Genomic DNA, 140,960 nt, shown 5'->3' on the forward strand with positions numbered 1-140,960 from the left:
CACCAGTAATCATGCATGATCAGCTCTTATGTCTTTGCAATTTCTGAGTGTTCTGCTATCAAGTAATCATAGCATGTTGCTATAATTTCTCTGTGCAATTTCTTGTTGGCAGAAACATACAGTCTGTCATGAAAGTAACATATCCTCTCCTCAAGAGTCTATCTCTTCTCCTTCTTGTCAAGTGCTAACTGTACTGCCTCTTCAATCAACTTGTTTTCTCATTGAATCTTCTTTAAGACCTCAGAAGCAGTGGAGAAGATCATATTGTTTACATAGAATAACTCTGGCTTTAGCACTATAACTTCTTTATTGTCACTGCCTCTCTGGTCATGGTCTGCTCATCAGCTAAGTAAATCAGCCTTCTTGTTAGCAGTATCAGACTTGTCATGAAGCATAAAATGATATTCAGCCAGCTCCATTATCTGCTTGTTGACAGTTCAACTCCTGTGGTTTCTTGAAATACTAGAAGCTCTGATGATCTATGCAGATCTCAAAGTCATATTTTATGTCCATCAGATAGTGGTGCCACTTGCCCAGGGCAGTCATGATAGTTAGTAACTCTTTGTCATAAATTTTTGTAGCTGTGCTCTATGGTAGACAGTGTTTTAGATAAGAATGCAATAGGCTTCCACTGCTTATTCTGCTTCTGACTGAGAATGGCCTCAAGGGTTCCTTCTGATACATTGATGACATGCTCTGAATGTGTATATGCATATAATTTTACAAAATACAGTACTATATGCTAAGTATAAAAGTACTACTATGCATGTGAAGCAAAATAGAGCGAGAGCACAATAAAAGAAAGACTAACCATGATGGGCTTAAGTGACAATTAGTGGAGTATATGACTTAGCTTCAGGATGATTGTTACAATTTTTCATTCTTTTCCTCATTTGTGACTCTTGTTTATGCTTAGTCAGAGCACTAAACTCAGACACTTGAGACTGTGAGACTAGGCTTAATCATCACAACTAGCCAAGTTCATCATTGTCTTTTGATGCAACAGCATTGCCTGACAACACATAATCATCCTTTTATATATGATAGCAACACTCAAGGACAATGGGCACAAAGACCTTGACAACATACAATTAGTAGCAGTATATTTAGAAACACTCTGTACAGTATTTAAAAGGCTCACTCTTGCTGGTAAACTCCAGCTTTGAGCTAAAGTTTATTCTCCACCATCTTATCTTGAGCAACTCATAACCACCTTGACTACACTATGTCAACAACACATCAGTGAACTCTAATAGTCTAACCCAAAGTGTGAGGTTCTATCAGTTTATCACATGTTATTAGTCACATGGAATTTGAGCTTAACAATGATACCAAAGGGTCATACTATGCAGAAAGTCTCAGTACTTGACACTGAATGCACTGACAATAGAACAGAGCTTGCACACTAAGAGTAGGAATCACAGAGAACTACAGATATGATATATATATAAGAAACACTGTATGTGATACATGTGCATATAACATATACATGGGACTTCATGCAGTATTGATAGATGATGCATAACCATGAGGTGGATTAATTGATGGACTTTAAGCTAGAAATAACATACATTGTGAATAATACAGAATATCCAGACACTCAGCTAGAAAACATAATAATTGTGACTGACTCCAGATATGAGAGATAACTCTGATAGCCTAGAACAGATCCTGAGAGTAGCAAAATAATTCTAAGGAGATAAGAAAGCAAAGAGATCTGTGGCTAGGCTACTAACAGAGCTAACCAATGTCAGGTTGTATAGAAACAGAAGACAGTCTCAACCCAGAGCAGAATATGCATGTCAGACAGTAACATGCACATGAATGACTTGCAAGAGATTCTGAAACAGAGTCCTGCACATTGAAACTACTATATTAGATGTCTCTTAGTAAGTATAGTAGTAGCCTATTTAAATACTGCATTATAACAGTAGTAAATAAGTTTCTGACCCTTCACAGTTGCAGTGTATTGAGCATAAAGGCCTTGTGCTCCAGCTCTGAGTTTGTGTTTGTAATTTTAGGCAAGAGAATAAATCATTTATTGATATCATTAAGAGAAATCTGAGAACTGTATAAAGTATTGAAGCTCTCATGAAACTCACATTTGATTTAATAAAAGGTTTTGAATTATGCTCTAGTCTGAGAATAATAGAGCAGTGTCTGAAGAGCACTCCTTTGAATTTTGAGATATTTGTGACATGAAGCACTATAAGTGGCAGAGGTTCAAACCCTTTAGTCTGTAGATAGGGTTTTTCTGGTTATTTCTGCAGGTTAGCAAAGGTTCAAACCCTTTAGCCTGTGGATGAGTTTTTACTGTGTTTTTGTATCTCTGGATCACATAGATTTGAATCCTGTAAATCTAAAATTGGTTTGAAAACTTGTGCACAGAAGTTTGAACCCTTTGGCACTTGTAGACATGTTTGTAAAGTGTTTCTGCTTAGAGCATGAAGCTTTGAGTTGTGTAGTGTGTGTTTTAGGGATTTTGAGTTGATCTGAGCAGTGCTTGAGACTTTTTAAGAGCTTTGTGGGAGTGTTTTGATGTATTGTATTAAGCAACAGTATTCTTTGCTTTAAGGCTCAGCAACATTCATTGCCACCTTTTATTTTTAAATAAAATGCTTTGAGACTTAGAGACATCTGAAACTGTTATACATATGCTATTGCTATTCATGTGCAATGGATCATTGAGAAGACAATTATATTTGCTATAACTACTTTTATCATATTATAATCATCCAATGAACTAAAAAGTATTGTGTGTGTGTTGGTGTAGATGTGATCAGTGAATAGCACTCTGCTGCATCAGTTTTCATCTCCTGCATATGTAAAACCTCTTCACTGGCCTCTACTTTGAACTCTCCATCATCAACTGGGATTGTGAGGATGGAGTCAGAACAAATCTGGCATTTGATTTCTTGAAATACTCATGCATCTCCCTATTTCCACTTGGTTTTTCCAGTGAGTTTCATTAGTGGTAGGGCTGCCTTGCTGTATCCTTTGATGAAGTGTTGATAAAAGTTTGCAAATTTCAAGAAGTATTACAGCTCTCTTTTTTTGCTGAGCATTGACTATTCTCATACTTCTGTAGTCTTTATCAGATCTATTTGCAGCCTTCCTTCTGCTATGATGAGACTGAGGTACTCCATCTTGAGAGTCTCCAACTTGCATTTTTCTGGCTTCAGATATAATTTATTCTCTCACAGGATTTGTAACATCTGCCACATGGTCTTACAGTGCTCCTAAAGCATTTTTGAGAGAATTATTATGTCATCCAGATAAATAGTGACCTTCCCTCTGATAATAAAGTCATGGAATACATTGTTCATCATTGTCTGAAAAGTAGCAGGCAAATTGGTGATCCTAAAAAACATAACTAATGGCTTCAACAACACTCCAATAGTTTGGAATGCTGCTTTTCATTTGTCTTCTTTCTTGATCCAGATATTATTGTACCTCTAACATACATCTAACTTGAAGTACTTGGTCCTAGACAACTTGTTCATGAGTTCTAATATTAGCAGAAGCAGATAATGATTTTTGATTATTAAATCATTCAGCTTCTGATAATTCTGTACTAGTTACAGCTTTTCATTCTTGTTTTTAATAAAGAAGAATAGAGATGCTATTAGAAACTTGGACATCTGGATTCTTTCATTGGATAAATTCTCATCAAGGAACTTGTCAAGTTTCTCTTATTCTGTCTGCTCAAATGAGTATATCTTATAGTCCAAATTTGTGTTAGTGCCAGGGACTAGCTCAATTGCATAGTTCCAGGGCTTTTGTGATGGCATCTCATTGAAGTTCTCTTTGCTGAACATGCCAGAGAAGTCCCTGTAGTGCACAGAGGCAATCTCTTCAAATGTTTTCTTCAGCTTTCCTGCATGTGTCTTAGCTACCAGCTCATTGAATATAGTGCCTGTTGCTTGACTTTCTAGTGCCAGTTGTAGATCCACCATCAGCAGGTAGTCTCCATTATCCAGCTTCTCCCATATAGTCTCTTTAAAATAATCTTGATCAGAATATGTCTATCACTTCTTGATACATGTTCATCTATCAAATATAACCTCTTTACTCTTTCAATCCACTCATGGACTATACTTTTAAAGCCAATTATACTCTATAAATACTTCATGATTATAGAGGTAAATTATAGCAAAGTTAATTTGCTTGACATGTCCATCTCCTGTCATCATCCTGAGTTCACAACACTCTGATATAGAGCTTCTATTATTGAGTATTCTATCAGTATTGTAAACTAGAATGAGTCTGGTGACTTTGCATATGTTAAACTCACTTTTTCTAATGAAGTCCTTATTGATAGAGCTGCCTATGCAGCCACTATCTAGTAGCACCTTTGTGCTGATGACTTGATGGATGTTGAGTGTCTCTAACTATATGTGAAGGACAGTCTTGTCACCCTCTTTTCTTCTCAGATATACAGTTGACTATCTCAAAATGCATATAGTCAAGAGACACTAAAACTATATGCAGTTATAAATTCATACAGAATCAAGGTAGCATGTGTTGTGACATGTGACTTGTGGAACATTATCTAATCTATCTCTATGTTGTTGTTGTTATCTCAAAATGCTATAAGTGGCTTTTTGGTCAGCTTTCCATGTATCTCCTTGAATAATGCCTCTTAGCCAGATTTGAGAGGCATATTTATGGAGATATAGGCTGAGCCACTTTACAATATTTTTTTTATATTTGTTATAGTCTATAGAAACAAATCATATTCTTTATTATTCTAATATGCATACAATGTCATATCAGTTTACTACAATTTTGGATCTGACAATGCATATCTAAGACTAGGACCATATGCATTATACAATATGCATTTCTGGCCTATTTCTCTGCTCCATAACTGGGTTCCAGCTCAATTTGTATGCAAAGTCAGATGTATATATTTTTATATCAGGCATTTTAAGATAGTCAACTATATTAACTATGTGAACTTTTAAATATACTACATTTAGTACAATTCTTATAGCTTTGAAGGCTTAGTGTTAGAAATAGTTCACTATGCTCACTAAGCTTAGTACTGCAGTTACCAAGACTGTTTAATGTATTATACTTAATATTAGTAAATGAGTAGTATATATAGAACACTATACAATACACTAGAGTGAGATATATTAGATTTCAGATTATTGATAAGACTGAGGAAAACTGCTCAACTTCCATACTGGACTGTACATTCATACAACACTCTCCTTTCAATAGAACTGATTACAGTCCATATACAGATTGCACACAGATTGACACTCTTTGACTGAGAATGCTATGGTATCTCAGCAACCTTACAATCTATCTGGAGGCATATACAGAACATACAAGTGAACTGTTAATTCACAAGTGTAACTTCACTCTACTTTCTTCTCATTCTTATACTAAGAAATAATACTAACAGTTTTCTGTAGATACTATTGGAACTGCATATAGGTTGCACTACTCAGTATCCAGATACCTGTGTGACATTTCTGTTATAGGAAAATTCATATACATACTTTGATTCTCTGATTATAGTTTCAGAGGTTCATAATACTAGTAGCAAGCAATTGTTACACCTCTTGGAGATTATAGTTACTGTATAGAGGTATATGATTAGACTTGCCTGAACCAGCCTTCTGATTCTGTGCTTTGATTTCACTTGCCATTCTAAGTTTTGTGTTTTCTGTCTACAAAGAGTCAAAAACAACTTGCTGGTTTATCAATAAGATGATAATTTTTTTGAATTCTCAGTGATAGCAGCTATATGTTTTTGCATTGGTTTCATATTCTACCAATACAGACCCAATGAAATGCTCATAGACCTTCAGATTATGCCAGTTTTAGATAAATATAAATGCATGACAGCCTATCTCTCACAGATGGAACAGATTTGGCTTTATTTTGAACCAATTTTTGTGAGACATTCAGCCTTTCAATGACTTCATAGTTGTCAGGTTGTTAAGGTATGAGTCTGTCACACAGAGTTCATCCCACAGACTTGAGAGAGATTAGCATGTATTTGCATTGTTTGTGCTTTATTCATCAGTATTTAGTGTTATTGTTCAACCCTTCCAATATATGCAGATATATATAGTGCTATAAATTCTTGGGTTGTACTTTGTGTTTTTAACTGAGCTTTCATTTTAGAGGATGTGAACCTACTGTTGTCTGTACAACTCATATGATTGTCAACAATATCCATAACATAATTATTGCTGGTTCTCAGTATTATAGTGTGTGGTCTACTCAAATCTACTGAGACTATTTCAAGTGGCCATATAGCTGTATACCTCTCCTTGCATTTTTTTTGGAATGGCTGTCTTATTCTGTTTTACAGAGATATATGATTGTCATTTTGAAGGAATGTGGAATAGGTTGATAGGCATACCTTCAGCTGCTTGTGATTGGACTATTTTGACTATGGTTTGATAGTTTGAGTGGCCAAGTCTTTTATGTCAGGTTTCAGGATTTGGCTCATGTTCAACCTCTGGCAATGATAGGCTGAGATTATAAAGACTTTGTGTAGGACTAAGTATGCTATAGGCAATAGTTGCATTAGTTTTTTTGTATAAGAGCCAGCATGAGGTATCATTAAAGTGGGTGACAATTTGAGAATGATGAGCTAAGACTGAAATGGACATGAGTCATATGATTGCTTTGGGGATGAACAAAACATTTTCCAGTATAATATTAGGCTTATTACAGACATTTCAGATTTTCACAGTGCTAATTCTGAGAGCTATAATAGATGAGTTGCTAACACCATATACAATTTTGAAAGAGATCAGTTTGAAAGTCAGAAAGTCAGATTTTTCAGATGTGATGTGAGTGGTAGCCACAGTGTTTAGGAAGTATGGATACTCCTCCATTGATAGACTGGTGCAAGAAGTCTGATTGAGTGATGCTACAGTCACAGTGGCAAAATTGATGTCCCTTTCCCTCTCATTTCAGTCTACAGTAGCCATTGTCTTATTCTCAAAAGCAAGCCAACCTTCATATTTGATAGTCTTAGCAGGAGAAATTGATGGCAAAGATTGCAAAAAAGTGGAATTAATAATGTTAGAGATAAGAGCTATAAACTCAGTCTTTTCTGATTGATAAGAAGCATCAGAGATGGTGATAGGAGTAATAGAACTGGCATTTTCATCAAGCAGGTAAGTCTTCCCATGTTTGTCTTTCACAATTGATAGCATCAACTTCTTCAAATGATCACTGCCTCTTTCTACTTCTCAATCTTGTTTTTTCACAGTTTTTGACTCCTTGATCATCTTGCTTTCTATTCTCCCACCTTCCACAATGCAATATGGCATAGTGTGACTATTTGGAGTGGAGTATTTTAGATTGAAACATAAATTAGGGGATGAGATGGTATTTCACATGCAAGCCTGAGTACTGGTGGTGGCAGACAGGGCAAGGTCCTCAGCTTTGGTATTATTGGTGTCAAATAGTTGCTGTTGAATATCAAGATCATAATGAATATTCAAGAATGAGACAGGATTCATCTTGGTGGAGCAATTGATTGACTGAATGATAGATGTGCAGACAGAGGCAAGTTTGCCAGATAGTGAGTTGAGAATGAGAATGCAAAGAAATAAATCCAGTATAGAAGAACCCATGTTTTATACCCATATATTGAGCTCTACTAGCTTTGAGGTTGTGATAGCAAGTTGTTCAGACCATAAATAGCAGATATTGAGTGCTTTCTGAATAAGATTGACTTGTATGATCAGTCTCTCCTGTTTGTGGCATGTTTTAAGAGCATTTCAGACAGCCTTAAATAAGCTGTAGCCATTCATGAAGTTCTTCTCAGCTTTAAGGTTTATGAGAATAGCACAGTCATTCATCTGCCAGTTTGTTTAGGTATGAGGCTTGAGAGATTTTTCAGAGCAAGAAAGACAGTTTAATAAGTGGCCATCAATTCTCTCAGACATTACAAGACAGTAGGAGCATTGAGAGTAGAAGGCAGAAGGAGTGTAAGGCAGAAGGCAGAAGGCAGTCAGACAGAGGTGGATCAGGAAATAGGCAGAGGAGACAGAGATAGATAGTAACACATGTACATCAGGGGCCAGTATAGATAGAGAGCCATTCCACAATAGAGGGAAATCTATTTTGCTTTCAGACCTTCTTCTAAGATATTTCATGTGGGATTCAACAATGTTCCTCTACTATAATCCTTACCTGTTGCTCAATACTCTATCAATATTGGCCTCTATAACAGTGGAGGATCTCTGCAGGATCTTTTCTCAGCTTACACTGGCTCAGCCTTGAAATACCAGAGGCCAATTCATATCATCTGCAATATCAACCATCTCAATATCAGATCTCTCTTCAGAATCCTCACTATTACTATCAACACCAGCAATGGCCCTATTCACTCCTTGGATAGTATCAATCTCAGCATTTTCACTGGTACCACAGCAGCTACTGATCATGATATCCCTGCAGAACATTTCAATGCTTTATGGTGATAGACACAAAGGAGAGAGCCTACAGGACTTCCTCAGCATGTTCTAGCACATTATGTATTATAATTTTCCCATTTCTTTCTCAATTTAACCCCTATTTATGCTTAGTCAGAGTGCTAAAGCAGGTGCTTAGAACCATGGGACAAGGCTTACATCATCACAAATAGCTGAGTCTGTCATTGTCTTTCGATGCAACAGCATTGTCCAACAACATACAATCATTCTTTTATATATAGTATCAACACCCAAGGACAATAGGCATAAAGAACTCAGCAATGCACAATTAGCAATAGTATATTTAGATATAACTTATACAGTATTTAAGACAGCTCACTCTTGCTGGTAATCCCCAGCCTCAAGCTAAAGTTTATTTTCACACCATCCTCTCTCAAGCCAATTGACTTGGCCTTGTGACACATCAATCAGACTATGCATCAGTGAACTCAGCTGATTCCCCAAAGTGCAAGGGAACTCCTGTTTATCACATGTATCTGTTCATGTGATGCCTGGGTCTAACAATTAGCTTGAAGCTTTCTTTTCTCTTTCCTCATGCATTATAGTGTGGAGAAAACTAAATGTCCAACCTTACCCTATCAGACCTGAAATTTGACTGAGAGTTCTTTGAACTCCTTGCTTCCATCATTGAAACACTTTTAGGCTTACTAGTGATCATCCAGCTGTGCCAGAGATGTCACTCAATTACCACCTGGGCTATTTGACATTATAATGAGTTTCAACATATCTGCCAAATCCTCTGTAACATTGAAAAGGATCTGAGCATGCACAATGTGAAAACAGATACAGCAGAGTGTTATCCACTATCCACACTCACACCAACACAGACATAAAACTCTTAGTTCATGGGGGGATTATAATGGAATAAAAGTAGCAATCAATAAATATAATTGTCTTTTTCAATGATATCACAGTGCACAAACTGTAATAGCATGCTTACAACAGTCCAAGGCCTTTCTAAGTCTCAAAGCTTTTTGTTTTATCAAAACAAGAGGTGGCAACTAGTGTTGTCAGGCCTCAAGGCAAAGAGTACTGCAGTTCAATACAATATGTCAAAACACTCCTTCAAAACTCTCAAATAGTCCCAAGCACAGCTCAGATCAACTCAAATCCCTAACACACACAATACACAACTCAAAGCTTCACGCTCTAAGCAAAAACCAATCACAAACACATCCACAAGTGACCAAAAGCACAGATCTCTGTTCACAAGTTTCCAAACCGATCATAGACCCACAGGATTCAAACCTATGTGATCCAGAGACACAAACACAATAAAACACCATCTGACAGACCAATGGGTTTGAACCTCTGCCACCTGTAGCACCATGTGTCACAAATATCTCAAAAACTCAAGATGATGCCCTTCAGACACTGCTCTCTTATTCTTAGGTTAGAGCACAATCCAAAACCTCTTATCAAACTGGGCTTAAGTCCTTCATGAGCTTTGATGCTTCACTTAGTTCTCACAGTGCTCTTAATGATATCTGATAATCAGTTTATTCTCTCATCTGAAGTTACTAACACAAATCTAGAGCTAGAGTGTAAGGCTTTCAGTGCCCAATACACTGCAACTGTGGGGGTTGGAAACTCTCTTTTCTACTCATACAATACCATATTTAAATATTCTACTATGGTACTTACGAATACAATCCTACTATAGTATCTTCAAAGTGCAGGACTCTGTGCCAGATTCTGTGAGTATTATTCATGTGCATATTGCAGTTGCCATGCTTATTCTCTTCTGAGCTAAGACTGCACAATGTTTTCTCACTAGTTGACCTCAGCTAGCTGGCCTAGCCCAGTCTGCTCACTTTCTTATTTCCCTGGTGACATCTTTGACAGCAGTAAACTGTTTCAGACCCCTAGGGTTATCTCTCATGCCAGGAGTCAGCCACAATGGCTATGTCCTGCTTCCCTGTGTCCAGCCAGTCATTTCATCTGACTCACCAAAGGTGCCATTTCTTGGTATGATGTGGAGTCCATCACTGTGTTATGCACTGTAAGTATGCACACAAGGCTTGTGGCAGTATATGCACTATTCATTCCTGGAGTAATATTCCTCTACTTATTACTTTATTGTCATCATTCTATTTCTCTGTTTAATACCCATTTACTCAGATACCTTTCTTTGGGTCTCAGTTCTCTGTTCTAAAGCATGTCCCATCAGTGCATCAATAGCTGTGCATCTTTGATCAATGTGATCAGAATTGCTGATCATATTTCAATCATAGTCTTTTTATTTTTAGCATGTCCTCTCATAATAGTATTGGTGCATTTAGGGCCAAGTGCTGGGACCTCACATGCAGCCTAACCCCTCTGGTATTAGTCTGTTACTAGGCCATGCACTCTGCTTATTGTTACTTCAGTTTATCATTATGATAGCTAGGTTTCTGTGTGCTCTAGTTCTATTTTCTGTTACATGCTTACTGGACTGGAATGCAGTCCATGTATTCGCAATTCTTGCAATTTTACATGCCTGAACATGGAGAGGGCATGTCAGCATTCTCCAACTAAGAATGCCCACCATCTCTCCCACCAGACCTGATTGATGACAAAGAACACTATGAAGTTGATCAGGTTCTCAACCACAAACTATGAAAAAGTAAGACAAAGGGCAGTGGTACAATGACAACAGTTGATTACTTGGTCAGCTAGAAAGGGTATGGACTGAAATCCAATCAGTGGCTCAACAAATGATTGATGAATGCTGATGAGGCTATACATGACTATGAATTATCCCTAAATTAAGCCATTAGGATGATGGTCTTAAGAAGAAGGTAATATTATAATTTTCCCATTTCTTTCTCAATTTAATCCCTATGTATGCTTAGTCAGGGAGCTAAAGCAGGTGCTTAGGACCATGGGACAAGGCTTACATCATCACAAATAGCTGAGTCCATCATTGTCTTTTGACACAACAGCATTGTCTGACAACACACAATCATTCTTTTATGTATAGTATCAACACCCAAGGACAATGGGCACAAAGGACTCAGCAATGCACAATTAGCAATAGTATATTTAGATATAACTTGTACAGTATTTAAGACAGCTCACTCTTGCTGGTAATCTCTAGCTTTGAGCTAAAGTTTATTTTCACACCATCCTCTCTTGAGCCAATCAACTTCATCTTGTGACACATCAATCAGACTATGCATCAGTGAACTCAGCTGATTCCCCAAAGTGCAAGGGAACTCCTGTTTATTATGTGTATCTGTTCATGTGATGCCTGGGTCTAACATTATGGATGATCAGAGCATCCTGGCAGATGAGAGACCTGCAAAGTTCAAACACTATATCATAGTGGGGTCTGATGCCATAGAGTGGTATGTCAAACTCAGAAAGAAAGACAAGGTTAAGTGGAACAACTTCAGCATGGCATTTGATGTGAGGTGGCCATTGATTCTAGCAATGATGAAAATCCAGGAGGAGAAGAAAGAGGAGCTGACAGTGTACTTCTTGAAGGAAGAGGATCTGAGAGTGAAGAAGACATTGGGTGGCATAGAGATGTGGTTGCACAACTCATAGTCAAGGGAGGTTTTACACTTAGTGAAGAGAGCAGGTGTAGCAGATAGGAGGACATATATTGCTGTGATTTGGAAAAGTCTCCCTTCAATCATCCATGATAAGATTGGCATGTCATTCACAGACTGATAGGATTTCACAATGAGAGTTTGCAAGATGCCAATTATAGAGATCACTGACTACATTGAGAAGAAGAAATGGGATGAGAAGTGACAGACAAAAACAGAGAGAGATTGCAGAGTTGTGCAATGTGTTAGCATGAAGGGCTCAGAAATCACTATGTATGACACTCAGCAACCAGCTTGCATGGACCAGCTTTAGTGTGCCACCCTCTTCACCACTGGCACTATGTTATTTCAGCCATCTAGGGCCTAGTTTAGGCAACACTCCACCTACTAACACACAATGAGGTATCCTTGAAGCCACAACTCAGAAGATCAATTAGTTGCACAATCACATTGATGACTATCCAAAGAAGGTGAATGATAAGGCAGGCAGCTGATGAGAAGCAGAGGAGGGAATAGGGAGTTTGTCACTATAGCAGATAGATTGACTATGCAATACCTTATCTGCTCCATCTGGTAACAGCACTTACCTGTATGAGGGAGTGCTTCAGGTGTGGAATGAATAGACACTCAGTTTGTGATTTCTCTATTCAAGCAGGAGACATATTGCTGTGCTGCACCATGGGCTCATGGGCATCAAATTTCAGTTTCTCTCTCTAGATCCATCAGAGCATCAAGAGAGCTGAGCAGTGAGCATCATTCTGCCTTCAAAACAAGAAACTATTCCCCCTTCACTATGGCTCAAGCAATGGAGCACTGATATGACCTGCTCAGATATCTGCTGCATGATCAACAACCTATGAGATAATGACAGATGACTTTCTGCTATCTGCCCCTTTATGTCTGATGAGCAACCTTAGCACTTAGAAGCAGATGCATATCAGCTGGAGCATGTGCACAAGGGATACTTCATCTGATCAGAGATGGATCAGGCATGGATAGCCTTATAAAGCTATTTAATGAGGCACTAGATATAGAAGATGTAGCTGATTTGCTCATAGATAGTGGACCTGCTGAGTGGATTGATGGTGCTCTGCTGGTCTGAAAGGAGGTGGTCTGGGCACACATAGAAGCCACAGCTGATAAGAAGGCAGGCTTTTGGGATCTTAGTATTTAAAGGATAACTTTGTAGATAGAATGGGGACCAACTTTTATAGTACAAAGCTAAGGAATAAAATTCTGCTAGTCTCCAACAAGCCAAAGCCATAAGCATACCTAAAAGCCTTTGAGCCTGGTATTGCATAAGTGAACAGCTCAGAGCCATCCTCAGATCTCTCCCTTATCCTTTTACATCCTGCTTGTGTCCTGCTCATTTACCCTCAAAGCAGATGCCAGAGCTTGTTCTACTAATGAGCCACTTCTCCAGATGAATTCTATTGAGTTCACTCTGAACTGCTGGATTTCCCCCTTGTGATTATAAAAGAACTTGCAAGAGCAGACACAATCCTTCTATACCAGGGAGTTTGCTAGCCTTACATCACCTGCTATAGATCCAAAGGAGAAGATCTGGCAGCAACTTTGCTACAAGGCATTGAGGGCATATTAGAGGGGTACAGTGAAGAAGGTGCATCTCATTGAGCTTGGTGGTGATGATGAGGGTCAGAGAAATGGAGAAGGGCTGTGTGCTTGATCAACATCCAACATGCAGCTCTGTGTCCAGAGTGTGAGATGAAGATCTATGAGATCTCTGCAGATGCCAGATCAGCTTATGAAAACATGCAATTAAACTCCAAGCATTCTCATGTAAACATTGATAATGAATATGATATTGTTGACCTTTATACTGCAGGAGTGCAAGGAGAGGATGCTGAAACACAAAAGACAAGACCCTTTGTACAACTGGTTATGCTCAATAGGCTGCAAGAAGAGGTCATAAGGCTACTAGCAGCTATAGATAATGGTGCCCTTGCAGAAATAATATGTGCAGTGAAGTATGATGAGGTGGCACATCAGTTAGAAACATTGTGACCATCTTTCAAGAGGCTTTGTATGGCAGATGGGACACTCATCCTATCAAGGGGTTCTTGGGAAGAGATAATGACATTTAGCCCAGCAAAAAGAAAAGTCATATTGGAGGTGTTTGCTAACAGTGGAGGTTGGAGCTTCTTATTGGGAAAGCTATTACTCATGCAGTTTTAGGCTGTGCATGACTATATGGATGATATAATCAGAATTTCTGGTCTGATTAGTTGCATAAAGTTGGAGAATCAGATTAATGATTCTGGATGATAGAAGGAGAGCAAAAATCAAGCATCAGAAAAGCTAGAGGTGATGTGTGCAAACTCAATGGAGGACTTGCACTCTCCTTTGAGAGAAGTTCAGCCTGGTATGCCTGCAGAGAATTTACATTATATTGACATCCTCCTAAATGAAGATACTGAGGATCTCATGATTGAGGATTCAGGGAATGCCTTAGATGAGAGGGTAACCAGAGTGGAGGGCAATGAGAGTGGTGCTGATAGTGAGGCTAGTAGAGAGATTGATGCTAGAAAGAGTGAAGCAGTCCATTTGGACAGGCATGTAAACTCACTAGAGGACTTGCCATCTCCTTTGAGGAAATTTTGCTGCTACAAGGAGAATCTCTAAGATATGCCAGATTCTGACAATCATTTGAGGTCTATGATGCAAACAGATGACATTATGCCATGCTCCAAGTTTATGGCACTCACTACCATAATGAAGATTATGGTGGGATTGGACTGCTATGTCTGCACTGAGGGTACCAAGAAGGGAGGAAGCCTAGAGGAGCAGCTGGATAAGCAGCCTACCATTGAGAACAAGCATAAAGCAACATAAAGAGACTCAGTGGGAGAATTTTCTTTTCTCTCAAGAGGAGTATTTCATGCAAATTTGAATGATGAGTCACTGGCAGCTGATACTGATTGCATAGAGCACCTAGAGACTGCAGCCAACTGTCTCAGTATAGAGGAGAATATAGAGGAGAGTGAAACTGCTAAGGTTGAGAATATTCAGCCTGAGATTGACACATATGCAGACAAGACTTTATTCACAAGAGAGACAGACCTATACAATGCATGTCAGATCAAGGCCATCATTGAGGAGATCACAATCAGTGAGAGCTTGACTGAAGACTAGCACAGAGAGATTGTGGACTTTATCACAGAGTTTGCAGACTGCTTTGCTGTTAGATCTAATGAGCATATGATCTGAACACATGATAAACTAGTGCTGCATTGTGTTTATATAGTCATGCTAGAGTTCACTATATGTGTTCTGATAGATTAAGTGCTTCAAGGCCAAAGACAGGCTACACTCAAGAGAGAGTAGTATGAGATAAACTTATAGCTCAAAGCTGGGTTACTACAGCAAGAGCTATCCTACTTATATACTGTCCTGAGTCATGATAAATATAAATACTGCCTATTATACTGTTTTGTATTATGCAGCTTGTTCTGCCTAGTCATTGGAGTGTAGACAATGAAGAGTGGTTCATAGATGAGGTGACCAAGTATAATGCATTATCCATCTGTTGTGATTACATAATCTTCCTCTCAAGTAAGCACTTAAGATAAGATAGGCACTCTGATAAGATAAGAAGAGAAAAATCATAAGATAAAAAAAATCATAACATCACCTCTCTTTTAAAACCATTGTCCTGATAGATCAATTGAGAGAAATTTTATAATCTCATATAGCTTTGTCAGCATTTATATCACATTTGTAGATCTATTGGTTGGATTCTGGCCTATAATCTTTCTATTTGACTAGATAGTAGACTACAGTATGAGTACTCCCACTATATACATAAACCTTCCAGAGATTGTAGTTAAGAATCTGTTTGACTTTATAATGTTTTTTATCATTGATTAAGTCAGATTTGGAGACAGAAGGATTTTCTTGGTTAAGAAAGGCAGACATGATATAGGAAGTGATTAATGTTTCATTAAAGACTGGATGAATGCATCAGGACACAGGGAGTTTTAGGCAGTATACAGAGGCACTAACTTTTTCCAGAATAGGAAATAGTTCAGTTTATTTATCAGTATGTTTTTGTTTTAGATAGAGGAGGTGAAGATTTGTGGTGTCAAGCCAGACTTTATCATTGATAGAGTATTCATGTTCTAGTTGATAGTGTTTATCATATTGTGATTTCATAGTAGTGGCAGTTTTTTCAAGAGCTGTATGTGTTTTAGTATGAATAAACATCAACAGGTCTGTGAAGTTGGATGATGCAGGAGTGGTGGTTCTTTGGTGATTGGTAATTATGACATGTGGATATTGTCTATGATTAATAAAGAAGAGAGTTTTGCTACTTGCAGAGTGTATGCAGTTATTATGTTGAAAAGCCACAAGAGTGAGTCATTTGATCCAGTTATCTTATTTAGAGTTGATAAACATCCACAGATACTTTTCAATTTCTTGGTTAGCACACTCTGTTTGCTCATCAGTTTGTGAATGGTAGGTAGTGGAGGCATTGCTGCAGATATTCAGAAGCTGATAGAGATCATCAAAAAATCTTGATATGAATTGGAGGTCTCAGTCTGAGATGATGACTTGAGGCATCTCATGTTTTATGTAGACTTCATTGCATAGGATCTTTGCACACTCTTCTGATGTTAATTCCATTGAGCATGCAACCAGAATGATCACTTTAGAGAATCAGTCAATAATAATAATGATAGCATCATAGCTGTTGCAGTCAGAGAGTCCAGTGACTATATCAACTGAAATATTGGTCCAAGACTCTCTAGGAACATTGTTTGGGTGAAGGGGAGCAGCTTGTGTCTGTGTGCTTGATTTGGTGTATTGATACATTTTGCACCTCTTAATATATCTTTTGATATCTTGTTCCATCTTTGGCCATCAGTACTCTCTCAACACTAGCTCCTTTATCTTCATAATCCCCAGATGTTCTGCAATGATGTGGTCATGAAACATTATGATAATCTCTCCTCTGAGTGCATAGTCTTGGAGAATGTAGATTTGATTGTTGTAATAGATCAAGTCCTTGTTTGCTGCACTGTGCTCTTGATCCATTCATATATCTCTTCCTCTGTCAGCATTATCATTGCTCTGAAGTGCTCTGGCTTCAAGAGCATTATTTTGCCATTGTCCTCTTCACCCTGGTTGTGATCTGGTCAGCAACTTAACAGGTCTGCCTTCTTGTTTGCTGTCTCCACTTTATGATGCAGAGTATATCAGTATTATAAGAGCTTGGTGATCTATTGGGCTTATCATTAATTGAGCTTTTGTGGTGATCAGAAGTATTAGAGATTTTGATGATTGGTTCAGACCTCAAAAATGTGAATGGCACTGATTAGATAGTGTCTCCATTCAGCAAGTGTGAGTATAATAGCAAGTAGTTCCTTGTCATATATTTCATAGTTGCACTCAGTAGTGGTGAGCACCTTGGAGAGGAAGGTGACAGATCACCATTTTCCATCCTGTTTCTGTGAAAGCACTGCTCCTATTGCTCCTTTGCTCAAATCAGCTTCCACTCTGAATTGCTTCTTCTCTGTTGGTATCATTAGTACTATGTCTTTGGCTAACCACTTCCTCAGATCTTCAAATGCTGATTGCTGAGCTATCCCCTAAGACCAAGAGGCATTTCCTGTAAGTTGTGTCATGGGACAGACAATCTTGCTGTAATCTCAGATAAACTGGCAGTAAAAGTTCATAAATCCAAAAAACAATTGTAGCTCCTTCTTCTTGTTCAGCATTGGCCATTCTATCACTCCTGCCACTTTGACTGGATCCATCCAAATGTTCTCTTTGCTGATAATGACTCTGAGGTACTCAGTCTTCAGTACCTCAAATTCACATTTCTTGGCCTTAAGAAAAAGCTTGTGCTTCCTCATCAGCTCTAGTACTTGCCATGTGAGCTGTTGGTGTTCATTCTATCCTTTAGACATAATCAGGATATCATCCAGATAAATAGTGACCTTTCTAGTCACTATGAGGTCCTTGAAGATGTCATTCATTATCAATTGGAAGGTGGCAGGAGAGTTTATTAGGCTAAAGAATATAATCTTGGATTTGAAAAGCCCTCAGTTAGTTCAAAATACTGCCTTCCATTCATCTCCCTCTTTGATCTGGATATTGTTATATCCTTGTCATACATTCAACTTAGTGTAGTATTTCACTCCTTAGAGTTTGTCCATCAATTCTGAGATCAAGGGAAGAGGATAATGATTCTTGATCACCATCTCATTCAGCTTTCAGTAATCCTGAACTGGTCAGAGCTCTCCATCCTTCTTTTTGACAAAGAAGAAGGGAGAGGCCATAGGGGATTTTAATAGTCAGATCCTTCCACTGGAAAGATTCTCATCTAAGAACTTGTCAAGTTCCTGCTGTTCCAGTTACTCAAGAAGGTATATTTTACAGTCTAGGTTGATATTGGCATTTGGAATGAGCTCAATCCTATGATCCTAAGGCTTTGGTTCCAGCAATTCATCAAAATTCTGTTTATTGAAGAGGTCTCAAAAGTCCTGCACCCATTCCAGCACCATTTCTTTGAATGTCTTAGCCTTCTTCTCAGCATTTGCTTTAGCAGCTAGGTTGTTGGCATGATATACCACTTGAATGCAGATTGTCTGGTCTAAATTAACTGCAGGGATAGTGTCTTTGTCTTCTATCTCTTTATTACACTGGTCCTCAGAGTTCTTATCCAGTAGTAGTTCAAAAGAGACTTTTCAGCAATAGTAATATGCAAAAGTGATCTGCTCTGTCTTCCAATTGATCAATGGGTTATGCCATGTGAGCCAATCATAGCTGAGGAAGATTTCTTTGGATCTCAGCTCAGTCACAGCTAAATTGATCTATTCCAAGCGATCCTGATCATTAATTGGAGTTTGACAAACTCTGTGATTGAGCTGGCTTGGTTCTTGGTCCTGTCAGCATTGTAAACTAGGATTAGACCAGCAGTGGCTTAGGTTCAGAGATTGTGATTAGTGATGAAAGCATGATTGATGGAACTCCTAGTGCAGCTGCTGTCAATCAGAGCAGTGACTATATGTATGGACCAGTTAGTGAAAGTCTTAATCTGCACTTTCATGATTAGGTCTCTTCCTGAGGTCTTTTGTCACCAAATATATTTCCTGGGCCTCTTTAGTTCATCTAGCCATTCCAAGGCTTGATTCCTCTCTGCCTTTCTCATTTCTTTGATCATTTCATTAATTATTTCTTTGGCCTGAGTTTTATATATCCAGTTCTTGAGCACAGCTTTGGCCCCAGCCTTGTTCTTGGCACTCTGGATGGCTTGCCAGATCCATTCAGTTTTTGTTACAATTTTTCCACTTTTCTTTCTTGATTAACTCCTATTTATGCTTAGTCAGAGCATCTAGACCAGCAGTTATGACTGTGGGACAGGCTTAGTCACTATAATAAGCCAAGTCTGCCATTGTCCTCCAATGATGACAATATCTCTTGACAATAGACAATACTCTTTTGTAGATAGTTGTGATGCTTAAGGACAATAAGCACTATAGCTTAGAAACACATAATTAATAGGCATATATTTATATCATAGGCAAACAGTATATAAGTAGTGTAGCTCTCACTGTACATCCCCAGCTTCAAGCTAAAGTTTATCTTTATCATTCTACCTCAAGCTGACTTGTAATTGGCCTTGGAATATAACACCACACAAGTACATATAGTGAACTTAGGTGTGACTGTATGAACTTGATACAGCATTCATTTATCACATATGTAGGTCATGTGTCACTTGGGCTTAACAGTTTTGAATGGCTTGAGCCAGCCATCAGGAGTCTCTCCCTCTGTTTGGCCTGCAGGCAGTTGAGTTTCAGGTTTAGGTGATTCCTTGGGTGGTCTTATGATAGTCATTAAATGGGGTATATTTGAATGCATATAAATAGAGATAACTACAGAGCTAGCATAAGTTTATCCAGTGGTATTTTGAGACACACTATAAAGTCCTTTGGCTGATTGAGTAGAATCACTTACTCATTGGCCCCATCTTTTATCTCCTCAACCTTCATGTTCTTCTCAGGTTTCTCAAGCCCATCAGCTTTTTTCTGTAACTTGGTGATCTAAGCCTGTATATCTTCTTGGGTGCACTTCTTCAGGCAGTTCTGAGACAGATGACCTTTCTCTCTGCAGTTGAAGCATTTGTCTTTCTTCTTCATTCAATCTATGTCTATTGGTTTTCTGGTTCCAGTATAGGTCATCCTGGTTTCAGTCTTCCATGAAGTGTATGAGGAAGTTGGCATGCTAGGCTTCAGGGAGATGGCTGATCTGTTGGGCTTGCTAGGGTTCACTCAGTCAGATTTGTATTTGTTCTGATAGTAGATGTTGGCCACCTTCTGCTGCTGCCACTCTTTGTTTATTATAGTTACTCACTCTTTCCATTTGTCATACTCCTTTGGGATATTGATTCCAATGTCTGAGATGATCATCATATATAATCAGGAAACACTGATCTTTAACATCTTGACTACATGCCTATTGTCATCAATATCATTGAAGACTCCTGCTAACTTGATGAGCTGTTCTAGCTTGTCAAAGTATTCAGTGATAGTCTTATTGCCCATCCATAGTTTCTTCATCTTGTTTTTGTATATTTCTTGTACAGCAGAGTCAATAAACTTGTCCTGGTGACATGCTCTCCCCATGTTCAGATGTGCAAAATTGCAAAATCTGAGAATACATGGACTATATTCCAGTCAACTAAGCATGTAACCAAAAATAGGGCTAGAGCACAAAGAAATCTAGCTATTATGATGCTAAACTGCTATAACAATGAGCAGAGTGCATAGCCTAGTGATAGACTAATACCAGAGGGGTTATACTGCATGTGAGGTTCCAGCACTTGGCCCTAAACGCGCTAATATCATTATAAGAAGATATGCTAAAAATAAAAAGGGTATGATTGAAATATAATTGGCAATTCTGATCACATTGATCAAGGATGCACATCTATTGATGTACTAATGGGACATGCCTTAGAACAGAGAACTGAGACCTAAAGAAAGGTATCTGAATAACTGGGTGTTGAACAGAGAAATAGAATGATGACAACAAAGTAATAAATAGAGAAATACTACCAAAGAGTGAATAGTGCACATAACACTCAGAGACTTGTGTGCATATTTATGGTGCCTTAGCATGCATAATACAGCAAGGAACCCCACATCATACTGAGGTATGACACATAACTATTAGATGAATTAATTGATGTGTGCTAGACTAAAAGTGGCATGTATTGTGAGTCAGATGGAATGTCTGGACACTAGAAAAGAGAACATAGTCATTGTGGCTGACTCCAGACATGAGAGATAATCCAGGGGGATCTGGAACAATTCTCCAATGTCAGAATGCCCCACTGGAGAAATAAAAAAGTGAGCAGATCTGGCTAGGCCAGCTAGCTGATGTCAGCTAGCAAGGAAACAGCAGGCACAGTCCTGACCTGGAACAGAATAAGTGCAGCAACTGTGATATGTGTGCAAATAATACCTGCAGGATCTGAGATGGAGTTCCATGCTTTGAAGATACTATAGTAGAGTTGTATTAGTAAGTACCTCAGTAGAAGTATTTAAATACCATGTTGTATGAGTAGAATACAGGTTTCTGACCCCCACAGTTGCAGTGTATTAGGCACAGAAAGCCTTGCACCCTAGCTCTATATTTGTGTTTGTAACTTTGAGGAGAGAATAGACTTATTACTGATATCATTGAGAGAGATTTGAGAACTAAGCAAGGCACAGAAGCTTACAAGAGACTTGAGTCCAAATTGATAAGAGGTTTTGGATTGCACTCTAATCTGAGAATAAGAGAGCAGTGTCTGAAGGGCATTATCTTGAGTTTTTGAGGTATTTGTGATGTGCAGCACTACAGGTAGCAGAGGTTCAAACCCTTTGGCTTGATTAGTGTGCGCTTTTTGTGATATTTCTGCAGATTGGCAGAGGTTTAAATCCTTTTGTCTGTTGGACAGTGTTTATTATGTGTTGTATCTCTGAATCACATAGGTTTGAATCTTGTGAGTCTATGATTGCTTTGGAAGCTTGTGTACAGAGATTGGAGCTCTTTGGCACTTGTAGACATGTTTGTGATTGGTTTCTGCTTAGAGCACTAAGCTTTGAATCATGTATTGTGTGTGTTAGGGATTTTGATTTAATCTGAGCTGTGCTTGAATCTTTTGAGAGCTTTGTGGGAGTGTTTCAACATATTATATTGAGCTGCAGTACTCTTTTGCCTTAAGGCCTGGCAACACCTGTTGCCATCTCTTGATAAAATGAAAAGCCTTGAGACTTAGAGTAACCTAAGACAGTTGTATACATGCTATTGCTATTTGCATGCAGTGGTCTCATTGAAGAAGACAATTAGATTTGCTGTGACTACTTTTATCACATTATAATCTCTCCACAAACTAAGAGTATTGTGTGTGTTGATGTGGGTGTGATCAGTGGATAGCACTCTGCTGCATCCATTTTCATCTTGTGTGCATGCAGAACCTCTTCATCAGACCATCTGTTTAAAAGGTTCTCAGAATAGCAATTGATGATGCTGTCTGGTACTAGAATAGAAGTTCATAGATTGCAGGGTCTATCAGATTTTAGCCTTGTCTTCAAAATAGAAGGCCATGAAGGCAACCCTGTAGATGTTGGCCATAAGATAAGCAGAGTACACTTTGAAGTACTGTTTACAACTGGTGAGGAATCTGTCAATGTTATCTGATGCCTCTTTGAATGGTCATGGTTTTCATATCAAATCAGGCTTGCATTAGATCAAAGAGGCATTGACCACAAGAGGCTCCATCAGGTTTGGACACCCATCAAAGGACAGATGCTTCCACTCTTTGGGCAGGGCAGGGAAGGAGTGTAATGACCCACTGTTGGCTATCAGGCTTCCTGTCAGGCCACCAGCTGGCTTCCTGACTATTCATCTGTCTCTAATGGTGAAGTCTAATTTAGTAGCCTCTGGATCATCTTCTCCAGCTTGTCTGCTTATGGTGGCTTCATCAGCAGACAGTTGTCCACTAAGGAGCCAGCTCTCTCTACCCTTCTAAGAGTACCAAGCTATAACTGGCTTCTCAGCTGGTTGAAGCTGTCATTATAAGATTTGAGCAGGAGTGGTTCAGATAGATGGTGCTGTGTAGATGGCCTGCTTCAGGAGAATGAGAGGAGTGTTCAGCATTGGTTGGACCCTGTACTTGAATTGATAACCTGGAAGTTTGGCCAGAGGGTCTTTGGAGCAAGCTCTGTTGTAGAGGAAAATAGCCTGTTCAGTCATGGCATACTGTAAAATATCAATTCTTTCAGTATCATCTGCTACTAAGTATTTCTCTCCAAGTGGCAACAACCTCCAGCTTATATCTCAAGGGAGTTCTATGACTCTCTCCTGGTATAACCTTATAAACTCTCTCTCCTTTTCACACTGTATCTCTTCTTCAAGTAATCCTTCATCTTCTGATTCATAGAATCCTTCAGGCTAGTCAAAAGGCACTATGTCTCATTTGTTGTCCTCCTCACTGTCTCCACTATTCTCTGCAGGAAAGTGGTTGGGTGGATCTAAATGGACAGTGCCTGGGGTTTCACTATCATGGGTGAACTGTCCTTGGTTACTGGGTCTGGAATCAACAGAAGAGGTAGGAGGGATGAGTCTCTTGCTAGACTTATTCCTGCCTTCTATTGCCCCCACTGCTGTGTGATACTCTCAGAGTCAGTCAGTATTCCACTCATCAAGGAGTACTCCAGCAATTCTGCCTTAGATGAGTTGCCAGATGGTTGATTCAGAGATATAGGCTGAAAATGGAGGGTGGATTCCATAGGTAGATAGAGGAGTGTTGGGAGTTTGAAGAAGGAAATTTGTGATGGAGGGTTTGGGAGACTCTGGTTCAAGCCAACTTACCAATGAGCCTCATTGGCTTGGCTCTTGGAAGAGGCCCTGGAGCTTGCTATGGTATCCACTTTGCTCATAGTGGTCTCTTTATTGTCATTGTCTTCTTTCTTCTTTATATTGCTCTTGCTGGTAGGCCTTCTTGGCACTATGCTATACCTCAGACTCTGACTGAGTTCTGGCTGGCTGTGCTTCATGGGCTCTTGCAACATCTCAGTCTATTTCTCTCATATCCTAGCAGCAGAGGCTGGGGTTACTGTGCTCATCACTTTGAACAGTGGAGTGTGAACTTGAGAGGTCTCTGTTGGTGGTAGCATGAGAGTTGTGGATAGAGCCTGTAGCCATCCTAGAGGTATCAAGAGTCTTGAGCACAGTTTTCAATTTCATGCTCCAGAGAGATAGTGGAGGAGGCAGAGGATAGCTCAGTGTTGAAGAAGTCATCAGAGAGGTCCTCATCCTCATGGTCTGGGACTGGAGAGAGGTTTGGCAGGTTATGACAGAGGATGTGTCAGTAGTATTGTCAGTGACACTGGTGTTCTTCTTGTTCTGCCAGAAGAGCTTCCAGATCTGGGATCTGAGTGGTGGCTTCTAGTATAGTTCCTGGTGCAGGCTAATCAGTGGCTCATGCAGGCTCAGAGGGAAGGTTATAGAGGGAAAGAATGAATGTAGCATTTTGGGTTTGGCAGTAGATCATTTAGAGGCTATCATAGTATCTGACTACTTAAGCAGTGACAGACTGATTTCTTTGGCAAAGGTATACAATAATGAAAAGCCTGAGCAGGATGCCAATGATAGTACTTAAGAGCTTGAAAAAGTCTGAGGTGATATTGCAGGTTGATAGTATTTGGTTTCCTTCACTCTTAAAGTGCATAAGGAAAGGAAAGCAGGAAGCTTTGAGCTAACTGTTGGATCTAACTGGCATGTGACCTGAACATATAATAAACTGGCACTGTATCATGTTCATATAGTCATGTTAGAGTTTACTACATGTGTTCTGATAGGTTAAGTGCTTCAAGACCAAAAACAGGCTAAGCTCAAGAGAGAGTAGTATGAGATAAACTTATAGCTCAAAGCTGGATTACTACAGCAAGAGCTATCCTACTTATATACTGTCCTGAGTCATGATAAATATAAATACTGCCTATTATACTGTTTTGCATTATGCAGCTTGTTCTGCCTAATCATTAGAGTGTAGACAATGAAGAGTGGTTCATAAATGAGGTGACCAAGTATAATGCATTATCCATCTGTTGTGATTACATAATCTTTCCCACACCCTTGAGTAAGTGCTCATGATAAGATAGGCATCCTAATAAAATAAGAAGAGAAAATCATAAGATAAGAAAAAATCATAACATTTGCTCTGTCTATGAGCAAGGTTCAGTCAGTGCCTGATGCTATTCACAAGATGGACATACCAAAGGACCATACCTTTAACACCAAAGGCCAACAGCAGCCACTGATGCCTATGCAGTGATTGTGGTACAACAAGGTCATCAATGAGATGCTGGAGTCAAAGATTATTGCCTCTGTTCACCTCAAAGATGCAAAATATGTCTCTCCAACTGCTTTCACTCAGAAAGCCCATCAGAGTGGAAATGCTCTATCACTGAATGATCTCAAACACCAGATGAATGACCAGTGTATTGCTACAGGTTTTTCTTCATCACATGATATGCCAGACTGACTAGTGCTGAGAGACATGGTTGCCACTCCTCTGATAGCCTCTCCAGCCTGGCATGTCTGTCACAATTTCTAGGAACTGAATAAGATAACAAAGGTGGCATCAATGCCTCAGAGAGATATACAGTTCAAGCAGAGATTGCTGTCAGAACATAGGTGGATCACAGTGTTTGATTTTGCAAAGGGCTTTTATGCTTGTAAGACAGATAACTCCACATACCCATATCTATGTTTCTATGTTAAGGGCCATAGTCTCTTTACATACCTCAAGATGCCATTTGGTCTGACAGGATCCTCAGCTATATTTGCCAACACAATGAGAAATGCAGTGAGGGACTTAGTGGGGTTGATAGTACAGCTCTTTGTTGATGATGGTGGTTTAGTGGGGTCAGATTTCATGAAAAAGATGGCAGACCTTTGAATGGTGTTCATATGCATTCATGACAAAAGATTATCAGTCTCAGCAAGAAAGACACAGTTCTTTATGACAGAGGCAACATTTGTGGGTAGAAGAGTTGGTCCACAAGGTATCCAGCCTGATTTAGCAAAGTTAACAGCAATCATAGAATGAGAGAGACCCAAATCAATGCTCAATCTGAAGGCCTTCTTGGGCTTAGCTGGGTACTTCAGGAAACTCATACCTAACTATGCAAAGATCACAAGGTCTCTTTTCAATCTAGAGAGGAGAGAAGATGTGAGTGGAGTGAAGATGAAAGTAGAATAGTGGAGGCATATGGCAGCAGTAGACTTGCAGAATGAATGGAGAAAAGACCAGGATAGGGCTTTTCTAGTGTCAAAGACAGTATTGACCTCACAACTAGTACTATGTGGCCCACAGTTTGACAGCATGTCATTCATTATGACAACAGATGGCTCAAAGGAAGGCAAAGGTATGATGCTCTCCTAACAATTCACTTATGCATTGAATGGTTGAACAGTTACATGGGTGCATCTAATTGCTTATGCCTCAAAACAAACTTCAACATTGGAGAAGAGATACAAGCCATACTTACTGGAGCTTGCTGTTCTGAAGTTCACTCTCAAAAAATTCTCTGACACAGTCTATGAGTTTTCTATCAAGATTGAAACTGATTGCCTTGCCTTTCAGGACTCAATGACCAATAGTAATCTGTCATCAACTCATGTGCACTGGCTCAAATTGTTACGAATTTCTCCCCTTTTATTCCCTTTCACCCCTATTCATGCTTAGTCAGGAGGCACAAGACCGTGGGAAGCTTAGTCAGCACAACTAATTTGCCCATCTTGTCACTACGACAGTCAAGCCCAATGACAGCACAATCATCCTTTTATGTATGGTAACGATGCTCAAGGACAACGAGCACCATGGATACAGACACACATAATAAGCAAGTAGTATAATTAGGAGACATCTGGATAGTATTTAAGGACCAATGCTCTTGCTGGTAAAACCCAGCTTCGAGCTAAAGTTTATACATACCATTCTACCTCGAGTCTATATCTGACCTTGTATCACATTGCACGGGTATACATCAGTGAACCCAGGTGATTCCTCGAAGTGCGAAGGAACACCTGCTTATCACGTGTATCTGTCCATGTGACACTTGGGCTAAACAATTAGCTCGAAGCTTTCCTCTTCCCTTTCTCAAGCCCAATTGTGCTGAGAAACCGAATGCCTCTAGTAACAACTGCTGATCTAAATCACGACTTCTTCGAGCTTATCGCTTCCATTATTGGAACTTTACTCAGGCTTCTAGCCATCATCACCCTCTGCCGAGGACGACAATCAGTAGCAGCTTGGATAGTCAGGCACTATCAAGCATTCCAGCACATTCAACAAATCCTACGCAACGTAACCCCCGATCTCCCCTTCCATGACATCCCCCCCTCCGCCAGAACGTCCTTCTTCCCACAAGGGGAACCCATACCAGAAACCAGGAATAACGACTTGGATTCGAGGAGCCTTCATGAGAAAGAAGGACCTCAATACCCCTGACGAGACAGCCGAGACCGCCACCCTGCTCTCACAGGATTCCAGAACCCATGGACGACGAACATCACTCAGGAGCCCACAGAGGTCTTCAACTACGTCACTCCAGCAATCTCCCCCGAGCATCCCACCTCCCCAATCCCCTCAGGGATTGGAAACCGTGCTCAGGACTCCCTTGATGCCGCTCAGATGGCTATGAGACCCCATGAAAGTCCCGACTCCCCCCAGAACCCCCCCGAGACCCCCACCGAGCCCAACTCCGGCTCCAGCCCATCTGTCAGCAGGCTGGGGATCGACGATCCACATGGAAGGACCATCCACCCCGACTATGCAAACGCGGAGATTGCCATCTCTGCAGCAGGAGACCCCTTCTGACATCTCCACATGGGGAGCGAGCCTGAGGTCGGAACCGCTAGCGAAAGGGGAAGAGCTGCATGGGACAGAATCATACACCAAATATTCCCAGACTGGGATCTTACCATTCCCTTCGACTACGACCAGGCAGTACAGCAGCAGAACCAGAACCGAGAAGGAGAAATTAGGCGAACCCAGGAAGAGCTCGCCAACTATGTATGAGAGGAGGCCCAAGAGCAGTATGAGGCGGCAGAGTACGACAGGCAGGGAAGGGCACGAAGAAGAAGAGAGGAAATCAAAAGGATGGGGTCAGCCTCCCCTAGGGAGTATGAGCTCTGTACCGATTCAGGGTCTCCCTTCAGAGAGCCCGACTCAGAGGATGACCCATGGACGGGACCTGCCAGCATTGTCAGCTGGAATGAAGCCATCAGACGAAGAGGGACAGAGGAACCTCAACCTCAACCTCCCACCCCCGAATATCCTGCCTGCACCGACACCATCTCCTCGGACGCCGACTCTGTCCTTGGAGCCTACGGGCTCCGAGTACCCGACAATGCCCACGTCCCCGACAGGGCTCTCCAGCGATTCCTGGGCAGCAGGGTCGCTCGACGGTTCCTTAATCCCGAGTTCCAACGACACTTCAGCCTCTATAGCCGAGAACTGGAGGAGACGAGAGCGCATGGAGGGACATGCTATAGTCAACTCAGGAGCCCCCCCATTGCCTGAACTAGTGACCAAGGAGACGCCGGACCCAGCACCCAAGTCAATGGGAGGGTCCCCAACGACCCTTCGTCCAGCTGTGCCGTCCATCTACGACCAGCCCATCTGTTCCCTCCTCAAGGAAGGGGACAGCAGGGACAAGGGCGACGAGGAGGACAATGACAGTGATGACCCGTACCAACAACAATTGGAACGAGCAGGGGAGGATACAGATGAGGAAGCCTTGAGAGAAGAAATAGGGAGAGCAAGGGATGAGGAGTATCAGGAGCTATACGAGCAGGGAAGGAACTTCTTATGGCAGGACGTGCGCTGGCAAGCAATGTCCTTAGGACTGGAATATCGGTATGCAGGAGACACTGAAAAAAGATGCATTTTACAGTATGCTGCGACGGAATACGCATGGAAAGAGTATGGCTGGTGGCACCCAGAAGATCTGCTCATGCCGATACCCCCGTACCAATCCCCTAACAAACCAAGAATGCCGGCGCCAATGCCACGTACCCCCCCCATACCACCAAAGCGAGCCATCTACGTCGCGCCCTCAATTTGAAACCGGGCCGACATCAATCCGTCAATCTGAAGCACGGCTTCATGGCTTGCTCAAACCAGAAATCGGCCAGCATGGCAACCTACCAAGGTTCAAAATCCCTGGACCAGCAGAGGAAGTCAGCTTCTCAGTGGACAACCACCTCCAGATCAGGCAGAATCAAGCGGGAAGGACCCTGTTCGGGATGACCCTGAGGCGGTTCGCCTCGGGTTCACAGTACGGGACGGAATCATTGTCCGAGTAGTCGACCCAAAAGGAAGTCCAGTCGCCAATGACAATTCGCTACACTCCTTCTCTGGACCACCTGTCGAATGGCATCAACCGCCATTTGATGGCTGGCCTAACCCGATGGGCCTGCTACCGCATAATGCTAACGTCTTACAATGTCACCCCGACCTCCTCCGAAAGCCTCGCCCCTTTAAAGAGGCCTCCAATGACATTGACCGATTCCTGGTAGACTGTGAACAGTATTTTGAAGTCTATGTAGGATATATCGGGACAGATATGAACAAGGTCGCATTCGCCACCTCGTACCTGGAGGACAAAGCCAAGACGTGGTGGATCCTAATTTCCCCAAACTTCCGATCCTCCACCAGGGAGCACTATCGCTATCCCTCATGGCCGGTATTCAAGCAGATGCTCAACGACAAATTTATTGACCCTGCAGTCCAGGAGGTACATAAACAAAAGATCAAGAAGTACAAGATGGGAGATAAGGCAGCCACCGACTACTTCGACAAGTTGGAACGACTCGCCAAACTTGTGGGAATCTGGGACAACACTACAAACAATGGGAGGATGGTGGAGGTGCTCAAGAGAGGGGTACCCTCCTCGTACCTCACAATGATTTCGGCCATGGGCGTCAAAATGCTGATGCCCGTAGGGTATGATGAATGGAAGGAATGAATCATCGAGATGTACAAGGAGCGACAAAGGCAGAAAGTGGAGGCAACGACTTTACAGGAGTACTCCAAGAAGCCGACCCCACCAACCCCGAACAAGCCAGGGCAAACTGCCGGGAAATCATCGGGATCCCCTCAAATGCCCACCTATGGAAGCCAGAAGACGGGCACCGGAACGACTTACACTGGAGCAGGGAAGCCTATGGACATCGACCGCTTGAAGAAAGAAGGAAAATACTTCACATGCGGCCAGAAGGGGCACATGTCCAAGGACTGCCCAAAGAAGAAGAAGACCCGGGAAGACATACGAGTGCAGATAGCCAAGTTACAAAAAGAGGACGAAGAACTCGGAAAGGAAACGAAGATTGAGGAGGTAAAAGACAGGGCCAATCAGTGAACGACTCCACTGGATTGGCCAAAGAACCCTATGGTGTGCCTGTCTCAACTGCTGGATGGACTTACGATACTTCTGTAGTTACATACATGCATTCGAATATACCAGTTGACCACACACACCCAAACGAGTCGAAAAAACAAGCTCAAACACCTACGGGCCAAATAAGGGCAGAGAGCCCGAAGGAGTGGCTCAAACCATTCGAAACTGAATGGACGTGGAGAGCCATCAAAGAAGCAGCAGATGACAATGCAGCAGAGGCTGTTCTATGGGGATGGATACATCGGGCCAGGATGGAAGAAGTCACTATGGATGCCATAAACGGGTTACGAGGAGCCGAGCGGAGCCAAGCCCTGGAGTGGCTGGACGAGTTAAAGGGTCCACCGAAGTTCGTCAGGCGAACTAAAACCCCTGGGAGGGACCTGATGACCAAGGCCCAGATCGAGACCCTGACCAATCGAACTGCCCACTCGGTCACTGCTCTGATCGACAGTGGCTGTACCGGAAGCTCCATCAATCGAACCTTCGTCCATCAGCATAACCTTCCCACCAGAACCACTGCCGCACCCATACCAGTATACAACGCTGATGGAACAAAGAATCAAGCCGGATCAATCATGGAATTTGTCGAGCTTAGGTTGTCCATCAGGGATCACTCCGAGAGGATTGACTTAGCCGTGATGGATCTCAGAACCAAGGAGCTGTTCCTGGGGCACGACTGGCTGATTCGGCATAACCCGCTCATCAACTGGAAGACTGGGAGACTCACATTTGCATGGTGCCGATGTCGAAAAATCCCATATGAATTACCTGACGAGGATCCGGAGGACCGGTGGGATGAAGAGATGGAGGACAGCGAAACTATCCTAGCCATCGACCTACAGAGGGAAATTCATATCCGAGCAGTACATCATGCCAACAACCTAGCCGCCAAGGCCCACGAGGGAAGGGAAGAGAAGACCTTTGAAGAAATGGTACCAAAGTGGGCACGCGACTATCGGGACCTCTTTGAAAAGGAAAGCTTCGATGAGCTCCCACTCCCCAAACCCTGGGATCATGCAATCGAGTTGATCCCCAACGCCAGCACCAACCTCGATTGTAAGACTTACCCCCTCGGTAGCCAAGAGCAATTAGAGCTCGACAAGTTCCTAGATGAGAACTTATCCTCCGGGCGAATTCGACCGTCGAAATCCCCCATGGCCTCCCCCTTCTTCTTCGTAAAAAAGAAAGATGGTAAACTTCGACCCGTGCAGGATTACCGCAAGCTGAACGAGATGACCATCAAGAACAGGTACCCGCTGCCACTGATCTTGGAACTAATGGACAAACTCCGAGGGGCCAAGTATTATACTAAACTTGATGTCCGTTGGGGATATAACAACGTCTGGATCAAGGAAGGGGATGAGTGGAAGGCCACATTCAGGACCAATCGGGGATTATTCGAACCCACCATGATGTTCTTTGGCTTGACGAATTCTCCCGCCACCTTCCAGTGGATGATGAATGACATCTTCAAGGATCTCATCGCCACCGGGAAGGTGACCATTTACCTCAATGACATCCTCATAATGTCCAAGACCAAGGAGGAACACCGCAATCTGGTCCGACAGGTCCTCGCCCTCATGAGAAAGCACAAACTATTTCTCAAAGCAGAAAAATGCGAATTTGAAGTGCTAGAAACTGAGTACCTTGGAGTAATTATCAGCGAGGGAAGCATACGCATGGACCCGATAAAGGTCGCAGGGGTGGTAGATTGGCTGACCCCAACCAAGAAAAAGGAATTACAATCCTTCCTTGGTTTCACCAACTTCTACAGATGGTTCATACGGGATTACAGCAAAGTCATTCGACCCATGACACAACTCATGGGAAACGCCCCATGGGGGTGGGAGACTCCGCAACGACTCGCTTTTGAAGACCTAAAGCGACGACTGGCAGAAGATGTAGTCCTTGCCATACCATCTCAAGAAGGGAAGTTCCGAGTAGAGGCCGATTCCAGTGAAGGAGCCATAGGAGCCGTATTGTCCCAAGAACAAGATGGGAAATGGCAACCCGTCGCGTTCCTCTCAAAAGCATTAATCACAACCAAAAGGAACTACGAAATCTACGACAAGGAGCTACTCGCAATAATGCTCGCTCTTGAGGAGTGGCAACATTACCTAATAGGGGCAGTCGACCCCTTTGAGATCTGGACGGACCACCAGAATCTCAGATATTTCCATCAACCGCAGAAATTAAACCGACGCCAAGCTCAATGGGTCACTGAACTTGCCCAATATCATTACACATTACATCACAAGGCCGGAGCTGCCAATAAGAAGGCCGACCTCCTCTCCCGCCGCGCAGATCACGATCAAGGAAAAAACGACAATGAAGGAATTACCATCCTACGCCCAGAGCACTTCCGAGCATTAATAATGCCAATGGAGGAGGAAATACATGAGCGCATCAAGAGCGCGACATGGGACCCACATCTGTGGGATCAGAGGATTGCTCCTTCACTCAATCATGAACGAGGAATGACAAAGGGGGATGGAATGATCCGTTACGATGGAAGAATTTATATCCCACGAGTCCAACGTCTGCGCGGGGAAATCATCGCAACCTGTCATGACCATGCCACGGCAGGACACCCCGGTATTGCTAAGACAAAGGAACTTGTCCTACGAAATTACTGGTGGCCCAAACTTGGTAATGACATCACCTCATACGTCAAAGCCTGCGAGACATGCCAAAGAGGGAAGGCGTCAACACAATCCTGACCAGCGCCCTTACACTCCAATGAAGTGCCTTCACAACCATGGACCCATATCTCCGTAGATATGATCACCGGACTCCCAGACTGTAATGGTTATGACGCGATTCTCGTCATAGTCGATCGGTTCTCCAAGACAATCATCCCGGTCACATGCTCCACCGAACTAACCTCAGAGGGGTGGGCAAAGATCTTACGCGATGAAGTCTATGCCAAGTATGGAATGCCGCAGGTGGTCATCTCAGACCGAGGGCCACAATTTGTCTCGAAATTCCTCGACGACCTGTACAAATTGCTACAGATAAAACGAAACGCATCCACAGCCTACCACCCGCAGACCGATGGACAGACCGAACGGGCAAACCAAGAAGTTGAAAAATACTTGTGTCTATTTATCAACTATCGACAAGATGATTGGGTTGAATGGCTAGCACTTGCAGCCTTCCAACATAATAACAGGGTACACTCCGCTACCAGCTTAACACCCTTTTTCGTCAACCATGGACGACACCCACATGTCGCTCAAACGAGCCATCATAAAACAACTACCCCTTCATCAACAGCCTTCGTCACGACATTGGAAAAAATTCACACCGAAACAAAAGCTGCACTAGAAAAAACGGCAAGCGCCATGAAGCACCAATATGACAAACACCGATGTGCAGCTCATGTTTACCGGACCAATGAGAAAGTCTGGCTTGATACAACCAATCTCCACCTTCCCCGGCCAAAATGAAAACTGGCCGACAAACGCATCGGCCCCTTCCCAATTATAGCAAAAATCAGAGAATCCGCGTACAAGCTGAAACTGCCACCCGGGTGGAAAATACATGACATATTCAACGAGTCACTTCTCACCCCTTATATCGCTCCCACCTTCTCTAATCAAGAGCGACCACCACCACCGCCCCCTGAATTGATCGATAACGAGGAACAATACGAGATCGATCAGGTACTAAATCACAAACTGCGAAAGGTCAAAGCCCGCAGGGGCGGTATGACAACGACAGTGGACTACCTTGTCAGTTGGAAAGGTTACGGCGTGGAATCAAACCAATGGATAAACGAAAAATATATGAACGCTGATGATGCCATACACAACTATGAATTATCCCTTAATTAAGCCATCGGGACGATGGTCTTAAGCGGGGGGTAATGTTACGAATTTCTCCCCTTTTATTCCCTTTCACCTCTATTCATGCTTAGTCAGGAGGCACAAGACCATGGGAAGCTTAGTCAGCACAACTAATTTGCCCATCTTGTCACTATGACAGTCGAGCCCAACAACAGCACAATCATCCTTTTATGTATGGTAACGATGCTCAAGGACAACGAGCACCATGGATACAGACACACATAATAAGCAAGTAGTATAATTAGGAGACATCTGGATAGTATTTAAGGACCAATGCTCTTGCTGGTAAAACCCAGCTTCGAGCTAAAGTTTATACATACCATTCTACCTCGAGTCTATATCTGACCTTGAGTCACACCGTTCGGATATATATAAAGTGAACTCAGGTGATTCCTCGAAGTGCGAAGGAACACCTGCTTATCACGTGTATCTGTCCACGTGATGCTTGGGCTAAACACAAATACATTCAAGCCTCAATATAGTCAATGTCTGACACATATCAGAAAGTACAAACCTTGTTTGTGATGTGCTCAGCAGAAAAGGGACAGATAGCCCTCATTCAGTGATGAATGGTAGTATAATGATTGTTAGCCCAGACTAGTTTAGTGGTGATGGGCTGGTTTTCAATATCTATAGTGCAGAAGTGACCCCAGAGAGCATCTCAGATGATACAAGGCACCTTCTTGACTGATTCAAGAACATACCAGCCTATGTGAAGATTGTCAAGGCCTTGGCCCTTCTCACAGAGTTTTCAGATGACAGCAGCTCTATATGGTGAGCAGCACATCAAGCAGCAGAGTATATGACAGATGGTGGAAGGCTGTGGCACCTAGGTGGCAGCAGCCTAAGATAGACATGAGCTAGAGTAGAATGCCTCACTTCAGAGGAGATGAGGTTAAAAGTGGTGCTGCAACACAAGCATGGGGGTCATCAGAGGTGAGATACAATGAAGATGGCACTTATGAACAAGTACCAGTGCTCAGGGTTGGACCAGATCATCAATGAAGTTATTCTGAACTGCAGACAGTGTAAGGCTTTCAGTGGGACTCATCTCCATGCATTACTGGAATGAATCATATGGTGACACCCCTTTGAACTACTAGTCAGTGACTATTTGACTATACCAAAAAGGAAAAGATGGATTCCATGAGGTTGGTCTGTATCTAGGCATGCACAGCCAGTAGATTTTGGCTTCAAGTACAGGACTCATAGATCAGTGAAGACCACAAAGTCTGCTCTTCATTCTCTGTTCACATCATACTCACTATGAGACACATTCATATTAAATGATGGCTCACCATTCAACAATGAGGAGGTTTATGAAATGTGTGCAACCTTTGGCTGCAAGCATCATGTTATCACAGCCTACTCACCTTGGGTCAATGGACTTGTTGAAAGAATGAATAGGATCCTTCTGGCCATTCTAGCTCAACTCTGTGCACTGGACTTAGGAGAGGAGGGTTGAATGGAGATCAAAGTCTGAGAAGATCTATCATACCACTGGCCAGACTACTTTGACAGGATGATCTACATATTGAATATGTGCATACTCTGACACCTCAATCACACACCAAACAAGCCCTTTTTTAGCACAATCATCAATTCCAGACTATCTGCTTTGGCTGATATAGTGGTCAAGGTGTTGAAAGACAATGTTGAGAGACAGATGGCATATTCTGAGCAGCAATGCCTGCATAGATATGCCTGAGTGGTCAGTCATGGGGAGAAGCAGAAACAGATGTTCAATAGGAGGGTCATCAGCTTGAAGCCTGACCAGATAGTGTTTGCAGAGATGAAGCTTGTATAGGTTTTTAACACATGCCTAGACAAGATGATGCTGGCAAAGAAGAAACTATTATCAAGGTGGTCAGGTGCATTGAGAATAACAGAACACATACTGAACTCATACATGGTGGCAACAGTGGCTAGTGTACCTCTCAAAGGGAGGTTCCATATAAGGAGACTCTGGAGGTTCATTCCACTAGTGGGATTCTTGCTCAAATGGTATGAGAAGGACTGGATGGCAAGGTTAGAGAGTGGAGAGGTGTTACTTCCCCTGGAGGAGAGTACACAGGAGGAGGCCAATGAATATGGCATGGAGGACAAAGAGGAGGATTTTGTCAGAAGAAGCAATAATGAGAGTGTGGTGCAGGAGGAGGAAGGAAGGAAGGATCCTTCAATCAGTGCTAGGGTTGCAGAGAAGCACCAGGGTGGTGCCATGTGGTAGGGGGGCACATGAGAGCATTGGAAGTGTAAGGCAGAAGGAGTGTAAGACAGAAGGAGGAAGGCAGTCAGGTGGAGGCAGATCAGAAAGTAGGCAGAGGAGATGGAGATGGATAGTAGCATATGTACATCAGGGGCCAGTATAGATAGAGGGCCATTCTGGAGTAGAGAGGAATCTATTCTGTTCTCAGACTGTCTTTCAAGATGTTCCAACAGTTGAGGATGTCACCACTCCATTCTTGCCAGTTGTTGACTTGTTTGTCAAGGTTGGCTGTGGTGAATATGGAGCTCTGGATTATCATAACAGATATTGAGAGTTTTGTCACATCTGTAGGCAGAGGAGTGATGGTGGATGATGTAGTCAGCTGGGTTTCTGAGAGGTTTGTCATGTCATCTCAGTGGCAGGGTGGCATAAAATCAGAAAAAATGTGCAGAAGGGGAGATAAGAACTTGTGGTTCCATGTATCCATATCAACATAGAATAAACAAGAATGATCTAGATAATAACTCTCAGCTCAGAACTTGAGATGTACACCTATAATCCATTAGAATCTGGATATATAAGAGAGTTAACTCAGCTCCAACATGATGGTACATTAAGAGACTAAAGAAAGGGGTAGAATAAGGACTATGCTAGCTAAATAGTGGTGGGACAAAGGAAGGTCCTTGGTGCTTGCTGAGAACACAGTTAGATCCCAACACTACATAAAACAAATTCACCACCAAAACATTTTTCTGCATGATATAAAAAGTCAGCTTCCACAGCAGCCATCAAGGAGCTCAATTGCTACTTCCAGTACCTCAAGAAGACTTCAAGCACTGTAACCCAATTCAGTGGTGGTATATGAGATATCATGACAATTCCAGGTATAGTACTTGCACAATACATTGTAGGTTGAGCCTTTCAGTTGACACTATCAGGTTCTGCAGTAGTTGTAGAGGACATATTTTCACCTGGAAGAGATTTAGTTTCATTGCACCATGCTAGACTACAGCCAGAAACTATTAAAACTTTGATGTTCGTGAAACATCATCTTCGAAAGGCACACGAGGCCATTGACATTGTCCTTGATGATGATAATTAGTTGTACAGTAGCTATATATTTTAATTCTATCTGTAAATACCGTACAACCATTTTATGGCCGTACCCGTATACGGGCATGGTGGGCATCCCTAAGCCTTTCGGACCCACGAGCGACTTCATTACACGATACGTAGAGCCTAATGACATGATGTCCCACAGAACCAATCAGAGAAATTTATATTCACTCTTCCTCTCATCTAGCGATGGAATGGCACCCCCGCTCCAAGCAATGAGGTCTCAGAACCCTAAGCAACAAGATATCGGATCCATGAGCATAAATGAATCAAGTATCATTATTTATAAAGTATCTGCTCGTCTAAGTCAGATATTCTATCGAGTTGCGCTTGACAGAACAAAGTAAATGCTTGCCCGATATCCACCCTTCCGCTTAATCATTACGTTCCGAGCCACTACCCGCGTCGGATGAGCTCCACTCACTTTCTGGGGGATCCAGTCCATCCTTATCACACTTTACAACCAGTCCATCCTCCAACAACGCTCTCCAAAGTTCTCCCGTTTCCTCATCATCAAAGGTCTCCAATGGCGAATCTAAACGTATTTCTTGGAGGATGCTGCAGGTGCGGCCCTCGCTCGGCCCTTCAACGGTAGATGGACGTCGGCGAGACTCCACCATCTTCACGAAGCCGGTGTTCAGGCTTCTAAACTGTGAAGAGCGCAGGTCTAACGAAGTGAGCTTCGGCAGGAGTAGGGGGACGTCGGGATCGGAAAGAACAATAAGTCTGGCGAGAAAGGCGTTAGAGAGGGGATCGACGCGGACTCGAAGGTCTGTAACATTCGGTGTGGACAGCAGGAAGCGTGCGAAGGACACAGGACTTCCCCCCGTGCTGCGAAGATTGGCACATACTTCAAGTGTGGTAGCCGTACAAAGATTGGACATGTCCGCCAGAGGAAATACGGCGCGTAGGCCCTGGTCCCTGCATTCAATTTTCAGAGAGACCAGGGAAGGAAGGCGAAGGGAAGCATAGATCTGAGCAAGGGCCCCCTCCGTCACGGTGAAAGAGTTCTCGCAGAGTGATAAATGACGAAGGCTGGGGAGGGTGATAATGTCAACCGGATGCGAGGCGAATTCATTTTCGTGACATACGAGATACAGACGAGTGAGCGAGGATGATTGTGCTAACATCCGGAGCACATCGAAATGCTCTGCGTTATTAGCCTCGAAACCGTGGTATTCTATTAGATTGTGAAAGGGTACGTCGAACGGTCCAATGGATTTTGTGACATGGAGGTATTTCAGCGAAGGAAGCGCGGCAAAAGCATCGATTCGGATAAGCATCCCCCTCGGTTTCTCGGCGCGGGGGTTGACCTGCAAGGCGAGGTGCGTGACGCGGCCGAAAGACCCGCTATACGGGGTCAAAGTGTGGAAAAAGGTGTGTGAAACATTCAGCATTAGAGTTGTGCACTGAGAAATAAACTTTGGAATGATCAATGGGAGTAACGCATGATCATCGTAGGGATTCGATATCGAAAGACTGATCTCATGCCCCTTAAGTCTCTGGAGCTGAAGCTCGAGAAGGTATTCGCCATTCCCCAACTCTGCGCCATCACCAAGAATCAGGTTAACACACGACCATAGCCGTGCTGTGTTTATCGCCACCGCTCTCCATTGATGGCAAACATAGGATACTGTCCATGGAGCATCGTCTATTACCAGAGAGTCGTAGTCATACCTATCCCATGAATCAAACAGCTTGGCAGGATTTCGAACGCAATGACCAAAAATTACAGTCAAGATATCATCGGGAAGGCGACGAATTGGATGTAGGCCAATTTTGATGATGTCAATCTCGCAGGAAATGGCATCACGCGCACGTAAATGGGCTTCGAGCTCCATTCGTAGCCGGGCAATTTTCTCGTCGATGTATGACAAGGATTCGAGACGACGCGCAAGCTCATCACGTAGAATATTCTCTTGCGCGTTTGATGGTGGCTCATTGTTTTCGTACAAGCTTTTAAGTGATCCTGCTAGTATGAAATCATCGGCGCCAGAAAGGAGATCAGAAGGAGACATGGACCTTTTTAGTCAGAAAAGAGCTCAGTATATTTTTTTCTCCCTTGAGCATGATAGAGTGATGCACTAACCTTCCGAGTGCTACTGTTTATAGCTTCAAGGTGAGGACTCGATCAGCAAATACAATCTGATTGACCTATGAATATTCCGGCAAACATTAGGACCGCACAATGGGTGAATATGAGCACACTGACCGAGATAACTTGATATCTAAAGTGAAAAGGAATGATAATGAGACTGCGAGGGGAGTGTGACCACAGTGGATGCAAGGGGAACTCGTCCTCGACGTGGACGATCGGACTGGGACGTGGGCGTTCGGACCGAGACGTCTCAGGCAAACATAGACAATCTCAATTGAAAATACTTTCTCATTTGAAATTCAAGCGTTCAGCGCTCAGCAGCAACCTGCTCCACTTTCTGTATTCTCGATGGATTCAAGGAGAAAACATGCTGCATGTTATTTAGAAGGAATCATGGATACCTCTCTCTAGTGCGATCCCCCTGCATTTCTAGTACAGTATTCTTGATTGATTTCTTTTTTTTTCAGGCTGCCCTGTAGTCTGTGGACTGGTATTTCTTTAGGGTATGATTACGGAGTACATTCGAACGTCTTGTGCTCGGGAATAGTCTATGCCTTGGGCCTGTCCAGAGAAGGGAATACCCCCAGCTTATCTTCGCGTCACTGCCGACCTGCCCGTCTCCACCGTATCCTTGGTTCTGAGCCTCTCAAAACGCACAACATTGACCGGTCTGCCGGCGGAATAACTTTTGAATCAGATTCATACGATCCTCGGCCCGCTAGAGTGCGCTTCTCAATTCTGTAACAAGCCAGCGCTCAGTGATTCCTTGCCATTTGGTGTCTCGGTGAGACTTGGAGTCGGTGGACATGATTTTATCTCAGAGTTGAATATCATGCCCACGACTCTATAGGGTTGTGGTTGTGCACGCGCGGGATGGTCTGTTTACCCCGCGGTATCAACGAAAAGACCTCAAGGTGCGCCTACGACCAACCGCAACCTTTCGTTAGCCTGATTTACTAACATATATCGCCTAGCGCTGATGTTAACATATCACCTGGACTCCTACGAGTCTTGACAGGCTCTGTATCAGTACTTTCATTGCAATATGTATGTTGCAAGTGGAGCTGCTGCAAATTAGTGGTGTATTTATGTTAAGGTATAACCTCCGCGAACATCTATACCGACTTGCTAGGATATGGTATCAGTCAGGCATGTTGAACTTATTTTCGTGTATCATACACTAATGGCTCTCCAATTACGGTGTCCCATCCGTACGTCGTCCGCGGCTATCGGTGAAAGGGTCATCAGCTTGGCCATCTTTTTATGTCACGACGTGGTCATGGACGCCGTTGACCATCTGTGCAGCCCCAAGAATTGCGGCGTATCCAGGGCGCTTGGAAAGCGACTTTCCCAGTCTGTCGGTTGTTGTAGCAACACGACAGCCGTACCTGAGGACTTCCCGTTCGTCGGAGAGTCCTATATTAGACACGCATGTTACCATCGCTTCAGCTAGATGTCAAGGTGCATATACATCATTGCAGTTTGTTCGTTCCTTTCTGATTCATCATTGAATGTTAGACTTCGATTATCATCGAGAGACTGACAGCCGGATGCAGAAGCGCGTGCTTTGCATGATTGACAGCAATGCCGCTCGACCCCGCGGGTATGTTTGTCGCCTTTGAATCGTTTCGCCTTCTGATATTGATACGATTGTTGTGTGGGATGCAGTTACTGACAGGGCATGTCGACCCTTCGAATCTTTCTCTGCTGGATCAAGGTCTAGTGTATGTTCGGTGCCTCAACATCTTCCGATGCTTGCTCTTTTATTTGCGTTAGCCTTTAGGGTGAGCATTTTCCATCACAGTTATCGCCTTCTGTTAGCAATATTTACGGGTGTATGTTTCGCAGCTGTTGGGCTGGGCTTGAAGATCGCACAATGAATGTTTTTCACTGTCCGCACAGTGGCTGTATGTAACTGGGTTGGTTTATATCTTTATGTATACACTGATACGTTCCTGATGCAAGCTTCAGAACTCGCGGTAGTGGAGTTCAGTGGGGTATCAATCAGTAATCGATTGTCAGTCCTGAGAGCATTAATAATCCTCACATCGACTGGCTTCGGTTATGATGGGAGCTTCGCATGGAACTTTGATACATCGATGGGAAATGCGAGCCATACTCTGCTAAATTGACACCATCTTGCCCACAACCAAATATCGTAACGGACGTCTCCTCTCTGCTAGAAAAACCTCAGTGACCCCACTGTGTCGGGAGACGCCCGGCTATCAAGACTCTGGGATGGCGCCGCTACCGAGGCTAGAGATCCCACCATTGGAACAGGACGCGGCCTAAATGTCGCGCCAGAGGATGAAATTTCCAACCCAGTGGTCCGGAATGTCGGCCCGGTATACCTACCGGCAAAGGTTTTTTTATTCCCTTTGCCGACGACATTGAAAGCGCTGCGCATTGCGCAACACGCGGACGCTTCTCTCTTCTGACACCGGTTACAATGCCCAATATATTGCATCGCAAGCACGTAATGCATTCAGCGCATCCGCCTTTCTATAGTTAACAAACAATGATAACATGCCTCGCGATACCCCTGGGTTCTCTGTATTTTCGGTACGCTTTATTTATAGCTTCACTAAGAAGGCTCACTTCACCTCCTCAATTTAGTTAATCGTTTTCCAAATTCTTAGTGACCTACACAATGAGCTTTCACCTACTGCGCCTTTGCTTATTATAGCAGGCTATCATTGCAAAGACCTACACGATGAAACTTTAGGCAATTCCTTCGTAAAATTCGCCAGCCCACTAATTTCTTGTCCTTCAGAGTTTGAGTTCTTAAAAGATTGTTCGGCAATATCGAGTAAGTGACTGGTGGCTGTCCAAGCTTCTAAACCCTCAGAAATGTAACCAACAGCAACGGCCGAGCTCTTTTAATATCTCTGCCTTTCCATTGCCACAGAGTACAGATCGCCGTCGCAAATTATTTTGTTCCTTGTTTTCTTTTAGAGCACACTTGCGCCAAAGCGCGGCATATCTTAGAACATGTTAGCGGTTTTTCGACTCTACAGGTTGCTCATCTAAGGTACCCGGATCGAGAAGTTAGCCCTTCCCGTTCATCACCTACGTGCTCGGAGATTAACTGGGATCTTTATATGCCAGTTCTTTCATTAAGACTTTATTTGAACATGTTGCTAATAGTGATATTCATCTAAACGTCTGGAATCGACGTCGTCCACCTCGCATAGACCTAGAGGTATGTTGCTGGTTACTGCCTGCAACTTATTCCTCATCCTATCCTTCTTTTTCCGACCTTGTCTGAAATATCACAGACATACTGAATCAATCCTTCTAGCCATTTTTGCATCGGCCGGAGCTACTAATACCATGGTGGTGATGGGGGGAAGAAGCAACTGCTGCGTCCCCGTCAATGATTGGTGGACCAAACTCCTACTAAAACTCAGGCTTGCCAAAAACTGACACTCCTCATGTGCTACAGACATCGCTAAGAGGCTACACGCCTGATAGGTGCTTTGAATAGAACAATCTTCCCACCCGCCGTGTCGTCACGACGTCACCTGTGAAAGGTACGCGCCACGTAATTTACAATCATGAAAAAGTTGTCCATTTGGTCGCTTTTCAGACCCGGTCGGCCTTCTCTGTCTTGGAAAGGATAGGATCTCTGAGCTGAAGATAGAAAATCGTCTCACGATTGTGTTCCAACTCGAGATGCCACGCCGCTGCTAAACACACATTCAATCTGTCCTTCATTTCCGTTAGGTTCTAATAGCGATCAACTTACACTGAATGATACTTATTCTTGCAAGCTTTGCATCACAGGATTTCATTGCATATCAGGTCCCGCAACCATCTCGGAAGATTGGCTCTTCGGACGTCGGGAGCTCACTCATTGAAAGTTCCAGATGGTAAGACGGATGCACTTTAGCAGCAGTTCGCTACCTCTCTCTCAGTAGTTCAGGCAGCGCTACCGAGGGATATGTGCACCTGGGCTGACGTCCCCTGGTTACCTCTAGTACATGATCTACATGGAACAATAAGGTGACAAGAGTTTCGCACATCCATAAGCCCTGAATAAGCGTTACCCTCTCGTACTCTGCTAACTCGTTCCAGGAATGACCCAATATAGGGAGGTCCCCCATATCTTCTGACTTCACCGGCAGCCGTTTTCAATCTTCTCGGTGTTTTGCATCCAGGAACAAACGATGTGAACCAAACCCCCTGACATCTACTAGCTTCGGGAGAAGGCCGAGACTCTAACTTGTATACAATGCACTTTCCTTCAGTTAGGCGGGCACATCTCACGAGTGACATTCTTATGATGGTCTCAGGCTGTCGAAATCTTATTCATGTTCTGTGATGAATTGTCTTGATTCTCTCAGCTTATACTGAGCGTCAACCCCGAGGACATCCCCTTCAGTACCGAGTAAATAGGTCTGGGCCGTCAAACGGCCTGCTTCTTTGCCGTCCCTACTAGGAATATGCTCAAGACAAGACCTCGCGGTCCTAGCAGACTTCGGGATGTGCCCTCCGATGCTTTGTTGCTTTCCACTTATCTCCTGTGACACTCATGAAATTACCATAATCCCGTGTCGGCTATTTTGACATCGTTAGAACCTAATTTCTTGGGCGGAGTTCTGTTTATGTTGTTTGAATTGCGTCTTGATTATCAACGGAGGATGCACGCCGTTCTGAGCCCCCCGGGTGAACAGGATGCCCCTGCGGGAGGCAAGGAACAATGAAAATTTCTCTCGTTGTCTTATCTCGGCGCCCTATCTCAATGATCTTCCATTGTTACTAGATGATCCCTGGGATTTGATGTCTCTGGTCCAGACGCTGTTTATTGAGATTTATTTGAGTGACTCGGGATCTACCCTGATCCTAGACGGCTGATATTGCCTAGGATGCCGATGTAGTATATACCTGAGGATTCGGCCAGTACGATTAAGGAACATGATTACTGTTATAGTCCACAACGACGCCCCGATGCTCGGAAGAATCCTATCTCTCAGCATCGTCTCCCCTTCATACACATACTTTTTCGCAATGTGCTCGTCCCGCCACCCCATACTCGCACGGGGCGTGGGTTCCGTCATTCCCACTTCAATTTTTTTTTTCTTGACAGGACTAAAGAAGACGCCGGCCGGTGGCTGGACATTGGAAAAAAAAACCTTCAAACCTACGTGAAAGACTTTGCGGGCGTAAGGAGATCGGATGCCGTTAAGAACAAGCGAATATCGTCGAATCAAGGAACGAGACTATGTTTGTTACTTATAAACGATCGATCGAGTTAATTCTTCAATACTTGCACCGAAAAGAAAGGCACGGAGAGGTATGTATATGAGGACCTGACTGGATATCATTAAACTCGAAATGAGGAAGACGTCTTGTTAAAATATTAAATCTGGGTCGCCGATCTGTGCTGAATTTGACGAGAATATACCCTTACTGTGCAGGCCAGCCTCCAGTCCTCGGATATCCCCTCGCAAAGTTGATCGTAATCTTCGCGGGGATTGCCTTTGCCCGGAAAGCAACACACGGGCTTAAAGCTAGTTTTCTGGACCCTCTGATCATCATACGCCAGAAAGTCTGGTAAACCAGGGTGGGTGCGATGGGGAATGCTGAATGGAATACAAATATTGCGTAGATTTGATCGCAGTAGGGACAACGTGACGGGATGAGGGGATAAGCGGGTATTGCCCGGACCATTTGATCCATCAGCCGTAACTAAAGCTTCCGCAAAGGACCGTTTGAACCCTCTCGAAATGCCGAACTCTGGGAACTGAAGTCGAAGTCAATTGAAAGGATTGCTGGTTAGAACATTCGGCTCCGACCTAATAAGTCACGATGACGATGGGCGATCAGCGTGCGGCGATCAAGGGACAATTCAGAAAAGTGTTCCTTGTCCCTCAGCACGGGCGAAGCGTCGGACGACGCTGCCTTCTTATCGACGCAAAGTGTCATAGAGCAGACGTATGAGAGAGGATGCCATGAGCCACGAGAATGGTCGAGAAGAGCCACAGGTACGAGGATCCGAGGCAGGTAGGATAAATAGGACACAGTGATATCAGTCATGCATTTTCACGGTGTGAAAGTTCCGGTTGCCAGATGCTAGTTCTATCAGAGTGTTTACATCAGAGCAGCTCAAGCAATTCCCGTGGGAGAAAGAGTTGAGGGAGAGAGAAAAAAATCAGAAAAGTTGAGTACGCCACACTAAAAACCGACGTTAAGTAAATTGAAGGCAAAAGTCAAAAGATAAAAACATACGAACGGAGAACTTGGCTGCCGTCACGTTCCTTGATAGGCGCCGCTCGCGTTTCACTCACGTGGAGCCCATTAAGTGTCGGGCCGGCGGCAACCGGAGATATTAGCGGGGCCTAGAATAGTAGACTCTTCCTTTTCAGGATAAGGTTTGACGCGAATTTACGGCAGGCTCTCGTGTTTTCTCAAATCGAGTACGCCTTGCCGACATATTTCCGGTTTCTCTTTCAAAGGGACGGGCGTATTTCTTGGCAGTGACAGCCACTGAGGATCCGTCAATCCTCTTTCTAAGCCCATTTCATTTTTCCCCCACTCGAAATCGGGTTAGTACAAAAGATTGGGAATCCGATATGTTCTCTTCTCTTTGGCAAGCCATCTAATGGCACAATCATATGTATTGATCTTCTGATCTTCCAGTGAGAAGTTCATTTTTTTTCGTTCCTTATCCACCGTGGGCACTGACGCTACCCTTGTGGTGTGTAATCGCGTGGCTTTGAGCCTCATTACAGGCTTTCACTTTCACCTTGTGCGTAATCCATTTCAGCCTTTCCAATCTCCATCCCATCGTCGATGGTCGCGAGCTCGACAGGCGACCTCTACTCTCCCTTTCAGCCAGGCATGGCCAACGAAGACGGTCCCCAGTCGAGCTCTGATGGGTCAGGCCTCCATTCTCCAGTTTTCGGAGCTCACTATCCCCCTGCGAACGGTGACAATTGTAAGTTGTTGCCATCGTACTCTTTCCTTCCCTCGTAAATCCTGTTCTCATCTGCTTCCGTAAATAAAGTCCGGTATCAGCAGGATCAACTTCATATTCAGCAAGGAGTTCACGCCGCCCAATTTGAATACTTGCCGACGCTAGTGCAACAACCTCCGTTAATTGACGCTGCACTAGAAATCCCGAGCCCCGCGTCTGACGACCTTGCATTTCATGGCGGCTTCTCCGCCTCACCGCGCACACACCTTCGAGGCGATTACCACGTTCCGCCTGCACGACTTCCGCCCACCCTCAGTGGCTCTGCTGCCGACTATAGATATCAAGGCTCTTCTGAACGACGGTTGCCTGGTGGGACCCATGACTCAACTTATCACCGTGTTAGCGGAGGTATTCCTTCTGTCTCCATCGATGACGATCACCGACGCCCCCCGATTTCGCCAACGGAACGTGTAGAAGTTTCTCCAACAACCAACACTACTAATCCTGTCCGGGAGCCTCGGAGGGAAATCTCTACCGTTGTCATAGCTTGTCGCCAGTGGTAAGTATTCGACCTTCCCTTGCATCTTCCAACTTTCATTTAGCCATTTTGCGCAATGTTGACCCTCTCTATCTTTCTTTTCCACTAGCCGGGGCCGCAAAATACGATGCGACTCTACAAGACCCGTTTGCAACAACTGCGTCCGGCGGTCAAATGTCTGCGAGTATGACGCAGTCCCAAAACGTAGAGGACCTGATAAGCGTCCAGGGACTCGTCAAAGATCCTGCAAAAAGAGACCAACAGACGGCTCAGTTCCTCCTCCTCCGAAACGAAAACGTACTACTGCCCCGAATCGACCAGAAGTGGCATCCCCGATTGAAGAAATTATGGGTGGTGGTTCTCTGAAGCAATCACCGGCAGCAAGACCTGCTGAACGTCAGCAGGGCCAGCCGCTAAGCCCCTCGACACAAACATCTTCCCCGATAGACGCTCGCGTCCCAGGAGATCAGTCGATTTTGACCAAGGTAATTAGCAGTATTAATATTTTCCCTTGATTAGCGACTGACGCTATACATTTAGTCTGAGCATTCGCCTAATTCCCGTCGATACTATCCGCAAGATCCTGCCTCGTATCCCAAGCCCTCATTCCCAAGACCACTCGATTTGAACGCCCTGCACTCACCCACTCGGGAGCACCAGAAATTTCTTTCGCCTGCTTCGCCTGCCATTGAGTCGGATCGACGGTTGTGGTGGGATAACTTTTTAAAGACTTACCCGTAAGCCTCGACCCTCTAGTGTTATCCGCGTTAGTCACAGACTGCATTCCAGACTACGAGATGTCGCTGATGACCTGACATATCTGTAAGCACAGCCACGTCCCTGATGATTTCATTCATGCCTGACACGGGGTATAGGTTCACCGATGCAGGATACTGGCTGTCCTTCCTCAACATAAAGTTTTTCATGGACACCTTACTCAATGCACAAGAACGTATACGGATTCAACCCGCCTTTGTCCTATCTGCCCTAGCTATGTCTACTCTGATGAAGTCCTCCGAGACGGAGTACGCAGTTCAAGGCCGAACTCGTGCCCTCTACCTCCGAAGTATGGCGCAGAACGCTCTGGAGGCCGCATGGGAGTCGGAATGGATTGATGCCGCCTTGGCTGAAGCTGCGCTTGTATGTCTTGTGTTTCATTACCCGTGTCTGTGCCGGCCAACTTACTCGTTTTAGATCCTGGCACTCTTCGAGACCTCCGTTCACCCCGAATATAGCCCGACACGCGTCGAAAGCGCGCTTATCTTTTTGGATAACATCGTTCGTCGTCTTTCACTGACATCTATCGATTCAAATGACCCGGATGTATCCTTTTTTCCGCCACGGGGCGTCCCCGTCGTGCTCATACCGGGTCTCGATGCCTTCTCACGCTCGCCGCACGAGCGTACATGCTCATGCATACCCGCCGATGCTTCTCATCCGCCAGATCCTTTCAATACCTGGTCCTACCCCCTACCTTGGGACTCTTCATGGTCACCTAACGAAATCCGCGACGAGGAATGCCGTAGGGTCTGCTGGAGTGCTCTCGGTCTCATCGCCAACTACACTCTTCAATGTGCTGCGTTCGATCGTGACCCCCCGAAGCTTTTTTTGAGCAGCCCTTCCAACGTATGTGTTCTCCCGCGACCCTATACGGAGGATTCCCTGATTAGTTCTCCATCCAGTATGCACTATTATTCCCGGGCGAAGCTGTCGATCGTACATCTCCCCCTTATCGATCAGCGGATTCACAGTCACAGAAAGAGAGCGTTTGGGCGCTCTATTGCCGGAGTATGCTTCTTTGGTGCTTCTGCGATCAACTACGGCGTGAGCCGTACGTGGAGGAAGACAAGGCCGAGTATGCACATGAAGCTTGGAACGAGACCCAGTCTATCCAGGATTCGTTAGATTTGCATGTCTGCAACCTCGATACCGCCGTCATGTACATGTGTCGGGAGTATATCTACAAGTGGATATCATCCTTTTCTTCGCCAAAATATGCTCGGCTAACGTATTTCCCTCAGCTCTCGAATGGCAATTACACAGGCGTTGCGTAGGTTGGTCCCTTCATCCTCGAATGTGTGCGTGATCTATTCCTTCTATGAACTCATTCGTCTTCTACTTTAGCTTACACGGATTAAGTAGTGGAGGCCCTGTGTTCACCCGAAAGCAGGCCGATGAGTGGAGTGAGCATCATCTTCCCCACTCTTAGAGTCCGTCTTTCTCATCCTTATATAGTTTATTATCAAGAGCAGATTGTCAAGCGCGTGACCATGTCTATCCAACGTATGAGTGGTGCCCAAGGACATCAATTGACGCGTCGTCCCTTTCAAGTAACTTGGTTTTCGAATCAACTTGCACTGTAATTTCTTATCCAATAAGTCATACGCAGCTCTGACTCATATAATAATATAGCTGTCTTCGCCTCTGGACTAACGATAGGTCCCTATATGGTGCTCTCGAATTAGCCAAAGCCATCATCATTCCCCTCGATATTGTCAATTCGATATGGCCTTGCCCGCGTAGGTGGCGTAACCCTGTTACCACTAGGCACCAAATTTACCCTTCTCCCCTTCTCTAGAGCATCAGCATCAGTGTGATGACCTAAGGAAGCACCTCATTGAAGCCTGCTCGTCTGTGGGCATGGGCCTTCCTTCCCTTACAAACCGGTCGCTTCCGCCTCTTATGAAGACACATTGATCGATTTCTCCGATAACATTCCTATCTGCTATTCCTGGTTTTCCGATCTTTGCTATCTGTTATCCGTTTTTCTTTGCTCTGTTTACTCGGTGTTTGTATTGACTTCGTTGCTTATCAGACTGTAGTTCCTAGCTTATATTGGTTTTCCCTCCGAGTCCAGAATATCCCCATGTAGCACCATTGAATATGCCCCGTCTATAATGTTTCCTTTAATTACCAGAATGACTCAACCGTCCTTTTGGTATGAATATAGCGATGTCACTTAAGTCGTATTCATCGATGGTTATCTTGAGATACTTTAAAAGGTCGGTCTTTGTAAGAATCACAGGCACCGATACAGTTGTTGACGGACCCTTTCTCTTTGTAGTCAAGAGGCGCAAGTAATGACGGTTGAAATAGAAGCCAGTTGTCAGATCAGGGTTCTAAAGAGCGGACCCGGTCTTACCTACGGGTAATTATATCATGTAGCCTTCTACATCGTAAATAGCCACCCGAATAAGTTAGTTTTTCTGTCTCTGTTACGGGATCACCTAATCATTGATACTTTGGATGTGAGGTTCTATGTGTCGCCGATTGATGTGGATTGGAGAACCGATTCAAATTTCCTCAATTGTAGTTGTTCAATGGCGGTGCTGGACCTGACTCAAAACCTGATTGACACTACTTAGGCATCGTTCTTCATAATTTTGTGAAGACTCGACTACACTAAGGCTAGAAGAAATACAGAAACGAATATTGTCTGCGATGATAAGACAATAGATATCCACATTGATTTGAATGTTCCTAGAATCCTCAGGCCCGGGGTCACCACGCACGGGAGAACGATGACCTAAGCATCGAAATTTGGAAGCGCCCGTGTTTATGATGCGTATCGGACCAAAGGGATAAGTACGAAACCACCGTCATTGGTCGTGTGGCGCAATGGTAATGCGTCTGACTACAATTGGGTATTTATCAGGAATTTGCCGGTTCGACCCCTGCCGCGGTCAATGCGCACGTTCGTCTTCTAGTTTTAGTACACTGACTACGGTCACCATGAAACCTCAAGGACGAGTTACCATTTTTTTATCGACCCGTCCCCAAAGTGTTTTGATACAGTAATTTACCGTTACTTACCTATCAAGTGCAGGATCATATGACAGGCACGCAAAATGTAGACTCTTTTTTATGTGTATGTTTTTACGGATTTTCTTTATCTTGTGAGCTACCCTAATACCGAGCAATCGGATTTGGACTTCGGGCTCCGGGCTTGTCACTCCACGAACCACGTCGCATCTTGCGACGTCCACTTTTACTATGATTGCGTCGGTCAATGGTCTGTAGCGGTCTGTAGCAGCGACTGTGCGATCCTCACTGCGCGACTACGTAGCAGCTATTCGCCGTTATTCTGATAAATTTCCGAAAGCTGTAACTTCCTTTATTAATCCCGTCCAACTGATATGCTGCCTCGATACTGTAAAATGCAGAACTTGCCTTCTTGACTCTTGAACTAGAGCAACCATTCCGACCATCATCTGGATTGTCTTGCTCCGCATGACGGCCACATGTGTGACGCGCTTATCTATCTTCGACCATACTGTTATCTAGCTTCTTTTTTTGATGGACTCTTCGATAAAGTCTTGCTTTTTCGTCTCTTTCAAACAGCGACGTGGGGCGATGTCTTCTCTTCAGGATGAATGGCAGCATTCAGGGATCTTGGAAGAAAAAAGGGTCTCTTCGCCTGTAGTCTCCTCGGAAGTGGCTCGAGTCGACAGAGCTATTGTGGAGCGCGCTGATGTCTTCGATCCGCTGATATCAAAGCTTTGTAAGAGTGGTGTCGAAGGGAGAGGAGTGGAAAGAGTCAGATGAACGAGATTGAAAACATACTTGGAACATGTGAGCACTTGTTTGCTAGCACCGGCTTGTACTTAGCTCCATGATTAGCATTTACTTTTGGACGTGAGCGAAATCTTTCGCCGAAGCACTAAATGATATTGATCGTTGATGCATCATGTCTTCAGATCTGCTGATCTGCTAATCTTGTCCTTTCGAACTTATCCATTGGTATTCTTGCGCAAGATATATATTCCTTGACATTTCCGTGAATCTTTCCATGGACCGGAGGTACTTGTTTACTTTCTCCTTTGTTACGGCCATGTGGTCGCCGCGATAGTAGTCTTTGGCTTCGTATCAGCGGTGCTCACATCTCTTGTAGGGACCCTTGGACCAAAAACCGGGCTTTGCACGATGATTATTGCGCGCTTCAGCTCCGGCTACCTCGGTGGAATCGTGTATTCTATACTCAATGTTCTATCTCAGTGAGAAACCATCACGCCATCTTTCTCGCGCTCGTGTTCTTCTGCCTGTAGACTCGGATTTGTAGTTACGTGTATCATTCTTGGCGGTCAAACTCTCGCATCGGTCAACACGGGTTCTCTTCCTCTTGTCGTTGGCGTTATCATTGTTTCTATTTGCAATCTTATCCCGTGTTTTATTGGATATGATGTGGTCCACATTTACGAAAGATACGCATGGATCCCTCTCCTCGTGGTAATGTTTTTGCTTTGGGGATTGGGCGGCCATACAGGTTTCGATATTCAAGCACAGAAATCTGCTGAGGAGTCCGGACGGGCACTAACCGCAAATGTACTGAGCTTCGGTGGAGCGTGTTCTGTTCTACTGTAGGTGTCAGTATTATCTTCGAAGAATTAATACTTCTTTGGCTTAGTTTCTTCTGGTGGGGGACCTGTTCGGCGGATTATACACTGCCGGCTTCCAGTAAACACACGTTCGACGAAAGTTTTTCTTACATTTTTTCGGGATTTATGTTCCGACTTCTTTCGCTGAAATTCTTGGTGCGGCATTGATGACCATCACAAAGCCCGGGTACCCCGAATCCTTTGAAAGCGGAAGTTTGAGCGGTCTCCTCGGCCAGATCCTGACGCCTTGGAAAGGCTTCGGAAAGTTCTTGCTCGTCGTTCTGGCATTGTCTGTCATGTAGGTGACTAGGCTTCTAGCGTTGAATCTCGGAGTAATTCATTTTGCACCAGCACTAATAACATCCTGAACACTTACTCCGTCGGACCGTCTGTCTAGGCTCTCGGCCGTCCGTTAGCGAAAATCCCTCGCATATGTTGGACTGTTATTGGGTGGATAACATATACCGTGGCGGGCGTTGCGGGCCGGGAGCATTTCGCCGAGATCCTATCTAATTTTCTCGCCATCCTCGGATACTGGTCATCGTTCTCCATCGTTGGCGTCCTCGAAGAGTACTATATTTCTGGGAGAAGGACTGTTCCTCTTGGCGGATATAACCTAGACGATTGGGACTCCCGAGCGGCCAGTCAGATGCGATTTATGTTTCGGTTATTGAGACCGTCTTGAATCTTAATGCTTGGACAGACTGCCAGTTGGAATTGCTAGTATATTGGCAGGATGCTTTGGCGCTCTTGGGGCCATCATTGGGCTGTCTGAAGTAGGAAATATATAGCTTCGCCTCGTTCCAGAAAATGACCTTTGTATTTAGGTTTGGTACACCGGTCCGATAGGGAAAATGACTGGCGACGCAGATGTAGGATGCGAGGTGAGATTTGCGTTTGTTGGCTGTCCGGACTGTTACCTGTTCTGACGATATTCGTCTTAGCTCGCGACTGCCTTTTCTGCTATAACCTATCCGCCATTCAGATGGCTCGAAATCAGGAATTTTGGGAGATGATATAGATTTCAATACAAGAAGCAGCGCTATAGAGATATTTGACAACAAGAATGTAGCTAACTGACGTCTCCATTGTCCCATTTCCTAATTGCCTGATAACAGAAATAAGAACGTAAATAATTTTTTGTCACGTGAATGACGAGAACGCGTACCGAAAACAGTCGCTCTGAAGTGTTTTGGCCACTATTCCTTTTTGCTATATGTAACCTCTAATCCTTCTTTACATAACTCCTGCCATCGTGCAGCCACTTGAGGATCATCTAGGACGAGCAGAGAGTCAAACCGAACTTGTAGCAATGACTCTTCTTCCGTTTGCCGCTTCCTCCGGGACGCAATCATGTCCACAATCACTGCATGATTGACTGTGTTAGTAGACCCATGCAAATTGAGCATCGTCAGGTGAGGAAGAATGTTCTGGCGATCACTTCTCCGAGCGAGTTGCGAAATCAGTGCCTCCCCTATAACTACCACATGTAGGATCAACTGAATGAGGTTTCGAGTTTCAGATAGAAAGTGGATGAGACGTTTCGTGGTTTCCGTTCGGGCAGCGAGATTACAATAGATCACCAAATCCATAATCCGGTTATCAGGTGGTATAGCTGGGAATTCGACGGGTGCAAAGCGGTCGTATTGTAGAAAGAGCTGAGTAAGGTTTGGAACTGTCATGCACTTGAAAAGTCGGCAAATGGGTCTATATGCGAATGCTTATTCTTCTGCTGAGATGTAAGTAACTTTGGGTAAGAGGATATGGGCATCCAATTGTGGTGTGATCGTCCCTCTCCAGATTGCAAATGAAAGTCTCTGAAGGGATGCATCAATGCCTTGCACCCTCTTCAATATTTCCACGCTCTGCCAGTCGTAAAGCCCTGTGCTCCTCAGATCCGTCAATTGCTTCCAGGGCAGCTGAAGATAAGGTACAAGTCCAGGATATACATCCAAAGATTTAAGAGAAGAGGCTAAGTGGAAAGTATTGATGGGAGAGAAATGTTCGGTGCCATGTCGAGTATCTCAGATGATCAAGGCAGAAAGGGAGGTGAGAGACCCAGCATTTGCAGAAAGAGAGTGCAACGTCTGAAGAGGCACAGCAATACGCAGCTGTTTCCATTGAGACATGCTCATGCGTAGCATCGGAAAGATTGGATGATCTGATAGATCGATGTTACTAGAAATGCTGATATTAAGGTCGCGTTTTAGCGCCCCCTGAAGATGCAGACCAATTTTGAACGACACAGATACTGCATTATTCTCTCCGTAGGAGGGGAAATAAAGAGATATTGAAGACCATAGGCATGACGCAGAGACAGCCACCAATCTCCATTGTTGAGAAACCTGAGAGATGGTCCATGGCGGTAACGTTCGTAATGGAATCATGAGGCAGGTAGGTGCTGCAGATGTCGTCCCAGTCTTTACAGCAACAGATGAAGATTTCGTATAGGACATCATCAGATAAAGTACGAATGGGATGTAACAGCATTTTGGAACTCCTGAGTTGCTCTGTAGCAACACCAAGTTCGCAAACAAGGCTATCGGGCATTCCTTGGGCCTGGGCAATCCTCCGCTCAAGGTCCGCTACTGCACGAGAAGATTGAGCCGCGATTTCGGCCAGCTCCAAGCGTTCTTCAGGCGACGGGGGAGCATTTGATTTTCAGAGCTCTTTCGCCCTGGCAGAGAGTTGTTTCTGGACGATTTCTGGCCGCAAGGATATATGGCCAAAAGTAGCACATTCGCGAGTAGGCGGAAGATGTTCGATGGCTGCCATACCTTGCGTAATGTTCCGTAAGATTTATTGCTACTATTGTACGGATTTTAGACATACCTAGACGAAATTGTCCTGGATTTCAAGGGAATTTGCAAGGTGCCACTGTGCCAGTACGAAAACCACTGGACTACTGAATTAGTGGGGTCAGTATTCACAGTCACATCAGTTCTTAATATTCAGCTTACTTTATCCACAGCGAAGTATAATATCAAATCCTACGGAGACACGAGAGATCTTGATAAAATTTGAGCTGAGGAAAAGAAAATTGTGAGAAAACCTGGATCGTCGCGATTAGATACCAAACAACGACAAGCGAGCGCGTATATTCGCGCATCATTCCCTACTTCCATCATGTCCGCTGAGCTCTTCTTACATCGTGTAACACATGCTTGGAGCCGCCCACTAATGCAAGGGAATTTTGCACCCATACCTGGATGCTGGTCATGCTTGTCATTTTCAAGGCCTAAATGGACTGCTCGCCCTGCAAGTCGGGCCGTAGAAGAAACAGTTCTATCATCGAGCGTTATTGAGGCCCAATTTCAGCGATCAGATGGAGAAGATGCTAAGGAATTAGCTTCAGTGTCGTGAATGGCCCTCAAGGTGTGTCTTCTCGTCTTTCTGTCACGACTTGCTTGACAACAATGATAGATTACTCGCCAACAAGGCCCTACCTTTGGTTTTGGCTGAGATTTACCGACATGTACCTTAGGAATGACATCACACGGTTCCTGGAGTCGTAGTATGAATCAGCGAAGGGGAGGGCAGCGGTGCGTTTACGTTTGTTAGCTCATAGGTCGTTATTAATAACATTGGATAGGTACAGGCGGTTGTTGGGCATATCCAGCCCTTAATCATGGTCCAAGATGCGATTTTGATGGGTAGCTGAGCTAGCCAGTCGTAGAGCTCGGCTATTCCTCTCCAGATGTTTAATATTGTCAAGTCGGGGAAAAGCCAGAAACCGAGAATCAAAACACTCGTATTTTCGTGGAACCCTGGCACATAAATAGTGCAATCTGCTGGAAGAATGATGTCAAGTTCCTTCAGATATAGCAACCATGCGACGGAGCTTTATATGGTCGGCTTCTAAGCGAAAGGAGCAAACTCTTCCTGGGGTTTCGACAGATGGTACCTCGCAATTGCATCGTTGAAAGGCGGCGACTGCGACACCGAGTTCGCAGTTTGCTATAATAATTGGCTCGGTACGTTAGTCTCCTGGATGGAAGATGCATTGTCCCTACTCCCCACCATAGGCTCATTTGCGCTGGGTTTACTGATTTGCTCAGTTCAACGTTTTGTTTGATAGCTTCGTTAGAGGTACGGCACGTGCTTATGTTCCTTCCTTTATTTTCTGAATTCACCTGCCAGTCAGCTCAGTGTCGGCGGAGTAATTAGAACTGTCTCCGATCTTAGATCATTGTATCTGTGGTCCCACCGAGCATATCAGGATCTCAGTCAAATGGCATGAGAAGCACGGAGATTTCTCTAGCCAAAGGAGATTATTGGGTACATTTCTCTTAGTCGCTCTATTTATCTTCGATCCGCAGACGGTCATTCCTATTAGTATCAGTGCCACCGGGAGTCCGACCTCCGGATTCTAGATTCTTCAATTACGTTCCTGAAAACTTAAAGCAACGCAGCTGGCTGCGAAAGATCACCTGTCCGTTTTGCCTCTTCACATTGACAATGACACCTCATGGCTCACGTTAGCCCGTGTACGCCTGAGTGTGCAAAAGAGGACTCGTCAGACGTCTAGCGAGGCCGAAGCAACTATGCATCAGACATAGGTCTCTGTCATCTGTACGTAGTGTCCCTGCTTCTATCGCGTTCCTTGGTTTATGATATGTTAAGGTTCACGTAGGCCGACCCCGCCTGAAGTTGGTTCAACTTAGACGTCGTGTGTCACGTCGCTTTAGGGAGATCGTGAATTTCCACTGGATGTAAGAACTTGGCTACGCTGTATTGACATAACTGCTTACGCTACCATTTACAGGCAGTGCTTTTTTGGCAATGTTTGTATCAGTGGAGCGTCTGTCTTTGGTTCTCTTGCATGCTCTGTTTACCCTCGGTCGAGCCACAAAGTATCCCGCCCGATCAGAGAGGCCGTCCCGTGTCCAATATTCTTCATGGTGCCTTCATTACTAGACAGGGCCACGCTAGTTTGTGCCGCGAACCGCCTTCGCCTCCGGTATGTTCGCATGGAATGGACCACTGTTGGCCAAAATCACGTCTTTACGTTTTTTCTTCTGCTCTATGTTTTCCGTCTTCGGATGCGCTTTTTTACCGTCATCTCTTTAGTGTACCCGTCAAGTAAGCTGATCTCGATGCAAGGCTGAAATTGAAGGTACAAACTTCGCGTTTTGGCATGACTGACGGCTAATCTTATGTCCTTTCAGTCATAAACTGTGTTCTACTGTATTCCGCTGTCAAGATCATCTAAGAAGCCGAAGACGGCGAGATTCTATCTTACTTGCCTATGTCGATCCTAGTTGAATATTTTTAATATTCCTGTTCGACCCATGAAGACGCATCTTTCCCTCTCCCTCCTAGTCCTTCCCTCCCTCGTCGCCTCCACCAAGTAAATACTCGCGACCTACACGTCCGTGCTAAATACCTGGAGTACTTCAAACGTGCTACTCCATCGTGCTCGACGTGTACGGCGGCCTGGAAACGTTCGCTGCCCACTCCCGCTCTCGAAGCCGCGACGCGTGACATCCCAGTAGAGCAGGTCCTCCATCCGACGGAAATGGCCTCCTTTTTGACTGGTGGGGGGACTTTGTGTCGTACCGGCATACAAAATATGGAGAAATCAGTGGAAGGATCCAGATGCGGTACTATATATCGCTCCTAGGTACGCGCGATTAATAACATCCAGGGTGGAGCTGACGTTGAGCGCTATAGTACGGCATTCCGTGTAAAGGATCTAGAGGCTTTCGAGCTGGCGTTATTGGAAGATCCTATATTCGAGGAAATAAACATTGAGGGTTACAGGATTATGAGGCGATGGATAGAGATGGCGGTGGAATATGCCTCTTAGGAGAGGTCTAGACCGTTAACTTGTACCTATGCCGCTGACACACTTCGGATCATTAGTATTCTGGGGCTATATTCCATTCATTGTACCCTTTCTTCTGTTACCAGGTTTCACTTGGCGTTTATTCGCTATGATTTTTAATGACAGTCATGGAGCTAGTATTGTTCGCTACGGTTCTGAAATAATAAATTTCGAGGGGCGAGGGCAGTTTCGCGCCCACTCTTAGTAGATGACTTCATTTCGTTCAGACCAATATGAAGCCGCCGGCTGTTCTTATTGTGTACAGTATGTACACTAATATTAACTTCCATCGTTATGCTTCATGTCAGCTATCTGGCTTTTGGAAACCTCGCGATTATTTTGCCTAGTGAGGTTATTCGTGGGCGAAGCAACTCTGTCCCATCTAATATGGGCCAGGGAACACTGGTTACAATTCAGGCGGTGAATACCTTTTTTGTCCAGAGCATGTGCCGGAAATTGCCGATGAAGGTTGATTTTTTCCCCCTGGCGCTCTATCCGTTTGTCTGATGCCCATTCCATTTTTTTTTAGAAAAGACATCTTTAATTATCATATTTCTTTGGTTTATTCGTTTCCATGATTCTCTCATTACCCACTCTCACGCCACCCTACTGTGTTGGGCTCTTTGATAGATATCTCCTGATGTGCATGTCATGTCCTCCTGGTAGGTATATCACCTTGACGTTAAATATGAAACAGTGACGTGACTCAACTTGGACGAGGACGGTGCTACTTCCGTCAAGTTTCTTCGTCGTCAAGGAATGAGCACAGCTCGACTGGTTTCATTGGATGGCGGTTATTTTCTTACTCAATGTCATCTTTTCCATTGTAATGATATCTCTCTTTACATTCTACGTTCTTTTCTAATTATAGTTCCTGTTCTCAACGGTATGGGCTCAAAGCGATTTCGATTGGGGCACTGTTTGTTTGCCTTCTCTTCATCGAGAGACTGTTGCTCACGAATTCGGTTATAGATTGAACCAACGCGCAATTTATCACGGGTCGACTGCTACTCTTGCTATCAGTGTACGCGTTTCGAGGTATGCTTTCCCCCTTCTCGCTATGTCGTTCTTCATTAACGTTTCTCTCTTGCGACGGAAGGTGCCCATCGACTCATCGAATGAGGACGGCGAAAAGGCTGCTCTCACGTTGATAAAGTTTTCCGCTAAATCCGAGACTATAAAAGAACAGTACTGTTTAATCCTGGAGGTCCTTGCGGTAGTGGAGTCTCACTAGAAGCTTCGCTGGTTCATTATTTGCGTCTGTCATCGGGAACCAAAATTATCGGATTCGATCCTTGGAGTACGTCGGACCGCCTTTTCTTATCAAGAGTTACAACCTAAACCGCGAGTGTTGTACCAGGGGTAGGCAATTCGATGCCTCGAGTTATGTGATAACCTCAACTCTATTTACGAGTCCCTTCTCACCGAGCCAGTCCCGGCCGTATCCCCATCGTTCTACGGTGTCGTCGGCTAGAGTGTCTTGAGAACCGCAGGCAAGAACGCAGTGGACGAGCCTTACACCTGTTTCTCTGTTATTACCGAAGGTCTGGCTAGTCTGGTAGACGGGAATGGAAGCATAATTTAGAGATGCAGGCGACGGCGTACGACCCGTCTCCCGTTCATGATAATTCATGGGAGGCGGAAATTTCTGTTTCCTGCGGTGACGCCTCGAATAACAAGGACTCTGTTACGGATCTATTTGCATATTGGTACAGTATCAAAGATTTATCGACATTTTCTGACGTCCTTGTCGTTCAAAGGATCAGCTGCTCTTGCGTAGATTCCCTCTTCCACACATGTGTTGTACTCATTGCATCCTTCTTTAGTGGGGGGAAGTTCCATCGCGAAGATAGATTTACGGATGAGCTACTGGCTGTTAGCTGCAAAAATCACTTGGGTTTGTTCTGATGTATCCCATGTTAGGTCCTATCGCCGGAAACACCAGTTATCCTATCCTCGTTATAGGAAGCATGGCTGGTATGCACATCTATCCCCAGGCCCCCTTTCCTATTGACGTTAAATCTTCGTTCAGATCCCGTTACTCCCTCGCTATGTAAGTTCGCGACGCTACATGTCAGGCCTAATTTATTTATCCTTCTTCAAGGCAAAAAGACGTCCAGCACATTCCCCGGCTTCGTAGTCCTGACTCAAAACTCATCGGGGGTATGTAGCCGTTCGAACACAGATTTCGCACACTCGCTTTCCGTTGCTGTTAGCACGCATCCCTAGCCGCTTCTTCAGCATGCACGCACACGTACGTTCAAGCGTATTTTCAAAACGGCACTCTGTCCGAAGAAGGAACGGTTTGTGAAGTCGAGTCTGAGCTGTTTCCAAACATGACTGGCAGTCAACGGCGTTCTTTCCTTGTTCGCAAATGACTCCAAACCTAGTTATGAATTCTTTCAGTTCATTCGAATCGTAACCATACACCTTATTGGCCTTAACCTTCTTACTCTTTGCCGTATCATTTCTTGTTTGCTCCATTATTAAGGTTGGCCGCGTCTAGCTCATACATTGTTCTTTATATTCGTCTGTTCATATCTACAGTTATTTTATATGTGCACTTCGAATTTAGTAAGTAGATAGGCAGTTCATGTTGGTGTAAGATACCCGTCCCCAATTATCAAAGTTGATCCCTTTCTTTGTTATCTTTTATCTTACCTCCTGTGCTTTAGACCACCTTTTTTCGGTGTTTCCTCGTGGAGAATAATGCGTGGGGGTTCTGAAACTTCTGATTGCCGTCTAGCTTACCGAAGGAGTCTCAGGCTTGTGCGACGCCAAATTTGGTTGTTCCTAATCAGAGGATATAAAGCAAGAAACAGGCTGAGCGTCAACTGAAGAATAACACCCGATTGCATTACAGCATGAGACAGTACATAGTGCGTCGCAGCAGATACTTTTGGTGGTAGTAACTAGTAAGCTGCGTCCTGACCCAAACACAAACCTAATGCAATATTAATTCTCATACTCTAAAGGAAATGTTGACAGGTGACTGTGATTGCACACCTTCACTATGGCTCTGACTGCTATCTGCACTCGGCACACATGTTCTTCTGCTTTAGGGCACACTTATTCCTTTGAATGATGGTCTCTTAGTTTTTCTACAGAGGAACATGTATCAAGTGTAGCTCGAGCGCGTTGATACAGAAGTACACAAATACTGCATATTTTTCAAGGGCATTTCTTCGCAGAACTGTAGATCAGGATCAGGATCAGGGATGGCTAATCTTTGTCATCGTCCCCTACGAGTTCCATTCCACCAAACAGTTCCAACCAATCATCAAGTCGTTCTTGAATGAAAGTATGTAGATCCCAGCCATCCTTCGACACGGCGTCATGGTCGCCGTCCCAGAGGTACATATCTGCATCGATCACCTCGCCATCTTCGCCGCGTTCGTTCAGTCCTTGCTTCTACTAGAGTAAGCTTGTAACTCTCTCCTTCAAAGTCGTCCAACTTTGTACGTTGTGAATGATTTCGGGGCCACAGGAGTAGGCCGTCGACAACGGAGGTGTCGGCGTGTTTGATTACGGCGGGGTAGTCTTTGCCATACAAGGAAAATCTGGAATATCCCTTCACATAAGCGGCTTGAACGAGAGTTTCGACCTCTCTCGTTTTCCTGGAGTCGCCTGTGAGGGCCCTTGCCAACAGTGGCATCACACAAAGAGTTCCGTACAGAAACAAAGGTCGTGGCTATGTTCAGATGAGCACCTACTGGGCAATGGCATACACAGACTGACCTGAGATGTACCCTTCTTAGTTGACATACGAGTAAATGCTGTGGAGGATTTTGGGACAATGAACGTGAAGCTCAAAGGATGACGGTTCAGATTCAGAGTGGTCGCAGTTGACGCGTCCCAGTAACATCACGTGAGCGTGACACATTGCCGACACCGCATGTTCCGTCAATACACCCGCGTCTTTTTACACGAACATTGCAGGTCGGTTTCCCCGGTTCGCATTTTTACACTAGATCTTAATTATATTCAGGAAAATTACAAAAGAGGTTACCTGAAAAGTATGCCACAAGCATATCTTCTGATCTAAACATTGTTAACTGGGCAGGTTGTTTGGAGTCTGAACCTGATATTCTCTCCCCCATTCCGTTAAAACCAGTCTGCACCCCTCAGGTTGATTTTCTGCCCAGTCTTGAATAATGAAAGGTCTTACATCTGGTAATTGGATGGATAGTCGCTTCTACGGTATAACAACCCCCAGTCAGCAGTTCGTTTGGGCCTAAGTGTTGTTATCTAGTATACTGGTATGTGAACCATGTATGATGATCAGTCGACGTTTCCTCAATTCTGAAGCACCATCGACAGGATATGGGAGTAATCAACGGGCACTTTGTAGGGCCCGTTTGAAGAGGCTGCGTCATTGATACTCGCGACGACCGACATGTCTCATGGAAAGGCCCGACTGAACACCGCGCACGCACTGGCGGTTATTCATTCTTCTTACCTCGAGATTTGATATCAACGAGTTGTGCGGATCGATGTGGCATTACCTTATCCAGAATACAGTCAGCTCGGTATTCGATGAGTGGAGCGTTTGCATGAAGATCTTCTTATATGAATAGACTGATACGTCCATTGTCGATGCTCTAAAATGGAATGGCAGCAAACAGAAGAGATCGGTGAAATATCTTGTCAGGAATCACTGATGTGTATTTATCAGCCCTGTTCTCTCGCATCGTTGATTATAGATCGTATCATCATCGCACTATCTGAGCCTTTGCGGACTCTTTGGGGATACAAAGCTGTCGATACGAGCCTGGAGGACACAGCCGCCCCCCTGACCAGTGACCACACTGGGCTTCTTGACTTGGACTCGGATTAAATACGTTTAGTGAGCAGATTACTATAGCTAAACGGCAATGAACGAGGACAGATCCATAGATGATGCGGTTAAAGATAGCAAGGGAAATCAAAGCTAGGAATAAAATACGAGCGACAAGAAGAGGTACAGAAGCTGGCGCAAAATCCACACTCGGGGTTTATCAAAACTCTTTGAGGCACACAAGCTTACGGGATAGGCCCGAGTGCTGCGAACTGCATGTTCAGGCCGCGGCTCTCCGAACTCCTCAGTCCTAATATTTCCGAGAGACAAGTGACGCGGGAAAAACTGATGGTTTCACCTAGACCTTATCACAGCACGCAAAGACAAGCAGGCCCAGAATGTGCCGTCGATGCGACGAACAGAATCCTACTTTGCTTATCATCATCGTACGGAAAAATCGTGAATTAGAAGTGCACCATCGTCAGGATTATGGAGGGCATAATTCATCAGGATCCCAACAGTGCTGGATATGACTTGAATCCATTGGAAGGTGTGCAGAATCATCACGAGCCTATCTCTGTCACTAGATCTTCGGAGGAGTTGATGTACCCTTGTTCAGACTTTGATTTGTCGTAAACGGCGAACGCCGTCTCCTTTCCCCAAAGAACGTGGTGGGATAGTGCTCATTGGTGAATGGGCAGACGGGGATGTAGTCGCAAAATGAAGCTGGAGGAGTGGCATCGACGTGTAACTTTGCATGGACGAAGGTCTGGAGATAATGCGAGTATGGATCACTGACAGATCCCTCTAATTCTAATTCACATTAAAGGTGCCAGCTTCACACATTCGTTTTCAAGACCGGGGGAAACGTGAGGCAGAAGTTGGTGGCGAAGTGGGGCGAAGTGGGGCGAAGTGGGTAGCACCTATAGATTAAATAAATAACGATCCGTTTGGGGTGCGGCAAGGACTCCTGATGAACTCCGCACAGTTTGAAAGGCGCCCGTTTCTCTGATATCGAACCTAACTCTATAAATTTTCGCTTCACGGTCGGGGCAGACTGGACTTGAGATCTGCGTGATGTCAATAATCGTGAGCAGACGTCTGTAATATACGGCAGTGAAAACCGAACTTGGGATCCAGGTAACAGGTTACTGAGAGAATAGTTGTTTCAGTTTCCTGACACTTCAACATACAAACGCAAAATGAGGCACAAGAATCCCATTTTCACCTTGAACTACTTGTCTGTTGAAATTGAGCGACGTCAATGCCAGGAACAGAAGTGCTGCATGGTTTTCAACATCTCGGGGTTCTTTGGCATATTGATGTTATTAGAAAGCGAAGAATCACGATACCATCGAATATGGGTCAGGAGACATTGGTTACAATCCAAGCGATGAATCTTTTTTATCCATTGCTTGTGTCGGCAATTGCCGACCTATGTCGGTCTTTATTACCGTGTCGCTCACGCCCGTGTGTCTGAAGCCCATTCTATTCTTTAGGAAAGACAATTTTAACTATCATATTTTCTTTGTTTTATTCATTTCTACGATTCTATTATTACCCTCTCTCATGCCGCGCTGCTGTTCCTAGGTTCCAGCGATTTTGAGATATCTCCTGGTGCGCAGTCCATGTCTTCCTGGGAGGTATCATTATATTACCCTGGTATTAAACATGAAACAGTGTCATAACTCAACATGGGTGAAGACGGCGCTACTTACCCGTATCGTACTGTGATCAAACAAGGAACACAGCCCGGCTTGATTTCATGTGGTGATTATGTTGCTTTGATCTTTGAATGCCATCAGTAGTTCACGATACAGGATCGCACAATACATAGCTGCACCAATAGCCGTGCCGTCATGCGACTTAGATGTCCTTTTATAGACGCTATCCGCAGTTGCTCGGATAATTTTCATCTGCCTCAGAAGTGCAGAATTCGAGTTGACACTGCATCTGCATTAAATTCATGTTTCAAGGCGACTGGCCCGCTATTGTCGACGCATATAAATGTTCGCGAATATTTTCTTGCTTAATGTCATCTTCAATGATTTCTCTCATTTTTATGTTCTGCGTTTTTTATTCAGTGTTCCTGTTCTCAGCAGTATTGGCGCAGAGTGACTTCGATTGGACTACTGTTTGCTTGACTTCTCCTCATTGGGTACCGCTCATGACTCGGTTATAGATTGAACCAACGAGCAACTTATCATGGGTCGACTGCTACTCCGACTATCAGTGCACACGTTTCCAGGTAAGCCTTCCCCCTCCCCACTACGGTGTTTTAACTAACGTTTTTCTGCGCGACGGAAGGTGCCCATCGACTACTCGAATGAGGACAGTGACAAAGCTGCTCTTGCGGTAATCAAGCTTTCCGCTCAATCCGAGACTGACTATAAAGGAACCGTACTGATCAATCCGGGAGGCCCTGGCGAAAGTGGTATCGCTACAATCATTTCCAGTGGTTCGGCTCTCGCCTCTGTCATCGGGAACCAATACGACATCATCAGCTTCGATCCTCGTGGTACGTTGAACTGCATTTTATCATGTGATACAGGTCAAACCGTGATTGTCGTAGGGGTCGCCAATTCGACGCCTCGAGCAGAGTTCTTCCTCTCCGAACAAGAGCACTTGCAATGGCTTGCTAGTACCGATCATTGGAGCTATGTTGTCAACGCGACCTCAGACCAAATTCCTCATCTATGGGCATCCACACAAGTTGTCGCGGAATTGGCCAAGGAAAGAGACAACGGGATCTTGGATTACATCACTACGGACAATGTCGCTCGAGATATGCTGCGAATTAGTGAGGCAGCGGGTCAAGAGAAGCTACAGTATTGGGGATTCTCGTAAGCCAGAGGGTTTTTTTTTGCCTCTGTTCGATGGCTGATCATTTCCCTCTAGTCATGGGACGGTTCTTGGCGCCACTTTTGCTGCCATGTTCCCTGTGTGTATCTTCCTCTCCCCTGAAACGTTAAGTTAACGGACTATGAAGGATAATGTTGAACGTATCGTGCTTGATGGTGAGTGTCGTCAAATTCTCATGTCCTCAGGCTCTCCTAATTATATGATATAGGTGTTTTCGATATGGATGGCTATTACAGGGGTAAGATAGTAATGCTGCGTCCACAAACGTACAATATCTGATATCTTGTTCTTCTCAGGCGACTGGCGAAATGAGATCCTCGATACTGACAAGGACATGCAATCATTCTTCGACGGATGCGCGGCTGCTGGTCCCGACAGATGTGCCTTCTACGCGCCTACTGCTGATGAGATATCCAATAACCTCAACTCCATTTACGAGTCCCTTCTCACCGAGCCAGTCCCGGTCGTATCCCCATCATTCTACGGTGTCGTCGACCATACCGTCTTGAGAACCGCAGTTATGAATGCACTGTACGAGCCTTACACCTATTTCTCTGTTCTTGCCGAAGGTCTGGCTAGTCTGGCAGCCGGGAATGGCAGCATAATTTACGATATGCAGGCGACAACCTACGACCCATCTTCTGCTTATGATAATTCATGGGAGGCGGAAATTGCTGTTGCCTGCGGTGATAGCCTGAATAACACGGACACCGTGGCAGATTTGTTTGCATATTGGGATAGTATCGAAGGTTTATCGACATTTGCCGATATACTCATCATAGCGAGGATCAGCTGCTCGTGCGTCAATTCCTCCTTTGACGGGTGTGGTGCTAATCGTGGTTCTTTAGTGGATGGAAGTTCCATCGCGAAGACAGATTCACGGGTGCGCTATTGGCTGTTGGCTGCACGAATCACTTGGGTTTGTTCTGATGTATCCCATGTTAGGTCCAGTCACCGGAAATACCAGTTATCCTATTCTTCTTATAGGAAACACGGCCGGTATGTCCATCTATCCCCGACTCTCTTTTCCTACTCATATCAATCTCTTGTTCAGACCCCGTTACTCCCCTTGCTATGTAAGTCGGCAGTACCACATGTCAGGATTACTTTATTTATCCTTCTTCAGGGCGAAGAAGACGTCCAGCGCATTCCCTGGCTCCGTAGTCCTGACTCAGAACTCATCTGGGGTGAGTAGTCATTCGAAACCATATTTCGCACCCTCACTTGTTCCGTTGCTATAGCACACATCTTTGGTCGTTTCTTCCGCATGCACACAGGCGTACGTTCAAGCTTACTTTCAAAACGGCACTCTGCCCGACGAGGGAACAGTTTGTGAAGTCGAGTCTGAGCTGTTCCCGACTTCGTCAAATGCTACTGGTAGTGAGCGACGTTCTTTCCGTGGTGGCAAATGATTCCAAAACCTAGTTATCAATTCTTTCGGCTGACACTTAACCTTACTCTCCATCGATTTATTCCTGGTTTGCTTCACTACTGTTTTCCGCGTCCAACTCGTACATCCCTCTTTCTGTTCAGTTTTTTCCCATCTGAATGTCGCGCAGTTATTGTACATGTTGCTACTTTGATTATGGTACGTAGATAGGCAGCTCATGTTGCGTGTAAGATACTTTGTTTAATTTTTTATTCTTGTCTTTCAGGCAGCTTTTTCTCTCGTGAAGAATAACGTGCCATGTACTTGCCAGGCTACCGGGGCGTATTCCACTAAGACAAGCACGTCTCTTTTAAACGAACCTTGCAGGCTCGAAATTCAAAGTCCCCGCCTATACAATGAAAAGTAGATCAAGTAATATTTTCTATGGTATTTATCCGCAATTCACAACCTGAAAATCTCCCTTTCAATACAACATCATTACCTTATATTACATCTCCGTGGGTGATTATAATTCCTTGTTACCTTGCATAGAAACGAGAATGAACGCGCAGGGACGGTCTCTGGCAAGCGCGCACCATTTACACTCTGGGAAGGCGCGTCGATCTGGTCCGTCATAGCAGCTGGAACGACGCGATGACGCAAGGAACGAGTGTGGCTGTGCACTTACCCTTCTTCCTCCAATGCTTTGACCACGCCGGACATGTCAATATCCTTTGCCCTCGACCCGTCCGACATAATACTCTATGTTGACCTTGATTCAGTGTTGCCAGACTCGGATACATCTTTTCTTCCCGCATTGTACCACCCAAATCTTGACGCTCAACGGAGGCTTCCACATTCAGCTCACTGCTACTCTCTCTTCCACTGACGATTGTGCCCAAGATGGTACGATCTCTTAAGACATGGCGACTGCAAAAGTCGCGTCTGGGGCTATCGGACTTGACCACGCTCATCCGGATGGTGGAGGCGCTCGACTGCAGGACGACGCATAAAATGGATCCCAAGAGAGTATTACGAGGAGCTGAAAAGAGGGAGATGACCAGAGGAGAAAGATGGGTGGCGTATCATAGAGGTCGATGATAAGGCGGACGGCGACCAGCACGATACTGAACACGTCAAGCGCGGCGATGCTCTTCCTGTCCAGCATGAACACGGCGTCGACTGCTGCCAGTTCCGTCGGGGCTGTTCAGCCTGCCGCCTTACTCGGGCTCGTCTGTCAGTCACATTGATACTCGCCATCAAGGCGATACCCACAAAGGCGATACCGACGACAAGGATGCCCAGTAGCGCGTTATCTACGACCAAGCATGAACATCTGGCAAAAAATCGAGGATGAAAAATGATTGGATAGGATGAGTGACATGGACGACCAGAGTTCCGGTGAGCTAACGATAATCAATCGCCAGCCATGGCAGACCTGCGATACCATCCAAGGAGAATTTTTGTGATCCAGACTATTGTAGTAATCGGACCTAGACATGGTTTGGAAAGGAGACAGTATGGTCTCGAGACTGATCGCACGAAAAACATCGGGTGGTAGCCTTCGAACTGGCGAGGAAAGCACTCTGGCATCCTTAGAGTCTTCCTCTATTGAAATACACTCTGACAAAAGAGCATCACGTGTCTTCCTGGCATCTGCAATCCTCTCGTCAAGTTCAGCAATATGCCCAGATGCCTTCTTGACTATCTCCTGGGAACAGGACAACTCTGCATCCGTTGGGACATCATTGCATTGAAGCAACTGTAAGATGTGAGGTCTGCGTATGCTCTGCGGGAAGGGTTGCCTTGCTACAGATCCACATAAGGGACAGTTAATGAAATCGCGATGTTGCTTCCCCGATATTTGGCGCTGAGAAACAGAATAATAAGTATCAATCAGCCAACCTGAGGCTGGCACAAAAAGAAGATACCTACAATACTTATCGAATTTGTCGAGTGCGAATACTTGTAATGATGAAGCATAAATAACGAACAAAAAGTAGCGAGGCTGCCGCCCAACATGGTTTCCCACGGGTCCACATGATTCACATGATTCAATGTGGGCGTACAATGCGGACAAACTTGAAGTCAGGTTTTGGGCAAGTTCAGTTACACCAGTAATATGTCGGTTAGGGTGCAAAAACTGCACAGCTGACCAGTAAAAGACTACTCAGTAGTAAAGTAAACGTAGACATTGGGAAGATTCCAAATAATCTACAATAAAAATTGTCAATTCGACAGGAAAAGTGCATTAAGAGGGAATCAAACCCCCGGCAGGCCAAGGCCCAGGTTACCACTACCCCATTAATGCAGACAATAACAAATTATTACGGTCGATTATTATGTCATTTTTAGAAGGTAAATACATTCCAAAATCTCTAATATTGACACAGAATTCCAGGATGTGGATATACAACTGGAATGCCTCCAAGCTCAATGTCAAGTGCCCTTATCTTCTCGCCCCAAAAAAGAAGGCTTTCTATTTTCCCACAAGGCTCTTGCCAATCTGCTCGCTCCCCACAGAGATGTTGCAAGAAATCTTTGTTCATTCTCTCTCTGATGACCATAATGAAGTCATGCTATCAGAGCAGTCATTGCTGCTCCTGGCCTACATCTGCAAAGAATAGAGGAACCTACTATTGTCCATCCTGCATTTGTGGTCTCCTCCCCCCCCATCATCATCTCTGTTACACACACTGAATGTGTACTCTCCAATGGTATCCTCACTGTGCAAATGATTCCCTAAAAAGTATAGCAATAGATGTGATTTATATCTTGCCTTGGAAGGGAAGATACTAGTTTTGATATCTAGATATCTGAACAAATGCTGACTTCTCTTCAACTCCAGTAACAATGGGATATTTCCTCATTCATATGTGAAGGCAAGAATATGCATTTCTGGGCATTTGACAAACTCTACATCTGGAAACTCTCATCTGGTCTCTGTCTTGGTTGATATTTTGTTTCTGGTTCTGTTCATATGATCGACTACCTCTTGTTCTTCTTCTCAATGGCTGTTGTTGACATGATGAATATCAAATTTTTGTAACTGTTTTTGCAAAATGCACTTTTGAGCATACCTTGTTAATCATATTTGTATTGGCTATGGTTGTGTCATGCACCAGTTCCACTGTTGGAATATAAAGTCCTTTGAAAAGCACCTTTATACTAATTTCCAGGAAGCTGAAATCATGTTTGAGAAGGAAGGTAGAATATACAGGTTGTATTTGTTCCCACAAGGAAACAATGTGAATCAAGGTCAACCACTCAAGGATCAGTTATCTGATGCTTTAGACTTTCAGTATTTACTTGCCACTGACTGGCAGTTGCTTAATCATTGACCTGGCAGTGATCTGGAATCACACCATTGATTCTTGACAAGTCTCAGAAACTTGTAGGCATATTGTATATACAAAGCAAAGGCATATATATGCTATGTAGGGTTGTCCACAAATCTCTTGGTTTTGATATGCCCAGATTTCAGACTGGTAAGCTACCTCTCATTGCTGGAGGGATTTTCATTGAAGTAACTTACCTGTCATAGTTAGACATGATGATTCACTAATACTAAATCAGTATTCTACTTATATACTATATTAATAGATATATGACATTTCCAGGTGAATTATAGCTCATGAGATCAAGAAAATGTGTAAAAACATAAAGACAAAGATTCTTAGAAGACATCTGCGATTCCTGTGTATCTGTCATGTGACAATACATGTAATATGGTAAGTAAATGGTAAATTATGATATCAAACCTTCTCTCCCCTCTCTCGATGAGATGTAAGCAAAAAAACATCTCTTACCCCACCTGGCTCTAATGGTGTGTTTTCCAGCAAATTCTAGCTTAAGAGATCAGCAAAATTTATGGGTAGCTAACGAATTGATTTCGGATACGGGGAATCGAACCCCGAGCTGCCGCGACCTGATATCAAAGATATTATGAGAGGCGGCAATGTTAGCCGTTACACCATATCCGAACAAATGATTTTGTTCTTGTCGAGACTTTCTGCCGAGGTTAGGTGATTGCTTTTTAGCTCCGTTTTGAATGACATCTCTCCATTGCACTCAGGATCGTGTCTCGGATTCCGCATGTTCCAGCAGTTTGCCCAAGGAAGGTGATCTTTGAAAAATATCGTGATCCAGAACACAGCTCGGAATGGGCGGAAGACGTGCGATCATAGCACTCCAGTGGTATGTCTGGCTATACCACCACTCGTTGTAATACTATTCTGCTCGGCTCTATGGAATATCGGGTAAAATTCTATGTAAAATTTGATGTATCGTTATCGTCTACCAACGAGCCCACGTGTACGATTATGATTATCCCTGCCCATCTGGCTTCTAAAGCTCAGATTTAGCCTCGTACGCCGAAAATTGGCAATTTGGTCCCAGCCCTGTACGTTGTAATTCCGAGTTTACGATCAGCAATTGAGTAGAAAAAGCAGGTCAGCGACTCGATAAAACAAACTATGGCTGGACTTTGTCAAAGCTGCCAGGATAAGCTGCTCTTGACCTGGGCTTATGATTCCAGGCTGCTTGCGATTAGTCCGTATAGTACCAGTCACGTTGGTACAACGAAGACTCTCAAGCCTCCATGGCACAGCTTTTCCCAACTCTCCGACTTCCTCACTCAAATATACCTCCTCCAAGGACCCTCCAGCTTCGCCTTGTGTTCTATGTCGAGCCTCTATCATCCTCCGTAACTATGCAGCCATGGCTATGAACACGCAAACTGGGCCCCCTATTAAAGAGATAGTCTCGAGATGGGGGAATAAGCCTAAATGACTCATCGCTGACTTTCCCGAGAGCGATGAAGACGTCAGGCACGTTAAACTTCACGCAGAGCGTTAGCCTTAGGGTCCACTTCGGCATTTCGATTTACAGAGTTTCCGTCTACGGCAAGTGGAGCGGACAAGATCTCGAGCTCGAGATCTGTCAAGTTAGGCGCGGTATCCTGGTCTATGGTCGTATCGTCGTAAATGAGCGTCAACTTTTCGCAGCGCGGGTAAACGGAGATGGGATGGGATACAGGCTTGCAGTGGAGCCTGAGGTAGATTCCGATGTCGGTTCGGTGACGCTGAGATTCTGCAGTAAAGTGTGTCAGTCTGACCATGAGGATTTCAACGTGCTACTGCAGCAGGATCGGGATAATTGAGGAGCGCGAGGCAGGATTCCTTCGCGTTCCTCGCCCCATGCCACTCACAAGAGAGAAGCCACATCAGAAGGGTGCTGTGAAGACATTTAATCGCGAAATTATTATCGGTAGGGCCAACTAGCGCGAGAATGTAGTGAATGGGAGGAAGGAAGGAGCGCGACGGACCCATAACACTCAGATTGGTCCATCGCAGTGATGTGGGGGAAAACCATGGCAAGAAGTGGGTAGAGTGTGATATCAGCACCAGCGTCGATGCAGATCGTGAGGGGGTGCGTTCCCGTTCTGGCTAGAAGAATGCTGAGGCGGAAGATGTATTCCGTGTGGTTTAACGTACTTATCCATCACCACGCTGATACATGACCATAGCTTGGAGGTCGCTAATGTGGTACGTCTCCAGCTCGCACAAACCTGAGACAAAACCCACGGCGCATTCTTGGTATCGAGAGTCAAACTCGCCGGGGAGTGCATGGATAATTTTGTCTATGTGGTTGGGGATGCAAGCAGCGAAAATGTCTATGAGCACGTCTTCTCGTAGCCTGCGAACGGGATTTAAGGGGGCTCTAGCATCAGCGACGCGTTTAGTTTGCAGAGTTTGCTCCTTGAGGAGAGCATATAGAGTTCTTCTTGTGGCGGAGATGCGTCATTATAGGACAGAGAGGTAGCCGACACCCTCGTGGGCGACGGACTTGAGTGAAACATATTCAAGATCAAGAGGCGCGTCGTTGGAAGAACTAGCCCTGTGATTCGGGATGGTGTAAGAGCTGTAGGTTTCTCCGCCGCATTCCGGCCCGTCTGTGCCCTCATAAGGTGCTGACTAAGCTCAGAGGACCTGTCCGTCGTCGTATCATGTGGAATGAACTGGACCAACGCGTTACGATCCACCACCACGACGAGATCCAGCCTTTGGATAACTTGACTGGCTTAGTACTGTACGCAATGTCAACTCCGTCTCGTCAAGCTTCCAGCTGGGTCGATATACTTCATCCTACAGACGTGGAAATACTGATTATATGCAGGATATATGTCGCTTTTTATTGGTCAAATTGTCCATCAAGTTTTTCTCGCACTGTGTGTCTGGCTAGAGCTGACTATATGCTCTCCCATGCATTTTCAAGCTTCAATAACCCTTTTTATGCGTTCTGCTCGAACATCTTGCTATTTTTCAGGATGGCGCCGTCATTGCTCCCGTATGCTCGTTCCCACCTCTCTATATGCATGTGCATCTGTATTTTACTCGATACTCGGTGTTTACTGTCATGAGACACGACCTGAAGCTGATTATCTGCGACAATACTTTCCATCTTCAGCTTCATATAATCTGTCCTAAATTGCGGCAGCGGCCGTCCTTGTGTGTCGTATCCTGGGTCTGCGTCGTAGCTTCCGCTTCCGAAGCATTACGTGTCTTGAAAGAATTTACCTCTTCGGTTTTCATTTCAAAATACTTAGGAGACTGAGAGCGAGTGCCTCGTTTCCATAGACAGGGACTAAGAATACGTGCGCGCAGTGCTTTTCTTCACTCCTGTCTCTCAGTAGCCCTTTCTCGTCTCGACTCCTCGGGGGCGTATCACTGAGACCCTGGACGGCGCCCCGTCCATTACGCGTCGCCTTGGGGAAGTTGCACGATCGAGCCAATGATCGACAGAGTTACACATTTTTCACAGGCTCGCTCCCGATGACTTCCGATAAGCATCTTTATCTAACCCGGTTCTCTCCCCAGATGACCCCGCCTGGAGGGCTGGACATTGACGACTCCCTCAAAGCTTGTGCCGGAGAGAACACGAGCAGGCCTCGAGGCAGTCACGATTCAGATATGCAGTAATTGCCTGATGACAGCGTCCCAGTTGTTCGTAAACGCGGAATCGTTGCGAGCCCCCTGGTGTCTGAATTTGATGCGTCGCGGAACTTGGAGACAATATTGCCAACGAAACTGTCAGGTCCGCCAGGGTCCGCCACATTGATCTTTATGACAGTGTCCGCAGAATTGTCCACTATGAATCTCGATGAACCATAATTCTGCGGGTATTTCGACCCATGCGGATCAACACGGGCATGCCTGAGAGGTGTGCTTTTGGCTTCGACCTATTAATGCTTGGACATTGTGCGGAGTTTGTCTTTGTCAAGTCCCATATCGATTTATGTCTGTCCCTGTTTCCTTGTCCTCCTACACGATGGATATTTTGTGCACCCACAACATATACTTGCCATATGTAAGACCCGCTCATCTGTCGAGTCGGCGCACTGATTGATTTTCCTTTAGCTAGCGGCATCTTCCCTCGCAAAAGTGGACATCCACTCTTGCATAGAAGACCTCGCGTCTCATTTCGCCTTGCTACGCGATGCGCCTCCCACCCTGCAGAATCTCACAATGCTCCTGGACGAGGCCGTCTTTGGGATCTGGGCGGCTCTTGAGTCGAGCATTCTGGATACGAACTCCCTCCTTGATCTCGCAAGAACAGTCGACAGGTACATATCGCTTCCTTCTACCTACAGTCCCCCTTCTCATCACCCGGTGCGTGCGCTTTAACAGAGTCAGGCAGGCTATATTTATGAACAATACCTTCGCACAGTCGCCTTCAACGTACGCGAATGAAAAAGCGAGGCGCGGGTCTAAGCTTGGGAGCGTTCTCAAACTGCTGGACGCGGCCGAACGGCGAGACGCCCGCTCCAAGTACAATATCTTCGCATCTCAGTTCAACGTCCTGAACTCGGTGATCACCAGCCTATGGGTAAGTAGCTAGACGTTAACCTGGGGCTGTGGGCATTGTGCTCATACCTCGTGACAGACTATTTTTGATTCAGCGGTCTTGTTGGACTGTATCCCAAAGCTCAGTTACGAACCGCCGCAGCGTTAATCCGAAGACATTATTGAAGTTGTGGATGTGTACTGTCGTTGAACTCACAATACCCGATGTTCTCCGTGGTGGAGGGCTAAATCGTGTCGCCGAACATGACCCATGACTTGCGCTGCGCGAAAGCATATCTCGCTTTATGGTATGGGTCAAAAACAGGATATATTGTTTTGGTACTGACGACCTCTCCATAGCGGTGATAAGTCACGATAGCGCTTATTGTCACGATTTTTATCATTCTCACCGGACCTCTTTCACCTTTTTTTTTCGAGTTATTAATATCTGCACGGCGGAAGTCATCTGTCTGTAGACTATATACCCTATTTTACCCGGAATTTAGGTCCATCGCATCCTTGTTTTTCCGTTGCTGTCGTTCACACACACCCCCCCGTCCTTGCCCGGGGGTGCCAAATTGGGTTATAGGGTTTATGAAATAATTTGGACCTCTTGGGATCAGGGATCGCATGATTTGTTGATATAGATCTTATCTGTCTGCTGGGTACGAGTTTGAGCTTTCGTTAACGTTGACGCGCTTGACGATGTCGAGCCCAACCTTCGTTTGTAAGCGATAGGAGTGTACCCCGCTGGATACCCAGGTGCTTGAGCTGAAGGGCTGATTTAATTTCAGTGGGTAATTTATTCTGAGGGCAAATACGAGGCCACGCTGGTTAAATTTGTATTTGCCCAGTCGCAGCGGACGCGACGCGTTCTGATCATGTGCTAGGACCGCTGCCGTGGATATGTCTCTAGGAGTTCCTCAGCGGAATGGAACGTCTGCCAGTGGGTATTCGTGATTCTCCACTACGTAGGTCCTCATAGCCGGTTGCATAGCGCTTGACAGTGATAAGAGCGAAATTTTTTGGCTTCGGCAGCGTAAGCTACGGTTTTTAGGGTTTTGAGATCATCTGAGTTATGTAAGTACTCGGTCGGGCGCAGCGATGGCGATTTCACGTTCCCGTCCGTGCATCATGACATGGTCCATTCAATTAGACAAACCACATCGCGTCAGAGAAGCAGCGCCACAGTGACATGGATTTACCGTCGCGCACGTCAGTCCTCGCTATGTTCAGGTTGAGAATAGCGGTAGCACTGGTTCCACGCAGGAACCTATTCATCTTCCTTTCTCCATCAGTGCTTCAGCATCTGACTATAAAGTGCGGTGCTGAGCCATAGTGGTTAATGTCTTATTTTTATCCCTTAGCTTACCGACTGCCATACGATAAACACAACACCAGAGATCCGTAAAAGCTACGTATCCTCCCACCGAGAAGTTATCGTTCACAGAGAACACCCAGTCATCCACCAATGGCTCTCGCGTTCTTTAGGATCCTTGCTGTGTCTCCTCTCTTGTGCAGCGCGTTCCCGGCTACAACACCCCGTCTAGGCGTTAGTATCCCCTTGTCGAAACGTGCATCGCAGCTTTCCGTTATAGAAGTCGTCGACCGCGATTTCCTCAATGCACAGGTCAACAAGGTTCATAATCATAAGTAGGTCACTGTGGTATATAACTATCCCACATCGACTAATCACATATTTTGCAGTAAAATGGCGCGAGGTTTCGCAGCATATGAGAAGAACACAGAGGAAAAGTGCACCCCAGTAGCACCAAGCGCATTACTCGACGGAGCATTGGAGCCGATGCACTGCAAGATAATTCTCAACTTCGTTGGTACGGGTCCATTCAAGTTGGAACCCCTGCTGTGGAATTCATTGGTAAGAACCAAGATACGAGTGCGCTACAGGCATGCTAACTTCTTGATGGATATCAGTGGACTTTGATACCGGTAAGCCGACAGCTTCGTATTTGTCGCCATGCGGCATCAGGTAATAATTTTTTGAAAAGGCAGCAGTGATATTTCCTGACTGCGATTCAAGCTGTGATATGCATATGATCTACAATACACCCAGCAGCTCTACAGCCAAGGATCAGAACCAGAAGTTCAACTTGACTTGTGGTGACGGTTCAGCTATTGAAGCGAACGTCTTTGCAGACACATTCACTATCGAAGGGCGTAACTCACGGTCAGTAGCCCCATCCTTCGTTCCTGGCTTGAATCACTCTAGTTTGCATACTTGGCAGGGAACCCATCAAGCTATTGGAGCAGCAGCGATATACTCCTCCCAGTTTCTCGGAACGGCCTTCAAAGAATTATCCATCTTCGGTGACGACCCCATGTTCCAAACTCTTGTAAACCAAGACGTAGTGACTACGCCAGAATTTGCGTGTGACCTCAGTGCCTCTGGCGGTGGGGAGTTGTTCTTGGGTGGCGTCAACACGGACAAGTTCACTGGGTCTTTCACCACGAGTCAAGTCTCCAATACTGTTCTCTTCTATTCAATTAAGTACTTGATATCAGGATTGACACTGAATGGTAGGGATTTTGGCAGATCAGCATGGATTCCGCAAATGTCAACGGAAAAGCCGTGGTCGGGAACTTGTCTGTTATCATTGATACCGGAACTAGATTGATCGTCGGAGACGCAAAGAGTGTCTCTGAATTTATGAATCAATCAGTGGTTCTAAAAATGCTTCGCAGATCACTTCACCGGTAATTACCTATTTTCGTTATTACTGTGCCGTCTGACCCATTCACATGTTTTAGTTCCTTGCGATAGCATTCCCAATATTCGTTTAACTTCCCGGTGGAAAGGCATTCGATTAGTGCGGATACTTTCAATGGAGGTCAAGTTGAGCAAGGACCATCTGATTGCATTGGCGGCATTACCGGTCAAGATATCGCAGACCCGAGTAAGCGATTTTCATCATTTTTTTTGAGTTTCCAGTGTGCTGAAGGAACCATTCCAGATGGACCGTGGGGGATGTCTTCCTCCAGAACGTATACGATGTTATAGGCTTTATGGCGAGATCTTCTTCGTCATGTTGTTTAAAGCCATTATTCGGTTCGGCAACGACACGCTATACTACTTGTTCGACTTTGATGCAGACCCGCTTATCAAGTTCACGGAGAGGTATGCCACACTTCAGGCATTTATGGAACGGGCAACACTTTGGATTGGAGGGGACCAGCAAATTTTTTCGGTGACCCCATTTGCAGAGGCGGAGATAATGGGAGGGCCAGTTCCAGTCAGCAAGTTGGAACTTGACTGGGATATTGAAGAAGAAGCATTGACCTTTGGTTGTACCTAGGACATATGTTTATGAGAATTATTTTTGCAGCCTTCTGTGTAATTCCATTGTATCTTGGGGATGCAATCAATGATCCGGCTCAGTATCTATATTAGCCGGCGGCTTCGAATTGCTTACTCGACCTCCGATCCACCGCCCCAACCAAAAAAGTTTCTTGCTCCGACACCCACGATGCGCTGGCCCCGAGTTGCCTTTTGATCTTATCTCCGTTGTATTATGGGTGCCGCCTTCAGCTCTACCGGGAAAACCAGGCTATTCTATCCCTCGTCGCCGTTGGCTGTGACAATCCGCACCAAGACGAAGGAGACGATTCGGGGTAATCTACGGCAGGCTATCGAGGAGCGGTGCCCGACGTTGGCTCTGGGGGAGTTTGTGCCTGCGTGGTGGTTGCCCAAGTGCGTTATGCTTTGTCCTTGGTGTCGGTATCTGGAACTGATACTGTTTAGTGGTCATCTACAGCTTATCTACTGCGTGGTCGGGGACTTCAGCAAGACGGATCATGTTGTTTACAAGAGGTGCGTTTGGAGTTGGCCTGTTTGATTGAATGTGGCTGAAGCGGCTTGCAGGACATATCTTCGGCTGGTCGATGGAGGTACACTGTGAGAGTTTATGGCTGTTGTCTTCGTTATTCTTGAAAAACTTAGTTGTCGATAGAGGACTGGACTCTACACCGCCGAATCAAGACTCATTCAATGACGACACACCTGTCGTCGTTGTCATGCATGGCCTCACCGGTGGCTCCCACGAATCCTACGTCCGAAATATCCTGGCGGCGGCTTGTCTACCGGTGGAAAAGGGCGGACTGGGATACAGAGCGGTGGTGATCAACTTTCGTGGATGTGGGTGTTGTTACCTTTCTTCTTTCCCCACCCCATTCATCACATTACCCTTTCAGGTGCTGGCATCCCGTTGACAAGCCATCAGTTCTATTCAGCTGGATACACAGATGATTTGCGCCAGGCCCTTTTGTACATCTCGCAGCTGTACCCCAAGGCACCACTACTTGGTCTAGGATTCTCCTTGGGCGCCAATGTCATTGTGCGATACCTCGCAGAAGAGAAGGAGCACAGTCGTCTGTCGTCTGCATGTGTATTGGCCTGTGTAAGTCTACCAGCTGTGTATCGGCTGTTTAGTCCTGCAGTAGGTTTTCCCAGGGCTTGTCAGTGATGCTGCTTTTGTGCGAGTGAAGAGGTGATTTTGACTCAATCATAAACCATGGTGTTAGGGTTATGGTTATTTTATGGCTCTTACAACCTCTTCTGCACTCCTAAAATTTAGTTTATGACCAAGTCCGATCTTTCTTTCGTCATCTTACACCCATCTGCATCCAGGTCGACAGCCTATTGTGGTTTTGTGGATGAGAAAGGAAGCATCGGACTTTGTCATAAACCGAAAATTTGGGACTCCTGTCCAAGTCCGCATCACCTGGTTTATGATCAAGTTCAGACCGCTCTCTTCGATTGCAAAAAGAGTACGTCACTGTCAAGCTGTATGTAACAGCTGTAAACTTCAGCGGCGCGGTTTACTATCCTTTTCTTGCGATTGGCTGGGCTGGGCTAAACAGTCGCTAACGTCCTATTTTCATTTTCTCTAACTGACTTGCAATATCACAGCCATGGGATCTCAGCAAGAATAACGACGCTATGGAAAGCACCCTGTGGGGGAAATACGTCTACTCTAAAGGCATGGCCAGCAATCTCCTTCGTCTTCTCTCTCGACACACCGTCGTTCTGTCCCGTCGACCAGGGCATTACGTCACCACAGCGATGCACGCCGCTTTCGCTCTCAAGTCCCCCACGCTAGAGCAATTCGACGACGCCTTTACGTCCAAGGCGGGCGGTGCTCCTCCGGTATTCCCGTTCCCGTCGGCGAAGCAATACTACACATGGGCTTCAAGCCATTATGTGCTACCCGACGTGCGCGTACCGCTGCTCGCGCTCAACGCCGCAGACGACCCCATCGTGCAAAAGGTCCCGGATGATGTGGACAACCCGAGTGTGGTGCTCGCTCTCACTCCCGGGGGTGGACATCTCGGCTGGTTCGAGGTCGGCAAGCAGGGATCCGTCGCGGTGACGCGGTGGATAACCAAGCCGGTGATTGAGTGGCTGAGGTTGGTTGCGGAGGATTTGGTCCTGGAGCGGAAGACGAAGGAGGTGTATGTCAGCGGGGATGGGTTCTTCAAGGAGCCTGGAAGAGACGATATTGGGTGCAAGGTTATTGATGGAGGTGGATTGGTGGAAGATACCACGGATGTCGATCTGATACAGGGACTGTAGATTTTTGGTTACACATATCATAAACTCAAAAAGAACAGAATATCTTGCGGACTCGAAGGAGTGAGCGTCAGGGCTATTCTTGTTATGAAGGGTGGGTGATTCGCACGCCATGCTCTTAAAAAAGTGAAGCGAGAATTTGCCCAGCTCATGATTACTTGGTACCGAAACACTCATCTTGAACGCACTTATCTCTTCAGAGAGACGCGCTCCTCTCCCTTCCATCATTCACCACATACTCTGCCTCCGAAGTGTACAATCACATCGGAGTTATTAGACTTTCAAGGAGATGGCAAAGAACTGACGTGCAAAAGCCCCACACTGAAGGCTGAACATGCTGAAAACGGTAATCGATGCTCGAACAAGGTCCCAGGAGATCTTTCATCAAACAGGCATAGGTGATCTCTCTGTATGCATTGCTTCGTGTAATAGAAGCAAAAAAAGAGAATGCTAGCTGTCGACTGGAGGATTGTACCATATCCTCCGCATCCACCTCCTTTTCCGGGTCGCAGCCCCGCCAGTGTTAGTCGACCGAGGATCCAGCCAGGAATCATTGGTGTACACCCAGCCATCTAACAAAAGACGATCAGTAAAGGAGCAAAGGGGTCATTGACAACAGACGCGTACTCGAATCCCCGCCCCGTGCAGCCCATATCGCATCTACATCAAGCCTCCAATCTTCGGTTTGCACAAAGTACCACCCAGGTTCGAGCGTAAATGTCAAATTGCTGCTACACAGACAGCGTCGATGAGTAATTAATTATCACAGGTAAAAGAAACGCATGGACCTAACAGATCCACCTAGACCATCAGGACCTCTCGTCCACGCGCTTCGCTCGTCGCTCTTCAAATTCTCCTTGCTCCAGCTCTTTTCGGTCCCACCCTGGGCGTCCAGATGGCGCTCGTTCTCAAACAGTTCCACTTCGCGCATCTCTGCAGTCCAACACGAGTCGGAGAGGTTATTGTCGTCGACGAGTCGCTGGACGAAAGTTGTCAGTGGGAGTTTAGACTCTAGTCCGAGCTTATATCGGAGCCAGCAGAAGTTTCTGTCGACATGGCGGAGAATGAGGAGTGATGACTGGACGTGTGGATTGGTTAGCGCGAGGGGCACTATCCCCAGAGAGAAACAGATGATACGAATGGGGAGGGAGGGTAGGGAGACGAGTACTACCCCGGGTATAAGGCTCAGGGTTACGATTGTGAGGAGGGGAAGGGTAAAGGAGGTTCGGTGGGTGAGATTGAGAACCAGAGGCTGGACAGCATCATAAGCATCAGAACTACAAGGAATTATGAGACAAGGAGGAGAAAGATGAGAAAAAGACCAACTAGAATCCCATGAGGTTCTGTATGGCTTGAATGTTGGCTTGCCATGCTACACTCTCCTCCTCTTGGACAGGCGATGTATCAGAGGATGGCGGTGTGTATTTATACGTTGCCAGGATAACCGCTATGACGGCTACTTGAGGTAAGAGTAGTAGAAGCCGAGGAAAGTAACCTGAGACAGCGGTCAGACAAGAATACACCAAGCTGAGGAGACGAACGCACAAAGGAACGCGCACGCGGCTATCCACGTTGATGTAACCTTCCACCCTCTCCTCCACATCACAATCTCTTCCACACGATCCTGCAACCAAAACACCGGTCCGACCTTGGATACGAAACGCCGAAAGTTTGCCGACATTATGGCCAGAGAAAGCGGGTCCTTGACAGATAGCAAAGGCTGCTGGCTTGTTTTCCGCTTATTTGATTTATCTGGAGGTGAGTTCGTAGGCACCGAAGTCAGGAGAACGCTGGGTAGGAAGTTGAGGGCGGCATTTGTAGGTGAGAGTAAGCTGGTTGGTTGAGGATGGGAATTGTCTGGTTGGTGCGGCAACGACGTGCGGATTGGTGAAGGAGTGGGATGAGGGCGCGGCTTTGATTTGGTGGATGAAGACTTTATTCGGGTTGCACAAGGGGGGATGTCGATGTAGTCTATGGATTCCATGTCATGAGGTCATAAAGAAGTCTGTAGCGAATTTGAGTTAGCTTTTTGAAAAGCTGAGGGGAACCTTGGAACGCACGGAAGATACAGAAAAATAATAATAATGAGCTGTTACAGAAATACCGACAAGCAAGGTGATGGTGGTAAGGTTGGGACGGACCGCGGTAGCGTAACCAGGATGACGGAGTATTTGTCAGTGTTAGGATTATCAGGGGTGCACTGTTTTGGAAGGTTGACTTCCTAACGCGGACCAAGATGTCTCATGCAGACAGTTTGTTTTCTTCTGATATCTTTATATGCCTTGTCCACTATTTGTAAGTTCTTTTGTTTTATTTAACAGAAGGAAACTCATCTTTTCAGCTCACAAGCTTTCATTTTATATTGTACTCACTGTATCCTCCAGCTGCAGTGTATTTTGTAGTCATTCACTCTCTAATTTTTGGGTCTGTTATTCCACATGAAAAATATTTATCTTTCAATCAAATAGATAATTCATAAAACACCCTCCAAGGCAACTCCAAAGTATCTAGAATGGGTTACAAATTATTGTATCATAACTCATATTGTGAATGATGATAGTACTCTACTCCTTATTACATTCTTCACTCTGAAATTAGCAAGTTTACAGGCAGACCTGGGTGATCTGGCTTCTGTTGGATTTTTGATCATCAGCCACCCTTTGATTCTTGATGATTTTAGGAAGCAATATCTCTTTCTTATTCTCAGCCACTATCAATTGGATGTTATTACAATCCTTGTCAAAGGACTTCTTACTTGTTATATTACTGATGTAACTATTATCAATATTGTAGAAGGTGAGTGAGATGCACTATCCTACTCTTTTAGTACTAATATAGTTTAAGTATTTTTAAAGAAATAATGATGTCTTTTCAGTGCTCTTTAAGTTCAATCACTGCCAGCTCAGAAGTAGAAAATCTCTTCTTAGAGGTCAGACTGATAATCCTATCTGTAGCTTCACAATGACAATGATGAGCCTAAACTCTGTTAATATTGTGCATAATACATTTATCTATGTAATTTTGTGAGTTCTGTCAGTAGAACCATTTAGTTACATTGAGATTAATATTCTAAGATCAAGATAAAGTAGAGCATATACTATCAAAGCAGAAACACATTAAAAGAATTAATTAAACATGAAGTACATGGCTGAACCTTTGAAAACTAAAGTTGATTAAAAGGACTGATTCACAGCTAGTTAAAGTTTGCACTATATTGATCTATGACATACTATCTCTGTTGATCTGGCAGTTAATGAGAGATTCATCATATTGGAGAGAGAGACTAGATTCAATTATTCTACAAGATATCAGCTGAAAAGAGATAATTTTCTTACCAATAATAATTACCCAAGGCAAGACAACATTGTGTAGTAACAAATTAGATTGAGACTATTCACTAGAGAAGTAGTTTGACATTAATATTAATTCTGTGGAGCCAATCAGAAGCTATGCCAGACATAACATGATGGGCTAGATTTAGCCAAGAGAAATATAATAGCAGAATAATGTGCTCTGATTCAGAGTGCTGAGTAAAAGCCCAATACTTATGACTGAAGACTGTATGATGTGCATAGGAAAATAGTCTCATCTGAGATAATTCTATATTTAATAATTATATTTCATATAGTTGGTGGTAGATAAAAGAGCAGTAGTTACATGCAGAAGGAGAGCTTTCAGATCTCTGCAGTCATGACACTAGCTTGAGAGATGAGTGTTTAGAAATCAGTTTAGAGATGAGAGAATATATTTAACTTAGAAACTATTTTGAGTGAACTAAGATATGTGCAAGGCTTGTACAGCTTGCATGCTACTAAAATAAATTGAATAAGTTAAACATTGAATGACACTTTATTAAAAAAATATATTTTATGACATTGATAAGCCTACAGACTTTGTATGCCCTGAATTTGCATATTTTCTATATCTGAATCTCAATAATATTTGTTTTCTATATCAATCTCAACTCTGCCTTAACTTGTTGAACTAGACATGGGATACCCACCATGATCCCACATCTATTATCTATAATGTATGCCACTCTTTTCTTTATCTGTATCCCTATACTTCACACATCAGTATATATACCAGAAGAGTAGATCTACTACCTTGGTCATTTCACCTATACTGTGCTGACTGAGGTATATGCACTTTCTCATATACCTATATACATCTTACTTACTCACTCTCTTAGTTCTTACTTTGTTGTTTCTCTTACTCTAGGTTATGTGGCCCTGCCCTAGCCTCTAAATCAGTCAAGGAGAACACACAGTACAACTGATATATAACAATAATCCAATATCCACAATTTGTTAAGCCCAAATGACACATGATCTAAGCACATGATAAACTGACACTGTCTCACACTTCAGACAATGATGTCAGAGTTCACTTGATATGCTATGTGGCTTTGTGTCTCAAGGCCTTTAGATTGGCTTGAGATAAGATAATGAAGAAATAAACTTTAGCTTGAAGCTGGAGATACTACAGTGAGAGCTACACTACTTATATACTAGTTATTGTCTGTTCTATAGATATAACTACCTAATTGTGTATTCTTGCATTATAGAGTGTTTTGTCCAGTGTTGTTAAGCTACCTACAAAAGGGTATTGTCTGTTGTCGAGCAGTTACCATTGCATCAAAGGACAATGACTGACTAGGCATTGTTGTGATGACTAAGCCCAGTTGCATGGTCTTAAGCACTGGTTAGATGCTCTGACTAATCAAAGATAGGAGTCAATTCCTTGAATAAAAGATAGAAATGTGAAAAAATCATAACATTACCCCCTCCTTAAGATCATTGTTCTAATGGCTAAATTAGAGATAAGTGTAGGCATCTTGTTAGGAACGTGCCAATTCAAGTGGACTTGAGTGCATGTGTGGAGTCCAGCGGAGTGCATGGACATCAACAAAGCTATTGGCAACATCACCCTTGAGTTGGAGCCTAAGGATCTGGGTGGACAGAACAGAGTTCCATCAGAGAAGTGAATCTGAATATCCTTTGGAGCAGAATCCAATAGATGAGGTCAGGAGGAGTTGAAGTGAGTGTGAAGTGTAGATGGCTTATCCAAGTCGATATTCAAACTGAGTAGTTACAATGATGTACATGGCTTTATATACTAATGGTAACTAATTCCAAGTCAGATTCCATCGGGTTCTGGTGTCAGTATTCACTACTGAGTTTGGGGTCTAGATATTACAATATGAAATATGGATGTGAAATGATAATAGTGAAATGAAATTAGTAGATAATAGGAAGTGGCTGGAGTCTGGTGGGTAGCATGATTGGATTCATGGTTGGTTGAGGTGACACAGAGGCTGGCAGCATGCATGTAACAGTATCCCCCCCTTAGCATTCTTGCCCTCAAGAGCACAGATTCTGATGGCCAGTGGGGCCACATGGAAGATTGTTGGTGGCCATGGGAGTTTTGCAGCTTGAACTGAAACCACCATCTTTGTCTATGTCGTTGCTCACCATGTATCATTGCTTATGCACTCCTGAGCCTCTGGTGAGGGGATCCACCCCTGATGGCCCTGAAGAGGCCAAGGAATTGTTTCATCTGGAATGGCAAACTGTAGAGAAAGAATATGCAGAGGCCATGGAGAGCCATTTGAAGTGGCAAGGGGAGCAGGAGCAGGAGGAAAGGGCCCAGGCAGACCATGTGGCCCAGGAGTCATAAAAAAAGGAGCAGAGAGAGGAATTGGAGAGGAAGAGGGAGAAGGTTCAGCAGGCCATGGAGAGGTGGATGAAGGAGGCAGAGGAGAGAGAGGCTGTGGAGGCAGCAGCGAGGGTTGAGGCTGAGGAGGTAGAGCCAGAGAGGATGGTTACAGAGGATGGATTGCAAATAACCCCCATAGAGGCCATTGATTTCTGGCTGCATCAAGTGTTGGCAGAATGGTTTGGTCCTGGTTCTGGTCTTTGCTTCAAGAAGGTGACTTGCCATGCACCTCTAGGGTCCAATGATGAGCAGAACAAGGGGACTGAGGGGGACGATGAGTCTGAGAAATCCAAGGAGACTCTGGAGAGGAGGAAGAGGGTGCAGGAGGGGAAGAGAAGGATAGCAGGTCTGGTGGAGAAGAGCCATAAATGCAAGTTCAGGTTGAGGAGCATAGTGGATGGCAGTGAGACAGAGGTGGTTGTTAGCCCCAAAAAGGGGGCAAAGTTAGAAGTGGCAGGACCAGTGGAGAGTGAAGAATTGTTGGATGGTGAAAGTAAGTGTCTTGGTTTTCTTTTATGGCTTAACTTAGCTTTTGTTTTCAGAGAGTTGTGTGTGTTGTCATCAAGATGGTGCACAGTGTTATGCATGACTGGTAACCAAAGACACCAGTCAAGGGCAGACTTACTCTTGCTGCAAGATCAAGAAAACTGCCTGTTTGTTTAACAAGGGCATCACCGTGAGTGAGGTGATCAGCAGTGTGGAGGTCTCTGCTAGTCTCCAGCAACTTTCAAAATTGATATGCAAGTTGATGCATCGCATGGATGAGTTGGTGGATGAGATGGCAGATATTCATAGTACTGTGGCAGGTCTTCAAGACGATTACAGTTCTGATGATATGTTGTCTCCTTCAGAGCTGTTTTTGGAGTCTGAGGTGGAGGCCTGGAAGAAGGCCTGACTGATTTTCAAGGATGAGAGGAATCAAAAGGTGGAGGATCTTTGGGAGGCAATGTTGAAGAGGCTGGACAAGGATATAGAGGAGTTGAAGGAGCAGGGAGAGAGTTTGGGTTTCGGTGCAGGCTCATTGGATTCTGTATCTTTGTAAAATATTTGTATGAAATGTATATAGAAAAGGGCATCAGATGTTGGTAGTGGAGAAAAAAAATGTAAATACCAGATTTTGATTTTGAAAGTGTAAAAGAGGTGATTGAAATGGTAGTGATTAGTGGTTAGAATTGAAATAGTAAGATGGGGCACTGGTGGTGTCCAGAGTAGCATTGTATTAGGAATGGGATGTTTGAATGACTTTGGACAAGGGTCCTAGTTTACCTGGGTATCAGTGGTGGAATTCTTTAATGAATTCATTGGTGGAGAACTCAGAGACTGGTAATCAAGCAAATTCTTCATTGGTACCTTTGTATCCTAGCCACTGGATTTTGTACAACAGTGGGCAGTGGAACCAGTGATCCAGTTTAGAGTCAAGGATTTGGACTATTTCAAAATGTTCTTCTCTGTCGACTTTGACTGGAGGCAGTGGTGGTTGGATTTGGTTAGGGATGGTATTTTCTTCTATGGATTCCAATTGTGACACATGGAAGATGGGGTGAATGGACCAGAGATCTGGCAGAAGCCTCAGGATAAAGGAGTGGGTATCAGGTTGGGCTATGATTTTGACAGGACCAAGGTATTTTTCCAAAAATTTTCTGGTCAGGCAAGTGGTTTTGATATAGTTGGAGCTGAGGTAGGCTTTGTCTCCCACTGTGAATGGGGGTGCCGGAATCCAGTGCTTGTCTGCTTGGATCTTGTAGTGAGACTGAGCTTCGGAAATTTCATTCTTCAGTAATTGGTGGAGTTTGTCCAGGTTGACTGCGAAGTCTCAGGCTTGGGCAGAGGCAATGTCCCTTTCAGGGTGAACAGTGATGTTGGGGTGGTAACCCTTGTTAGCAAAAAATAGGGAAATTCCAGTGGATGTGTTAGGAGCATTGTTGTAGGCAAATTCAGCAATGGGTAGGAGGGTGTCTCAGTTATCCTGCTGGTAGGAGCAGTAGATACAGATATATTGTTCCAGAGTTTGGTTTGCTCATTCTGTTTGTTCATTGGCCTCCGGATGATAATCAGAGATAAGGTGGAGTTCCATGTCAAGGGCCACAGCTAAGATGTGAGTAAATTGGGAGATGAATTTGGAGCCATGGTTGAATGTGATGTGACTGGGTACCCCATGTTTGGAGAATACATAGATAAGAAAAAGTTGGACAAGCTCCACAGAGTTGATGGTGTCATGAGTGGGAATGAAGATGGCTTGCTTGCTAGCGCAGTCTATGACTACTAAGATGACAGTGAATCTGTTGGAGTCCAGTAGTTGTTCAATGAAGTCCATGAAAATGGAATCCCATGGCCATTCAGGAACTGGCAGAGGTTTGAGTAACCCATAGAGGTGGTGTCTGGGTGCCTTATTGCACCCACAAACTGTGCAGGACTTAACATAGTGTCAGACATATTCATGCATCTTTGGCCAGGTGTAGTTCTGCCGGACTAGTTCTAATGTCTGGTTTTGACCAAAGTGACCTGCCAAGATGTGGTCATGATTGTTCTGTAGTATACAGAGATGGAGATCATCAGAGTCTAGGACAGATGTGGCCTTCGAGGTGAAGAATATTGGATTTGTCAATGGACCATTGAGAAGGAGAGGATTCAGAAGTGGCCTTGGTCTGATGGAGGCCATCAGAGGATGTAGCATCAGAGGATTGTGCTTGTCTGATATCAGTGTGGAGTTTGTCAATATCCATGATGGCACTAGCCTATAAGGTGGGGCCTTCAAGATAGATTGCTCAGAGTGATGCAGAGAGTTGTTCTTGGGTGAACACAGGTCAGAAATTGTGGGAGTTGATTTGGGCATATTGGCTATCCCCCTCTTTAGGGTAGATGTCCCATTGTCTAGTGAGCACATCCAGTTTCCCACCAAGTTTTCCAGGGTGAAACCGGATTACTAGGTTGAACTGGGATAGGTATCCAGACCAGCAGACTTGTCGGCAGGTTGGAATCTTAGTGGTGGCAAAGTATTCAAGGGTCTTGTGGTCTGTTACAATATCGATGGAGTCTGCAGAGCCTTCAAGATAGTGCCACCAATGTTTAAAGGCTTCAAAAATGGCTAGAAGCTCTTTGTCATGGGTGTCATAGTTGAGTTTGGCATTGTGGAGGCTCCAGGAGTGGAAAGTGATGAGGTGAATTTCACCATCTTTAAGATAGATGGAGAGGATAGCTGCAATTGCATAGTCAGAGATGTTGGTTTCCACCACTATCTTTTGATTGGAGACCCAGTGGGTAAGGATGGAGGCATGTGTAAAGACCTGTTTCAACTCATTGAAGGTGGCCAAGTATTTGTCATCAAATTTCTATGGAGTTCCCTTGTGGGTGAGTCATGTAAAGGGAAGAATGATATCACTATATTTGTGTATGAAGTGATGGTAGAAGTTGGCAAAGCCAAGAAAAGATTGGATGTCCTTGACTTTTTGTGGCACTGGCCAGTTGACAATGGCCTTGACTTTTTCTTCAGACATGCGAAGTCCTTTAGGCGATAGGATATAGCCTAGATATTCCATGGAATCCCAGTTGAATTCACATTTGGAATCTTTGCAATAGAGTCCATTAGCTCTAAGCCTGCATAGAACCTCTCAAACATGTTTCTGGTGATCTTCTGGGTTGTTGGAATATATGAGGATGTCATTGAGATAGATTACTACTGATATGTCAAGCATGTCAGAGAATATATCATTCACAAATTGTTGGAATACTGCTGGAGCATTTGTGAGACCAAAAGGCATGACATGCCATTTGAAGAAACCATAATGGGTCTGGAAGGCTGTTTTCCATTCATCCCCTTTAGCTATGTGAATGAGATGGTAGGCATGCCTAAGGTCAAGCTTGGTGTAGATGCATGTGGAGTGGGCAGAGTCAAGGAGATCAGAAATGAGGGAGAGAGAGTAGTGATCTTTCTTGGAGATTTTGTTTAGGCTATGGTAGTCGATGCAAAGTGGGAGTTCACTGGTCTTTTTCTTGACAAATAGAACTGGAGCCCCATGTGGAGAGCGGGATGGAGTAATGAACCCATTGTGCAGATTATCATCAATAAATTCTCATAGGGCCTTGAGTTCAGATTCTGAGAGAGAATAAATGGGGCCAAGCAGTGGAGATGTTCCTTCCTCAAGGTTGATTTTGAGGTTGTACAGCCTGTGTTCAGGTAGCTTTTCAGAGAGGGTATCGCTGAAGATGTCTGCAAAATCATGGTACTCTACTGGCACTGATGAAAGATCTGCTGGTTCTGCAGATGCAGCTTTAGCTCCAATATTAGGCAAGGAAGGCTGCAGTGTGAACTGCTGAGCACCTTCTTCTGCACTGGCTCAGACAAATGCAGCAGCAGATATGATGGAGATCTTTGGATGTGCTTTCATAGTAAAAGACTCTGAGGGAGGATAGGAGTAGATGAGTTTATATGGGAATGGAGTCTGCCAGTTACCCAGAGTCGATTTGGAATGAGGTGAAGCCCTGGGAGTTGGACTGATGGAGTCTGGTGGGCATGGAAGTCCTGGATTTGAGCTGGAAGGCTTGGAGAGGGGTAGACTGTTGTCCTGTGAGCACAGAAGTCTCTGAGATGTAGTGGAGGCTGTGGAATTGGCTGGAGTGAGGTCCTGGTAGCTTGAGCAGAAAATGATACTGTTCTTAATCCAGTCAATCAGTGGATTGTAGTGGAAGAGCCAGTTGTATCCTAGGACAAGATTGCAAGATGAATCCAGGGGAGTGACATAGAAGCTGGTGGGGAAGGTGTCTCTAGACAGGAAACAGATGGGGATGGTTGTGATTTGAGATATATGGCTCCCGATGGAGCCATCAAATAATCAAAGTTGCACACTAGAAATGGTTTTAATGGGAATTTCATTGGCAGCTATGTACTTAGTGTCAACAAAGCAGTGGTTAGAGCCAGAATCAATAAGGGCAAGAAAATACAGACTGATACAAGTTGGAGAACCATTGGGTTCCATTGTAGTTGGTAATTCTGCTGAGAGGGGAATGTGGAAGGAGTGATTGGAAAGGGATGTTGCATTGAGAGTGATGACCTCCGGTGTGTGAATAGAGTCAACACAATCCTGAACTTGCATGGAGGGAACAGGGTTGCTTCTTAGTTTTCTGACTCTGTTGGAGTCAGTTCCATGAGAGTGGTGTCAACTTCTGCTGCATGACCCTTGGTGGAGGCTGCTGCCTTCCACTTGTTGCAGTCCTCGGTCTTGTGTTTGGCTCCACAGAACATGCAAAGGTTGTTCTGGCACTGGTGGTCTTTTTCTTTCTGAGTAAGATGGCCATCTTTACCTAGCTTGTCAGTATAGGGCTTAGGGGTGGTAGATTTTGGTGTGGAGCTGGAGTCCAAGGAAGAAGTGTTAGACCCCTTGGATTTGGGGTTGGAGATTTTATTATCCTGGTTTTCACAGGCAATTTTGGTCTTCCAGGTCCAGTAGCAAGCATCAAGTTCTTAGGCAAGGAAGCGCATGTTGCAAAGGTTGTTTGGCTTCCCATAGTGTGCCATATCATCCTTGATATGGATACAGAGGCCATAGTAAAAGGCATGGCAGAGGGAGTTATCTCCATACTCAATTTGTGAAGTGTACTGGTTGAATTGGACCATATACTTCATGATCTGATCTCCATCATGCATCCAGAGGTGTTCTAATGCATCTTCAGCATCTCCGATAGTATCAAAGGGGCCAAAGTTGCTATGAAGCTCATCCAGGAAAGCTATGTAGGAGAATTGCCAGGCTGGTGGATTCTGTGGGTTGGGGTTAAGAATGTCTGATTCAAACCAGTTAAGTGTGGTGCCAGCCAGAAATGAAATGGCATAGTTGACTTTGTTAGCATCTGTTACAAATGCAGTAGGCCTGTCATTGAAGTTCAACTGAAGAGAGACAATGAAAGTCTTCAGTTTGTGAGGGTCAGAACCATCAAATGGTTCCAGTTCCTTGACCTTGGTATGAATAGTGGCTGGTTTAGGGTTGTTGAAGGAAGCAGAGACTCCTTGTAACAGGTTCATGAATTCTCAGAACATGTCCTGCTGGTTTGGATTGTTACTTCCCATGAGGCCATTAGAGCTGCCTGAGCCATTGAGACCACCTGATCCTCCTGGTCCTCCTGAAAAAGAGTTTGGTGGATTACCATCTGGTTCCCATTGGATGGGAGTATGAGTAGGGGTGCCTTCATCTCTGCTCTCTGAGTCTGGGCTGTCTGGATTCTCATGCATGTTGCCCAGGGATAAGGAGTCTATTGGGGAGTCAGTTCAGGCACTATACATCAGGCTGGCCTGTTGGGCTCTATTGGTTGGGATGCTGATGGCATTGAAAGGGTTAGGGGAATCATTGTAATTAGGTTGGCAGGCAGTGAAGCTAGAGTGATTGTAGGTTTCTTTATGGGAAGGTTGTCCTCCACTGGAGGCTGATCCAAAAAGGCCTGGTTGTTCCTTTGAGGCAGAGGCCAAAATGTCTTCCATGGAAAACATGTTTGGATGGGTTTGTTCAGGATTGGTTTCTGTGAGTTCAGTAAATATAGTGGACATGGTAAAATTTTCGACTCAAGGGTTTGAGTTTGAATATACTGTTAGGAACATGCCAATTCAAGTGGGCTTGAGTGCACATGCAGAGTCCAGTGGAGTGCATGGGTGTCAATGAAGCTATTGGCAATGTCACCCTTGAGTCAGAGCCCAAGGATCTGGGTGGACAGAATGGAGTTCTGTCAGAGAAGTGAACCTGAATATCCTTCAGAGCAGAATCTGATGGACGAGGTAGGGAGGAGTTGAAGTGAGTGCAAAGTGTAGATGGCTTATCCAAGTTGATATTCAAACTAAGTAGTTACAATGATGTACATGGCTTTATATACTAATGGTAACTAAATCTGAGTCAGGTTTCATTGGGTTCCAGTGTCAGTATTCACTACTGAGTTCAGGGTCTAGATATTACAATGTGAAATATGGATGTGAAATAATAATGGTGAAATGAAATTAGTAGATAATGGGAAGTGGTCAGAGTCCAGTGGGTAGCATGATTGGATTCATGGTTGGTTGAGGTGACATAGAGGCCAGTGGCATGTGCATAACACATCTCAGAAGCAGATAATCTGCTCTTCTTCTTATAAGATTCATAAAGACATTGACTAATAAAATATCAGTTTAATGTCTGTTTATAATTGTGTATTGCATTATTGGCATTCATATGGCATTCATTGACTTATTAGTTGGATTCGGATCCATAACCCTTCCAGCTGACTCAATAATCAACTGTAGTGGTCATCCCACCACCTTTTGCTTTGATTTTTCATAGTTTGTGATGTAAGACCTGGTTGAGTTTATAATATTCTTTATCATTGATTAGGTCTAGTGGGGGAGGTGGTGGGCATTCTTGATTTGAGAATGCTGATGCAATATAAGGTGTTAACAATGACTTGTTAAAGACATTGTGTACCTTCCAGGTGTTTGACAGATGCAGCTTGTAGGTGGACTGGCTGACTTTGACCAGGACTGAGAATGGGTCTGTTCACTTGTTGGCCAGTTTTCTCTTGGGTCACAGGAGGTAAAGGTTGGTCATATTCAGCCATACTTTGTCAGAGACTGAATATTCATGTGCAGGCCTTTAATGTTTGTCATATTGCTTCTTTATTGTTTCTGTGGCCTTGGTGAGGGCTGCTTGCATTTCAGAGTGGATCTTCACCATTATTGTTGCAAAGTCACTTGAAGCCAGTGTTGTGGTGCAGTGTTGTTCAGTGTGGGCAACATTAGGATGTCATTCATAGTTGACAAAAAACAGGGTTTTGCCAGTGGCTGAGTGAGTTCTGTTGTTATGTTAGAAGGTGGTGAGTGTCAGCCATTCTATCCAGTCATCTTGTCAGTAATTAATGAAGAGGCAGAGATATTTCTCCACCTCTTGATTTGCCTATTCTGTTTGCCTGTCCATTTGCAGGTGGTATGCTGTTGACACATTTTGCTTAATGTTGAGGAGCTAGTACAGGTTGTCCAAGAACTTGGAGACAAATTGCAGCCCTCTGTCTGAGATGACTACTTGGGGCATCCCATATTTGATGTAAACCTCATCTTGTAGGATCTTTGCCCACCCTTCTGATGTTAATTCTGTCAAGCAAGTGATCAGTATGATCACTTTTGAAAATTGATCAACTATAATAATAATGGCATCATAGCTATTGCAGTCTAATAATCTGGTGATCATATTCACTGAGGTGTGGATCCATGGTGATGATGGAACCTCATTCAGATAGAGTGGTGCTGCTTGTGGCTGCATTGATGATTTGCTTCTCTAGCAAATCTCACATGCTTTGATATATTGTGTAATGTCAATGCCCATTTTGGGCCATCAATATTCTCATAGAATAAGCTCCTTGGTCTTGGCAATGCCTGGGTGGCTGGCAGTTGCATGGTCATAGTATGTGGCAATGATTTTGCCATGAAGGGCTGGATCCCTAGGAATATAAATCCATTCATCATAGCAGATCATACCTTCTTCCCTTGTCATTCTGTGCTCATGATTGAGTGATGGAGCCACTCATTGGTCTCACTTCTTCATGTCTCTTATAGTGCTTTTGATCCACTTGTGGAACTCTTCCTCAGTTGGCATTATTATTGCCTGAAAGTGTTCAGGTTTTAATAATGTGACCTCTTCATTGTCTCCTCCCCCCTGATCATGGTCAGCCCACTAGCTGAGAAGGTCAGCTTTCTTGTTTGCTGCACCAGCTTTATGGTGCAGCATGTATTAGTATTAGCTGAGCTCAGTTACCCATCTGGCTTGCCACTGGTTCAACTTTTGTGATTGTCAGAAGTATTATAGATTCTGATAATCTATCCAGATCTCAAAGGTCTCAACCATGCTGATTAGGTAATGTCACTATTCTTCCAAGATGAGCATGATTGTGAGCAACTCCTTGTTGTATATTTCATAGTTTCATTCTGTGACTGTTAAGGCCTTGGAAAGGAACACTACAGGTTGCCACTTTCCATCTTGCTCCTGGGACAGGATGGTGCTGATTGCTCCTTCACTGGAATCTGCCTTGACTCAGAACTTGCCCTCCTGTGTCAGGATGGCAAGTACTATTTCTTCTGCCAGTCAGTGCTTAAGGTCATTAAATGCTGACTGTTAGGCTGGATCTCAGATCCATAGTGTATTGTTGGTTAACTGGGTTATGGGATGGACTATCTTGCTGTAATCTCAGATAAAGCATCAGTAGAAGTTTATGAAACCCAAAAAGGACTGTAACTCCTTTTTCTTAGTGGATTCTGGCCATTCTGTGACTTCTGCCACCTTGACAGAGTCCATTCTAATGCTTCCTTCACTGATAATGACTCTGAGGTACTCAGTTTCAAGCATCTCAAATTTGCACTTTTCAGCCTTGAGGAACAGCTGGTGTTTCCTCATGAGTGCTAGCACTTGCTGGACTAGTTGGCAATGTTCTTCTTTAGTCTTTGACATAATGAGGATGTCATCAAGATAAATGGTGATCTTTCCCATGGCAATGAGGTCCTTGAATATGTCATTCATCATCCATTGAAAAATCACCAGCAAATTTGTGAGTCTAAAAAACATGATGGTTGGCTCAAATAGCCCTCAGTTAGTGCAGAAGGTGGCTTTCCATTTGTCACCTTCTTTGATGTGCACATTATTGTACCCCCAGCAGACATCCAACTTGGTGTAGTATTGGATGCTGTGGAGTTTGTCCATCAGTTTAGAGATTAATGGAAGGGGATAATGATTCTTGATCATCATTTTGTTGAGCTTTCAGTAATCCTGTACTGGTCAGAGTTTGCTATCCTTCTTCTTGATGAAGAAGAAGGGAAAATCCATCAGAGATTTTGATGGCTGAATCCATCCTGAGGACAAGTTTTCATCCAGAAACTTATCAAGTTCCTGTTGCTTGTTGTTGCCAAGTGGATATATCTTGCAGTCCAAGTTGGCATTAGTATTAGGGATCAGCTTGATGGCATGATCCCATGGCTTTGGAGCTGGTAGCTCATTAAAGCTTTTCTTCTCAAATAAGTCATGATAATCTTATGCCCATTCAGGCACTATCTCTTTGAATGTTCTCTCCTCCTTTCTCACATTGGCCTTTGGTGCCAAGTCATTGGCATGATGCATGGCATGGATGTGTATAGCCTTTTGCAGGTTTACAGCAAGGATTGTCTTGCCATCCTCTATTTCCTCATCCCACTAGTCTTTGGAATCTTTGTCAGACAGTTTGAAGGGAATTTTCTGGCAGTGACATCTTGTGAATGTAATCTGACCAGTTTTCCAATTGATAAGTGGGTTATGGCAAATTAGCCAGTTGTGACCAAGGAAAATTTCCTTGGTTTCTAGATCAGTTATGGCCAGGTCAATCCTTTCAGAATGATCACTGATTGTGAGCCTAAGCTCAACAAATTTGGTAATTGAACTGGCCTGGTTCTTGGTCTCATCCACATTGTAGACTGGGATTGATGCTGCCATAGTCTGGGTGGGAAGATTGTGCTTGGTGATGAAAGCATGGTTAATTGAGCTACTGGTGCACCCACTATTGATTAGCACAGTGACCACATAGGTGCTTTGAGATGTGAGTGTCTCAATTTGGGCCTTGGCCAATAGATCCTGGTCTGAGGTCTTAGACCATTGGATGAACTTCCATGGCCCCTGGAGCTCATCAAGCCATTCCAGGGCTCAGCATCACTCAGCCCTCCTCATCCCTTCTATCATCTCATTGACTACTTCCTTGGCTTGGGTCTTGTGAACCCAGTTCTAGAGTACCACTTTTGCTGTGGCTTCATTCTTTATGTCCTTGATGGCTCATCAAGTCCATTCAGTGTCAAATAGCTTGAGCCAACTAGTGGGGCTCACTGCCCCTGTTTGGCTCATGGGCAGTTGAGTTTTTTCCTTAGGCAATTCCAATGTTTGAGTGGTAGTGTCAGATATATTCAAATGCATGCATAATTTAGACATATTTGGTACTACAGAGATATAATCAGTCCATCCAGCATCTGTTTGTGACACCACTCGATATTCTGGCTGAGTCAGCAGAATTGCTCACTGCTTGGCCCCATCTTTTATCTCCTCAACCTTAGTCTCTAGTCTGAGGGCTTTGTCTTCTTGTTGTAGTTCAGCAATCAGTGCCCTGAGGTCTTTTCAGATGTGCTTGTTCTTCTTCTGTGGGCAGTCCCATGCCATATGGTCCTTCTGGCTACAATTAAAGCACTTCTCCTCCTTCTTGAGTCAATTCACATCTATTGGCTTACCCATTCTGGTAAATGTCATGCTCATACCAGTTTTCTTCTCATCATATGAGAAAGTTGGGGCTGAGCCACTGGGCTTGGCAGACATGGTTGGGCTGGAGGTGTTGGCCTTTGTTTCCTGTCCTTGGTGCTTCTGTTCACTAATGGACAGGGTGATCTGTTTGGCCTTCTGCTGCTGCCTTTCTCTGTACATGGTGATGATGCACTCCTTCCATGCATCATACCCCTTCAGGATGTTCTGCCCAAGGTCCAAGATTATCTTCAGATAGGAGGGTGGTGCTCTCATCTTCATGTACTTGACCATTCAGCCTGTGTCTGCAATATCATCCCAGACTCTGGCAAGCTTGCTGAGTCATTCTAGCTTGTTGAAGTATTCAGTGGCTGGTTTATCAGCCATCTTGTACTCTTTCATCTTCTGCTTATGCACCTCTTGTATGGCCAGATCTGTGAACTTGTCAATAATTATCTGCTTGAGCATCAGCCATGAGGGCATTCAATAGTGCTGTTGCATAGTTGACCAGAATGTGGAGGCTAATAATACCCACCACATTTTCACTTTGTCCTCTATGTGAGTCATGGTGAATGTCACCTTGTACATGTCAAGAAGGAAGTATGAGGCAAAGACCTGGAAATATTGGTCATAGTCTATGAGAAATCAGTCAATATTCTCAGATGCTCCCCAAAAAGAGCAGGGTTTGCACATGAGAACTGGCTTGCAGTTGAGGATGGTGGTATTGGCTGTGAGCACCATCATTGGGTTTGGGATCCTGCTAAATGGTGGGACATTCTAAGGTGTCAGGAGTCCTGAGAAAGAATAAAGGGAGCCATCATCAGTGATGGGACTCCCTGATGGCAGTGCCTTCTTGTGTGCTATATGCCTATTCTGGATGGTGAATCCCAACTCCAGTGCCTCAGGGATATCTTTTTCAGGCAGAGATGCCTCTAGGGCCTTTCTGCTCCCTTTGGCCTTGTCTGATGGTGGCTGACTGGCAAATGGTTAGTGCATCAGCTGAGTCCATGGGTTTTGGTATAGACCCCTTGGCCTAGGTCAGCTCTGTGTGAGCCAAGATGCCATGCTGCAGATGGCTGATGTTGCAAACATGTACCATGAGGATGTTGTTTAGATAGAGAGTGCCATGTAAATGGCTTGGCTGGATGCTATGCTTGACATCCATGGCATTGGCTCAATGTCAAACCTGGACTTATATGCTGGTAGTGACACTAGTTGATGTCCTAAATATTTCTTGTTATAAATAAAAATAGTCTGCTCAGTGGCCACATATTGAATGATGTCTGCATGCTCAACTCTGTCAGTGGTGGTATACCTTAGTCCCATGGGTGACACCAACCAGATGTTGTCCATCTATAGTGTGGCTGCTCCTTCCTGGTACAGCCATAAAAACTTGCTCTGGTACTCATCCTGCATCTTTCTGGCCAATTCTTCTTCTGTCAGTTGCTTCATAAATATGCTTTTCCACTCAGAGAGAGGATCCTCTTCTCTCTTGTCATTGAGATCTTCCTTGTTGTCCATCTTGCCCTTATTCCCCTCAAGGAGGGAACTGCCACATGTGTTAGACCTAAGCTGCACATGACTATAATCACATGATAAACTAATGTCACTTTGCACTTTGAGTGGAACATCTGAGTTCACTATATGTGGATTCTGGTCATGATGCATCAAGGCCTTAGGAATGGCTTGAGAGAGGATGGTGTGAAAATAAACTTTAGCTCAAAGCTGGGGATTACCAGCAAGAGCAAGTCATCTTAAATACTGTACAAGTCCTGCTAATAATACTACTGCCTATTGTATGTTTCTGAGTTTATTGTGCTCATAGTCCTGGAGTGTCACTATCATACACAAAAGGATGATTGTGCATCATCAGGCAATGCTGCTGCATTGAAAGATAATGACAGACTTGGCCAGTTGTGACAACTAAGCCTTGTCCCATGGTCCTAAGTGCTCATCCTAGCACCCTGACTAAGCATAAATAGGGGTTAAATTGTAGAGAATAAGAGAAAATCATAATATTACCTCCTCCTTAAGACCATTGTCCTGATAGCTCAATTTAGGGATAATTCAGTCATGTATGGTGTCATCAGCATTCATTTGGCATTCATTGATCTATTGGTTGGACTCTGGACCATAACCTTTCCAGCTGACCAAATAGTTGACTGTTGTTGTTATACCACCACCCTGAGCTTTAATTTTGCATAATTTATAGCTCAGGATCTGATCAACTTTGTAGTGTTCTTCATCATTGATGAGGTTGGGGGGAGATGGAGGAGAGTGTTCTTGATTTGAGAATGCTGGTGCAATATATAGCATCAATAGGGATTCATTGAAGACATTGTGTATCTTCCAGATTGGCAGAAGATGCAATTTGTAGGCTGATGCTCCAATTTTGGCCAGGATTTGAAATGATCTGGTCTGCTTGTCTGCCAGTTTTCACTTTGGATGTGGTAAATGAAGGTTGGTGGTGTCAAGCCAAACTTTGTCATTGACTGTATATTCATGTGCAGCACAATGGTGTTTGTTGTACTGTTTTTTCATGGTTTCCATGGCCTTTTTGAGGGCTGCCTTTGTCTTGGTGTGAATCTTCATCATGGTGGTGGCAAAGTCCATTGAAGTGAGTGTGGAGATGTGATGTCATTTGGTTTGAGTAACATTTGGGTGTCAGCTGTGATTGACAAAGAATGGGGTCTTGCCAGTCGCTGAGTGCACCTGATTATTATGTTGAAAGGTGGCAAGAGTGAGCCACTCAATCCAATCATCCTGTTGATAATTGATGAAGAGGTGGAGATATTTCTCTGCCTTCTGATTGGCCTGCTCAGTTTGGCTATTAGTTTGTGGATGGTACACTGTGAATGTGTTGCACTTGATGTTTAGAAGTTGGTACAGGTTGTTGAGGAATCTGGACATAAATTGTGGTCCTCTGTCTGAGATGATGACCTGAGGCATTCTGTATTTGATGTAGACTTCATCACATAAAATCTTTGCCCATCCTTTGGAAGTTAACTCTGTTGAGCAAGTGATCAGAATGATCAACTTTGAGAATCAATTGACTATAATGATGATAGCATTATAGCTGTTATAATCTGGTAGTCCAGTGATCATGTCCACTGAAATGTGAGTCCATGGTGATGATGGAACCTCATTTGGGTGGAGTGGCATGGCTCATGGTTGTGTTGAGGATTTTTCTTGCTGGCAGACCTCATATATCTTGATGTACTGAGTGATGTTATTGCTCATTTTTGGCCACCAGTACTCTCATAACATGAGTTCTTTTGTTTTGGCAATACCAGGATGGCCAGTGGTGGTGTGATCATGGCAGATGGTGATAATCTCTCCATGGAGGGCTTGATCTCTTGGTATATAGATTTGTCCATCATACCAAATTAGTCTGTCTTCTCTTATCATTCTATGCTCATGGTTAAGGGACAGAGCTACTTGCTGATCCCATTTGTGGTTATCATAAGTCACACTTTTGATACATTTGTGGATTTCCTCCTTGGTTGGCATTATCATAGCCTGAAAGTGTTTGGGTCTTAATAATGTGACTCCTTCATTATCATTGCCTCCTTGGTTGTGATCAGCCCATCAAGAGAGCAGATCAGCCTTCTTGTTTGCTGTGCCAGATTTGTGGTGTAATGTATATTGGTACTGGCTGAGCTCTGTCATCCATCAGGCTTGTCTTTAGTTTAGTTTCTGTGGTTGCCAGAAATACCATAGATTCTGGTGGTCCATCCATATTTTGAACACCTCTGTTGCTCTGATCAAGTAATGCCTCCACTCTTCTAAGGCCAGCATGATTGTGAGTAGTTTTTTATCATAGATCTCGTAATTTTATTCTGTGATGGTTAGTGTCTTTGAGAGGAAAGCCACTGGTTGCTATTTTCCATCTTGCTCCTGGAACAGAACAGTGCTGATGGCTCTCTCACTGGAATCAGCTTCTATGTGGAACTTTCCATTCTGTATGAGGATTGCAAGAATGATGTCCTCAGCTAGTCATTTTTTGAGATCCTCAATAGCAGTCTGTTGGGAGGGTCCTCATATCCAGGAGGCATTGCCAGTCAACTGGGTCATTGGTCAGACCATCTTGCTGTAGTCTCAGATGAACCATCAATAAAAATTCATGAATCTGAGGAAGGATTGTAGCTCCTTCTTTTTGACTGGTTCCAGCCATTCCATCACCTCTGCTACTTTGATAGGGTCTATCCTGATGCTGCTCTTACTGATGATAACTCTGAGGTTCTTGGTTTCAAGTACCTTGAATTTGCACTTTTCCACTTTGAGGAACAGTTTGTGTTTTCTCATTAAGGTCAGCACTTGTTGTATCAGCCTCCTATGCTTCTCTTTTGTTTTTGACATGATCAGAATGTTGTTGAGATAGATGGTGACCTTCCTGGTAGAGATGAGATCTTTGAAGATATCATTCATCATCCACTGAAACATTGCAGGGGAGTTGGTGAGTCCAAAGAACATTACAGTCAGCTTGAAGAGTCTCTGATTGATTCAGAAAGCCACCTTCCACTCATCACCTTCTTTGATCCATACATTGTTATATCCCCATTGGACATCAAGCTTAGTATAGTACCAAGCACCCTATAACTTGTCCATTAGTTCTGAGATCAAAGGGAGAGGGTAATAATTCTTGATCATCATTTCATTAAGTTTGCAATAATCCTGAACTGGATGTAGCTTGCTATTCTTTTTCTTAATGAAGAAGAATGGTGATGCCATGAGGGACTTGGATGGTCAGATCCTCCTGCTAGATAGATTTTTGTCAAGGAACTTATCAAGTTTCTGTTGTTCATTATATCTGAGCAGGTAGGTCTTGCAGTCGAGGTTGGCATTAGCATTTGGGATAAGCTCAATAGCATGGTCTCAGGGTTTGGATTCTGGGAGTTTATTAAAACTCTCCTTCTTGAATAGGTCTTTGAAGTCCCATGCCCATTCAGGCACTATTTCTTCAAATGTCTTCTCCTCCTTCTCTTCATTAGCCTTGGTGGCTAAGTTATTAGCATAGTGTATTGTGTGAATATGTATTTCATGCTGGAGATCTATGGTGAAAATAGTTTCTCCATCCTCTATTTTCTTGTTCCATCAGTCTTTGGAATCCTTGTCTGGTAGTTTGAATAGAATCTTTTGGCATTTACAGCAGACAAAGATTATTTTCTCAGTTTTTCAGTTGATCAGCAGGTTATGTCTGATCAGCCAGTCATGTCCAAGAAAGACTTCTCTGGCTCCTAAGTCAGTCACAGCCAAATCAATCCTTTCAGAATGATCACCAATTGTGAACCTGAGTTTGATAAACTCAGTAACTGAGCCAGCTTGGTTCTTTGTCCCATCTGTGTTATAGATGGGAATTGAGGCTGCTGTGGTTCAGGTAGAAAGTTGGTGCTTATTGATGAAAGCTCAGTTGATTGAGCTTCCTGTGCAGCCACTGTTGATTAGGGCAGTTACTGTATGGATCAATCAAGATGTGAGTGTCTCAACCTGAGCCTTGACCAGCAGGTCTTGTTCTGACATCTTGGATCAACAAATAAACTTTTGTGGTCCCTGGAGTTTGTTGTGCCATTCTAGAGCTCAACACCATTTGGCTTTCTTCATTCCTTCTACTATCTCATCAATTACTTCTTCGACCCATGTTTTATGAACTCAGTTCTGGAGTATGGCTTTTGCTGCTGCTTCTTCCTTGGCATCTTTGATGGCTCTCCAAGTCCATTTGAAATCAAATGGCTTGAGCCATGTAGTGGAGCCCTCTGCCTCTTTTTGGCCTTTGGGCACTTGAGACTTTATTTCTGGCAATTCTTTGGTGTGCAAGGTGGGTGACTGGGGTATATTTGAATGTGTAGATATGGTAGGCATAGGGTTAACTACAGAAACACTATTAGTCCAACTAGCAGCTATGAATTGCACATCATGAAGTTCTTTGGCTGATTCAGTGGAATTGCTCACTGACTGGCCCCATCTTTTCCCTCCTCCACTTTAGTTTCCATGCTGAGATCTTTCTCTTCTTTTTGAAGTTTGGTGATCTGTGCCCATATCTCTTCATGGATCCTCTTCTTCTTCAGGCAGTCCTTTGCCATATGGCCTTTTTGACCACAGTTAAAGCACTTACTCTCCTTCTTCATCTGGTCAATGTCCATGGGCTTTTCTGTCCCTGTGTAAGTCATTCTGATTCCTGTCTTCTGCACACTATAAGCAGAGGCCATCAAGATTCTCAATGATTTCCTGGCAGTTGTCCTCAATGATTTGGAGTTACTCAGGGTTGACAGTGTCAACTTCTTTGGGTAATCTTGCAGTGTTGATTGCTTTGCTTTCTGTCTTTATTGCTCTTTATACATCTCGATGATCCTTTCCTTCCACTTGTCATATCCCACTGGCATTAATACTTTCATGCCAATAGCAGAGATCATCATGATGTACAAGGAGGAGACATCTCTCTTGAGGGCCTCAACCATTCACCCATCATTTGCTATGTCATCCCAGATTCCAGCAAGCTTTGCAAGATGCTCCAACTCATCAAAGTAGTCTGTAGCCACCTTGTCACCCATCTTATAGTCCTTGATCTTCTGCTTGTGCACTTCTTGCATAGCTGGATCAATGAATTTGTTATGCAGCATTTGTTTGAATACTGGCCATGAGAGGTATCAGTAATGCTCCTGAGTCAATGATCAGAAGTTGAGAGAGATAAGAATCTACCAGGTCTTCACCTTCTCTTTCAGATAGGAGGCAGTGAAGATGATCTTGTTCATGTTGGTACTAAGATATCCAATATAGACTTCGAAATATTATTCACAATCGACCAGAAACTGATCAATGTCATCAGAGGCTCCCTTGAATGGGCAGGGCTTGCATAACAGGTCTGGTCTGCATTGTAGAATGGCCATATTGTTGGGTAGTATGCCTATCAGATTGGACCACTCAGAGAAAGAAGGGCAATTTCATTCTTGTGGGGGTCTGAAAAATGAATAGAGAGAGTTATCATCTGTGATGGGACTTTTCTGCAGCACTGCTTCTTTTTGGATGATGACTTCATCTCATATGGTGAATCCTAGTCAGACAGCTTCAGGATCATCCTTGACTGGTTCCTTTCCTGTCCCACTTCTGGTTGCCTCATCAGGCAGGGGCTGAGCCCCTAGGACTTGGCTTCCTCTGCTAGTCCAGGGGTTTTGATATGAACTTGGCAGCTTTGCTGGCTGTAGTCAGGTTCAAGATAGCTGAGTTGCCATAGATCAGAAGGAAGGGGCAGAGTATGAAAACATACTTTGGATGGATGGAGCCATGTACATGGCTTATTTTGGGGTGACTGGAGGTGACCATGATATTGGTCAGATCAAGGGTGGCAGCTGGTATTCTGGAGGTCTGCTGACTGGATCCTTAAGATGTTTTTTGTTGTATTGCTGAGCAGCATAGTCAGTTGCCATATACCTCAATATTTCTGTATGTTCATTAGGTTCAGAATGCAAATACAATTGTCCTGTGCATGATGCTAACCAGTTAGTGTCACACTATAAGAAATTTACCTCTCTTTTATACAGCTCCTGATATTCCTGGGTCCTTACTCTCTGAATCTCTTCCTCTAATGCTTTTTCATCCATGTCTTCTGTGAGACCATAGGTGAGTTTCCTGCCAGTGCATGATGGCTTGCTACTCTCAGTGTCTTCATCCTCATCAGGCTTATCCACCTCTTCCTTTAGGGGAAAAACGGCAGGCAGATCATAGGAAGTCTCTCCTTCTCCTAGTGGTTGTGCCATCATTGTTGATCTGCTGCTCTGGCTGGATGTCAGGCCCAGTGGTGGGGCCTGAAAAGTCTGATGCATTGATATAGATGATGGCAGGCTGACTCCCAATATCGGAGTCATACTGATTTCCTCCTCATGCTCATGCCACTGCCACTCACTTGTGATAGAGGCAGATGTTCTGTTGGTATCCATCATCAAGGAGCTGCCTGACCACTCAGCTCTCAAGAAATCCTCAGAGAGCATGAGCAAGGATGTGGGCATTACCAGGTGCTCATAGCCTGTAGTGTTCAAGGATAGACTCATCATCTCTGAATGTTGTGTCAACACTAGAGGTTCATTGGGAAGGGGGATACTGGGGGGTCAGAGAGTGCCAGGAGGATTCTGAGACATTGTCCCAAGCAGGAGGAGAGATTCTATCATTCCAGGCTTGGGCTTCATCAGCTGTGAGGATGTTCACATTCCTCCAGTGTGTTAGACTCAAGTGTCATGTGAATGAAACCACATGATAAACAGCAGTCCCTTCACACTTCGAGGGATCAGCCGAGTCCATGAGCTTGGTCTCTTTTGATGTGACTTCAAGGTCAAAGAACTGACTTGAGGTAGAATGGTAATGATAAACTTTAGCTCGAAGCTGGGGTTCACCCAGCAAGAGTGGTCAGTCTTAAATACTGTACAGATGGTGCTAATAATATAGTTACTAATTGTGTTCATCTGTGTCCATGGTGCCCATTGTCCTTGAACATCGTTACTGTACATAAAAGGATGCTTGTGTTGTCGAGCAGTCGTTGTTGGGGTTCACTTTATGGGCAGGCTAGTTGTGCTGACTAAGCCTTTCCATGACCCCATGCCTTTCTGACCAAGCCTGGAATAGGAAAAAAGGAATAGGAGAAGGAAAATTCATAACATTACCCCCCACTTAAGACCATCGTCCTGATGGCTTTAATTAAGGGATAATTCGTAGTCTTGTATAGCATCCACTGCCGACATTTGTTTCTCATTGACCCACTGGTTGGATTCAGGGCAGTAGCCTTTCCAGCTTATGAGGTAGTCCACCGTAGTTGTCATACCGCCACCACAAGCTTTGACTTTTTGCAGTTTGTGGTTCAAGACCTGCTCGATTTCATAATGTTCCTCATCGTTGATCAAATCCAGTGGGGGTGGTGGAGGTCATTCTTGGTTTGGGAATGCAGAGGCTACATACAGAGATAGTAGCATTTCATTGAAGACGTCATGAACTCTCCAACCAGTTGGCAGGTGCAATCTGTAGGCGCCTTCCCCAATTTTTGCTGTAATGGGAAAGGGGCCAGTCTGTTTATCAGCGAGTTTTTGTTTTGGTCATGGAAGGTGGAGGTTTGTCACATCCAGCCAGACCTTATCGCTGATTTGGTATGCGTGTGCTGGGCACCAATGCTTGTCGTATTGCCTTTTCATGGCTGCTGCAGCCTTTTCGAGGGCCGTCTTTGTTTCGGCATGGATTTTTGCCATGTCGGTGACGAAGTCAGAGGAGGTGGGGGTTGTCGTTTTGTGATGCACGGTGTGGGCGACATTTGGGTGTTGCCTGTGATTGACAAAGAATGGGGTCCACCCCATCATGGAATGTATGTGGTTATTGTGTTGGAATGCTGCCAACGCTAGCCATTCTACCCAATCGTCTTGTCGGTAGTTAATGAATAATTGGAGGTATTTCTCAACCTCCTGATTGGCTCATTCGGTTTGCCTGTCAGTTTGCAGGTGGTATGCTGTGGATGTATTTCGTCTAATGTTGAGCAGTTTATATAGGTCATCGAGGAATTTAGAGACAAATTGTGGTCCATGGTTGGAGATGACTACTTGGAGCATCCTGTATTTCGCATAGACCTCATCCCATAGAATTTTGGCCCAGCCTTCCAAAGTTAATTCTGTAGAGCATGTGACCAGAATGATGGTTTTGGAGAATCGATCAATGATGATGAGAATTGCATCATAGCCATTGCAGTTGGGAAGGCCGGTGATCATATCAACAGAGATATGGGTCCATGGGGATGAGGGTATTTCGTTTGGGTGTAGAGGGGCTGCTTGTGACTGTGTCAATGCTTTTTCCCTTTGGCAGGTCTCGCATGCTTTGATGTACATGGTGATGTCATTCCCTATTTTGGGCCACCAATAATTTCATAAGATGAGTTTCTTTGTTTTGGTGATACCTGGGTGTCCCACAGTGATGTGGTCATGGCCTGTGGCTATTATTTCTCCGTGTAAGCTGTGATCCCATGGAATGTAGATTCGTCTATCGTAGTAGATCAAGCCATCTTTCCTTGTCAACCCTCGTTCATGATTTAATGATGGGGCCATCCTTTGATCCCATTTATGGGCGTCACGGGTTATGCTTTTGATCCGCTCATGAATCTCTTCCTCCATCGGCATGATCAGTGCTCAGAAATGTTCAGGTCGTAGGATGGTGACTCCCATGTTGTCATCTCTCCCCTGATCGTGGTCGGCTTGTCATGATAGAAGGTCTGCTTTCTTGTTTGCTACCCCAGCCTTATGATAGAGGGTGTATTGGTATTGGGCAAGCTCTGTGACCTATCAGGCCTGCCGTTGATTTAGTTTTTGTGGTTGGTGGAAATATCAGAGGTTCTGGTGATCCATCCAGATCTCAAAGGTCTCAGAAGCTCTGATCAGATAGTGCTGCCATTCCTCCAGGGTGAGCATTATCGCCAACAACTCCTTGTTGTAGATCTCGTAGTTCCTTTCCGTTATGGTTAGTGCTTTGGAGAGGAATGCAACCAGGCACCACTTTCCATCCTGCTCTTGTGACAGTACTGCCCCAATTGCTCCTTCACTAGAGTTGGCTTCTACACAGAATCTCTCTTCTTGGGATGGTATGGTGAGAATGACGTCCTCTGCCAGTTGTTGCTTTAGGTCGTCAAATGTGAGTTGTTGGGGCTGACCCCACCCCCAGGGAGCATTACCAGTGAGTTGGGTCATGAGATGGACAATCTTGCTGTAGTCTCGGACAAATCGCCAATAGAAGTTTGTGAAACCAAGGAAGGATTGTAATTCCTTCTTCTTTGTTGGTGTCGGCCATTCTACTACCCCTGCCACCTTGATTGGGTCCATCTGGATGTTTCCCTCGCTGATGATTACTCTGAGGTATTCCATTTCCAGTACTTCAAACTTGCATTTCTCTGCTTTGAGAAACAATTTGTGTTTTCTCATCAGGGCGAGTACTTGTCATACCAGGTCGTGGTGTTCTTCTGGCATTTGAGACATGATGAGGATATCATCCAGATAAATGGTAACCTTCCCGGTGGAGATGAGATCCTTGAATATGTTGTTCATCATCCACTGAAAGGTGGTGGGGGAATTCGTCAGGCCAAAGAACATTACAGTGGGTTTGAATAGCCCTCGGTTGGTTCTGAAGGCCACCTTCCACTCATCCCCTTCCTTGATTCGAACATTGTTATATCCCCATCGAATGTCAAGCTTGGTGTAGTATTTGGCCCCCCAGAGCTTGTCCATGAGTTCAGAGATTAAGGGCAATGGGTATCTGTTCTTGATTGTCATCTCATTCAATTTCCGATAATCTTGAACCAGTCAGAGTTTGCCATCCTTCTTCTTTACAAAGAAGAATGGTGATGCCATTGGGGATTTAGATGGTCGGATATGTCCACTAGACAGATTCTCATCGAGGAACTTGTCAAGTTCCTGCTGCTCCTGGACACCGAGGGGATAGGTTTTACAGTCCAGGTTAGCACTGGCATTTGGGGTCAGTTCGATGGTGTGATCCCAAGGCTTAGGGTCTGGAAGTTCATCAAAACTCTCCTTTTCGAAGAGGTCTCGATAATCCCAAGCCCATTCCAGTACCATTTTCTCAAATGTTTTTTCCACCTTTCCTTCATTGGCCTTGGCCGCCAAGTCATTGGCATAGTGTACCGCTCAGATGTGAATTTCTCTTTGCAGGTTGATGGCCAGGATGGTTTTGCCATCCTCCATCTCCTCATCCCACCTGTCCTCCAGGTCTCCATTGGGTAATTCGAACAGGATTTTTCAACATCGACAGCAGGCAAAGGTGATTCATCTGGTTTTCCAATTGATAAGCGGATTATGCCGGATAAGCCAATCATGTCCCAGGAAGAGTTCCTTGGTTCCTAGGTCAGTTACGGCCAGATCGATTCATTCAGAATGATCTCCGATGGTAAGGCAGAGTTCAACAAACTCTGTAATCGAGCCAGCCTGATTTTTTGTCCCATCAGCATTATAGACGGAGATCAGGGCTGCAGTAGATCAGGTGGGGAGTTGGTTCTGTTGGACGAAAGCTTGATTTATCAAGCTACCAGTGCATCCACTATCAATCAGGGTGGTTACCGAATGTAGTGACTGGTTGGTCAAGATCTCGATTTGGGCTTTCATCATTAGGTCTCTCCTGGGTGTCTTGGCATGCCTGATGAATTTGCAGGGCCCTCTTAGTTCATTGAGCCATTCAAGGGCCCTGCTTCAATCAGTGCCCTTCAACTTCTCCATGGTTTCAGCTGTGGCCTCTGCTTCCCTAGTTTGATGTACCCATCCCTGTAGTGCAGCTTTCGCTGCCTGTCCATCATTTGCTTCTTTGATGGCCCTTCAGGTCCACTCTGTTTCAAAGGGTTTAAGCCATTTCGAAGGGCCCGCTGCCCCTGTTCGGCCCATAGGCAATTGAGTTTTTTCTTGTGACTCACTCAGATGTGCATCAACTTTTGGTATATTCAAATGCGTGTGTAATAGCATAGGCATAACTACAGAAGTACTGTAAGTCTGTTCAACGGCTGGAACAGGCACACCATGAAGTCCTTTGGCCAACTCAGTGGAGTCGCTCACTGGTTGGCCCTGTCTTTTACCTCCTCGATCTTTGTTTCTTTTCCAAGCTCTTTATCTTCCTTCTGCAGTTCGGCTATTTGGGCCTGTATGTCTTCATAGGTTCTCTTCTTCTTCGGGCAGTCCTTGGCCATGTGTCCCTTCTGTCCACAATTAAAGCACTTGCCTTCCTTCTTCATGCAGTCTATGTCCATCGGCTTTCCAGTTCCGGTATAAGTCATCCTGGTTCCAGTCTTCTGACTCCCATAGGTCAGTGATTGAGGGGATCCCGATGATTTCCTGGCAGTTTGCCCTGACTTGTTTGGGGTTGGCGGGGCTGGTTTCTTGGGATATTCTTGCAATGTTGATGCTTCTGCTTTCTGCCTTTGTCGCTCCTTGTACATCTCGATGATCCTTTCTTTCCATTCATCATACCTGACAGGCATCAGCATTTTGACACCTATGGCTGAGATCATTGTGAGGTATGAGGAGGGGACTCCTTGTTTGAGCACTTCTACCATTCTTCCATCATTTGAGGTGTCTTCCTGTATTCTGGCCAGCTTGGTGAGCCTTTCCAGCTCGTCGAAATAGTCTGTCGCCGCTTTATCCCCCATCTTATACTCCTTGATCTTCTGTTTGTGCATTTCCTGTACTGCTGGATCAATGAATTTGTCATTCAGCATGCGTTTGAAGACTGGCCATGAGGGGTATTAGTAGTGTTCCCTTGTGGTGGATCGGAAGTTGGGGGAGATGAGGATCCACCACGTCTTGGCCTTGTCTTCTAGGTAGGAGGTGGTGAAGGCGACTTTATTCATGTTGGTCCCTATGTACCTGACGTAGACTTCGAAGTATTACTCGCAATCTACCAGGAATCGATCAATGTCATCGGAGGCCCCTTTGAAAGGTTGGGGCTTCTGGAGAAGGTCTGGGTGGCATTGGAGGATATTGGCATTATGTGATAACGTGCCCATCGGGTTGGGCCATCCGTCAAATGGGGGTTGGTTCCATTCCACCGGTGGTCCAGGGAATGAGTGCAGGAAATGTCATCAGTGACTGAGCTTCCCTTGGGTTCTTCAGCTCATACAATCACCCTGTCCCATACTGTGAATCTGAGCCTCATGGCCTCAGAGTCATCTCACATTGGCTCCTTCCCTTTTCCACTTGGCTCAGCTTGGTCCAAAGGAGGTTGCCCTCCGAGAAGTCAGCTTCTCTTGCCGGTCCAGGGGTTTGGGGGTGTGTTCAGCCTTACTCAGGATTGGTTCAGCCAAGTTGCCGTAGTTTGTGCAGAGAAGTCAGAGGTTGTTAAAATACTTCGAGCTGAGGGGGCAGTGTATACTGCCCACCTCGGCAGAATGGGTGGAGTCCATGGCATTGGTGCTGGTAACTTCAGCTTCTGCTCAGCTTGATATGGGGGCATCGGCACAAGCAGGTCTTCTGGGTGCCACCAGCCATACTCTTGCCAGGCATACCTTGTCATGGCATACTGTAAAATCTTTCTTTTTTCAGTATCTCCTGCATACCGATATTCCAGTCCTAAAGATGTCGCTTGCCAGCATGCATCTTGCCATAGAAAGTTCCTCCTCTGCTCATATAATCCCTGGTACTCTGTGTTTCTCACTCTCTCCACTTCTTCTTTCAAGACTTCTTCATCAGTTTCTTCTCCCACCTTCTCAAAACATCATAGGTATGAATATGGTCCCTCACTGTCCTCCTCATCCTCCTTGTCGCCCTCATCTCCACTGTCCTCTCCCTTGAGGAGGAAACTGATGGGCAGGTCATAGATGGGTGACACGACTGGTCGAAGGGTCGCTGGGGACCTCTGGACTGTTTTGGGTACTGGGCCTGGCGAGATTAGTGTCGTCTCGGGGACTTGTTCGACGGACAGATGGGTTCCAGAGTCAGCTGTAGCATGTGCCTCCACATGCTCTCATCTCCTCCAGTTCTCAGCTATAGAGGCTGAAGTGATGTTAGAACTTGGGGTTGAGGAATTGTTGAGCAACTCTGCTGCCCAAGAATCACTGGAGAGCCCTGTCGAAGACATGGGCATTGTCTGGTACTCAGAGCCCATAGGCTCCGAGGACGGAGTTGGCATCCGAGGAAATGGTGTCAGTTCGAGCGGGATATTTGGGAGTGGGGGGTTGAGGGTCCCTGTCCGAGTCAGGCTCCCTGAAGAGGGAGCTTGAGTTGGTGCAAAGTCTGTACCAGCCTGGGGAGGCTGATCCCATCCGCTCAGCCTCCTCCCTCCTTCTTTGTGCTCTTCTTTGTTGATCATACTCTGCAGCTTCGTACTGCTCTTGGGCCTCCTCCCGTACATAGTCAGTGAGCTCTTCCTGAGTTCACCTGATTTCTTCTTGTTGGGCCTGGTTCTGCTGCTGCTGATGTACTGCATGGTTGTAGTCAAAGAGGATCATAAGGTCCCAGTCTGGGAATACACACTGGATAATTCTGTCTCGAGCCACCCTTCCCCTTGCACTGGCAGTTCCAACTTCAGGTTCACTACCCACGTGGAGGTGTCGGTAGGGATCCCCTGCTGCTGAGATGGCGATTTCAACATTTGCATAGTCAGGGTGTATAGTCCTTCCATGTGGGTCATCGACCCTCAGCCTACTGATGGACCAGCTGGGGCTGGTGTCAGGCTCGGTGGGGGTCTTGGGGGGGTCATGGGGGAGGTCAGGGCTTTCATGAGATCTTGCAGCCATCCAAGCAGCATCAAGGGAGTCCCAAGCATGGTTTCCAATCTCTGAGGGAACTGGGGAGGGGGAATGCTCAGAGGGGGGGACTGTTAGAGTGATGTTGTCGGAGACCTCCTCAGGCTCCTGAGTGATGTTCATCATCCATGGGTTCTGGAACCCTGTGAGAGTAGGGTGGTGGTTTCCGTTGTCTCGTCGAGGGGGGTATTAAGGTCTTTCTTCCTCATGAAGGCTCCCTGAATGTGAGTCGTGATTCCTGGCTTCTGATATGGGTTGCCCTTGCGGCTGGAAGGATGTTCTGGCAGAGGCGGGGATGTCATGGAAGGGAAGGTCAGAGGTTACATTTTGTAGGATGTGTTGGATCTGCTGGAATGCCTGATAGTGCCTGACTATCCAAGCTGTTACTGATTGTCATCCACGGCAGAGGGTGATGATGGCGAGGAGTCCGAGTAGCGTTCCGATGATGGAGGCTATTAGCTCAAAGAAGTCGTGATTTAGGTTGGCGGTTGTTGCTGGAGGCATTCGGTTTCTCAGCACAATTGAGCTTAAGAAAGAGAAGGTAAGAGCTTCAAGCTAATTGTTAGACTCAAGCATCATGTGAATGAAACCACGTGATAAACAGCAGTCCCTTTGCACTTCGAGGGATCAGCCGAGTCCATGAGCTTGGTCTCTTTTGATGTGACTTCAAGGTCAAAGAACTGACTTGAGGTAGAATGGTAATGATAAACTTTAGCTCGAAGCTGGGGTTCACCCAGCAAGAGTGGTCAGTCTTAAATACTGTACAGATGGTGCTAATAATATAGTTACTAATTGTGTTCATCTGTGTCCATGGTGCCCGTTGTCCTTGAACATCATTACCGTACATAAAAAGATGCTTGTGTTGTCGAGCAGTCGTTGTTGGGGTTCACTTTATGGGTGGGCTAGTTGTGCTGACTAAGCCTTTCCATAACCCCATGCCTTTCTGACCAAGCCTGGAATAGGAAAAAAGGAATAGGAGAAGGAAAATTCGTAACACAGTGCACTGGAGCCCAGAGGTCAGAGTCTGTGGTGCTGGGCTCTCTAAAGACTGAGGTTGAAAGGGATTGGTTGGCACAGACTGGCACAAGTATGAATGTGACCTCAGGCCAGAGTTCATACCAGTTGGAGATGTCAGCCCTCTCCAGTCAAGCTCTTTTGATGTCCTGCTGCTGCTCCCAGTGCTGCCAATCATACTCAGTGGCCTCAACTGCTCATCTCCCTCTGTTGATGATACACTCCTCAAGCTCACTACAAATTAGCTGCAGAGCATTTTGCTGTCTTTGTTCCTCCTGCTGGAGAGCCTCATCATAGTTGAAGAAGACATTAAGATCTCAGGAGAGGAATAGCCAGTGAATGATTTCATTTTGGTTTTCTCTGAACTGTCACTCATCATTAAGTCAGTCTGAGGGAGACCATCCCATCCCACCACTTGTCCTGACAGAGTTGTGGGCCAGGCTGAGGGCATCCTGAGACTGGCTTCAAGATATCATGCCACAGGATCCTGGAGCCATCCAAGTGGCATTAAGAGAATCCCAGGCACAGTCAGCAATCCTGTGGGTTTGCAAGGTGCTGAAAGGGTTGGAGGAGGGTCATTGGCTGTGTTCCTGAGTATTTTCAGGATCAGGGGTTGAGACCCAAGGATTTCTGAATCCTGTGACATGAGGGTCATGGTCTCAGCTAGTTCTTCTGAGAGGATATTAGTGTCTTTCTTCTTCTTGAACATCCCCTTGATGCAGGTGGCTAAGCTCAGCTTTGGGTAAGGGGCTTGTTGGAGGCTGATAGGATATTCATCAGGACTTGGAGATGTCATGTAAGGGGAGATCCAGAGTTACATTGTGTAAAATGTGTTGAATATATTGAAACTCATTGTAATGCCTGATAGCCCAAGCAGTGATTGAATGGTGTCTCCAGCACAGCTGGATGATCACCAATAATCCTAACAAAGTTCTGATGATAGATGCAAGGAGTTCAAAGAACTCTCAGTTGAAGTTCAGGTCTGATGTGTTGATTGCAGGCATTTGGTTTCCTCCACACTATAGCACATGAGAAAAGGGAAAAGGAAGCTTTGAGCTAATTGTTAGACCCAAGCTGCACATGACTATAACCATGTGATAAACTGATGTCACTTCACACTTTGAGTAGAACATCTGAGTTCACTATATGTGGATTCTGGTCATGATGCATCAAGGCCTTAGGAATGGCTTGAGAGAGGATGGTGTGAAAATAAACTTTAGCTCAAAGCTGGGGATTACCAGCAAGAGCAAGTCATCTTAAATACTGTACAAGTCCTGCTAATAATACTACTGCCTATTGTATGTTTCTGAGTCTATTGTGCTCATAGTCCTGGAGTGTCACTATTATACACAAAAGAATAATTGTGCATCATCAGGCAATGCTGCTGCATTGAAAGACAATGACAGACTTGGCCAGTTGTGATGACTAAGTCTTGTTCCATGGTCCTAAGCACTCATCCTAATGCTTTGACTAAGCATAAATAGGGGTTAAATTGTAGAAAATAAGAGATCATAACAACATGGGTCATAGATGTCCAGGTCAACCTGACTGCTGCTGCTGCTGCTGGATGCTGGGTCTAGCATCATTAGATCTGGGGCAAGGAGAAGGCTCTCACCTTCCCTGCTGCTGCTCCTCAGCATCATGCCTTGCTGCTTCCACTGCCACTGCTCTGTGATATTGGCAGAAGTTTTGGTAGAAGCAGGGTCAGAGGAAGAGGAATGTGATGCATCTATCCAAGACTCACTTGAGGTCTCCAGTGAGGTCAATACTCTCTTTATCACCTCTGAGATCTCTCCCATGACTTAGTAGGTCTTCATCCTGACCTGAAATATCATTGGTCTCATATGATAACAGGTGGTCATTATTGAGATCAAGTGATGCTTGTTGGTAGATGTTATCCACATGGATGACACCTTCAGGAGTTGCAGTCCAGGGGTCATAGTCTGGATCATCAGAAGTGCTATGTTCCTGGAATGGAGTGTCAGAAGAGTTGACCAGAGTTCTGTTGACAGTCGAGCTACCAGGGCTTTCTGAGCCTCTTTGCCAGTCAGCCCTGTCTTGGGCTCAGAGATACCACCTGAAGAGGGCATCCTCTCTGGCCACCTCATACTCGACTCATGCCTGCTCCAGGACATACTTGGCAAGGGAGTTGGTGTGTTGAATTTCATTCTTTGGAGAGAGGACTGGATCAACAGTCTCAGTTGGTTATACTGGGCTTGGTGGGCCCTGTACACTTCTTGCTTAGCAAGCTTCATGGCATCTCTGGTGCTGCTCTATTTGCTTGACTTTGAAGATGGCATTCCTTCAATACTACCACTCATCACTGTTGTTGGCAAAGTATATGTCATCAGTTCTGATGATGCCTGTTCTTCCTCTCTTGCTGTTGATGCTTTGGTTTCTGATGTATAACTCAGTGGGGAAACTCTCCCTGCTGCCTGTGGGCATTGCATATAAGGATCTATGATTGCTGTTTGATGAAGGACTTCAATTCCCTTGAGCCACTCCAGGGGCATCAAGAGAGTCTCTGGCATGATGTCTAATGCTGGGCTCAGAGAGTGCAGTTGAGAGGCTGGCCCTTGACATATAGATGCTGCTGAGGATGTCTGAGTGCTCAACACATAGAATGGGCATGTCAGTTCCTGGTCTTTGAAACCCTGTAGTCCAATAGTTGTCATTATTTCAGATGACAGCCATTGGAGGTCAGGGCAGGTATCAATGTTCTTCTTCCTGAGGATGCTGCAAATGCATGTCTCCAGAGTCAGTTTCAGGTATGGTTCCTTCTGTGGGCTGGAAGGACTGTCTGGCAGAGGGAGAGATGTTATAGAGGGGGAGGTCAGATATGACATTTTATAAAATATGACAGATGTGTTAGAATTCTTGATAATGACAGATTGCCCAGGCTGTTATTGATTGGCATCCACAGCACAGCTGTATGATCACCAATAAGCCTAACAATGTTCTGATGATAGAAGCAAGGAGTTCAAAGAACTTGTGGGTAAAGTTCAGATCTGATGGATCGAGTGCAGGGGGCATTTGGTTTCTCAGCATAATTGGGCTTGAGAAAGGGAAGCTAGAAGCTTTGAGCTAATTGTTAAGTCCAAATGACATGTGACCTAAACACATGATAAACTGACACTGTCTTGCACTTCAGACAATAATGTCAGAGTTCACTTAATGTGCTATGTGGCTTTGTGTCTCAAGGCCTTTAGATTGGCTTGAAATAAGATGGTAAAGAAATAAACTTTAGCTCCAAGCTGGAGATACTATAGCAAGAGCTATACTACTTATATACTAGTCATCATCTATTCTATAGATATAACTACCTAATTGTGTCTCCTTGCATTATAGAGTGTTTTGTCCAGTATTATTAAGCTATCTACAAAAGGGTATTATCTGTCATCAAGCAGTTACTGTTGTGTCAAAGGACAATGACTGACTAGGCATTGTTGTGATGACTAAGCCCAGTCCCATGGTTCTAAGCACTGGTTAGGTGCTCTGACTAATCAAAGATAGAGGTCAATTCCTTGAATAAAAGATAGAAATATGGAAAAATCATAACACAATTACCCACATGAAAAACTATAACCTCTAACTATGTCAATGATGAGCCTCTCTATTATCTAACTCCCTGAAGCCTCCCAATTCAATGAAAAGAACCTTGCAATCTGATAGGTTAAAATCACTGAAATTATTAGTGGTAAAGACTTATAGAAATATGTGGATGGGTAAATCCCATGCCCACCTACCACACAGGCAACTGCAGGCACAGCACCAACTACTACACTGCTCCCACTGGACCCTACACTATTCTACTTGTCTACACTATCATACAATAAATGGAAATTCCATGATAGCTATGTATGCTCCCACCTTATCCTCAACATATTAGACTCTATTGAATTAGGGGTTAAGATGACAGGGATGGCAAAGAAGACATGAGACTCTATAATAAATATCTATGCCATCCAGAATGACATGGCTCTCTCTGAAGCTCAACATGTCCTTTAATATACCATATACATGGAGGGTGTGGATATGGACACCCACATACAAGACCTTCATATGAAGTGTACTACAGTTGATAACTTGTCTGAGACTGGATGAGAGTTGACTGATAAAGACTTCAGAGGAGTGATCATTCACTCTCTCCCTCACACTGCAAATTAGCTTACTATTATACCCTTTCTGTACCAATGCAAGACAGCAGTTGAGATCATATCTCTCCTCCACATGCATCACATTATCTTGTATCCTATCAAGGCAGATGCATCTCTCACCTTGAATACAAAGTCATCTACTGGTAAATGGTGTTCAAACCCAGAATGCAAGGCCTGTAAATATTCAACCTATAACATTGCAGATTGCTACTGGCCTGGAGGAGAGAAAGAGGGTCAGTTCTCTGAGAATTTCAAAAGAAATAGATGAAACTACCAGGCAAACTTGACAACATCTAACACTCAGATACTAGCAGTTTCAAATCCACCCCAGGCAAACATAATGATAGCACATGTTCCTCATATCACATTCATGGTGCATATGTCAACCAACAGTGAAGAGATTAGCCATGGCTTACAAGTTGAGAAAGTATTGGCTGAGGGAGATATCACTGTGTTCACTGGAGAAGGGATGTTCATGCATATAGATGAGCTGACTGACAATGAGATGCCTCACCTTGAAGACATTGACACTGAGGATGAAGTCAAACTGACCAATATGTCTACAGACTTAGAGTTTGAAGATATCATAATTTTGTTGATCTCAGAGTTTGATATGCTTGAGGAGATTAATGACAACAAAGCACTAAAGCTAGATCTAATCCTCTTCAAGATAGAGAAATTTGTATGTGACACATCTGTTGCAGACAAAGTGTATGTCTCAATGACATTTGAAGGAAGAAAGCCCATGAAATCACTCCACTTCCTTGATTCAGGCACTAGCAACCACTTTCTCAGAGACATTAAAGGTTTCATGGAGTACACAGCACAGCCCTATCATACTAGCTCCTCTGCAAAGCAGACAAAAGGAGGATTTGCAATTCTAAGTGTTGGAACTGCTAGTAAATTATTTCATTGCAAGGCTGAGGAGAATAAGTTAGTAAGGCTGATATTCAAAAACACCTTATATGCACTCTCACTTGCAGCAAACCTTATTTCTGTCAGTGCTCTTAATGCAGTAGACTTCTACACAATGTTTGGCAGAGAGAAAGCAATTGTTAAGAATGAGAAGAGCACAGAGATCTTTATCAGACAGAGTGCAGACAGGATGTACATCCTGGAATGCATTGATGAGAGGAGAAAAATACCACCAGGCCACTTTGCAATGTCCTCAAGAAGTGACCCAGCATTCCTATGCCAATGGCACCAATGTCTCATCTATACAGAAGTCCAAACAATCGAATCCATGGCTTTAAAAAGGCTGGTGGATAGGCTGACTGAGGGAATTACAGATAGAACTGTGAAGGGAAAGTGCAAAGACTGTCTTATAGTGAAACAGACATGTCATCCATTTGATGAGCCAACAGACCCTGATGTGGAACCCCTTGATCTCATGGTAATAGACTTGTGGAGTCCTAGCCATGTGCTGTCAAATAGGAGAAAGTCCTATTTCATGCTAATTGTGGATAGCAGCACATCTTACAAACACAGGGTTTTTTTTGCTGATAAGGCAGACTTGACCACAATTCAGGCCTTTGATGACTTCTGCATATTAGCCAAAAATCAAGTAGATTGATGAGTTAAACAATTATATGCTGACAATGCATTTGGAGGATTGAAGTGAGTCAATTACTGCAAGGAGCATGGTATTATACTTGAATTGACAGCACCATATTCATCTGCAGAGAATGGATTAGCAGAATGAGCTATCCACATGATAATTCAGGACACACATGCACTATTGCATGACTCTGGCTTAGCACATAAATACTGGGCTGAAACTGCAGCTGTCTCAGTTTACACAAGAAACCTGATTTTATCATGTCATCACTCTAACCCCATTCCTATAGAAGCCTGGACATGCAAACAGGAAGATGTCTCTCACCTGCATGTATTTGGTAGTACTTGCTAAGTGAAAATACCAACAGTCAATGGTCAGCAAGTATCTGGCAGAAGCAAATTGGATGATCAATCAATCAGAGCTTGCTTGCTGGAGTATGCATCTGAGAGACATTATAAGTTGCTTAATAAAAACAGCAAGATCTTCATATCTTATGATGTCATATTTGAAGAAGGTTTACTGCATTGCACAGTGTCAGTCATAGGGGAGACTGAGGCTAAACAGGCTGGTGAACTCTTTGATAATCTGTCCACTGAAGTGCCTAACATGTTGACACCAAGTAAGCCAGTCCAACAGCCTAAAGTCACCCAGAAACCAATCCAGCCACTTCAACCACCACTGCTATATCATTCAACAAGGTTGGGAAACCCAACATGAGCCATAGTTGAGTCTTGCCAGTACCAAGAGTCAGAACACCATGTCAGATCCACAGGAGAGGATTGAGCAACCAATTTGATTCATCTATGTGTGGCAACTGCTCAGATGAGAAAGCTAGAAATGAATCTTAATGAGTACATAGCCTTCCTAGCAGACATGAAGACATCTCACCATATCCTGAAAACCTACAATGAGGCAATGCAGCTTGACTCAGAATGATGGACCAGCACAATAGATGAAGAATACAACATGCATATCTGGAAGCACATCTAGGACTTGGTACCAGTGACTCCAGACATGAATATTATGGATTCCATGTGGGTTTATGATATCAAGTGGGATGGAGATGGAAACTGTGTGAGATACAAGGCTTGGTTAATAAGAAAGAGCTACAGTCAACAGCTGGAGATTGATTACAACAAAATCTGAGCAGCAGTTACTCATCTCAAATCAGTCTAGATGATAGCAGCAAGCATAGATCTTCACTTGTGGCAAGTCAACTTTGTCTCCACATATCTGAACAGCAAAACAAAAGAAGATATCTATATGTGCCAGCCAGCAGGATATGTTGTACAAGAGGAAGAAGACAAAGTCTGTAAGTTGATACACATAATCTATGAGATGATGCAGAGTGCACATGACTGGTTTGAAATGCTAGCAGAGATGTATAATAAGCTGGAATACTATATCTCCTGAGCTGATCCATGCATATGGATGAAGTGAAATAAAGATAGGTCATTCACTATAACTGACATATATACAGATGATATATGGAGAGCATAGAAGAGGCTAACAGATGTAAGGAAGAACTAGCTGAGTATTAGAAAATAAAAGATATAGAGGAGAAGAAATACTTTTTAGGCATGCACATGGATCAGAATCTGAAGACTGAAACAGTCCAGCTGTCCCAATGATCATACTGAGAGCATGTTATTGAGAGATTTGAATTATAGAGCATATCACTCTGGTTGACACTCATGCCAGTTGAGACAGTACTTAATTTGACTATGGCACCAACTTCAAAGGAAAAAGAGGAGGAGATGAAAGGGAAACCTTACTGTCAAGTACTTCATTTTATGATGTGGAGACAACTTGCTACCAGGCCAGATCTCACATATGTCATTAGCCTTCTCTCTCAGTTCCAGAATTACCCCAGACTAGCCCACTGGCATTTGCTCATACACATTATCAGATACATCAAAATGACAATTGACTACAGCTGTTAAGCTTAAGTCACATGTGATCTGAACATGTGATAAACTAGTGCTGTATCAAGTTCATACAGTCATGCTAGAGTTCACTTATATGTGTTTGTTGATCTAGTGCTTTAAGACCAAAGATGATCAGCTCAAGATGAAGTGGTAGAAGAATAAACTTTAGCTCAAAGCTGGAGATATACAGCAAGAGCTGCATCACTTATATACTATTCAAGTCTGAGTTAAATATATTCTACTAATTGTGAGTTTCTATGTTATAATGCTCTTTATCCTTGAGCATCATTACTACCTACAAAAGAGTATTGTCCATCATTGAGAGTCATCATCATGTCAGAGGATAATGGCAGACTCTGCCTATTATGGTGACTAAGCCTGTCTCACAGCCCTAAGTGCTGGTCTAGGCACTCTGACTAAGCATAAATAGAGGTTAATTGAGAAAGAAAAAAGAGAAAAATCATAATATTACTCTCTCTTTAAGACTATTATCCTGATGGTTACTCAAGGGAGAGTTCATAATTGTGGATAGTGTTATTAGCATTCATGTGTTGTTTATTGATCCATTGGTTAGATTTGAGACTATAGCCTTTCTAACTGACTAAATAATTGACTGTTGTCTGAGTTTTCCTGCTCTGTGCATGAACTTTACAGAGTTTGTGATTAAAAACTTGATCAACTTCATAGTGTTTCTTGTTGTCAATCAGTTTCAGTTCAGGTGAAGGCAGACATTCTTGATTTGGGAATGTGAGAGTGATGTATAGAGTAAATAAAGTTTCATTGAATACATTATGAATTTTCTATGTGGTAGAGAGACAAAGTTTATATATGGAGATGCTGACTTTAGCAAGAATGAGAAATAGACCAGTGCATTTATCAAAGAGCTTTCATTTTAGGTGAGACAGATAAAGATTGGTTGTGTCTAGTCAAACCTTGTTATATGTGGCATAGTTATGAGCAGAGATGTAATATTTGTCATATTGTTTTTTCATAGATATCACTGCCTTTTCAAGAGCAGCATGTGTTTTATTATGAATCTTGGATATTGTTGCAGCAAAATTAGAGGAGGTGGGCATTGTTATATGAAGTCATTCTGTATGCAAAATATTTGGATGGCAACTGTGGTTTATGAAAAAGGGAGTTTTCTCAGTGGCAGAATGAATGTGGTGTTAGACTCAAGTTGCATGTGATCAGAACATGTAATAAACTGGCATTGTATTATATTTGTACAGTCATGCTAGAGTTCACTTGTTGTATTCTATTGACCAATGTGCTTTAAGGCCTTTACAAGAAAGCTCAAGAGTGAAGTGATATGAATAAACTTTAGCTTAAAGCTGAGGTTATACCAGTGAGAGCTATTCTCCTTATATACTACAGTGTATGCTAAATAAATATGCTACTATCTATTATGTCTGTCCAAGTCATTATACTTGTTGTCTTTGGATATCATTACTGTCTACAAAAGAGCAATTGTGCATTGTCAAGTGTCATTGTCACATTGAAAGACAATGACTGATCTGGCTTGTTGTGCTGACTAAGCTGGTCTCATGGGCTTAAGCACTAGTCTAGACACTCTGACTAAGCATAAATAGGGGTCAATGTGAAGAAAAAAAATAAAATTATAATATGTGGTTGTTATATTGAAAAGTGGCTAAGATGAGCCACTTAACCCAGTCATCTTGATGATAATTAATGAACAATCACAGATATTTTTCAATCTTCTGATTGGCTCACTCTGTTTGATCATCAGTTTGAAGATGATATGCAGTGGAGGCATTATGGTGAATATTTAAGAGTTGATATAAGTTGTTAAGGAACTTTGAAACAAACTGTGATTCTCAGTTGAAAATGATGACTTGCAGCATGCTATACTTGGTGTAGACTTCATCACAGAGAATCTTGGCTCACCCTTCCAATGTCAATTCTGTTGAGCATGCAACAGGAATGATTGCTTTGGAAAATCAATCAACAATCACCAGGATGGTCTCATAGCTATTGCAATCAGATAATCCAATGATCATGTCAACTGATATATGGGTCCATGGCATTTGTGGGACCTCATTCAGATGAAGAGATGCTACACATGGCTGATATTAGACTGAAGTTGCATGTGATCAAAACACATGATAAACTAGTGTTGTTTCATGTTCAAACAGTCTGCTAGAGTTCACTTTATTGTGCTTTGTTGACCAAGTGCTTCAAGACCTTTGCAGGATAGCTCAAGAATGAAATAAGATGAATAAACTTTAGCTCAAAGCTGGAGTTATATCAGTGAGAGCTGTCCTACTTATATACATATTCATGGAGATAATTATACTACTGCTACTTATTGTGTCTGTCTAAGTCATTGTGCTAGTTGTCTTTGGACATCATTACTTTCTATAAAAGGCCATTGTGTGTCATTGAGTGTCATTATTGCATCAAAAGACAATGACAGATTCAGCTTGTTGTGCTGACTTAGCTGATCCCATGGTCTTAAGCACTGGTTTAGGTGCCTTGACTAAGCATAAATAGGAGTTTCATGAATAAGGAAATGGGAAAATTATAACAGCTGAGTCAATGGCTTCCTCCTTTGGCATATTTCACACTCTTTCACATATTGTTCTATGTCTGATCCCATCTTCAGCCACTAATATTCATGGAGGACTAATTCCTTGGTCTTAGCAATTCCTGGATGTCCTGCCATTGCATGATCATGACTGATTGCTATGATTTTCCCTCATAACTGATGATCCCATGAGATGTAGATCCTTTTATCATATTAGATTAAGCTATTATCCTTCATCATTTCTCACTTGTGGTTGAGAGATGAGACCACTCACTGGTCCCATAAGCTAGTATTCTGTATTGTGCTTCTGATTCACTCATGGATTTCCTCCTCTATTGGCATTATCATTGCTCAAAAGTGTTCAGGCTTTAATAATACCACCCCTTCATTGTCATCACCCCCTTGGTTGTGATCTGCCTGTTGGCTAAATAAATCTGCCTTCTTGTTTGCAGCTCCAGCTTTGTGGTGAAGTGTATAGTTGTACTTGGAGAGTTCCACAATCCAATGTGCTTGCCATCAATTGAACTTCTAGGGAAGTTGGAAATACTGGAGGTTCTGATGATCAGTCTAGATTTCAAAGGTCTGGACTATGCTGATCAGATAGTGTCACCATTCCACAAGAGTGAGTATGATTGCTAGAAGCTTCTTATCATAGATCTCATAATTGCATTCAGTGACAGTCAATGCTTTAGAGAAAAAGACCATCAGTCACCATCTCCTGTCCTGCTTCTGAGAGAGCATGGTGCTGATTGCTCTCTCACTTGAGTCAGCCTCAACTCTGAACCATCCTTCCTATGTTGAGATCACAAGAACCATGTCCTCAGCAAGTTGCTGCTTGAGATCATCAAATGCAACCTGTTGGGAGTGTCTCCAACTCCATGGGGTGTTTCCTGTTAGCTGTGTCATTGGTTGGATGATTTTGCTGTAGTCTCAAATGAACCTGCAGTAGAAGTTAGTAAATTCCAAAAAGGATTGTAACTTTTTCTTTTTTGTCAACACTGGCTATTCTGTTACTTCTGCTATCTTTATCAGATCCATCCAAATACTTTCTTTGCTGATGATCACTCTAAGATACTCTGTTTCTAATACCTCAAACTTGCACTTCTCTGCTTTGAGAAAAAGCTTGTGTTTCCTCATTAGTTTGAGGACTTGTCATACTAGTTGTTGATGCTCTTGGTGATCTTGGGATATGATAAGAATGTCATCCAGATAGATTGTAACCTTTCCAGTGGTGATAAGGTCCTTGAAAATGCCATTCATCATCCACTGGAAGGTTGCAGAGGAGTTAGTTAGGCTGAAGAACATAACAGTCAGTTTGAACAGCCTGTGATTGGTTTGGAATGCTGCCTTTCACGCATCACTCTCCTCGATCCTTACATTATTGTATCCCCATCTAACATCCAGTTTGGTGTAATTTCAGGCCCTGCACAGTTTGTCCATGATTTTTGAGATCAGCAAAAGAGGACAATGATTTTTAATCATCATCTTGTTCAGCTTCCAATAATCTTGAATGGGTTGGAGTTTCTCATCCTTCTTCTTGAAGAAGAAGAAGAGAGAGGCCATGGGCAACTTGGAGGGCCATATTCATCCACTAGAGAGGTTTTCATCCAAGAACTTGTTGAGCTTCTGTTGCTTGAGATTCCCAAGGGGGTATGTTTTGCAATCCAGGTTGGTGTTCACATTTGGAACAAGTTCAATTGCATGATCCTATGGTTTTAGCTCTGGTAGTTCATCAAAACTCTCTTTGCTGAACAGATCCCAATAGTCTCAGGCCCATTCAGGTACCATTTCTTCAAACATATTTTCCTCCTTTCCTATGTTAGCCTTCATGACCAGGTCATTGGTGTAGTGCATGGCCCAAATGTGTATTGCTCATTATATGTTTACAGTGAGAATGGTTCCACCATCTTTCATCTCTTCATCCCATCTATCCTTGGGATCCTTATCTGGTAACTCAAACAGGATCTTGCAACATCAGCACCAAGCAAAGGTGATTCAGCTGGTCTTCCAATTGACAAGTGGATTGTGTTGAATCAGCCAATCATGACCAAGAAATATTTTCTTGGTCTCTAGGTTGGTAACTGCCAAGTTGATCTGTTCTGAGTGATCACTAATAGCCAATCATAGTTTGATGAATTCAATGATTGAACCAGCTTGGTTCTTGATGCCATCTGCATTGTATACTGGAATAGAGGCAGCTGTGGTGTGTGTAGGCAATTCATGCTTGTTGATAAAAGCATGATTGATTGAACTCTCAGTACACCTGCTATCAATTAAGGCTATTACTGCATGTATGGAGCAGGATGTTAGTGTCTCAATCTGAGCTTTGGTGGTTAAGTCTTGTTCCAGGGTCTTTTGCCATTGAATGTACTTCTGGGGTCCTCAAAGTTCATTGAGCCATTTTAGGGTCTGACATTGCTTGGCCTTTTTCATTCCTTTAATCATTTCATTGATTACTTCTTCAGCTCAAGTCTTATGTACTCAATTCTTGAGTACTGCCTTCACTTCTTCTTCAGTCTTCACATCCTTGATGGTGCACCAAATCTATTTGATGTTGAAGGGCTTGAGCCATCTGATGGGGGTCACTCCCTCTGTTCAGCCTATAGATGATTGAGTCTTTAGGTTTGGCAATTCTTTCAGTGGTCTTATAGCAGCAGAATGGAGTATATTTGAATGCACATATAATTTAGACATAGACATAACTACAGAAATACTATCAGTTCATCCAGCAGCTGTTTGAGACACACCACTAAGTTCTTTGGCTGATCTAGTGAAATCACTCGCTGGTCAGCCTCATCTTTTACTTCCTCAATCTTCATCTTCTCTCTGAGTTCTTCATCTTCTTTCTGCAGCTCAGCAATCTGTGTCTGGATGTCTTCTCATGTGCATTTCTTCTTTGGGCAGTCCTATGATAGATGTCTCTTCTGTCTGCAGTTAAATCACTTGCCCTCTTTCTTGAGCCAGTCAATATTCATCAGCTTTCCACTTCTGGTGTATATAGTGCCAGTGTCTGTCTTCTGTGTTCCATATGTGGAGATACTGGAGGAAGACAAGATGTTAGTCTTAGTGGTGCTGGTCTGATTGCTGGGCTTCATGCTTGGTGGTTGATAGGGCTTGCAATTGTTATGATTTTTCTCTTTTCTCTTTACCTTTACCTCTATTTATGCTTAGTCAGGGTGTCTACACCACTTAGGACTGTGGGACTGGCTTAGTCATTACAACAAGCTGAGTCTGTCATTGTCTTTTGATGTGATGATGATACTTGATGATGCACAACAGCCCTTTTATAGATAGTAATGATGCTCAAGAACAATAAGCATAATGACTTGGACAGACACAATAAGTAGTAGTATATTTATCTCAATGGATGAGTAGTATATAAGTAGGATAGCTCTTGCTGTATAACCCCAGCTTTGAGCTAAAGTTTATTCACACTATTTCATCTCAAGCCTCTTGTCAAATGGCCTTGATGCATACTAGTCAATAAAGCATAACAGTGGACTCAGGTGTGACTGTATGAAGATGGTACAGCATCTGTTTATCATGTGTTTTGATCACATGCAACTTAGGTCTAACAATTAGCTTGAAGCTTCTGCTTTTCTTTCCTTATGCACAATAGATGCAAAGGAAATTAAATGCCACCATCATCCACTACAATCTCCAATCTCACCAACAACTTTTTTAAACTCTTAGCTTCCATCATTGGAATGCTTCTAGGCTTATTGGCAATCATCCAACTTTGTCAAGGCTGACAATCAGTAACAGCATGGGTAGTCAGGCACTATTAAGCTTTCCAGCAGGTACAACAAATTTTATGCAATGTCATCTCTGACCTTCTCTTTTATGACATCTCTCCCTCTGCCTGAGTCTCCTTCTAGCCTCAGGTCAGAATCATACTAGAAGCCCAGCCTGGCAGCTTGAGTACATGGGATGATCAGCAGGAAGCATGATACACCTATCCCTCCAGAAGAACTAACAGCAGAAACAGAAACCATTACCTCACAGGTTTCAGGAACCTGTGGATCCTGCCCTCCATCCTGAATCACAAGGATGAGGATCTCTCCAATGACTTCTTTAATGACAAGCCATCTCCTGACCCTTCCACTGCCCTAAGAGAGCCAGAGGTTGGAGACTATGCTAGGGACTCTCTTGATGCCCCTAGGGTGGCTCCAAGATCTTGAAGTCTTTCATCAAACTCAGGTCATAACTCACTCTACACTATGCCAGCTGAAAGTCCTGCCTCATCAGTCAACACTGACTATAGTAGTCATGGAGTCACTGACCTCTGGTCTAATGATGAGGAGTCACATGAGCTATGGGGGGAGAGCATTATGGCCAGAATTGATGAGAGCAGCAGGCTTCATATCCAGCCTGCACTGAGAGAAAGCCTCAGAAATTATACAATCAGTACACCAGAAAGCTATATATCCCCCACTATATAAGTAGAGTGGGCCAGGGTGGAAGAAGAAGAATGACAACAAGCCTAAGAGGCTGTCCAGGAAGCAGCCAATCAAGCTTTCACTCAGTATGAAGAAGAAATCTATAATAAGCAGTGGCAACACAAACAGTGCTGCCAGAAAGCAGTCATCTGGAGATCCAGTTCTCCAGTCTGGTATGGCTGAGGAATCTTGAACTCCCCTTTTAGAGAATCTAGTACTCTGGCAAGAAGCACCACTGACTCTTGGACAGGGTCAGCAGAGGCAGTCTCCTCCAGTGAAGCCACCAGGTGCATCACATATCCACCTCATCTCAGAACTTCTAGCATTGCTGATACCAAAACCATTCCCTCACATGCTGACTCCATACTCAACACCTATGGACTTTGAGTCCCTGGAAATGTTCATGTCTCTGACCACAGCCTCTGGAGATTTCTGGAAAAAAAAGTTGCAGTGCTCTTTCTCAATCCTCAGTATTACAGAATCTTCTGCATCTATTGCCAAGAGCTGGAGGAACAAAGAGCATGCAATGGAAGTCAATATGATGTCAACATCAGGGCTGGTCAACCTGTCAACCAGTCTCCTCCTCACACCATCTCTCTTGAAGCTGAACTCAGTACCTGAGTCCCTAACCAGCTCACCAGTGACCATCAAAGCCTCCACCCCATGAATCTATGATCAGCCCAAGAGCTTCCTCATCAAGGACAGTGAGAGTGAGGGCAGCAAAGATGAGGAGAGCAACAAGGGAGACAATAAAGAAGGCCCTTATAGGCTGAAGGACTTTATGAAATATGCAAAGGACAACACAGATGAAGAAGCACTGGAGGAGGAGATACAGTGAGCCAGGACAAAGGAATACCAGGAGCTGTACAAAGAGAGAGTGACATTCCTATGGCAAGATGCTAAGTGGTGATGTGCTTGGTAACAGCTAAGTGACTAAGAGAGGTGAATGAGAAATGAACTCTCAAACATCAACACCTAACCACTCAATACACAATCACCAAATACAGTTGAGGTCAGTTGTTTCAAGTATGATAGAAGCACTCTTGCAGTCTTAAGTAAAATCAAAGAAACAGTCAATAAAGACAGTTATTCAACTCTATCTTGCTTTCAAAGATGCAATACTCATGAGAGTAGTTTATAGCAATGTTTAAGTATAATTAGAACTTAGAATCAATGCAAGATTGCACTCCAAATCAACTTAGAATATTCCAAAACCCAATGAACTCTGAAATCCAAATACTAAGTCTATCAAGCACTTAGGCTTGACTAGCTGCACTCTTGGCTGGCTAGCAGTCCTCAAAACTGAAGAACTTGTATTCTGATGCTGAAACCCTTATAGTTTGGAACTCAAATTAATCCGAAACCTAAAATACAGTTATTATTCCAATCCAATTCTCTCTAAGTGACAAAGCAACTTAAATAAATCACTAAGTCGAAGCAGAACTCAAAATCCGTTGTCCCAGGGACTAGCTATAGTGGGCTGGAAGGCCTGAATGCGGGGATGAGTCGCTTGCTTGCTATTTCCCCTCCATTCCCTTCTTTTATACACTAACAACAGATACAGAATCTATAAATAAAGCATTCAAAATAATATTTCTCCTGTTTAAAGCGGAATCATGCCATTATTCCGGAATGGTGGCACTCCTGGACTCCTCTAGGCTTTCCCAGACCCGCCTGGCCACCGCACAGCTTTATTTTAAGCCTACAGTGCCTGTGGATACCTAAATCCTTTCTGTCTACCCAAAGTTTTAATCCTCTGAGTTATTCTTAGTAGCTTGATTGATCAGGCCCAATCAGGCCCAGTCAACCGGTCCTATCCACTCTATTCCTCTCAATTCTAAGTCCCTTAGGTCACCTGATACCTAGAAAATCTGGACTTAGGCATTTGAGTCAAAACTCAGAGTGCTAGCCACAGATCATTGGGTCTCTCTCTGACTGCTCCTGGATGATGCTATCTTTACTCAATACTCCACAACTGGCTATGATATTATGCCCCTAGCAGTCTTAGAATATACTTATCTTAGTGGCATGTAGAATTAGCCCCATTTGAGGTACCATTTCTAAGTCCAACTTGGACTTAGTATTTTCCAAGGTGTGATGCAGAACTTTTCTAAGTTCAAACCTGACTTGGGATTTTTATCCTCAGGCTATGTTATTTTACAAAGTCCCTTTTAGACTTAGTATTGGTGACTAGCATGACTATCAGCTTGGAGCCTCAGCCATAGTCCTCTACTGGCTAATGATTCTCAGTTACTAGCATATTCTAGTGTGTTATGCAGAATTTGCAAATTATAGGGCTGGACATGTACCCTGCATATCAGTGGTTAGCCTTGAGTATGGGACAATGGTATATTTATGCAAGTTTGATATTCAACCCATGTCATGGACCCTATCAATCACCCCAAAACATGCTGCCTATACAGCACCATCTATCTGAACCACCAGAAGCTGATACTCATACTCCACCCCTTCAATCTGATCATCAGCAACTCAGCTCTCATGATCCTGACTCCAGCCAGCCACCCAACCAGCTGGATTCCAAAATCTCTGGACTGACAAAAGGAGCTGACTCCTTGGTGGACAATCATCACCAGATAAGGCTGAGGGTAGTGGCAAAGAGCTGGTCAAAGATGACCTCAAGGCAATCCACCTTGAGTTTACCATATGAAATAGAGTAATTGTGTGAAAAGAAGCCAGACCAATAGAAAGCCCAGTTGCAGATGATAATTCTCTCTATCCACTCCCCAGGCCACCAACTGAGTGGTATCACCTCCCATTTGATCAATGGTCAAACCTGATGGGGGCATTACTCAAAAATGCCACTGTCTTACAGTGCTGCTCTGATCTCCTTAGGAAACCCCACCCCTTCAAGGGCACTTCAGATGATATTGATCATTTCCTAATAGACTATGAGCAATACTTTGAAGTCTACATTGCTTTTCTTGGCACTGACATGAATTATGTTGCCTTTGTCTCCTCCTACCTTGAGGACAAAGCTAAGACATGATGGATCTTAATCTCTTCTAACTTCTTCTCTTCCACTTGGCAGCACTACTGGTTACCCTCATGGCTGGTTTTCAAGCAGATGCTCACAGATAAGTTCATTGATCCAGTACAGAAGATACACAAGTTGAAGATCAAAGAATTCAGAATGAGAGATAAACTGGCCACTGAATTCTTCAATGAGCTGGAATAGCTCATGAAGCTTGTCAGCATCCAAGATGACATCAACAATGGTGGATGAATGGTGGAGGCCCTCAAGCATAGTGCTCCCCCTTCATACATCAAGATGATATCAGATATAGGAATGAACATCCCCAAGGGGTACAACATATGAAAGAAAAGGATCATCAACATGTATAAGAAGTGACAGTGACAAAAGGCAGAGCAATCCAACTTGCAGGACTACTGGAAGCTGAGTCAGCTGTCAACTTCAAATTTGAAGCCCAGCAATCAGACTGGAGCCAGCAAGACCTTCACCTCACCAACCACTATGCTCTCTTATGGGACACAGAAGACAGGAACAGGGACAACATACACTGAAAGTGGCAAACTGATGGACATTGACCAATTAAAGAAGGAGAGCAAGTGCTTCAACTGTGGACAGAAGGGCCATATGTTGAGGGACTGCCCAAAGAAGAAGCACACTAGGGAGGATATCAGGGCACAAATCACTGAATTACAGAAAGAAGAAGAACTTGGAGAGGAGACTAAGGTTGAAGAGGTAAAAGACAGGGCTGACCAGTAAATAGTTCTACTGGGTCAGCTAAAACAGAACAATGTGTTGAATGTAGCCACAGGATGGACTAATAATATCTCTGTAGATACAACTATATCTAAATTATCCATTCATTTGAATATACTCTGAACTTCAACTGCCAAACACACACCAGAGGGACCACTGGAAAAAAACTCAATTGCCTACAGGCTGAACAGAGAGAGAGACCCCCACTCAATGGCTCAAACCATTCAATACTGGATGGATGTGAAGAGCCATCAGAAATGCCAGAACAGATGCAGAAGCCAAGGCTGTATTCAAGAATTGGGTACATAAGACTAGGACTGAGAAAGTGATTGATGAGATGATGAAAGAAATATGGCAAGCTGAATAGTGCTGAGCCCTAGAATGGCTTGATGGACTCCATAGACCCTGGAGGTATGTTTGATGAACAAAGACCCCAGGGAGAGACTTAAGCACCAAGGCCCAAATCAAAATGCTCACCAACTGATCTGTTCATATGATAACAGTGGCTGTACCAGTAGCTCTATTAATCATGCTTTCATCAATAAGCACCAACTCCCTACCAGGGCCACCACTGTGCCTATCCCAGTGTACAATGCTAATGGAACCAAGAATGAAGCCAATTCAATAATTGAATTCATCAAACTCTGCCTAACTATTGTCAACCACTCAGAATGAGTCAACTTGGCAGTAAATGAACTAGAAACTAAAGAGGTGTTCCTGGGACATGACTGGCTCATCTGACATAACCCCCTGGTCAACTGAAAGACCAGACAAATTATCTTCATCTGATGCAAGTGCTGGAAAGTTCCATTCAAATTGCCAGATAAAGATCCTGAGGACAGATGGGATGAAAAGATGGTGAATGGTGAAACAATCTTTGCCATTGATGTATAGCAGGCACTGCACATTCAGGTGATGCACCATGCCAACATAAAAAGGCTGATCTCCTTAGCTGCTGAGCAGATCATGATCAAGAGGAAAAGAACAATAAGAGAGTGGTACTATTAAAGCCTGAACACTTCTGGGCAATGATAATGCTAACAGAAGAAGAGATCCATGAATAGATCAAGAGCATAACCAGAGACAACAAGAAGTGGGATCAGAGGATTGCTCTATCACTTAATCATGAGCAAGGTCTAACAGAAGAGGAGAGACTGATTCACTATGATGAATGGATCTACATTCCATGGGACCAGGGACTTCATGGTGAGATCATTGCCACATGTCATAACCACACAACCACCAGACATGCAGGAATAGCCAAAACTAAAGAACTGGTACTCCAGGAATACTGGTGGCTGAAATTCAGCCAAGATATTGAACAATATGTTAAAGGCTGCAAAGTATGCCAGCAAGGCAAAATGTCCACCCAACAATGAGCAGCACCACTCCACCCAAATGAGGTCCCACAATCACCATGGACCCACATTTCAGTAGATATGATCATAGGATTACCAGATTGCAATGGCTATGATGCTATAATCATCATTGTTGACCACTTCTCAAAAGCAATCATTTTGATCATCTGTTCAATAGAATTAACTTCAGAAGGATGGGCCAAGATTCTTTGAAATAAAGTCTATACCAAATATGGCATGCCATAGATCATCATCTCAGATCAAGGACTGCAATTCATCTCAAAATTTCTTGACAACTTATACCAACTACTAAACATCTGATGCAACATATCAACAGCCTATCACCTGCAGACAGATAGACAAAAGAACACATCAATCAGGAGGTTGAAAAGTATCTCTGCCTCTTCATCAATTACTAACAGGATGACTGGGTAGAGTGGCTCACTCTCATGGCCTTCCAACATAATAACCAAGTCCACTCAGCCACTGGAAAGATCCTATTCTTCATTAACTACAGACAATACCCTCATGTCTCCTATACTGAACATGCCCATATGTCAACCCCCACTTTTATGGACTTTGCCCACATGATGTCTAAGATTCATGAAAAGATGCACACCTCCCTTAAAAAGGCAGCATCTTCTATGAAGAAGCACTATGATATGTATCACTGCCCAGCTCACTGTTAGGCTCAAGCTGCACATGATCAACTTTGCATGTGATAAACTAATGTGACTTTGTGTTTGAGCCTTCCATTAGAATTCACTTATATATGTAGTTGTTGACTCCCAGTGCTTCAAGACTTTGTGTGACTAGCTTGAGAGTAGAATGAGATGGAATAAACTTTAGCTCAAAGCTGGGAATTTACCAGTGAGAGTGAGCCTCTTAAATACAAATGCTAGTCCTGTCTAAATATACTATCTACTAATTGTGTATTGCTGAGCTCTTTGTGCCCATTGTTCTTGGATGTTACTACTGTACATAAAAGGTTGATTGTGCATTGTCAGGCAATGCTGTTGCATCAAAAGACAATGACCAACTTGGCTAGTTGTGATGACTAAGCCTTATCTCATGGCCCTAAGCACTTGTGCTAGCACCCTGACTCAGCATAAATAGGGATCGAAAGTTAAGAGAAAAGGAAAAAATTGTAACATTACTCTCTTCTTAAGACCATCATCCTGATGGCTTAATTTAGGGATAATTCATAATCATGTATAGCATCATCAGTGTTCATTTGTTTTTTGTTTACCCACTGGTTGGATTCCAGTCTGTAGCCCTTTCAACTGACAAGATAATCTACTGTCATTGTTGAGCCTCCCCCTTTTGCTCTGACTTTTCTGAGTTTGTGATTTAAGACTTGATCGACTTTGTAGTGTTCTTCATCATCAATCAGGTCAGGGGGTGGTGGCTGAGGTTGCATCTGATTGAAAAATGCAGGTGCGATGTACAGTGTTAACAATGTTTTGTTAAACACATTGTGGATTTTCCATGTGGTTGGTAGTTTGAGTTTATAGGCACTTTCTCCGATCTTGGATATGACTGAGAAAGGCCCAGTGTGCTTGTCAGCCAGTTTGTGTTTGGGTCAGGGAAGGTGAAGGTTCATTGTATTAAGCCAGACTTTGTTGTGAACAGTGTATGCATGAGCAGGGTGGCAATGTTTATCATACTGGAGCTTCATTGTTGAGGTGGTCTTTTCAAGCACCATCTTTGTCTCTGCATGGATTTTGGACATGGCATTGGTGAAATCCATTGATGCTGGGGTAGTGGTACAGTGTCATTCTGTTTGCATGACATTTGGATGTCTACCATGGTTGACAAAGAATGGTGTTTTCTCTATTGCTGAGTGTACTCAGTTGTTGTGTTGGAAGGCTGTGAGCACTAGCCATTCTACCTAATCATCTTGTTGATAATTAATGAATAAGCAGAGGTACTTTTCCACTTCTTGATTCACTCATTCTGTCTGTCTATCAGTTTGGGGATGGTATGCAGTGGATGTGTTTCATTTGATGTTAAGTAGAGAGTAGAGGTTGTTGAGGAATTTGGAGATGAATTGAGGTCCCTGGTCTGAGATTACCATCTGAGGCATGCCATACTTGGCATAAACCTCATCACAGAGGATCTTTGCCCATCCTTTGGAGGTCAATTCCATTGAACAAGGGATTGGGATGATTGCTTTTGAGAACCAATTGATGATGACAATGATTGCATCATAGCCATTGCAATCTGGGAGTCCAGTGATCATATTGATGGAGATGTGGGTTCATAGTGATGATGGGATCTCATTTGGATGCAATGGTGCAGTCTGAGCCTGCATTGATGATTTGCCCTGTTGGCAGACCTCACAGGCTTTGACATATGCAATGATGTCATTTTCTATCTTGGACCACCAGTATTCCTGTAGTACTAGCTCTTTGGTTTTGGCAATACCAGGGTGGCCAGCCATGGCATTGTCATGGCAGATCGCTATGATCTCACCATGTAAGCCTTGGTCTCATGGGATATAAATTTGCCCATCATAATGGATCAATTCTCCTTCTTTCATCATGCCTTGTTCATGGTTGAGGGAAGAGGCCACTTGTTGGTCTCATTTTTGGTTGTCTCTGGTTGTGCTCTTGATGCACTCATGGATCTCTTCTTCTGTTGGCATTATCATGGCTCTGAAATGTTCAGGCCATAATAACATTACTCCCTCATTGTTGGCTTCTCTCTGATCATGATCTACCTGTCAGCTGAGGAGATCAGCCTTTTTGTTGGCTGTTTCCACCTTGTGATGGAGCATATATTAGTATTGACTGAGTTCTGTTACCCATCTGGCCTGTTGGCAGTTCAATTTTTGCAGTTGTCAGAAATATCAAAGATTTTGGTGATCAGTCCAGATCTCAAAAACTTCCACTGCTCTGATTAGGTAGTGTCGCTATTCCTTGAGGGCAAGCATGATAGCCAGTAGTTCTTTGTTATAAATCTCATAGTTCTCTTCGGTTACTGTGAGAGCTTTTGAGAGAAATGTGACTGGCTGCCATCTTTCTTCCTGTTCCTGTGAGAGCACAGCTCCAATGGCACCCTTGCTGGAGTTGGCTTCAACTCAGAATTTTCCATCTTGTGTGAGGATAGTGAGTATGATGTCCTCCACTAGCCACCTTTTAAGATCATTAAAGGTGGCCTGTTGAAAAAGTCTCCAGGTCCATGGGGTGTTTCTGGTAAGTTGTGTCATCAGATGGACTACCTTGCTGTAGTCCTGGATGAACCAGCAGTAGAAGTTGGTAAACCCTAAGAAGGATTAGAGTTCCTTCTTCTTGATGGGTGTGGGCCATTCAGTGACCCTGGAAACCTTAACCAGATCCATATATATACTTCCTTCACTAATGATGACCCCAAGGTACTCGGTTTCGAGTACCTCAAATTTGCACTTCTCCACTTTGAGGAACAGTTTATGTTTTCTCATAAGGGCTAGTACTTGCTGTACTAGCTTTTAGTGTTCCTCCTTTGTTTTAGACATGATCAAAATGTCATCAAGATAAATGGTAACTTTCCTGGTAGTGATGAGATCCTTGAAAATATCATTCATCATCCATTGGAATGTGGCTGGCGAGTTGGTAAGCTCAAAGAACATCACAGTTGACTCAAAAAGCCCTCAGTTGGTTCAGAAGGCTGCTTTTCATTTGTCTCCCTCTTTGATCTGCACATTATTGTAGCCTTACTGAATGTTGAGTTTGGTGTAATATTTGGTGCTCTGGAGTTTGTCCATCAATTCCAAGATAAGGGGAAGAGGGTAATGATTTTTGATAGTCATTTCATTGAGTTTTCAATAGTTTTGGATGGGCCTAAGTTTGCCATCCTTCTTTTTGACAAAGAAAAATGAGGAGGCCATTGGGGATTTGGATGGTTGGATCTGCCCACTGGACAAGTTTTCCTCTAAGAACCTATCAAGTTCTTGTTATTCATTGTTTCTGAGAGGATATGTTTTGCAGTCCAGATTGGCATTTGCATTTGGGATCAGCTCAATGGCATGATCCCATGGCTTTGGTTCTGGTAACTCATTGAAACTCTCTTTTTCAAATAGGTCTGTGAAATCATGTACCCATTCAAGTACCATTTCCTCAAAGGCCCTCTCCCCTTTATGCTCATTCACCTTGATAGCTAGATTGTTGGTATGATGTATGGTGTGGATATGTGCCTCCCATTGTAGATCGATCACAAGGATGGTTTCACCATCCTCCATCTCCTCATCCCAATGATCCTTGGGATCTCTGTTGGGTAATTCAAAGGGAATTTTGTGGCACTTGCATTGCATGAAGGTAATTTTGCCAGTTTTCCAGTTGATCAGCAGGTTGTGCCTGATCAGCCAGTCATGTCCCAGAAAGACTTCCTTGGTGCCTAAGTCTGTGGCTGCAAGGTTGATCCTTTCTGAATGATCTCTGATTGTGAGTCAGAATTTGACAAATTCAGTGATCGAACCAGCCTGATTCTTGATCCCATCAGCATTGTAGATGGGAATAGGTGCTGCAGTAGTTCTAGTTGGGAGATTGTGTTGGATGATGAAGCTTCAATTGATCAAGCTTCCAGTACAGCCACTGTCAATGAGAGTGGTGATAGCATGTATGGAGTGATTTGTGAGTGTCTTGATCTGGGCTTTAATGAGAAGGTCTTGCCCAATGGCTTTAGCTTATTGGATGAATTTTCATGGCCCTCTAAGTTCATCTAGCCACTCCAACACCCATACCCTTTCTGCTTCTCTGATTCCTTTAATCACCTTGTCTACTACTTCTTCAAGTCTTGTTTTGTGGATCCAATTTCAAAGCACACCTTTTGCTGCAGCTTCATCCTTGGCATCCATAAGGGCTTGCCAGGTCCATTCTGTCTTGAATGGCTTGAGCCATGTAGTGAGGCTCACTGCTCTTGTTTGGCCCATGAGTGTTTGAGTCTTTTCTTGCAATTCTTTTGTGTGCAAGGCACAAGTTCATGGTATATTTGAATGTGTGGTAAGAACAGGCATAGGGGTAACTACAGAAGTACAATCAGTCTGACTAGCAGCTGGGATTCACACACCATGAAGTCCTTTGGCCAGCCCAGTGGAATTGCTCACTGGCTGGCCTTGCCTTTTACCTCCTCCACCTTGGTCTCCTTCCTGAGTTTCTTGTCTTTCTTCTGTAGCTTGGTGATCTGGGCTCTGATGTCTTCCCTTGTTCATTCTTCTTCAGGCAGTCCTTCAATATATGTCTCTTTTGTCCACAATTGAAACACTTTCCTTCTTTCTTCAAGCAGTCTATGTCCATCAGCTTCCTGGCTCCTGTATATGTTGTTCTGGTCTCAGTTGTCTGACTTCCATAGGTAGGGGCCATCAAGGGTTCTGATGATTTCCCAGCAGTTTGCCCTGACTTGTTCAGGGTTGGCAGGGTCAATTTCTTGGTATAATCCTGCAATGTTGTTGACTCCTCTTTCTGCCTTTGTCGCTCTTTGTATATCTCAATGATTTGCTCTTTTCATTTGTCATACCCAACCAGCATCAGTGCTTTGACACCGATTGCTGAGATCATTGTGATGTACAAAGAGGGGACCCCCCTTTTGAGAGCCTCAACCATTCATCTGTCATTTGCTATGTCATCTCAAATTCCAGCAAGCTTGGCAAGGTGTTCTAGCTCATCAAAATAGTCTGTAGCCACCTTATCTCCCATCTTGTACTCCTTGATCTTTTGTTTGTGTACCTCTTGTACTGCCAGATCAATGAATTTGTCATTCAGCATTTGTTTGAACACCAGCCATGAGGGGTATTGATAGTGCCTCTGAGTTGATGATCAGAAGTTTGGAGAGATCAGGATCCACCAGGTCTTGGCCTTTTCTTCAAGGTAAGAGGCAGCAAAGGTGACCTTGTTCATATCGGTCCCTAGGTATCCAATATAAACTTCAAAGTATTGCTTGCAGTCAACCAGGAATTGGTCAATATTGTCTGATGCACTCTTGAAGGGACAGGATTTCTGGAGTAAGTCAGGCTGGCACTGAAGGACAGCTGCATTTTCTAGCAATGCTTCTATCAGATTGGGCCATTGATCGAACAGGGGTCGATTCTATGCAGTGGGCAGTTCTGGAAATGAGTGGAGGGAGTGGTTGTTGGTGACTGGGCTTTCTTTCAGTCCATTGTTTTTTCAGATGATTACTCTGTCTCATATGGTGAACCCTAGGTGGACTGCTTCAGGATCATCTCGTATTGAGGCTTTTCCTGATCTGCTCATTTCTGCTTGGTCAGAGGGTGGTTGTCCCTCAAGAAGGTGGCTGCCTTTATTCATCTAGGGGTTTGGAGGCTTCTCATGCTGCAATGCCAGGGGGCTCAGCTGGTATCAGGTTCTGGTGAACCAGATTGCTGTGCTTCAGATTGATAGGTCCGATGCTTTGGCTTGGCTGCAGATAGTTGGTGCTGTATAAACAGCTTATCTTGGTGGGACAGGTGGGGAGCTCAGCATTGGTTTTAGCTGGTTCTGGGTTTGATATGGAGGCATCAGCTGGAGGGGATCTTCTGGATGCTGTCAGCTGTATTCCTCTCAGGCATACTTTGTCACAGCATACTGTAAAAGTTTTTGTTTTTCAGTATTGTCTGCATATTTATACTTTAGTTCTAAGGGCATTGCCCTCCAGCAGGCATCTCTCCACAAAAAGAGTATCCCTTGCTCATATAGTTCTTGGTATTCCTTTCCCCTTTCTCATTCCATTTCCTCTCTTAGCACTTCTTTGTCAGTATCTTCATCAGCATATTCCATGAATTGTTCAAGCCTGAAGGGGCCCTCACTGTCTTCCTCATCGCCCTCATCTCCACTGTCCTCTTCCTTGAGGGGGAAACCAATGGGCAGGTTGTAGATGGATGGAACCACCAGCCTGAGAGTCACTGGGGAGCTTGTCATTGACCCTAGTGCTGGGCTCAGTGGCATTCAGGTCAGATCCAGAGGGTATTTGCTGGACGAGGACAGCTTGGAGCTGACTGTATCATATTCCTCTGCATACTCTTTCTTCCTCCAATTCTCAGCTATAGAGGCCAAAGTTTTGTTGGAACCCAGAATCAAGAAACTGATGGGTGACTCTACTCTCCAAAAATCAGTGGAGGGCTCAGTTGAAGATGTGAGCATTGTCAGGTACCCAGAGCCCATAG

The 140,960-nt window shown here is 44.1% G+C and overlaps 18 protein-coding genes, 1 non-coding gene and 1 pseudogene across 20 annotated transcripts; 13 read left to right on the forward strand and 7 right to left on the reverse strand.

Annotated features, from left to right (window-relative positions):
* Window positions 1–14,041: 14,041 nt before the first annotated feature.
* Window positions 14,042–14,209, forward strand: BT62DRAFT_896291 (uncharacterized protein; the record flags this gene model as incomplete). Its single annotated transcript, XM_043183253.1, has 1 exon — window positions 14,042–14,209. A coding segment is annotated over one exon (168 nt), but the record flags the coding sequence as incomplete, so codon positions are not given.
* Window positions 14,210–39,245: 25,036 nt separating this feature from the next.
* BT62DRAFT_896778 (uncharacterized protein) lies at window positions 39,246–39,686 on the reverse strand (the record flags this gene model as incomplete). The annotated part of the gene is made up of 1 exon (XM_043183277.1): window positions 39,246–39,686. A coding segment is annotated over one exon (441 nt), but the record flags the coding sequence as incomplete, so codon positions are not given.
* Window positions 39,687–40,316: 630 nt separating this feature from the next.
* Window positions 40,317–42,274, forward strand: BT62DRAFT_1006442 (uncharacterized protein; the record flags this gene model as incomplete). Its single annotated transcript, XM_043177248.1, has 10 exons — window positions 40,317–40,391; window positions 40,464–40,550; window positions 40,617–40,708; window positions 40,741–40,813; window positions 40,899–40,998; window positions 41,072–41,227; window positions 41,285–41,369; window positions 41,445–41,550; window positions 41,950–42,111; window positions 42,164–42,274. The coding sequence occupies 10 exons, from the start codon at window positions 40,317–40,319 to the stop codon at window positions 42,272–42,274; spliced, it is 1,047 nt and encodes a 348-aa protein (XP_043038989.1).
* Window positions 42,275–46,441: 4,167 nt separating this feature from the next.
* BT62DRAFT_950248 (uncharacterized protein) lies at window positions 46,442–50,195 on the forward strand. The gene is made up of 13 exons (XM_043188140.1): window positions 46,442–46,706; window positions 46,776–47,244; window positions 47,333–47,708; window positions 47,764–47,960; window positions 48,013–48,045; window positions 48,099–48,363; window positions 48,418–48,849; window positions 48,906–49,189; window positions 49,245–49,301; window positions 49,366–49,406; window positions 49,459–49,582; window positions 49,636–49,742; window positions 49,802–50,195. Exons 1-13 carry the CDS (start codon window positions 46,562–46,564, stop codon window positions 49,918–49,920), a joined length of 2,649 nt encoding a protein of 882 aa, XP_043038990.1. The 5' UTR covers window positions 46,442–46,561; the 3' UTR covers window positions 49,921–50,195.
* Window positions 50,196–50,827: 632 nt separating this feature from the next.
* Window positions 50,828–50,909, forward strand: BT62DRAFT_t82 (annotated as a pseudogene). The gene has a single exon. The product of its transcript is annotated as a tRNA-OTHER (tRNA).
* Window positions 50,910–51,243: 334 nt separating this feature from the next.
* On the forward strand, window positions 51,244–53,614 carry BT62DRAFT_987266 (uncharacterized protein; the record flags this gene model as incomplete). Its single annotated transcript, XM_043190057.1, has 10 exons — window positions 51,244–51,630; window positions 51,675–51,759; window positions 52,024–52,217; window positions 52,269–52,572; window positions 52,700–52,896; window positions 52,950–52,989; window positions 53,089–53,242; window positions 53,310–53,374; window positions 53,426–53,482; window positions 53,543–53,614. Exons 1-10 carry the CDS (start codon window positions 51,593–51,595, stop codon window positions 53,612–53,614), a joined length of 1,206 nt encoding a protein of 401 aa, XP_043038991.1. The 5' UTR covers window positions 51,244–51,592.
* Window positions 53,615–54,868: 1,254 nt separating this feature from the next.
* Window positions 54,869–55,253, reverse strand: BT62DRAFT_830734 (uncharacterized protein; the record flags this gene model as incomplete). Its single annotated transcript, XM_043182403.1, has 2 exons — window positions 54,869–54,999; window positions 55,025–55,253. Coding segments are annotated over 2 exons (360 nt in total), but the record flags the coding sequence as incomplete, so codon positions are not given.
* Window positions 55,254–57,066: 1,813 nt separating this feature from the next.
* BT62DRAFT_1006449 (uncharacterized protein) lies at window positions 57,067–58,407 on the forward strand (the record flags this gene model as incomplete). Its single annotated transcript, XM_043177249.1, has 7 exons — window positions 57,067–57,085; window positions 57,179–57,227; window positions 57,287–57,310; window positions 57,364–57,680; window positions 57,896–58,135; window positions 58,197–58,221; window positions 58,272–58,407. 7 exons carry the CDS (start codon window positions 57,067–57,069, stop codon window positions 58,405–58,407), a joined length of 810 nt encoding a protein of 269 aa, XP_043038993.1.
* A 312-nt stretch (window positions 58,408–58,719) lies between these two features.
* BT62DRAFT_1076587 (uncharacterized protein) lies at window positions 58,720–59,822 on the forward strand (the record flags this gene model as incomplete). Its single annotated transcript, XM_043179236.1, has 4 exons — window positions 58,720–58,922; window positions 59,297–59,344; window positions 59,398–59,725; window positions 59,786–59,822. 3 exons carry the CDS (start codon window positions 58,720–58,722, stop codon window positions 59,657–59,659), a joined length of 513 nt encoding a protein of 170 aa, XP_043038994.1. The 3' UTR covers window positions 59,660–59,725; window positions 59,786–59,822.
* Window positions 59,823–60,302: 480 nt separating this feature from the next.
* BT62DRAFT_1076588 (uncharacterized protein) lies at window positions 60,303–60,803 on the forward strand (the record flags this gene model as incomplete). Its single annotated transcript, XM_043179237.1, has 4 exons — window positions 60,303–60,402; window positions 60,458–60,478; window positions 60,530–60,588; window positions 60,642–60,803. Exons 1-4 carry the CDS (start codon window positions 60,333–60,335, stop codon window positions 60,801–60,803), a joined length of 312 nt encoding a protein of 103 aa, XP_043038995.1. The 5' UTR covers window positions 60,303–60,332.
* An 844-nt stretch (window positions 60,804–61,647) lies between these two features.
* BT62DRAFT_1006453 (uncharacterized protein) lies at window positions 61,648–62,190 on the reverse strand (the record flags this gene model as incomplete). The annotated part of the gene is made up of 3 exons (XM_043177250.1): window positions 61,648–61,808; window positions 61,858–62,116; window positions 62,164–62,190. The coding sequence occupies 3 exons, from the start codon at window positions 62,188–62,190 to the stop codon at window positions 61,648–61,650; spliced, it is 447 nt and encodes a 148-aa protein (XP_043038996.1).
* A 1,445-nt stretch (window positions 62,191–63,635) lies between these two features.
* Window positions 63,636–64,424, reverse strand: BT62DRAFT_1076591 (uncharacterized protein; the record flags this gene model as incomplete). The annotated part of the gene is made up of 5 exons (XM_043179238.1): window positions 63,636–63,971; window positions 64,028–64,094; window positions 64,115–64,125; window positions 64,189–64,330; window positions 64,396–64,424. The coding sequence occupies 4 exons, from the start codon at window positions 64,422–64,424 to the stop codon at window positions 64,055–64,057; spliced, it is 222 nt and encodes a 73-aa protein (XP_043038997.1). The 3' UTR covers window positions 63,636–63,971; window positions 64,028–64,054.
* A 628-nt stretch (window positions 64,425–65,052) lies between these two features.
* Window positions 65,053–67,685, forward strand: BT62DRAFT_969154 (alpha/beta-hydrolase). The gene is made up of 14 exons (XM_043188934.1): window positions 65,053–65,211; window positions 65,287–65,336; window positions 65,385–65,453; window positions 65,513–65,720; window positions 65,775–66,045; window positions 66,101–66,143; window positions 66,192–66,219; window positions 66,273–66,302; window positions 66,361–66,862; window positions 66,913–66,947; window positions 67,010–67,063; window positions 67,119–67,140; window positions 67,191–67,251; window positions 67,306–67,685. The coding sequence occupies exons 1-14, from the start codon at window positions 65,169–65,171 to the stop codon at window positions 67,474–67,476; spliced, it is 1,587 nt and encodes a 528-aa protein (XP_043038998.1). The 5' UTR covers window positions 65,053–65,168; the 3' UTR covers window positions 67,477–67,685.
* Window positions 67,686–68,576: 891 nt separating this feature from the next.
* Window positions 68,577–69,413, reverse strand: BT62DRAFT_159010 (uncharacterized protein; the record flags this gene model as incomplete). The annotated part of the gene is made up of 2 exons (XM_043179887.1): window positions 68,577–69,303; window positions 69,369–69,413. Coding segments are annotated over 2 exons (603 nt in total), but the record flags the coding sequence as incomplete, so codon positions are not given.
* Window positions 69,414–71,324: 1,911 nt separating this feature from the next.
* BT62DRAFT_t93 lies at window positions 71,325–71,416 on the reverse strand. Its single transcript has one exon. It is a non-coding gene; the product is annotated as a tRNA-Glu (tRNA).
* A 2,035-nt stretch (window positions 71,417–73,451) lies between these two features.
* BT62DRAFT_159044 (uncharacterized protein) lies at window positions 73,452–74,135 on the forward strand. The gene is made up of 2 exons (XM_043179889.1): window positions 73,452–73,558; window positions 73,611–74,135. The coding sequence occupies exons 1-2, from the start codon at window positions 73,531–73,533 to the stop codon at window positions 73,919–73,921; spliced, it is 339 nt and encodes a 112-aa protein (XP_043039000.1). The 5' UTR covers window positions 73,452–73,530; the 3' UTR covers window positions 73,922–74,135.
* A 504-nt stretch (window positions 74,136–74,639) lies between these two features.
* Window positions 74,640–75,730, forward strand: BT62DRAFT_159041 (uncharacterized protein). Its single transcript, XM_043179888.1, has 5 exons — window positions 74,640–74,801; window positions 74,852–75,103; window positions 75,162–75,320; window positions 75,378–75,585; window positions 75,638–75,730. Exons 1-4 carry the CDS (start codon window positions 74,730–74,732, stop codon window positions 75,444–75,446), a joined length of 552 nt encoding a protein of 183 aa, XP_043039001.1. The 5' UTR covers window positions 74,640–74,729; the 3' UTR covers window positions 75,447–75,585; window positions 75,638–75,730.
* Window positions 75,731–76,748: 1,018 nt separating this feature from the next.
* On the forward strand, window positions 76,749–78,591 carry BT62DRAFT_1024224 (acid protease; the record flags this gene model as incomplete). Its single annotated transcript, XM_043178283.1, has 8 exons — window positions 76,749–76,930; window positions 76,985–77,156; window positions 77,213–77,227; window positions 77,287–77,465; window positions 77,508–77,754; window positions 77,820–77,992; window positions 78,060–78,192; window positions 78,250–78,591. The coding sequence occupies 8 exons, from the start codon at window positions 76,749–76,751 to the stop codon at window positions 78,589–78,591; spliced, it is 1,443 nt and encodes a 480-aa protein (XP_043039002.1).
* Window positions 78,592–78,699: 108 nt separating this feature from the next.
* BT62DRAFT_994513 (AB-hydrolase YheT) lies at window positions 78,700–80,867 on the forward strand (the record flags this gene model as incomplete). The annotated part of the gene is made up of 7 exons (XM_043190470.1): window positions 78,700–78,986; window positions 79,038–79,106; window positions 79,158–79,190; window positions 79,246–79,430; window positions 79,487–79,692; window positions 79,931–80,062; window positions 80,205–80,867. Exons 1-7 carry the CDS (start codon window positions 78,808–78,810, stop codon window positions 80,865–80,867), a joined length of 1,467 nt encoding a protein of 488 aa, XP_043039003.1. The 5' UTR covers window positions 78,700–78,807.
* Window positions 80,868–80,984: 117 nt separating this feature from the next.
* Window positions 80,985–83,001, reverse strand: BT62DRAFT_950260 (uncharacterized protein). Its single transcript, XM_043188141.1, has 6 exons — window positions 82,925–83,001; window positions 82,410–82,869; window positions 82,191–82,359; window positions 81,632–82,141; window positions 81,492–81,595; window positions 80,985–81,436 (listed from the first exon to the last, which is right to left on the reverse strand). Exons 2-6 carry the CDS (start codon window positions 82,846–82,848, stop codon window positions 81,315–81,317), a joined length of 1,344 nt encoding a protein of 447 aa, XP_043039004.1. The 5' UTR covers window positions 82,849–82,869; window positions 82,925–83,001; the 3' UTR covers window positions 80,985–81,314.
* Window positions 83,002–140,960: the final 57,959 nt, after the last annotated feature.

This window comes from Guyanagaster necrorhizus (genome assembly GCF_019112545.1).
Source record: "Guyanagaster necrorhizus MCA 3950 unplaced genomic scaffold BT62scaffold_14, whole genome shotgun sequence".
In the NCBI taxonomy this organism is placed as follows: domain Eukaryota; kingdom Fungi; phylum Basidiomycota; class Agaricomycetes; order Agaricales; family Physalacriaceae; genus Guyanagaster; species Guyanagaster necrorhizus.

Coding starts and splice junctions, on each gene's coding strand:
- BT62DRAFT_950248 (XM_043188140.1), top strand. CDS start 46,562: ATGGTCGCGAGCTCGACAGGCGACCTCTACTCTCCCTTTCAGCCAGGC. Junction 46,707..46,775: donor CCCTGCGAACGGTGACAATT/GTAAGTTGTTGC, acceptor CCGTAAATAAAG/TCCGGTATCAGCAGGATCAA. Junction 49,190..49,244: donor TGTCGGGAGTATATCTACAA/GTGGATATCATC, acceptor TATTTCCCTCAG/CTCTCGAATGGCAATTACAC.
- BT62DRAFT_969154 (XM_043188934.1), top strand. CDS start 65,169: ATGTTTCAAGGCGACTGGCCCGCTATTGTCGACGCATATAAAT. Junction 66,046..66,100: donor CTACAGTATTGGGGATTCTC/GTAAGCCAGAGG, acceptor ATTTCCCTCTAG/TCATGGGACGGTTCTTGGCG. Junction 66,948..67,009: donor TCGCGAAGACAGATTCACGG/GTGCGCTATTGG, acceptor ATCCCATGTTAG/GTCCAGTCACCGGAAATACC.
- BT62DRAFT_159044 (XM_043179889.1), top strand. CDS start 73,531: ATGTCAACTCCGTCTCGTCAAGCTTCCA. Junction 73,559..73,610: donor TCCGTCTCGTCAAGCTTCCA/GCTGGGTCGATA, acceptor GATTATATGCAG/GATATATGTCGCTTTTTATT.
- BT62DRAFT_159041 (XM_043179888.1), top strand. CDS start 74,730: ATGTCTGTCCCTGTTTCCTTGTCCTCCTACACGATGGATATTTTGTGC. Junction 75,104..75,161: donor GTCCCCCTTCTCATCACCCG/GTGCGTGCGCTT, acceptor ACCTTCGCACAG/TCGCCTTCAACGTACGCGAA. Junction 75,321..75,377: donor CGGTGATCACCAGCCTATGG/GTAAGTAGCTAG, acceptor ACCTCGTGACAG/ACTATTTTTGATTCAGCGGT.
- BT62DRAFT_950260 (XM_043188141.1), bottom strand. CDS start 82,848: ATGGAATCCATAGACTACATCGACATCCCCCCTTGTGCAACCCGAATA. Junction 82,142..82,190: donor CAGAACCTCATGGGATTCTA/GTTGGTCTTTTT, acceptor AATTCCTTGTAG/TTCTGATGCTTATGATGCTG. Junction 81,596..81,631: donor TCCATGCGTTTCTTTTACCT/GTGATAATTAAT, acceptor CTGTCTGTGTAG/CAGCAATTTGACATTTACGC.